At 41.3% G+C, this 130,328-nt stretch overlaps 4 protein-coding genes across 11 annotated transcripts; all 4 read right to left on the reverse strand.

Moving 5' to 3' along the window:
- Positions 1–13,373: 13,373 nt before the first annotated feature.
- Positions 13,374–23,828, reverse strand: SLC22A2 (solute carrier family 22 member 2). Of its 2 annotated transcripts, XM_064648999.1 has the most exons (11): positions 23,107–23,828; positions 21,081–21,184; positions 19,939–20,093; positions 17,644–17,812; positions 16,550–16,664; positions 16,346–16,452; positions 16,015–16,229; positions 15,651–15,759; positions 15,180–15,292; positions 14,007–14,106; positions 13,374–13,517 (listed from the first exon to the last, which is right to left on the reverse strand). In XM_064648999.1, exons 1-11 carry the CDS (start codon positions 23,515–23,517, stop codon positions 13,457–13,459), a joined length of 1,659 nt encoding a protein of 552 aa, XP_064505069.1. In that variant the 5' UTR covers positions 23,518–23,828; the 3' UTR covers positions 13,374–13,456. The 2 variants fall into 2 exon arrangements, with proteins under 2 accessions (XP_064505069.1, XP_064505070.1); XM_064649000.1 differs by lacking the exons at positions 13,374–13,517; positions 14,007–14,106; positions 15,180–15,292 and having other exon boundaries at positions 15,684–15,891.
- A 2,220-nt stretch (positions 23,829–26,048) lies between these two features.
- IGF2R (insulin like growth factor 2 receptor) lies at positions 26,049–83,460 on the reverse strand. The gene is made up of 48 exons (XM_064648998.1): positions 83,294–83,460; positions 75,554–75,687; positions 71,325–71,449; positions 69,569–69,667; positions 69,035–69,164; positions 67,819–67,939; positions 65,924–66,038; positions 64,452–64,614; positions 64,120–64,300; positions 63,291–63,394; positions 62,735–62,899; positions 61,933–62,073; positions 61,417–61,563; positions 60,486–60,617; positions 59,945–60,092; positions 58,426–58,603; positions 58,004–58,119; positions 57,432–57,594; positions 55,796–55,975; positions 54,688–54,789; positions 53,871–53,972; positions 53,040–53,214; positions 51,665–51,832; positions 49,589–49,732; positions 48,738–48,916; positions 48,297–48,384; positions 46,639–46,845; positions 46,132–46,262; positions 45,327–45,424; positions 44,385–44,521; positions 43,600–43,790; positions 42,861–42,987; positions 42,385–42,507; positions 41,161–41,423; positions 39,344–39,556; positions 38,300–38,449; positions 37,115–37,276; positions 36,399–36,606; positions 35,858–36,004; positions 35,490–35,724; positions 34,438–34,574; positions 33,308–33,422; positions 32,226–32,372; positions 30,675–30,859; positions 30,068–30,254; positions 28,830–28,994; positions 28,172–28,241; positions 26,049–27,730 (listed from the first exon to the last, which is right to left on the reverse strand). Exons 1-48 carry the CDS (start codon positions 83,413–83,415, stop codon positions 27,329–27,331), a joined length of 7,422 nt encoding a protein of 2,473 aa, XP_064505068.1. The 5' UTR covers positions 83,416–83,460; the 3' UTR covers positions 26,049–27,328.
- An 11,999-nt stretch (positions 83,461–95,459) lies between these two features.
- On the reverse strand, positions 95,460–96,495 carry MAS1 (MAS1 proto-oncogene, G protein-coupled receptor). Its single transcript, XM_064651276.1, has one exon. The coding sequence runs from the start codon at positions 96,462–96,464 to the stop codon at positions 95,475–95,477; it is 990 nt and encodes a 329-aa protein (XP_064507346.1). The 5' UTR covers positions 96,465–96,495; the 3' UTR covers positions 95,460–95,474.
- A 21,722-nt stretch (positions 96,496–118,217) lies between these two features.
- Positions 118,218–129,739, reverse strand: PNLDC1 (PARN like ribonuclease domain containing exonuclease 1). 7 transcript variants are annotated; one of them, XR_010429166.1, is made up of 19 exons: positions 129,617–129,735; positions 129,031–129,088; positions 128,831–128,904; positions 127,858–127,891; positions 127,612–127,735; positions 126,885–126,973; positions 126,495–126,601; positions 125,042–125,121; positions 124,073–124,210; positions 123,389–123,458; positions 123,060–123,145; positions 122,756–122,811; positions 121,648–121,715; positions 120,749–120,802; positions 120,493–120,535; positions 119,875–119,957; positions 119,234–119,409; positions 118,967–119,065; positions 118,218–118,392 (listed from the first exon to the last, which is right to left on the reverse strand). XR_010429166.1 is itself a non-coding variant. In XM_064649003.1 (19 exons), exons 1-19 carry the CDS (start codon positions 129,690–129,692, stop codon positions 118,320–118,322), a joined length of 1,605 nt encoding a protein of 534 aa, XP_064505073.1. In that variant the 5' UTR covers positions 129,693–129,739; the 3' UTR covers positions 118,218–118,319. The 7 variants fall into 7 exon arrangements, 5 of the variants coding, with proteins under 5 accessions (XP_064505073.1, XP_064505075.1, XP_064505074.1 ...); XR_010429165.1 differs by having other exon boundaries at positions 119,841–119,957; XM_064649003.1 differs by having other exon boundaries at positions 119,858–119,957; positions 129,617–129,739.
- Between the last annotated feature and the right edge of the window lie 589 nt (positions 129,740–130,328).

Consider the following 130,328-nt stretch of genomic DNA (forward strand, 5'->3'; position numbering starts at 1 on the left):
CTAAAAGCCATGTAGAGACCTGAAGCATAGGAAGGACCTCAAAACAGATCTCTCCTAGTTCTCTACCAGTCCCAAATCTGTATTAGCTATATCTGAACCATGCCTAACAGATGTTTCTGTAACTTGTTCTTTAAAAAGTGCAATGTTGAATACTTCACAGCTTCTTTGGGCAGGGTAGTCATATTTCCTTGCTTCACTATCGTCACTGTTACAAAGCAAGTCCACCTCATTTTCCCTTGGGACGGATGGGTTGGGGCAGAAAAAAGCACTCCAGCTGTTCTCCACACCAGGGAAACAGAGCTGAGCTGTTTGGTATGGCCCCTGCAAACTTGTCTATGTTAGAAAAAGACATACATGCTTCTTTCTGGGCTGAAGTCTAACCACACTTCGGTGAATATTTCCAGCTGTAGAGAAGCTATTACCAGTTTGTCCTCCTCCCTTCACTTGGTGCACAGTGGTAACCTCTTAATTGTAAACCAAAAGCAGGTTCCCAAGTATTCATTTACTGCAGAGAAAAGTCAGCCAAAATCGACTTTTGACAGTGCTAATGAGATGTGAGACAGGCATCTCGTGGCTCCACCCCAGCAGATCTCATAGTAGCACCTCCATTTCTCGCACCCAGCAAGCACTGCTTTTATGCAGCAAGGTTATGCATGGTTTGAGACAGACCTTGGCATCTGAGAAGGAAATAATGCTCCAAGTGTCCTCCAAATTTCAAGCAGATGGGTGGGGATGAGAAGATTTTTCTGAACTTATTTATTTGTTTGTTGGAAGTTTCTCTCCCTTTCTTGCTCTCCTTATGTGTCATTATGCAATCATTTTTCAGGGTGTAACCTTTTTCACAAGGTTTGAGAAAATCTGGACAAGATCTATTGCAGATGTCAGTTTAAGAGTTTAGATTTCTTTTCTGGAGTCTGTTTACTCATTGGTGTCATTGGCTTCCTTCCTCCTCAAAGAGCCATGCTTTGTGGGAAATGTTCCTGTGCTTCTAACTGTGGTTGCCCTTGCAGTTTAATCTGGTGTGTGAGGAATCCTGGAAGCTGGACCTCTTCCAGTCATGTGTGAATGATGTGGTTTTTATTGGCTCCATAAGTGTTGGCTACATAGCAGACAGGTAGGCAGTATGTAGCCAGGTATGAGATTAACTGTTTCCTCTGGTTATCTGCTTTCTGCATGTTGTTGAACAAGATTCATGATTTGAAGAGAAAATTAATGCAGTCAAAACCTGATTCAAAAGGTCTATGTGTCACTTACAAAGGGGTGGATGGTAGTTTCTAAGGCCCTGCTTGTAAAGTTGTGACTCAGGAATCCACGGAAATGCAATGGTGCTGCTCCATTATATGGCCCTGGGGAATTTGCACATTCACAAGTGAAGGGATTTTATTTTCTCTCACAGCTACAAACTGCAATGCAAGCTCAGAGTCCGAGATGAAATTATACCTCATGCACCAAAACTATTTGTTAATCTTTGCGATAAATTTGTTTGACATTAATTTTAACTGTATCCAGATGGTCATAAATCAGTTAATATTACTGTGGAGAACAAGAGATATTTATTTTGGCTGGCATTTATTATCATGCTATTTTTGTTAGTGGATATTTAATAATTTAATGGCTTTCATAATTCATACTTTTAACTGAATATATATCTCTGCCAGCTAGAAAACAAATGCCTTTCCAGTGTTCTAGTAAGCTTGTTTCTTTTGGAAACTGCCTATTTCTATCAGTGAGTCACAGTGATACAGGGAATGACAAATAACAGGGATGTACAAAACTCTATTCAAGAGCTCAATACTCAGCCAAGGTTGATAAAATATGTAAAGATCACAGTTAGCAAACAAGATCCCCATAAAAAGCTATTACAGCTTTGAAACATGGGCTGAGGAGCCATATCAAAGCGTTCTTGAACTCATTAGCTAAATCATTAACCAGATGTAAGCAATGACCTGAAGACAAGACAGGTGAGTCCTGTGAGCTTCCACTGAGATGGAAAATGTCGCAAAAGGAAGAGCAGATATGGAGTCCTACTCAAAATGAACAGAGAAGAGGGGGACAGGGACCCTCTCTAGCCTCTTCAAACCCTATCCTACCAGGGCTGAGCCTTGTTCTTCTCTTCTTTCCCTCTGCAGGTTTGGCTGCAAACTCTGCCTTCTGGTCACAGTCCTCATCAACATGGTTTGGGGAGTTCTGATGGCCTTTACACCAAGCTACACCTGGACAGTGATCTTGTGCCTGATACAGGGACTGGTCAGCAAGGGGGGCTGACTGACAGGCTACATCCTCAGTTATGGCAGTTTGCAATTACACCTTCTGGGCAGGAACCCTCTCTTTAGCAGCAGGGCTGACCCCCACTGGTGCCATCTGATTTTCAAAGCACTGTATATTACAAGAGCAGACAGTGACACTGTGCTATTCATTGCCAAACTGCACCTCTCTGCTTAAATGCAGGTGCTTATGACCCAAGCTTGCACCAGCTCATAGATATAAATTGAATAACTAAGAGGCAGCTCTGAAAACTAGGGAACGTTCGTAGCTGGAGAGCACACGTCAAAATGAAGGGCAAGGTCTAGAGACAAGAACAACTTGAAAATACTGTGAAGATGTATGGCACCTTCCTGGGAAAGGCAGCCAGTGGTGCTGTGAAAGGTGACACTTGTGTTTTACAGCCTTGGTGCCAGAAGGATTTTTGCTGCCCTGCATCACATGCTTGGTGGGTAGAGAGGCTCCCTAGCTGTGTGGGAGGAGGGAGATGGAGGCAAGAGAGTGACAACTGTCTGTTTTATTTTGCCATTTGATTCTTAGATTGAAGAAGTGCATTGAGGAAAAACAACCTTTACCCTGTGTTGCTGGGTGAGGGCCTGACACTCTGGAAGGCAGGGGTGAAGTCCCCAGCTGACTGGTGGAGGAGTAAGAGTCGGGACTTGCCCTGTGATTTACACCAGGGACCAAGACCAGCTCTGCTTTCCCATCCAAACCCAGGCCAGTGTGCCATGACACAAGGGCACAGCTGAGCACGGGGGCTACATGGGGTCTCAGTTGGCAAGAGTTATGTTCCCTTGGCTCTCCAAACCAATCTATTTCTGCTCATATGACTTGTCTTTGCAGTTGCAGAATTTGTTGGCTCAGACTACCACAGGGCAGTGGGCATCACTTACCAGCTTGCCTTCAGCCTGGGACTCCTCATCTTCACACCCCGGCTTATGCACTTCCACATTGGAGGTGGCTCCAGCTTTCGGTCACGCTGCCCAATTTTTTTTCCTTCCCTACTATTGGTAAGTGCCTGGTCTTGCAGCTGCCAGTAATGCCACACCACACCGATAAAACCAGGGGACTGTAGCTGAGAGCTGACGTTTCTCCGTAGGGATTGGCTATAGCTCTACATGTAGGATTTCCAAGATGATATTGAATGAGATCTGGTGTTTTTCCTCTGCCCAAAGGTTTACGCTGAGTCACCTAAGAGGAAGGGACTACCTTCAACACGTTGTAATGTTTCTGTGTTTGGGGTCCTTGATACACATCAAAAAATAATAATGATTTCTTGAATAGTACTTGAGCTACTGTCAGAAGGGAGTTTTTTTAATAATTGATTATAATTATTTTTAATGCAATTAACACACTTTTTTTTTTTTAATGTGAGTAAAAATTCTCCTTAGAAAATTCCATAAGTAGATCAGGGAACAGAACTGGGAGGGGTTTTTTGTTTGATCTTTTTTTTAAAGGTTATTTTTAATATGGAAGAAACTAAGGATCAGGTTTACAGCTATTCTTTTTTATATCCACAGGCTATTAGCTATTTCTAAAATATGTCAAGAGAATTTATCTCAGACTAATGTTTCCACACTATAATAAACTGGGTTTAGATTTTAAAAAAAAAGAATTAGATTCAGGCTACCTTGTCATTCAAGTGAAGCACAAATCAGAGTGCAATCACTGGCAGCCACAGCTACCACTGAGTTCAGCATTGCCTATGGATCCTCAATACACTTTGGAATTCTAGCCTCAGCAACTCACTTCCATTTTCATTTTCCATGTACCAGTAATGTGCATTTTCCTTCTCTGTAGCTGTCATGCTTTGTATGTGTTGCAGGTATCTGCCTGAGTCTCCCAGGTGGCTAATAGCTCAAAAGCAAAACGATAAAGCTATGGAAGTTATTAAGCACATTGCCAAGGGAAATAAGAAGAAGCTACCTCTTTTTTTCCAGGTGACTGCACTGCATTTGCTGCACATCTGCGAGCCCTAAGCAAAATAATGCTATGACTTTAGGATTGTGTTGGGTTTAGAGTAGGGAGCAGGTTGGTGGTCAAAATCACTGCAGTTTCCTAAAGCAAAGGCAAGTGAATTTTCTTTACTTTGACTGCTTGAGACCTTTGCAGAGCATATTTGGGAAAAAGAGCCTTGCAAAAATATCCAGCAGGTAACAAAATTCTTCTTTTAAGTAGCATCAATCAAGAGGAAACTTGCCAAATCTCATTACTTAAAATTTCAGAACAGCCTTATTTATTATTTTTTTAAACGCTGCTTCATGCCATACACATGACAAGAGAGATACAAAGACTGCCTGTATAAATCTTCATACTTCCTTTCCCCACAACACTCCAGAGAAGTTATTTTGCCCTCAGTTACTTAACTGGCAAAATGAAAACTCTTATCCTCTCATCAATCTACAGGAAAATACTCATTATAATGCTCACCACCCTCTCCCCCACCCACTGTAATCTCTTGTCCTGTGATTTATGCTCCCAGAATCTCAGCTCTGAAGATGAAGGTAAGTTGAAACCTTCATTTCTAGACCTGGTCAGGTCACCTCAGATCAGAAAATACACATTCATTTTGATGTACAGTTGGTAAGGATGGGAAAGCTTTTGCAGACCAAATGGAAGTGTGTGATCTGGTGCCCTTAAACCATCATTGTTGACTTAAGCCTATTTTGCTCCTGACCAGCTGCAAATCTCAATTCTTTGCATAAACTCTCTCCCAAGGGGGTTGGCTTCATTTGCACCCTCTTCTCTGCCCAGGTTCACAAGCTCTGTCCTCTACCAGGGGCTCATCGTGTACATGGGAATAGTTGCTGGGAACGTTTATCTGGATTTCCTCTATTCTGCACTTGCGGAGTTCCCAGCCACCTTCATTCACATGTTAACGCTGGATCACATTGGCCATCACTACACCTGGGCTGTGGCTAACATGATGACCGGGGCTGCTTGCCTGGTTACGGCATTCATCCCAGACAGTGAGTTGTGCAAACCTCCTCTGACAATGAATTCTCTCCCTATCTCTTGGTTGCTGTTCTGGAAAACAGAAAACACTCCTTGTTAACCTGGCCCATGTCAGTATTGTGATCCAATGAAGGCAAATACCAGAAAAGCTAATTTATGTCCCACCATCAGCATTTATACCTACTAATGAGAGGCTTGAGAAATGGGATCAACTAAATTTCCAAAATAGCATCAAATCAGACTGTAAGTCTGCAGGTACTAGGTCAAAGAGCATGCCTCATTAAGTCCACAACTTTTATCTGGCCAAAAGTTTGGATTCGAATGAACAAATCAGGGGGTTCATCCAAAAATCCACGTGCTTTCTGTTTCTAAAAAGGAAAAATGTATAGGCACATACACACACTTAAATACCATCTGGATGCAGTAAGTCCTTTCTGCCATCAACAGTGCTGCTGCCATGAATGTATGATGTCAAACAACCATGGTGGCAGACATTTGTCTTTGGTTCAGTTAAGCGTTCACTCCAAGACCATAGTGTCAAAGCAATGTGACACTCAAGGGTCACTGAACGAAAAGTCTTTCCTTTCGTTTTATGGAATATAAGTAGACTAAAACTACAGACATAACAGTGCCATGCAACTATGAGTTCGCAGAGGGTACAAGAACAAACACACAAAATGTTACATAAAAACTTTGTATGTAAAACCCCAAAGTGTTTCTTGAAACTTTTGGTAAGAACACTGAAACTTTAAGGTTTTGTTTCTAAGTTTCATTAGTTCTCCAGTGACTCTGCTTAAATTGTTAAGCTTGTTAAGGTAGTGAAAGTTGTTAAGCTCTTAAAATGCACCTCAATAGAAGCAGCTGTTGAGACAATTCAGTTCAAATAACGTATTTAAAAGGTTCTTAAGCATCTCCATGCCTTGTTAATTAATGTATTCACGTTATTGCCACAGAAGGTGAATTTTCTTGGGGTTTTGCCCCTGTCTCGAGGAGAGGGGGAAGGAAAATCTTCTTTGTTGTCTAAAACGTTTAAAATTGCCTTTTGAGTTTGTCTCCGCAAAACCAAAACACTGGACACCTGCTAGAGCACACAAGACAAACTGCTTTCAGTGAGAATGAAGAAAACTTTTCTGATTCCTGTGATATCTACGAATGATGGGAACTACTGAATGCTTGCCTTTGTGTTTGCAAGTGGCAACATGATAAAGGGTTTGATTTTGTTATTAAGATAATGTTCAAAATGTTTATAGATTGTTTTCTAATTGTTTCAGCAAGTGAAAGGATTCCCTGATAATTTATATAAAGACTTATACAAGATTTCATGTGAAGACTGAGAATGATAAACAAATATTTGATTCCTTCTGCCCTTACAGCGTTAAAACATGCAAAACATGGAGTTACACACAGCCTTCGACCTTGAGGTAAAAGGACGATAAAAGCATAAAATGACTTTTTGCTTTTGCTTCAAGCTTCAGCTAAAAAGTCACCTCAACCTTCAACTTTGAACTAAAGGACAGTTAAAAGCATAAAATGACTTACATTGTTTTACTTCAAAACTGACCATTCTTGAACAAAAAGCTACAGAGAAACTGCATATTTGCCTAACCTCTACATCTGTTTCTTCCACACTAGCCACCTGTTTAAATTGTTATTAACATGTTTGTTAAGTTTGTTATTAAAAGCAAAAAGCAGCTAACAGAAATAGATGGACAAAAGCTGAAAATTAACTACATTCTAGAAATCACAGACAACTTAAACTGGTTACTTGCAAAGGATGCTAAGTTTTGAGCTATGTTAACATATTATAATAATAATTTGGTTTATATACTGTGTTATTGTGATGATGACTTAGTCTAATTGTTTACAGAAGATGCTAAGTTTTAAGTTATGTTAACATATTGTGATGATAACTTGTGTGTATATCTTTGAGTTTATTAACTATTTGTTTTCTATAACAAAAAAAAAGGGGGGGGGGAAGACAGCAGGTAAGATGTGATATAGGTTTGTTAAGACTTATATTCTTCATATTAATTCATTTTCAAATTTTCAAAACAGGTACAGTTGCCAGATATGACTACCAGAAGTGACAGATTGAAAAACATGCAACCAATAACCACTTATAAATCTAAAATGTGTAGTTAAAAAATAGGGACATAATAAAAATTCTAAGTATGAATGGGTGAGTATGAATGAAGTGGCCACTTCTGCATGAATGAGAGAAGCTGTGTGAACATGTATGTGTGTGAACGGAGATGCTTCATGTGCCTTGAACAAATTACACTTACATCACAACACTGGTTCTCTAAGGGCCCTTTTCTAGAAATGGAGTTGAATTTCTCCTGGTTACCAATTACATACAGGCCCTTGGAGAAAGTGAGAGTCAATGTTTTACCCGGTTATGCAAAAACCCTCAGGTTAATAAAGTTGTTATTTATCCCAAATACACACAAACCCTTAAGAAATGAAAGTACAAATTTATGTCAAGCAAGTCTCAAAGATTACAGGTAAAGGTTCAAATAAGTAAGTTTGTTGAAAGACCAAGGTGATGGAGTGGTAATTGTTAAAGGAGGTTTACAAAGTTTAAAATGCACTGTTGCTGTTGCACTGTTTTCGTGAGTCGCCTTAAATATTTAGAGTGGGGGAGATGTAGGAGTCGGGTTTCAGGAAAGGTGCCGAACAACACCCTGGGAAATGTAGTTACTAAGTACTCCCACGCACATGGGCAGTGAGATGCTCTTGGTGGTTGGTCAAGAGAGTCATGTGTTACTTTGAACTGATGATGAAAGGTGTTGTTTGAATTGAATAAACGGATTTGGCTGTGCACCCCCCAAGAAACTAGTCGAGTCCGTGTAACTTATTTACGTATTATAATAATACGCCACAGAGACGTACCTCAGAAATATCAGCAATTAAACTGAAAAATAAGAATCATGTAGATGAAAAGTGTTATTACCACTTCGAGGAGTCCTTATTCTATCATTAGGGCACACATGTCTTAATGAGAATTAATTAGCGACTTGGACTTAAACATGGGCATGACCATTGCATTGCCTTTGTGATCCTTGTTCTGTGCTTGCAGCTGTGATTGTTCTAATAGATAGTGGCTTAGTTTTGCTTCTACCTGAAATGAAGGGAAAGGCTCTACCTGAAACTATTGAAGATGCTGAAAATCTGCACAAGTATGGCATTAACTTCAGGACAGAGAAACTCTGCTAAAAAAAGCCCCATTTTTTATACATCTCTGGGGATCTAAGGGGTTTTGTTGCACACAGTGGATAGTTGGTGTGTGACCCATCCCTGATAGTAATATCAGGCTCTGGGCTCTCTTGTATGATCTGACCACAATCCGCAAAGACCTTACATGTGAGCCAGACATTAAGAGAAGGCAGGGAAGGTGGTTTCATGGGCCATCTGAAAAGCACTGATTAGTGAGAGGACTGCTGATGCCCCCAGAGATGCTCCCACTTGACAGGGAAAAAGCCTGTCTGAGATGTGGTTTTAAATTTGTGGAGCAATGCAGGTGAATGTCCTGTGATTTCAGTGCTTTTGACTTCTGGCATAACTTGCACCTCCTGGAGTACCTCCCAGGGTGAGGGTAGAGCTCCACAGATACTGAAAGAGTCACTTGAATTTACCGAAGCTCATGTGAAGCCAAAAGATACTTGTCCTGGTAGAAACTTGGGTGTGGGAAAAAAAGGACCTAGCCTGGCCAGAAAAAGATGGCAACATAGCACAGGGTAGAGCAGGGAGAGTTTGCCTCTAGGAAACATTAGGAAAATCATACATGCAACCACATGCACAGATGTGACTTTAGAAACCACCTACAATAGGATTTTACAGTAGGAAATGCCAGAGTCAAACTTACTAAAGGTACCATTGTGATATGATTTCCAGACAGCAGCACTGCTGCAACAAGGCCACAGAAAGTCTCCAATTTACTCCTTATTCTGCTGCTCTTCAAAATAATCTAACCTCATTTGAACAATTGCCAGTGATGAGATATCAGTTAAACCTAGTTTTCAATGAATGTAAGCATACGGATTATTCAATGGATCACACTGTTAGGCACCAGGTGCATTACCTGCCTTTTCCCCTTTCATTCCACAGGCAAGAGAGAAGAAAAAATTATTTATCTCCACATTCTGACTTCCAAAGTTGCCCCCAAGTAATGGCCCATTTTACCCTGGTTCTGCCTTTGTTGGGGCAGGGAGGCAGAAGGGGGCCAGGAGAGCAGCCACAACAAGCCCAGCCCTCAGCCCCACGTGCAGGGGATGAGCCGTCCTACTCTGGTGATCTTGGCGCTGTTGCACTCCCCCAGGTGCCAACACTCTGAGGCTTGGGGACTTCCCAAGCCAGACGTTTGTCTGCTCACATTTCTGCTTCACTCCCTCACAGACTGTCCTGCAAATTTTTCTATTTGCCTTCTGAACACATTAATGCTTCTTGTGTCCCGGGGCATCTGGCAGCAGCAACTCATATGTCATGAGTGGGAAATTCATGAGGGAACACTTTCTTCTACTTCTTATAAAACTAAAAATCCCTTTGGGCTGCTCACTCATAGCTCATTTCTATAGTGAGCAGGAATTAAGTCATGAGCCCAAATCACCTGTTCCAAGCTCCACGTGATTCTACATGAAAGTAAGCACGTAGGCAGTAGCTGATTTACTGTCATCATTTCCTCTACATTCCTAAAAATCCTGGTGCCGTCGGTCGCTCTGTGGCTCCTGATGCCCAGCAGATCAGCTTTGTGAGGCAGCTCCTGCTACCCAGCAGCAAGCACTGTCCACTTCAGGAGCCCAGAGGATATAGAAGCCCCTTTTCCCTCCTAGGTTGCTCCTCTTCTTCTGGAGAAATAAGTACAAAAATAAAGACTTTTTAAGCCCAGGCTAGCTTTTAAGATTTGGCATTCCAGAATTTGACTGGATATTAGGCAAGCTGGAAAATGAAAAGGAAGGCGATGAGGAGCTGGAGGCAGTAAAGCCTCAGGACGTGGGGGGGGGCTGCATACAACTACATCATCGTTAGGGATCAGTGATGGGGTAGGCAGAGGAAGCCCCATCATGGACACCCTGGGGAGCAGCATGAACAATAACAGGACACTGTGCCTTGCATATTAAAGCATATTGACATTTTCTTAATGCCCTGAGTTTGGTTATTTGCATGGCCAAACTCCCAAACAGCTGTAAGGAATAAGGACTGAAGCAGGGGGGAAAGATGAGCCAAAAAAAAAGGGATATGGCTTTTAAAGTAGATCTCCCTCAATAACATGCTGGAAAATCAGTTCTGTAGTTCTTTTGAAGGTTGAAGGGTCCTCTCCACAGCCCTTAGGAAGCACTTAACATGCGATTAACATCATATTCATCAACTTGTATATATTCCTGGGATTTGAGTTTGTATCCTGATCAGTTCTAGTTGTGAGAAAAGGCCCAATTCCTTAATATTTTAGAACACTAATAGGATGTAGGATGACACAGTGCCATAGAGTAGGGATGGGATTGGAGCACTGAAGTGTCCAAATAACAGCTATACTTGCATGTTGGCATTTGGATTTAGGTGCTGACAGTGACAGCAAAGGACAAGAACAGTGCTTAGAAAGGGCTGCCTCTGGCCACAAGATCATCTGCCCATCAGATGATGCCACAAAGAATGCCAGAAACTTTGTAAAACAGCAATTCTTTCCAAAACCCAGTTAGTAAGGGCTCGAGGGTACTCAGAAACATGGAGATTTTATGTTCTCTTTAGGCACAGCTCTTGTAAAGTCCAGGTTTAAGTACTTAGGTGAGGGACAGGGTCTTTTTAAAGGGCCAGTCCCACTTTCATTAACCTGGACACTGCCCTGTTTGCATGCTCCTTGGGTTGTCAGAGTCAGATGGTGGTAGGCCCTTCCTTGGGAAGTGCTCCTTACCAAGCTCCAGAGACAGCCCTGCCAGTGAGCTGGTTATGCTCCAGCAGCCCTAGGAACAGACAAACTTCAGCTGCTATTAAGAGGAAGGGAAGCTGGCAAACTGTTTTATCTGAGGCAGGAAGTGAGCTTGTCTCATGCCCTGGAAAAGATGTACTCCTACCACCCACTCAAAACACAAAGCCACTCCACATTTTGAGAGCAACCATGTGCAGCTGGACCTGATTTTACATATCTCTTAGACTTCAAGTCCAGGAAGCAATCGATAAATAGACAAAGGTCACCAGTAAGGAAATGAATGAAGCACATTTGCTCTTGTGCTCATTAAGGTGCCACCAAGAAGCAAATGCCATTATCACTTGTAAGTGACTGCAAAGCAAAGGCACACCACAGCCACAGTTGTAGCTCCTACTGTGGCAGTAGCAGTGCTCATGGAAATAAAACCCATGCAATGGGGTAAGGGGTCTCAAGAGTCAGCTTTTGTAGTTACTCATTTATTCATCTCAGTATTTGCTTTGCTTGACTTGTTACTGCCTCCTCCATTTTCTTTCTGCAGAGTTTTCAACAGGTTTTGCATCAATGAACTGTAAGTCAGCTGTTCTGACAGATTTATTTTATTGCAGAGCAGAGACATCTCTGCAACCACAGCAGGAAACTAGCTCTGTAAGACACAGAATTACATCCCCACTGTCCTGTGAAGGAGCAAGATTCAGGACGGGAACAGTTCCAGGCACAGAGAAAAGCATACAGCAATTGGCAGGACTTTATTATATGGACCTTACAGTTACTATATGGGCTTTACTGTTATTATGTGGTTTCATTGTATTCACACTACACAGTGCACAGCCTGGACGTGCCCAGGCTTGCCATGAGTTTGCCTGCTTCCTGCTTACCCTGCTCCACCCCTTTTGCCCATGTCCCTATCCTGGTTTGTCCCCCTGCTTGTCTGTCTCATGCTCCGCCCTATGTTCTGGCCCTTTCCCCTCCCGAGCTGACAAAAGACCGTGTGCACCCGTGAATAGAGGATTCTACCTGCACCCTTCCTTGTGTCCCATCCCCTCTTCGGACCGCGGCACTGTCCCTCTTGCGCCTCTCAGGACAAGCTTGTTCCCCTCTGACCCTGAAGCAAACACTAGTTTTGCAACTGCCTGGGCCAAAGTCATGTCATTCCTGATCATTCCTGTCATTCCTACGCTTCTCAGGGCAACCTTGTCATGGCTCTGCCTCACTGGACAACATGCTTTCCTGCCTCTGAGGCCCTCACAGCAACACTGAACATTAACTGAGGCTCAGGTCAATTGAAAGCAAGGGCAAGGTCACCATACTGCCACACTGGGAGGCAATCCTGGCAGAATTTCACCCTGCCTGCTAGAGTTCAGCATGCTTTGCTCAGATGGGAGCTTTGTCCCTGCAGGTGACTAAGGGTAGAGGTGTCTTGTTCCCTGCTCACAGTATCCTTATTGAAAACCAGTGTTCCCCAGCAGTGACAGGGACCAGCAACACAAACAGCAAAGGGGAATCACGGGACCATTATGCTTATTTTGCTTTGCAACGACAAGTCTGTTATATTTGCTCACTGGGATGGACTACGAAATTTGTGAAAGCTGCTGGGTGTTTCCTGGCAGACCCAGTGCTGTCCCTGATGTTCCCTGAGACACAGGACCCCTGGTCAGGGTCCTGCAGGTCCCCAGGCCTGAACCCAGCTCACTCCAAAGGAATGCCCCTGTAGGGCACACTTATAAGGCTATTACCTTATGAAATATTATGAGTCTTTCACCTATGCACTCCTCTTCACACTCTGGAGTTGCCCCATGCCCATCTTATCCATCCCTGTGAATAGCCAATTAAATAGGAGAAAATAAAATAATTTTTTTTTTAAGTCTGTGCAAATCTATTTCAAGTTGTAACATGAGTGAACTAGGTTTGTAGTTACCTTGATTCACCAACAGACATAAGTCTCTGTTATATTATGCTGCCCCTTTGTAAGAAAAAACAAAGGCAGACTTCACTGAGGGATGGATCCCACCATTCCCAAGTTAAGATCTCTCCCCATGTTGATGTCCACAGAGCTGGTAAAAGATTTCCCAGCTATAAAATATATTTATCTTTGTGTATAGAGAGGGAAGCAACTATGCAGCAATAGGGACAATCCCCTCAGAAAACCCTAAACATTGTAAATAAAGAATATGCAGAGAAATAAAAAAAAAATTTAAAAAAAATTTAAAAAAAAATAAAATAAAAGAGGCAGAGAAAAGACTTTTCAGAGACTATTTATTCCAATTTACCTTTCCATGCTACTGCCCTAAAGCAGACTACCCAGCAAGAGTTGCACCTTCTTCAGTCATGTTCTGCTGTTTTGACATGGAGATAGATTTTTTTGGCCTTTGGAGTACTTTGCCTGCAAGAATAACAAGACATGAACATCAGCCAGGAATTAAGGTGTTTAGTGAGCACCTAACTTCAAGTTCTTCACCTGCTCTGCCTTGGCCCCAAGAAAATTATCTATTCTTCTAGGTTTGTTCTGGCTTCTTAGTAGATGCAGGTGCTTCACACACCACATGTGAAGCTGCTATAGAGACTGTCCTTTTTTTATTCTGCTATTAAGGTTTCTTTAAACACAATGTTTATTGTTGCACCACATTTGAGAGACTAGTGCAGTTTTATTCGCAAGACAGTAAAGGCTTGGGGTACTTTTTTTCAGATGCCTAGGTGAACATGTGGTAAAAGGAGTCCAAAGTCTGTCCCGTGAGAGTCTTGAAATTAACTATCAACTTCTTGGAAACAAAGAAGGCAGCCAGGTAACCCCTGGGCTTCCCCAAGGGCCTCTGGACAGAGGTTCTGCCCAATTTCAAGTGAAAGCTGGTAAGAGTTCATCTTCATGGCTCACCTGTGAAAGTTTTCAACATCCTCCACAGTCTCAGGCAAAACTCTTCCTTTAGTTTCAGGCAAAAGCAACACCAATCCACCCGCAATCAAACCAAGAACAGCTTCAAATCAAACAAGACACAAAGAGCTTGTAAGCATATACCAACTACAGCCTGACAAAAAGGACTTGTCAATGGCATTTTCTTATCTTCTTCATACAAGATGTGCACCTCAAGCCTCTATATGCAAAACTGCCATGCCACCTCTGGAGTATGTGGCTGCCATATAGAGACAGCAAAAAGACAAGTTCTCTTGTGAGTTATGCACCAAACTAGGACACTTCAGACTGGACAGACAAACCTTCTGTCTTTAGAGGAAGGATTTATAGTGGAAAGAACCGTTTCCATTGCAGGAGTATGCCAGAAAACATATTCTATTTCTATGCTATTCACATAAGATTAGAAAATACATACAGAACGTATTATCTCCTAAACAATGTGATTAACTTCTCCACTGATAATTTCTTTTACCCAGTTTGTACATATTTGGCATATATATTTTAAATCTACTAAGCACCTTCTAGGTGCCCTGTTAAAAACTGCATATTTTTATTCAATACATTTTTCCATAAATAATGTGCTGATCTAAAGACTCGGAAAAGTGTTGCAGACCCTGAACTGAGAGTTCAGGTCACTAGTCTGCAAGGACTTATCTTGCATTTATTTACCAGCCTCTTTCCAAATAGCTGGACAATAGCGAGTTAACAGACTGTAGGAATAGGTGAAGCATAACAGCCATACTTGTATTCCATTGAATAGGCAATTCTTTAGTTATGTGAAATTCTAGAGTTTGACTCCTGGACTGAGACAATATATCTCACAGAAGTGCAGTAATTCATCAGCTTTGAATCCATCAAATATTAATCTCAATTTTTTTCTCAGGTCTTTGCCACCTGTTGAACCTGTATTCACCTCTGACTTCCTTTAAAATGCAAGGAGAAATAATAAGGGCAAAGGAGATATGAATGCATAAACAAGCTCCAGGTTGTCATAAACTGAAAGCTATGGCTTTACAGACAGCAAGGAGCTTCTGCTGAACTTACAGCAGCTGACTCAGTGGCTTTTCCCTCCTTTTAAACTCGGGTCCCACTGCTGCACCCTGGGAGAGGCCAGCAAGGAGGTAAGGTGGCACTTACTGAAGACAATCAGTGGCAGATCATGCCAGACTTCCACCAGTCTGTAGACAATGAATGGGACGATGACTCCACCAACATCACACAAGGAGGAGCAAACCATCACCCCGAGATTCCTGGTTCAGTAGCAAAGGGATCATGTTAGCATCAGAGTACTTCAGTTGGAAGGGGATGGATCACAACTCTGAGCCTTACACAGGACAAATCTAAGCACTGTGTGAGATTTCAGATCCCTCACCCACCCTGGTTTTCTCCACTTTTCCCTTTATTTCAGTCATGTGTTTTCCCCTGTCTAAAAGTACATTTGTTCTCTTTATTAAGGTACCTTTTTAAAGCACTTTAATTGTGTTTCATCTATCAACAGTACTTGTGTAGCTCTGACACACTTGAGGATAACTTATCATAAAACACAACATACACATCACCCTCAACTGTTTCCAGGCCAAATGCCAACCGAGGGGAGGATGAACCTACCTGATGTATGTTGGATACAGTTCAGTGTTTACAAAGCAAACCATTTCAAAAGCCATTGTAATTCCCATTCTCCCGATGCAAGCAGTAATCACTTTTAACCAATGTATATCTGCAGAGGAAATGCATTCAACACATTTAAAAGTATCCCAGTCATTTAGCAGGTGTCTATTAATACAACAGTGTTATTTTGGGGGACCTCTGATCCCATGTCACTTGGTGTTTTTCAGAGACCTTGTTTCACCTGCATAAGTGAGGGAATGGAAACAGTTAGCACTGCATGAGCACAGGGACCCTCACTAAGCAGCATGGAGGACCTGGATGACAGGGTGGAAAGCCCCCCCAAGGTTTCATTCAGGTGACTTACCCTCAGGGATCAGGGCTGTGACAAGGCAGGCGGCCCCAGCCACCAGGTTTGACACAGCCCAGGGGTAGCGTCGCCCAACACGGTCAATAGTGACAAGGATGATGAAGGCAGCTGGGAACTCAACAAGTGCAGAATAGAGGAAATCCAGATACATGTTCCCACCAGCTATTCCCATGTGCATGATGAGCCCCTGGTAGAGGACAGAACTTGTGAACCTGGGCAGAGAAGAAAATCCTGGATTTGTTAGTCAGTCAGAGAACAGAGATCAGTGTCCTGAAGGAGTTTTCCAAACCAGAGCTTCAAAAACAGCTCTCCCACATTATATTCTTACCAGTTGTACATCAAAATGAGTGTATTTTTTCTCATCTGTGGTGTCCTGACAAGGTCAATTAGTGAAGGTTTCTGCTTTCCGCAGTCTTCCTCCTCAAATTTAATATCCTATGGAAGAGCCAGTACATAGGACGTTAGGTTTCTGCTGGGAGGAACTGATGGAAGGTGATGCTTATTTACATGCACAAGCAAACCCTGAGCTCACCTCAAAATGGGAAGGCATCTTTTTCTGATTTTTTTTAGCCATATCACTGACAATTTTCATAGCTTTGTCATTTTTTCCTTGAGATATCAGCCACCTGGGAGACTCTGGGAGGCACCTACAATACAAGTGAATGACATATACCAAAACATAAAGCCCACATAGTGCTTCCATGTATGGAGACTTTGGAGAGAGTGCTTTGATTGAATAGAGGCAGATGGCTTTTTTGTTTATGTGGGTGGGTTTTGTTTGTTACTTCCCACTTCCCCAGTCAGGAAAAGTAGTATATCCCGCAGCTGAGATTAGAAGAGAAGCAGTTGAGGTAGCGGCTTTAATCAAAGAAGAGTTTATTAAGGATAAATCAGGGAAGGGCTTTGAGTGAGAGTAGTGCTATCATCTTAGCCATCCCATGCACCACAAACCACAAATGGCTCCTCTTAGGAGCCTGGCATTACAGGTTAAGAAGTAGTAAAGAAGCTAGAACTGGCTCACCAATTCAAAAATATGGTAGAAGGCAAAACTTTTTTTTCTACTATTCCTAACCTCTAGACACATCCAGACAATTTCTAAAATCTAAAGCACTCAAACCAAAAAACATCAATTAAAAAGCGAGGGGAGAAATAAAAATTAAGGTAAGCCCACGTGCTTTTTTTTTTGTTGGACCACAAAAAACTGCAATTTTTTTTTCCTTAAAATAATATGTTAACAACACATTACAGTTATGTTAGCATCAGACAATATCTCAACCATATTTTCAGTGTAAAGTCCACTAAATTATGCCAAGGCACTTTTTTTCCTTTATGAAATGCTTAAAGAAAATAATAAATCATATTAATTCAGTTTTCCCCTAGTATTTTTCAAATTGATCTGTCTTTTAAACACAGGTCAGGTGAGGTGCACAGTCTAAGATTCAATAAGATCTCAGTTGCTGAGGGGTCCTATATTTCCCTCTCCTTTTTGCTGTGAACCTCTTCTTTTCACCAAGAGGTGTGCACAACCAAAAAGGAATACCAAGTGTCTTTCAGTATCAAGCCTCAGGAAGCAGGAGAAGCTGTTTTTTTGGGTTGTGGGCAGAGGTAGAACACAAGCCCATTTACCAGTAGTAGAGAAGGAAGAAGCAGGTCGGCAGGGTGACAGTGAGCTGCAGCCACCGCCAGTGAGGGATGGCATAAGCGATGGCATCAAAGACCAGGAGGCCAACGGAGAAGGCCGTCTGGTAGAGGATGCCCACCGTCCTCCGGTACTCTGGACCGACAACTTCTGTCACTGCAAACACACACAAAGACAGGTGAATGCCACAACCACTCAGAGCAGGAGTAACTTGCTATGTGGGGACACTGGAAGACCAATGCCATATTAACACCTTGAAGAAACCATCTTGGTAATCATGGGCTTCCCAGTATGTCTCTGGACAAAACCCCCTCATGCTTATACAGGAAGGTTTGCTTTTCTGTCACCCAAACTTCAGCAGAGAAGAAGACGCTGCTCCTGGTCTTATACTGGCATAAGACATTCAGTACTGTCCTCTGTCATGGAGATCTTTGAGTAAATCAAGCATTCATCAAAGTGCACAGATGGATTTCATTGTAAAATCTCATGCCAACATACACAATGTCTCCAACCCAATAACAAAGCAGAATACTTTGTTTCCAAAGTGCCATCTTTCAGCCTGCATCTCAATCCAAGCATGCAAGAAAAGCCTTTATCACAGGATGGCACAGAGCTCCTTGGTCAGGATGGCATCACAATTCATCTGCACTTTGCAACTCCACATCACAACATAGACCCAACTCCGTCTTGTTGATATACGGAGTTAAAAGTAACTATCCCAGCAGGCAGGCACAAGTGCACTCAATATTTTGTGTGCAGTTGTATGATTTCAAGAAAGGAAACTGATTAGAAAAATAACAGCAGTTATTTAGCAGCTAAAGGAAGCGCTGGGTTTTGGAATTACAGAGTAGTTAATACTGCTAGGCCAAATAATGCATAAAGATATCTCCTCAGGCTCAGTAGGACTGAGCCAAAGGCAACTGAAGTGTAGACAAGTGCCCCAGGAAAGCAGGATAACAAGGTTGTTCTGCCCTTGTACCCTTCCCTGGGCATTCAGTATCGGCTGCCCTTTGGGAAAGGATACAAGTCTAAGGGGGCTTTGGGGCTGATTCTGGGTGATATCTTTTTTATGGGAGAGTTTCAAGAGAATCCAGAATTAACAAGATATAACTGAGGGAAAATGTCAGGATAGGGTAAGTCATTGTCCTGAAAGGGACTTTGTGCTCTGAAATGGCATAAAGTTCCCCAGAAGAGATGATAAGGATTTCACTTGTGCCAAGAAAAGATTTAAGAGCATCTAGATTTAAGTAAGCATCTAGAAATGCACTGGAAGGAGCAATCACGTCTTAGCAGAAGATAGTCTGCACTGTGAGATAGGTGCTTTAATTTTATTTATATCAGACACTATATTATAAACTGCACAAGTAAGATGTCCCCACCAAAAGACTTAATGGAGGCCTAGGGCATTGACATTTAAGTTTTTACCACTATCACAGTGAACTGCATCACTCAGAGCTATTTGGTAGAGCCACCTGATGTCCTAGCCCAGATAAGGTCAGCATTGAAAATATTTAATCTGCTGCTTGAGTGATTGCCTGGTGTTGGCTATTTTATAGAAGAGATTGAACTCCATTCCAGAGAAATTAGAGAAGTCACATGGAGCTCTCTACCCTGCACCAGAAAATGGTCCTGAGATGGCCCCAAATCCAACCTGGCCGCACAGTGGTGCTTCACCGCCAGACACAATTAGTGCAGGGCACTGGGAGAGGCATCCACAGAGGTTGGCACCTCTCACGGCTTAGCCTCCATTCAGACAAGTGGATACACAGATACACAAACACTTTGTCTTTCTCAGCAAGTACAAGCTGTTCTTCAGTTATTTTTAGGCTGCAAAGCCTCTGTTTGGCCTTTAATGCTCGTTGTGCCATAAAAATGCCTCAAATTTTCCCCACCCTCTTCTTGTCTCCTCTGTCATCATCCTGTGTGGAGCAGATGCAGTCTGCCTGGGGCCATCACCTTCCCCAGTCAGAGCGTGATGGGAGGAAGAGGAGCCCAGGTGCCCAGATCTGCAAAGGTGAGCTGTGCCACAGGGGAGGAAAAGCCTGTCTCAAGGTAACAGCCCTCATATACCACCAGTTGACTGAGCTTTGAAAGCTACGATTGTTTCTCTCTAATGACAGTGCTTGAAAATATCCCGAGAAGTCAAAGAGGGAGAAAACTCCTTGAGATAAAACACCATGGGAGGAATTTTTTAAATGGTTTTTGTTCAGGTATTTTGGATTGAGCTTTCTCCTTTATCTTCTGCAGATAGTCTTATGCCTGGGAGAAGATCCTGAACTCACCTAGGATGTAGCCTGCAGTCCAGCAGCCCTTGCTGACCAGCCCTTGCATGAACCGAATGATGACTATCCACAGGTAGGTGGGCACAAAGACCAGAAGGATTCCACAGACAACGTTTGCAAAAATTGTGGTTAAGAGGCAAAATTTACGGCCAAACCTGGATTGGAAAATAATACACATGAAGCAAACCGCTAGTAATGAAAGCACAGGCATTTTAAAGTAGTAAGAGGTTTGGGGTGGGGGGGATCCAATTTTGCTATACGAGGGATAGAAACATGCTTTTATTCTTTGCTCATTACTCACTTATCTATTTTTCTAATCTACGAAAAGTTCCTGTGACAGTTGCTCTGCAATTCCACAAAAACTTTCAGAAAAGAAAGAATAGTCCCATATTTACAAATATTATATTGGGGGTGAAAAATAAGTTGATATTATGACTCTGATATTACCACATGCACTAGATTTATAAAGGGTTTATATATCACAATCTTAATCTTCAAAACTCTAGTATGTAGGGATCTCCTTGTGAGGGGGCTGCATTTCACAGCTGGAGCAACTGGGAGCCTGCTATTTTAACAGTCCTAGGCAAGAGGGGAAACAAGGAGGGAAATGGGCCTTCAGATACTGACAGTTGTTCCTCTTTAACATCAGGTGCCTGAGCTAGGGAGTTTGACTGCTTGCTCTGAACAGGGAGCTAAAGAGATTTCTGCTTTTTCACAGTGAGTGCTGTTGCACCCATCTGGCAATCTCTGTGCAAACAATTTCTAAGTTTCTCAAAAGGAAGCAAGATGTTCCCAAGCTGTAGCCACACAGAGTGTAACAGATCAAGTGGGAACTCCCAAACAGGAATTCCTGGCTTTGGTCAACACCCAGGGTTCTGATGTGGCACAGTAGGAAGTCTGGGGTATACGGTATTGAAATAGTCCTTGCAGGCTTTGCAGGACTCGCTGAGCAGATCTGTGCCAACCACCAAGTATAACCTAAGAAGCAGGGTATTTCTCCTCATACTGTGACTAAACATTCAGGTGGCTGGCCTTATTTTGAGAAGAGCAGAGAGTATATCAGTTGCACAACCTTTATCTAAGTTTGGCTGCTGAATACCAATAAGGGAGGTCAGAGGGTTTTACTGTCAGCCCACACATACCTGTCTGCGATGTAGCCAATGTTTATGGAGCCAATAAAAAATCCAGCATTAACAGAAGACTGAAAGAGGTCCAACTTCCAGGAATCCTCACACACCAGGTCAAACTAAAGGAGCAACCACAGTCAGAGGCAAAAGAGTGAAATGAGGAGCTGGCTCACATCCACAAGTCTCCTTCACTTCATTTAAAGATTTAAACTTGTTTCTGAGTCAACGCCTGTTTTGTCAGTTAAGTTAGTAGGATTTCTGTGTGCCAAGTATCCAACATTAAAAACTGGAACAAGCCCTTGAGCGGTTTACTGGTATTTCAAATTCACATCTCATCTCTTTGCTGGAAAGAACATAGGCGAGCTATTACCTTGTCAAAATTGCCACCCTAACTTGTGTTGGCCTTTGTTGATCAAACCATCATGGGTCTGATGATCACACTGGGCTTTTCAAACAGTTTTTTGTATGCATCTGGAAAGCAGGTATTTTGTATCCAGGACCAAGCTTTATACTGCCTGGGTATCCACATATATTGGCCATCTGGTCTGACCTGTCATTCTTACTTGTAGATATACATAAAACCTACTAAAAAGCTACTAAGTTACTTCAAAACCCTCTCTTAATATGACTGAGGATCCCTTCTCATCCTGCTGGTAACTAGGTTTAATTGAATCTATGCACCTGAACATAAAACCAGATACTTCTCTTGATGCTCTGTGGGGCTTTCCATGAGAATATTCTTCCATATGCAAATTTTTCCTTTGGCCAAAGTAACATGTCTTACACTGCACTACCCTTTCCCTTGCTTAGCTGTCAGAGCAATAGAACAACTTAACAGAGCCTGAGAGATTTCATGGGAACAGTCACAACCAGAAACTCATTGATGAAATGCCCACACAGGCATGTGACATGTCTGGTTATACCATGAAAGAAGTGGCCCATGGGCCTAGCCTTTTACCTGCTTCAGCAGGAAAGGGAAGACTACTGATGTGAGAGCGTGACTGCATGAACCCATACAGCCTGCAAGTTTTTAGCTTCCAACAATCTCATGAGATGATGGTGGGGTCATATGGACCTGGTAAAGCCTTTTGCAGCAAGATGTGCCTGCTGAGCTGGTGCTGTGCAGGCAGCCTGGGTCACCCTTCATTTGAGGTGCCTCACTTCCTCGCTTTAATATCATACAGCCCATATCTTGCTGAAAGAAATACACTTACAGTACACCACCTTATATCTACTTCCAAACTCTCACAAAACTGTAAATTCTAAAGTTGAAAGAGCACAGAATTTATCTGCTCCTCTATTTGTGTTACACATATAAAGGAAAGAATCCTGACCTCGATGATCCCTAAAAATTTGCTGGAACTTTCTATTATGAAATCAAGCTTGTCATCCCAGTTACTGGTTTATTTTTAAAGTTAAAGCACCTAAACTGCTAAAGAACAGCAAGTAGCTTAAGTACCATTTTCAGTTTATTCACACCCCTTCTGAGAACACAAAATAGTCATCAGCTTTTCTGCAGTTTATTCCTCACTTAAGCTGTTTAACTGTGGGAAGCCATTACCTTCCTGCACCCCTGCCCACCCCTCGACTACCATTCATTCATATTTGAAACAAACTTTGAAAGACTTTATTCATTAAAAAAAAAAAAAAGGGGGGGGGTGACGTGGGGGGAAGAAATTAAGACCTTTGCATTGCCCAGTTTTGTTTGCAGCACTGCAAGCTGCACTGTTTACACATCTCCACCAATTGGACCTCTCATGTGACAGAAGTTTCATTCAGAACTGGACTTTATCTACCTGGGGATTTATTTGCTGAAATTTGCTTTGCTCTCAAGCTGAGCAGCCAAGGCAACACTTCAGAGCAAGGACAGAGACCAGATGACTTGCAAAGCCCCTGGTGCAAGTTCACAGCGAGAGACAATCCCTTCTCCAGGTAAGCAGGCGATATTTTAACACAGCCAAGGCTACACGGACCCCTTCCCACAACCCTCAGCTTGCCTGTAACAGAGGGGACAAGGTAAACGGGGCATATTTGTCTTTACCTCAGTCACGAGGGAGCTCCCTGGGGAGTCGTAGACCCAGCCGTCGAGGCAGGGAGCGAGGGGAACAGTGCTCCCATTGCCCACCAGGCTGCCAAGAGGGTCAGTGCAGCTGACACCCGTTGCATTCCAGTCCGCCTCGTACCTCCTGCAGCGGCTGTTGTAACTGGACCCATGGCCATCCCACTCAGGAACTGTGTGATTCAGCTGCTCCTCCAGACTCCAGCCACACCGCTGGCTCAGCTCAGCTACCCCAGGACTGTAGCAGCGGTGCTCAGGGATGAACCCAAAGAAGACAACACCCACATACACTGGGGTGAAGGCAGCAGAAAGCAAACTTAGGACAAAAAAGGTTTGCTTCTGGAACCTGTCAAATTCTCCAACATGCTCTAAAATGTCATCTAGGGTTGGCATTTTGGCATCAAAACCACCTCAAAAACCTCAACTATGTCCTCTCTGCAGCACTGATGTATTTAGTTGGCAGCAAAGCTACTTAAGTAACAAACACATTTGACCAAAAGTCAAGACTAACTCCATAAATTATTAAACTACATGTTGCAAGCTTTATTTTTTAGGTTTCATTTTAAATCAGACCTTAATTTACCCAGGAAAAATTTGCATTTAACCCCTGACAGAGCATTTATATGTTCCTTTTCTCCAGAAAAGCCCCTGACAGCCACAACCCTTTAGGTGTGTTTTTTTTTGTTTTGTTTTAATTAGGCTAGTCAGCTCCTCAAATAATAGGCATTTTTAAGAAGCAAACAAAGATGGAAAATTCCACCAACATCCAAGCAACATCCAAGTTTAGTGCAGAGCGGCTGGGCACCACATGGGAGCAAAGTTTATTAACCAGAATCTGTAAAGAGTAGGTAAGTACACTGTGAAAAAGAAGTGTCTATGTGTTGACCCACGTGGCAGTAAATGAACAGCTTTTCTGAGAACTCCAGCATCATGTGTGTCTCATCTTTTACTTTCCACACTCTTCCATTTCCAGAGAATACCTCTCCCTGCCTATACCAGGGAACACAGTTGTCATCTCACCATATTTTTGCAGTGATAAAGAAGAGAAAAAGCATTCACTACAGAATTATGCACTGGGAATAGCTGTGGGAAGCCATAATATATAATACTTATGGCCAAAACAGCTAATTTTATCACAGAAGACCTGTAAGACTTTAGGTGGACTTCACTGCAGGCATCTCAAATAATTACAGTTATATTATGTTCCAATGGTACTTTGTCCTGCCTGTGGATAGACACCAGCTACTCCTGTATCTTTTGCTGACAACAGCAGCTTCCATCAGAAAGAAAAGCATAAGGTTAACATTCTCAAGACAGAAAAAAAAGTGAAAAATGGTCTGGAAATATATTTAAATAGCTTAGGTAACAATGAAAAGAAAATTTAAAGACCTCATCTCAATACACTCCAAGAAATAAACCAGCTTAGAAGGCCATTCTGGCCTGGGGATTGAAACAGAACCTGGTCTCATCAGCCACAGAGCAAGAGTGGCCTAACCAGCTGTGAAAGCTGCTTTGCAGACCAACCCTTTAATATCATTCCCTACATCACACAGATGTGCTTTCTCCTCTCCTACTTCATCCTCCTCTCTGTCAAGAACACCTGTAACAAGTTACCAAGAACTCCTCTTCTGTGGCCACTCACAGCTGTGCTACCCCAAGCCCAGCACAGCACTACCTCACACCAGACCTTCACCTCCACAGCTACAGGGGCTCCACATGGAGCTGGGGAGGGGACCGGGGGCACAAAAGTGCACAGCAGTCACCACACTCACAGCCAGGCCTGGCAGCCTTCCTCAGCAAGAGGATGTGTACAGTCACCTGGGGCCAAAGAAACTGTAGTCAAAGCCTACCTGGGAAGCAGCTGAAGTTTAAAGACATTAGGCTGTATCTTAAAAATACACCCAAAAACCCCTCAGATCACTTCTTTCCTAGCAGTTTTGTTTAAACAGTTGGTAATACTGTGCATAAGTTCCACATGAACTAAAAAAGTTAGATCCAGACCGGGCCCATTTTCCTGATTTCCCACCATCCTCTCTACAGTCAGTTCAGAGAGGGGCTGGGTGGCACTGTGCGTGGCGGGTGGATTTCTTAGAGACTCCTTTCACAAGGAGTCACACTGCTAACTGGTAAAGTTTCTGCCCCCGGCCCAGCCATTTGTACATACTCGTTTGGGCCCTGCTATTCTCATAACACTTCCCTCCCTATGGTTAAGTAGGGTATCCTACTAGTTAAATAATCTGATGAAGCAAGTCATGCATCCAGCTCTAAATAAGGTAAGATTCAGTCAGTCTACCTACAAATGCCTAGATAAAAGTGGGCAATAGTTCCAAGACCAGGCACTGAAGTCACTCATTGCTTTCAAATGCAAGTTAGAAATATAACAATGATATGGCTCAAATAAGCCCGCCCAGAGTATCTCTGTTCTACCTACACCTTGTTAGGCATGAACAGAACAAATGACACAAAGTGATTTTATGCATGGGAAATAACATCCTGCAGTGGGTTCATGGATCCAACAACTCCAAGATGCCAGCCTTGATGACTTAGGGAAGCAGCACTCTTCAACATCCATTGATGAGAACCACTGCAATTATAACTGACAGGATTAAAAAATGCACCGTCAAGCCTCTCATTCCCCCCAGACTCACCTAATCCTAAATATGAAAAATGCTGCTTTTAAGTTTGACAAGATGCAGCTTAAGCCAAACTGATTTACAGCTCCACTGGTAACAACACAAGAGAAAGAAACCCAAGACTGATAAAGAATACACCACTGGGACTTACCTATATATTCTGATTTTTGTCATCAAACATTGGTTCTCCTTTTCAGTGACGTGACTGAGGTATTAGCTATCACAGCAGAAAAGGATATCACCAGGCTGGCAAGCAGCATTACAGAGTAGTGTTAAGAAGGATTCCAGAACTGAGGCGTGGGATTTGGAATACCCACTTCATAACTTTTATTGAAATTGCTGAATTCTTTATATTACATTATTTTGATTCAAAATGGAGTTTTTATAAAAAGAAACCATTGCTGAAACTGAGTAAGCCAGCCAAAAGGAACAACGAAAAGTTTCAAAGAATTCTGACCACCGCATGTACTTCTACAATGCTTTGAAACCCTATCATTGTCCATAATTTTATTGAGGAAACACCTGGAGAAGAGCAAGACTGCTAAAGGAAAATTGACCTGCATTCATTACCAGCAACACTTCAAATCAATGACCATGGCCAGGATTGTAGAACAAGAACAAGAAATTAGTCTATTAGAAAAACCTTGGCACAATTTTTTTTTCCTTGAACTTAATACCAGAGAGAGGTATTACGCCGACTAGGGCTCCTCTAGTCATTGGGTTTTTCTTGGTGATGACCAACTGGGCAGCGCAGGTTGTATTATAGGAATTCTGCCTCTACATCCTTGAAAACTCTGGTTCTCCATGAAGTCAGCCTAGTCCAGCCATAATCAAGGGGAAAGAAAAAAAAATCTTTGGATGCTTTTAGCTGCTTAGGCAAATACTGATGAAGTCAGTCATGTGACCAGTACCAAAAAAAATATCATGCAAAGAACAGCAACCATTTCAGGCTAAAGCTATACAGAATTGTACCTCTCAGTCCACACCTTTAAACCAATGATCTGTTTAAATTAGAATGGATATTCAAATTTACAAGATAAATTAGACCAGTTCCAAAATTTACATCATATCATCCCAACACACAAAAGTTATTTTTCCTTGTCTTACGACGGGTGAACCCATAGAATAATACCCTGCCGGCAGGAAGAACATGTTACTGTTAAGCAAACCTGAGTAGAGAGGATCAATAAATACAAGGAGTTAAAACAATAGTAGTCAGATAACTCGAGTCTCAGAAGCCAGGGGCTTCATTGAGCCTTAATCCCTTCCTTTCAAAGGTTTCTCTTTTTTAAGTGAGCATTTAACATCTATGCTGAGGCTTAAAAAAAAAAAAAAGCGTCCTGGCTAGAGAGTCAACATAACTCAGATTTCTTGTCAGAAATCCAGTCATTACTGAACAGATCATTGTAAACAACCAAGAAATCTTTCTCTTCTTCCCTTTTTAATGGTTTCTTGTTAAAGGCAAAATTCAGAAATATCTTTTCAGGCTGAAGTCCTCATATTTGGTTGGAAATGTTGTCCTGTTATATATAATCTCTCTATATATATTTGATTAGGCACAAGAGGGGTTATTAAATATTCAGTAAGTCCTCATCACTATCATCATGAAACGATACTGTATTTATAGAGTTCTGTGCCTGCTGCTGGCCTGGCTTGGCTTTTGCTTTCCTTTCCTTTCCACCGTTCAACAAATAAGCTTTGTTATCATTGCTAAGACTGGGTAGCTTCTTTTGTGGGTGCTTGCTCTTGTCTAGTCTTCTTCCTGTCTGAATCCTTACATCTGGAATGGTCAACACCTCATCCTCACTGTCCAGGTCATCCACACGGAGAGAGGAAAAGGCTTCAGATTTAACAGACTTGGTAGTAATGTGACCATTCTCCTGCCCTCCTTTTTCTATTCTCTGATTTGGTGCTGCAACTTCCTCCATTAGCCACTCTGTTTCATTCTCATTAGCTTCTTCTTCACTGTTTATCTGCAAGAAAAAGAAATGCAAGATGAGACTGCATATTTACCCCTCTAGATGTTGCCACATGCTTATCTCCCCCGTTATCAGACCCCACATGGCCTTGGGTTTAATGTAGCCATAAGACAGTAAGACTGCAAGAGCATTGCTTTTTACTATATTGAAAAAGACTTTGCTCTCTTCTTGTAAATTTACGTGTCATTTGGCAACTTATGGACTGTTCTTCATTTCCTCAACTTTATCCTCCTTTCCCATTTCACAATATAAATGTATATGTGTGTTTATATATATATATATATATATATATATGTATAATGTCAGCTATGTGGCTTTCCTGAAGGCACACAGTATGGTTTCCATGTACTGAATTAACAAGGTTAATTATTTATTAACAAAAGCTTCATATTAAGAAAATTTGACAAGAAACATTTTATTTTGTCACTGTATTACCTTTGTGTATTTGTAGGAAACACCAGATGTTCTTCTGCAGCAGTTCGTTATCTTGTTTATTACAATTTCCCTAAAGAAAGGGAAGAATACCACATTTGAAAGACTGTATCTGCTTATTAGCCCTCACTTTTCTTCACTGGATTTCTACCATCAACGTAAAGCATTTCAACAAGCAAGCTGAAAGTTATCACATTGACCCTGAATCACTCTAACAAAATTCAGTCTGTGATGATGTACATCTTCTCTCTTACCACAGTTTCAGGGTGACTATTCCGAAACATCTCTGGCCTTCATGCCTAAACCTGTCTGGAAAGCAGAGGAACAGCAGAACTTGCACTTGTTCCTTGATGCTGTTGTATGGATCCAGCTTGACTCCATGAAAGGAGAGGGATATCAAATACTAACAATATTGTCACATTGTTTTATCCTCCATAATTAGCAGCTGCCCACAATAGAGGCTAGCCCAACTAAATTGCATACTCCAGCCCTCTTTACATGGACCTTCAGAGAGAAATGGAGAATTTGAAGGAACCAGCAGTTTGACAATTGATGCTGCCAACAGAAAAAACATAACTTGAGTTTACTACTTCCCTTACACTTTTGGCAGGAAATCAAGTCCTGCCAAAGAAACTTCTAAAGCCTCCTAATCATTTCTTACCTCCTCTCTTTTTTGTAGAACAGCAAGATTATTAGACATGCAGTGAGAACAACCAGGAGGACACTCAGCACAGCACCAACAGCCTGGCTTCTCCTCGAAAGACCTTTATGTACTTGGGCCTCCTGATCTGTCTGGTGCTGATTGTTTTCTGGATCATTCGTTGACCTAATAACATAAATTGAAAAGAAAAGGATAAGTAAGATCTATTGACCACTTTCATCAAACTGGATTAGAAACAGCAGATTCAAAGAAAACATGCCACACCATCCTGTCAGTCCAACCTAAAACCTATATGAACTGAATTTAGGGGATTTCATCTAAGTAAAAAATAACTTGAAAACCAGAAACATTATGTACTGTGCCTACATCCTGGTACGCTATCAAATAGTGCATAAAACTTACTACAGTCAAGACTGCAGAGCATGATTAAGCACTCCAGATCTTACACAGCAGCAGTTACCTACACAAAGCTGCTATTTTAGAACAAAATCTGCACTTGAGCAAGCTGCAAAAGTTACAAAAATTATTTAACTTTCAGCTGACTGTGGCACTACACAGGCCAAACTCCCTCAATAGCTAATTATCTGTTTAAATCAGAATCAAGTTTCCCTGTGCTTTCTAGCAGCCAGAAAGTAAACAGTCCTAGAAGCAGTCACTCCATTCTTCACAGTGTGGCTGCCTACATGTCAAGACACTCTGCTTTTAACAGAGACACTCTGCTTTTAACATTGTTCCCTTGTTCCTCCTTTTCAGATCTGTAAATTAGCGGATCATATTTAATTGCAGAAATACCTCATTATTCCTTCAAGACCTGCAACGATTTTTAATGCCAGCATCAAGAAGTATGCAGATAGAGGGGAAGGCCAGTCTTTGCCATGGCTTCAAAGTTTTCCAGACAGTAAGGCAAGAGGGACCAAAACACCTCATCCACAAACTGTTTCCTCCTCTTAGTAACACGAAACAGCATGTTCTGTCAGCTACAGTATGTTTTACTTAGTGAAAACAACAATATTAATTCCACCATGCCTCTCCAGTTTTAGGTCTAGATCAGTCTGACAAGCTTCTACTTAGCAGTCACATGCCAAACACTGCATATATGAACACTAAGTCCATCCATCTATCTATGAGTCTACTGCTCTTTTAGCTTTCCCTCTTTTCACAACCACTGTGGCAAACAAAAAGCCTTTAGCTGAGAAGTGCTGACAAAAGCTGCTTTCAGAAAATGGTTAACTACTCACAATAATGGACACACAGCAGATGTGTACCAGGTAAATAAATACTGGCAATCTGCTGTCTCCTGAAGGAATTCAGGGATGCCTTCCTTTGCTCGTGGATTGCAGTGGAAGAAAATGGTTGAAGACACAAACTTTGATTTATCTTTACCACATCTGGAGTCAGATGAAAATATGACATCCAAATCATCATCTACAATGAGAAGAAAACCTTGTAGTTTACTGCTTCCTTGAGAACAGTCTATTAACGTGAGACCCTGGAAAGTTAACGTATTTGTTTTGCAGTAACAGCTTACACTTTGCAGTATCTACAGTTGAGCTTATACTTTTATGTAGCTGATCCAAACAGTTGCTATGGAATAGTGGGTCAAGCTCTTCATACAAAAAAAGTAGCTAGCCAAAGGAGATTCAACAAGTATCAAGCCCAAACCCCTCTTAAGGCCATATTTGCAACTGAGCTTACACAGTAAGAAAAAGCAACCTCAATTATGCTAGACAAACTTTGGATAGATTTACAGAAATGCACATTAGCATGGATGAAACAAGAACCATTTTCTGATGAAGTAATTCACACAGTATATCAAGCAATTCAGTCTGGTGGACAATGACTTACCCTCAACAAAATATTTAGCTTTTCTGGCAGAACCAACTCTCCGAAAGCGACGTTCATTAGTTTTAACCTGGCAGATGTTTGCTCCAGAGCATTCTGGGAAACTTGAGTTCCTTATACCAGAAAGTTGAATTTCATATACATATTTATCACCATTTGTCCGTATGTCTCCAGAAGCTGTGTATAATCTGAGGAAACAGAGGGCAAGCCTATCCTTAAAGTCTAAACGCACAGATTTGGATTATTCCCAAGAGATAAGACGGCGACAGTGGTAGTTGCTACCACTGGTTGATTCCAGAGCAAGCTGAGTGATTTATTCAGCAACCAGGAAAGATGCAGGACTGAGGCTTCCTCCCTCAACATGAGAAATAAAATTATATTTAGCATAAATATAATCTTTATAAGCAAGCACAGAAAGCAAATTTTTCTAGTTATACTGCCCTCAATGTGTGAGTGGATATGTAAATACCTCCAGAGATTTAAGATAAACTGAAGACAAAAGGATGATTCAGAGGCTCATACACACTACCGGCCGTAAAAACTATATGTAGCTGTGATAAATAGCACAGCTTAGACATCTTCTCCAGAAGGTTAACTACTTCTACCATCCTTTCACATTGCTGGTCCAAGTGAGAATACTTTGAGCTATTTGTACTAGCCACTTGCTTGAAAGCTGAGCTTGATTAATTATGATTTATCTTTAATCTCACATCACACCAAGTTTTTAATTTTGTCCTGCCTTCCTCTCCTTCATCCAGGACTGTTTGATTTTTATTTCTTTCTCTATGCTTGCAATGCTGTCATCACATCTGCACGACAGGTTTATTTGCAACACTTTTGCTCAGTTATTCCAATCCTGCACAGTAGTGGTTTGTGCCCTACAAGTAGAGTTTACTCTTCCCAAAACACCAGTATAGGCAGATTTCCTTGCATAACACTAGCGTTGATGTTAATTACAGCAGTTTATAAGACATTCTGGAACAGGGTTATGTGCAGTGTGTAGTACAGTCAGTGTAACTGCTTGTCTTTCTCTACCACTCCTGAGTTCAGGCTTGCTTAACTATTCCTCCAGAGATGTCTTTCCTCACTTCTAAGGCTTTTGAAGCATGGGTTCCTACTTCCTGATGGATCATGTGAGCAGGTAAAAAGGTACTATGTAAAAAGCCAAAGAGCACTCGGGTTGGGGTGGGGGGAGTTCCTAGCACTGAACTAATGTCTATACACTATGGAAGAGAGCAATTATCCACAGTAAAGAGATCTAACATCAAGGTGAGTATGTGGAAGCTTTAGAGTAGCCTTGAGTACACCTGAACATGCTCACACACATAAGTCCAGCCGTGACCTGCACTAATAATTAGGACTTTAGGTCAATCATCGGTACCAGGTGAATTCAGTGCTATTTCCACTTGACACCTAAGAACTGTTAAGGCAAAACAGAATATTCATACCAAGCTCTCTTCTTGCAATACAGTTCTACAGGACTAAGATGTTGTGGGTTTTGGTCCTTGTTGGGATTTTGTTGTTTTGGCATTTCTTTAGGGTTTTTTTACTCACTTGTAATAAATATCCCCTAAAGAGAAGTTTTTCCCAGTTGCAGGATTAATGACAGTTCCATTCACCACCTCCACCTCCTGCTGCTTCACAGCACAAGCTGCACGTGTGTCCCAAGTAATGTAGTAAGCACAGTTTTCTTCATCAAACCTACCAAACAGAAGATAGACCTGATGATTCCAGGAAAGACTAACAAGTTTTTATCATCTTGAGAAAGGGAAGAGACAACTGCTAACCCACGTGACAGTGTCCTGCCTAAGCATCATGCTGAGAGTAAGATAAAATAGTAAAGTAGCACTCAAAAAAAGCTATTTGAAGAATTGCAGAGCATTTTTCTGCAGTTCCAAGACTTTAAAAGATCTGGCTGCACTTGAACTTCCTACTTAAAGTTCCAGAATTTACACAGTGTATCAGATGATTTTATTGAAATATTTTAGCTAACAAACATATCAGGCTGCTTTTTTGCAGTATGTGAAACCTGCCCTTTATTTAAACAGGATAAAACGTATAAGCTAATCAAATTTTGCTACCTAGTTCTTTGACTCTTACAGAGCATCTTGCTTAGTTTACCAGTTCTACAAGCAATATACAGTAAACAATATCAAGATGGAATAAAAATTCATCAAGCCTTTTTAGTATTTTTGATCCATGCAAACATACCTCACTTTAGACAGCTTCTAGTTAAATACACTGTATTGAGGCAACAATACACCATGTTTTATTAGCTCAATCACTTAGGTACAGTAAGTGTTCTCTAATACACAGATTTTGAGCAGAGTTAAGAGTCATAGTACTATGACTAACATTGAAAACAAAAGCACCCCAGCCATTGTCAGATCTAATTTGGAAGTAGAATGTTTAAATTTTTGCCCAGAAAGTTCAAGATAAATGCAAAATACATTTGTTTATGGAAGTGAATAGTTGAAGAAACTCCAGAAGATTCATGCCTTGCATGTACAGGCTAAGGATTATTTTAGGGACTGCCCAACAGAGTGGACAGTCACTGTCCCAAGACTTAAGAGTTTACTAGAGAGGTACAAAGGAAGTAGCCTCGAAGATCACTGGTATGTTAATTTATTACTCACCTCTGCAGCATAGGCATGCCAACTGTTTTTGCACATTTCAGTTCTATAATTGTTGTTACTTTCTTGTTTTTCCTACATTCTTGCCCACTGGTATAACTTATATACACTGTATCACCTAAAAGAAAAAAAAAAATGGTGACACTCAAGGTCTTTTACGCAGAAATTTCCTTTGCTCATTCTCTAGACTTCCTTGCTTTAACTTCTAGGATTTTTTCCCCTGCATAGACAATATGTATCAATTACAGCACTTCAGTAACTTGAGGCATTCACACTTTTGGCCATTTAAAAATCCTTGGATATCTTTGCATTTACCTGCGTTCAGGTCACCAGTATGGCCATGACAAATGTTCACATTTAAGATGTCATTTTTTTAAATGTAAGAGAAAATGAAGAAGATATCCATTTATAAATAAGCTCAAGCAATAAACACACATAATACATGGCATTGCTTGTGTAACTGGATGGAAAATTTCCCTCAATTTTACAAACTCAGCACCAATTTAAAAATATTCCTTAAACTGAAAACTTGAGTAAGATTAAGTTGGGTTTTTTTAAGTCCTTTTCTTAAGAGTGAAGCCAATTAGTCATCTTTCACATGTTGCTTTAATTGAAGAAGTTAGTTGATGCAGAATAAGCCTTTTCAAACAGGATGAACAAAAACAATTCTCCCTCCCACAATTACACAATCATAGATTGGTTGAGGTTGAAAGGGATCCTTGGAAGTCATCTGGTCCAAACCCCCTGCTCATGTAGGGGCCACCTGGAGCCAGCTATCCAGGACCATGTCCAGACAACCTTGGAATATCTCCAAGGTAGGAAACTCTACCACCTCTTTGGGCAACATGTGCCAGTGCTTGGGCACCCTCCCTGTAAAAAAGTGTTTCTTAATGTTCAGATGGACAACTAATTTCTTACAGCTTTAATGACAACACTGTTTACTGCTTCAATGTTTTCTCATGACTTAAACACCACATTTGAGTAGTAGCATTTACTGGTTTTGTTTTTAAACAAAAGATTCACTGGTGAAGATATTTCAAAATAAAGGCTTCATCATAATTTAAGAAGCACTATAGCTAGGCTGCAAGATTTAACCTTCATCTCTAGCTCTCTACAAGAAAAAAAGTAACTACCTGTCACATTCAGCTTCTGTGTATGAACAAGTCCAAGGACTTGAACATCTCCATTGTTGCTTTTCCTGCAAATACTGGCTCTTTCAGGGCAGCCTGTGGGTCCCATATGTACCCTCTGACAGAGATTCACATAGTACCTATAGAGAACACAGTAGACAAAAGTGTAAAATTCATTTAGGCTTAACTGAAGAAGTGATACACAAACTTTAGAATCCTCATGGGAAGCAAGACAGATTGCAAGAAACTAAATCTCAAATTAGTACATGCTTTATTCTGTAAACTAAGGTTTGGCAGATTACTTCTAACTATCATTTTCAAGTAAAAGACTGTGCAAAAAAAAAAAAATTCATCATTTACCAGATTAGTTCATTAGTTAATTTTGATCTGGGTCCAAACTAGAAATTGGAACAGAGTCAAGAAAGGTCCAAAAGTCTTTTCAGTTATAAAGGTTATAGTACCATCCTAAATTCAGTGTCTCTTCCAAGCTACACCAGGCTCAGATATATCAGAACAGAGGAATTACTACCAAGGTGGTAAATGAAGCAGTTTTGCTACCTCATGGTATATCATAAGTTTAGAATTAGATGCTGTCATCCTTGTCAGTTCATTTCTATTTGCTAACTAGAGGGGGGATGCTAGAGAGGTTGATAAATTCCTGCCATTCATATTTTCTTCTAAGCTGATACATAGAGGCTTAGAAGTTACAGTTTATAGGCAAGAATTACATACCTGAGTTAAAAGAAAGCAATTAATTTTTTTGTTTAACATTATTAAGAATAAAAAAAATTGCATTTAAATGACAAAATTACATTGTTAAGATAGCAGTTTAAATAAAAAGCTTTTAAAAAGCTTATTCATCCTTTTAAAAAGGCTACCAAAATAGGGAAGGAGTGAGAATGGATAAAATGGATAAAATGGGTTCCTTTCTTGGTTTTTTATCTACATGCAGTGTTAAGCACTGACAATTTTAAGCAAACAGAAATATTATGCCACATTACAACTTCAACAGTACTGATTAGCAAGCTGCTCCCTGGGAGTTGCTCATTACTCACGAGTTTCCATTGTGGAAAAATATCCATGACCCCGTCAGGGAAGAGAGCATTCTTAAATCATAAGTTCTGTGCTTTTGGACAAACTTGCACTCCATTTTCTGGGGAGGACAAACAGCCTGAGTCTTCCATTCAAATGTCACAGCACAACCAAGAGTCTCACTGAGAAGGTACGGTCTCCCAATACCAGCATTTTCATCACATGTGAAGATAATGGTAGATTCCTTTCTTGCATTTGCTATAAGGGGGAAGGTTGGAAAAAAAAGGAAGAACATACTTTGCAAGAGGTTTCCAGGCACATATGAATTCTAGTGTAGCTAAATCCCTGTGTTAGCTCAGATCCTTGCACATCAAGTGCAGGAAGTACTTACCGCTACCACAAAATCCCCACTTTTCATCTCCCTGGTAGTTTTCAGTTGTAGCACACCATGGCTTATTCTTTTCTTCTGTAATACATTCCTCATAGGTCTTTCCTTTGTACTTGAAGGGGAAGACACAAAGCTCTCCCTTTTCAGTCACTGAGAAGGAAAGGTATAAACTCTTAACAACATGCAGCAGAACAGCAGCGATATCCATATTCATGACCATACCCGAAGCCTGTACTTCAATACTAAAGAAGAGTCAGAGGCAGATAACAGAAATACTGAAATACTGAGTTTAAACCCAATTAGAAAACTAGACGTAGTGAACAAGTAGCTACAATCATCCCTACAGAAAAGCTGCACTGTCTCTTCTAGGGAGACAGATGTTGATGCTGCAGATTAGTACGGTACATGTGATTTAAGGAAACTACAGGTTTCTATTAACGTATGTAAAATGTTGCTTCCTCTTATCACAACAAAGCCTCATATGTTAAGGAGAAAAAAATTTGGCACATTTTTAACATAAAAAATGGGTCTGCTCCAATCTCACCTGGAGGGCACAGATCACCTCCTGTATACTGCAAGATCACTGTTTCATCCTGGTGGCTATAGTCCATTTTCATTTCCTTCATGTTTCCAAAAGATGACACACCTTTTTCAGATGTCAGGCACACTGCCCCATCTTTGCATTTTCCCTGGGGCAAGCCTGTTGCCTTACTGCACACACCAATATGGTAACTGCTGGATCCAGAAAATACCTGTGTAGACAACCAGAAGTATCACAAGTCTGCCTCAAAGCCTACAGTCGGTACTTAGAAAACCAGGAGCACTTTATAAAACAAGTCTCATGCAACACTTGCATAATTCAGGAAGAAAAGACGATGACCGATTTTGCAAGTCTGGCCTTCCTTAGTATGACAAAACTGCAGATAAAGCACACAGGACCACAGATAAAGTCTTGCTTTCACGTTCAAGATTCTGTCAAAGGTGAAGATTTCTCCCTCCTCTCTCCATCAGTAAATTCATCAACTTCCTTCACAAAAACATTAAAGACAATATTATACTCTCTAATATTATTCCCCTCTGTCAGAGGCCAAGAAATATGAATACTGATCATAGCACATGCTTCGGTCTTTTCTCACAGCCCAGGATGCTTAAAAGAAACCTTTGCTGCAGTATTAAAATGTTGACAGCAATAGGAAAGTATAAACAAATAAATAAACAAATAAACAAATAAGAAAGAATCACACCACCAGAAGGCATTACCTCAAATGATCTTCCAGAAAGGCTGGTCAGGTTAAAAGTATAATGTAGCTGTTCATCAGTAACAGAGCAGCCTGAAGTTTTCACTTTATCAGGGCACACAACTGGAGTTTCCCACTCAAACACAAAACTGCACTCAAGTTTCATTATCATCTTCGGCTTACCCTGTTACCAAAGAACACAGACACATTAGGTCTAATTTTGTAAGTTCGTTGGTCTTTCTGCATTTCCCCCCACCCAGTATTTAACCTCAGTTACTACCAAGGCCAGACTTCACTGACTGTAGGACAAACACCATGCCTTTACATTACAACCAGTAGCAAAAAATTCATGGGGGAAATACATTCTACCTCGCTCCAGAAAACAATCAAAGGAACTGAAGTATCCGAGCTTTCGTCTTAATTATGGTTGAGATTTTTGATGTTCAGCTTAATTGCAAGGAGCAAAAGCGTGAGGACGTTAAGAAATTTCACTGAGTTAAGGTTTATAGAGTACGTTTTTTACTTCCTCATATTTTAAACTAAAATATTAGTATGGCCTGTGTAATATTCAGAGCTGTCTCAAGTTTCAGCTCATGCCCCATGTTAATGGAAAATGGTTCCACGATCTTCAGCAAGCTCTTGTTTGTCAAACATCATACCCAAGTATTCTCTACAGCTTGTTAAAAGCCCTCAAAAAAATTCAAGAAGCATTGGACTCAAATCACCATGCAAACTCAATTTAGCATTTGGGTGTTGACACAAAATAAAACGTAAGTAACTAAACACAAATTTTTTAAGCTGTGTATGATTATGGAAAAGGTTACAACATAGGGAAAACATTTCACAGTAACAGCTCTACACTTACACTGGTTCTCATGATAGCCTGAGGTACAAGTACAAGGTTTTGGATCTAAAGGTGCAATACAGCATCAAGTTTAATGTCAGCAATAAGTTATTGCTACATTACGTCAGTGGAATGTCATCCTTGAAATCATCAGAATCTGTTACTCTCGAGCCTAAAGTTCATGCACTCAATGAAATTTTGGCTTGTTAAGAATACAAATACCAAGTATATTCCTTGATGAAATAAGTCCATCCACACATTCTAGAAACAAATCCTTGATTTAGTTTTAAACAAAGCTAACACTGATTATGATTCACTTCCCATTATACTCCAATATCAACATAAGTTTAATAGATGTCTTACCAGACTAGTTCCTTGGCTGCAGTGAAATACAATAACAGAAGTATAGTTCAATTTGTTGTTTGTCTGACAAGGAGTAGCGCTGTTGTAAGTGATGTGAACTTCATTTACTGCTTCATTTAACTTGGGAGGTTCAGTAACACGACCAATATCCTACACAAGCAAAAATATGTATTAATAGACTTATGGGACACATCTAGATTTCAGATCAGCCCAGAGATTCAGATCAATTCAGATTCATGTTTATATGGGAGCACAAGTACTGCACTTTTGAAAACTGCACTCTATACTCAAAGAACAGCTACTTTATTTCAATCCTAACAAAACACAAGCTGAGAAGGTCAGAACACCCTTTGATTAAGCTTGACAAAAGCCAGGGAGGTTCTGCATCTTAGAGGTAGATTCTTCTTTACATCATTGTGCCAAATTACCAACACATGACTTAAAACCAGCATTAACAATGGAGTACAGTCCCTAGATCGATGTGAAAGTTCATGAAAAACAATCTCAACTTTTTATGTCTGTCTTCTACAGCTCACAAACAAGCCTTCAAGAGGTAAGAGCCTTCATCTCTCAAGGTAATAACACAGACAAGTTAACCAACATTCTGTCATAGCCTTGCTATTTATTCAGCTGTCAAAGTTTTACATGAAAGTACTAACTGCATTTTGAACATAGCCTGTTGCAGTATGAAGCAGGCTATCATGAGATCGAGTAAGCCACAGAATGGTAAACTAAGATGTTCTGCTTCCCAATGTCTGTATTTGGCACACAGCACTACATGAAAAAAATTCTCTGTAGCAATTTTTCATATTTATCACTGAATTGAATCTTCTGACATCCAAAAAAGTCACTGGGGTTCAGGACCGGAAAATACTGCTTCATAGGGAAAAATGATGAAAGAGAATTTTGCAGAGGAGATTTTAATTTTGCATTTCATTTCTTTAACCCATTGTCAAGCCCCCTAGTTCAAATGATGTTTCTAGGCAGGGATACCGTATTAAACTATTAAATGCACATTTCAGTGATTCAAGGCATAGTACTTACTACTGGCAATCCATTAACAGGAACCATGCACACAGCTGCTCCAGGGGGGCAATTAACATCTTTGATAGGATTGAGAGGCTCACAAACATTGATGTAAAAGTCAGGAGAAACATCTGTAATATCTTCATCCACAAATGCCTCATAATACCCAGTTCGATGGATCAGAGGGGACAGGTCAATAACAGAACTGCCATTCAATACTGAGCACTTCACCTACAAGAATGTACATGTCATTGATTTTATTCTTTTGTTACTTGCTTTGATTTATTGAGAAGCATCCTATCCTTCTTGGGGCCAGAAGCATGGCTACATTTAAAAGCAGCATTTGTTATAATTTTTGTTTGTCTATAGATACTAAGTACGTACAAGCTGCACACAAAAAACCTTGATCATTTAAACATTCTTATGGAATGGAGTCCCTGTCAGAACAGCACCAAGTCATAAAGCTCTGGCATGCATACTCCAGCATACATAGTCACTATCACTTCATAAGATCCCTTCCTCTCCTCATCTCCCACACATCATTGGACCACCTCAAATAAGCAAGCTCAGTCATAACAACATAAAATCATTTTACTTTAAGTTGATAGCTTGACTACTACATTTCCTCAGAACCAATTTCATACACTCTAAATATGCATAAACTTACTGACAGCCTATGTGGAATTTGAAAAGTCTATTCTTGCTTAGATATTAGAAAAGGAATAACTAACAAAATTACCGTTTAATTTTAGGACCAATAATCATCAACGCTACCTACTTATCACCACACTGAAATAGCCTGGGTCACTGTGAAAAGTGATCGGAAGTGCACAATGATCACCAAATGGAATGAACAGGCTAGAAACCACAATGGGTTTGGGCACTGTTGATTTGTGTTGCAGCATGGTACATACTACTGAAGAGGAAACCATAACAGCCAAAAGATGGGACATGTGACAGTTCTTGTTGGGGAAAGAAACCGGAAGATGTTTTTTCCTAAATGGAAGCAAGAGCTATAGTATTGAGACAGTGATGAGGAGGAAAAATAACTTGATGCAGAGAACAATAGTCACAGTGGAGGTAATCAAGGCAGTGAAAAGGATGATTAGGCAGATTTACAAAAGTAATGTAGAGGTGTTAAGAAAAGATCTGAATTCACCCAACAGCTCATTTAGCCCTCTACTCCTATTATTGGCTTTTACTCCATGCACCCAATAGTGATAACAATTCAACTAGCTACATTAACTAAAGAAAGACTAGCACAAAGTATTGTCTGGAACACCAGTTCAGCTAGAGTTGAACAAATCATGCTATTACAACATGTGTTACACAGCCAAAGCAGACTCTAAATTCACACTATCAAGATTTATCAGTTTTTGCACTGAGCAAACTGATCATACTGGTGCCTGGCCACTAGTTACTTGCCTAGAAACAAAGAATATCCCCATTAACAGAGATGCTATCCATCCTCAACTCAACCTCAGCTCTGTTGGCCTGCTGCATCAGATGATTTTAACCATCACTTCCCAAGACGACACTCTATGGCTTCCACTTGAACTGTACAAAAAAGCAGCTAAGTAGGTTGCACAGAGGGGTTTTTATGAAGTGTTAAAAGTTTTAACTTGATTCAACATGTGGAGCAGGACTTTGCCAAGTACTGTTCATCTGTGTTGAAAATGTCCATATGAAAAGCATTTGAGAACTTCTGTATGAACTTGCATTCTGTACTACAGGAACAGACCTTTCCCTCAACAAATTTAAAATATGCTGATATAATATCCAACCCCCCTCAGAAATTTAGTCCCACAAGTGTTGTCTGTAAAAGTAATCCTTACCTCTTCCTCACAAGCCAAGGAAGTGTGCCAAGAGAAGTAACTAGTGCATGTCTGCTCATCAAAAGACAGAAAAACAGGCCGACTGTCATCTCCAGCATCAGACTTGCATACAAAGCTAAAATAGCTTTTATGCTTCAGTGCAGGGTCTGCAGGGCAAGGATCTCCATCTTCATAGACAAGTTTTAACACTTGATCTTCGTAAGTTAAAGTTTTACTCTGTTTTCCAGCATTAACTGGTTTTCGGCCACCTGTGATGCAGACAGCTAAAGTAAAAAAAAAGAAAAATGAACAGAACAGATTAAGTCTGATGTAACTGCCCTGTAAAAATCACACCTTACAATATAAACGGTGGGAAACTTAAGATTTTATTCTCACTTGAGTTTTCCTATGAAAGATAGGCTTTGTCACACTATCTGGAATTCCCATTAAACTGAGCTGAACTGCACTGAAACAAAGACCAAATATTGTCTTTAACACTTCATTAACCTGTATGTACTGCATCTATACCGATTAAATCAATCACAGAGCACAGTATTTGGCATATTATATATCATTTTAAGATGCCTCTTAAAAATCAAATCAATCCAGTATTTCCTTCTAACTACACAAAAATAATCTTTACTTCACAAGCAACATTCCTAGCATTTAAGATGCCTTAATATTACCTCATATTCAATTTGCCAAAAGAGTTAGTAATTCAATCTGCAAGTTAGCAGCTTAGAAAACAAGTTAACTTCTACTGATGTTTCAGAAGCACCCAAAACCGGACAGAAAGCTAGAAAGAGGACTGGCAAAGGTTTGAAGTGCAGACACAAGGTCCAATTGCATTCCAGCAATGCATCACTATAGAGAAATTTTTGTGCTCGGTTCACTCTAGCTGGAAGCTTGTAACGTCTCCATTTTCACAATTGCCAAGAGGCACAACAGAAATATCTACATTCCTGGCCTCATGTCCAAAAAAATACCCATACACTGGGAACTAGAGGGATTGAGACTGGAAGTGAGCCCAAGTGAATGGAGTTTGGTAGAAATATATGGCTTCACTTCCTATAACAGTTTTAAGTTCTTTTCCTAGGCAATTCAGCCACAAAGCTGTTCCCTTTACTCCTTCTGCATTTGCAGTAAAACCTGCCCCTCACATTTTACTGTGAACTTGAACATAAGGATTTCTTTTGGGTACCCTATAGTCAATTGTTACAGTACCAGAGGGGATAAGATACTTACCAGCTCCATTAGCACATGAACTTTTAGCTTCAGCACAAACATTCAACTCAATCTTTCTGTTGTGTGAATCACTGATGGTATAGCCAGACTCTCGCTTTAATGAGGTCAAATCAAAGAGATGGCCTGTAGAGAGATTGGGGAATAATTTAATCTCTTTTTCAGATTCAAAAGCAAAACATTTCTTTGTATTAAAAGCTTTCAGTAACTTAATTTAGTAGGACGGTCAACCAGACTCTATTTGCCTGCTAGCTTAGAAAGGCAAACAGTTACTTATTCATATTAACAGAGGTAAAACTAGTTTCAGAACTATAGACTATTTATGTTCCAAGGGACATGGCAGTCTCTTACAAGATATTTCTACCATCAATAAGCTTGTTAGTCACCATCCAGAGGATGTGTCCCACTGCACTTTTCTAATGAAGTCCCTCAAGAACACAGTCTCTTCCACATATGAAATCCTGAGGCCTCCTCCTTACCTGTTGCAGGATTGGTTACCCGACAGTCATTTTGCACATTGCTTTTAAGAGGGCACGCAGCAGCAGTGAACCATAAGAAGGTATATTCACAATCTTCAATGGCAGTTATAAGTTCTGGCTTTGATTCCTAAACACGAAATAGTGGAGAGAGTGACAACTCTGCAGAGTAACAGTGTAAGACTCTATGCAACAGGGCTATACCTGCAGCTGAGCTCAGTTGAAACACCAGTCCTAGGACTTAACAGACCATCATAGTCCAGTGAATTAATCCAAGGACAAAGTATTTAACTCTCATTATTTCAAATATACAACAGTACAGAATCATTATCAGGAGAAATCAAATTAATGAGAGAAGAGCTAAAGGCAGCCTAGGGCAACAGAAAATAGAAGTGTACTTAACGGCAAGGCATAGAGTGTGCAAGAGCTATGAACTAAAAGCAAGAACTACACAGCAAATAGCATTATTTACTACTTGAAACACTTCCCTACCTGCACTACATTCATCTTCAAGACATAAGCAGACAATTTTATCTATTACAGATGGTAAAATCTGTGCTAGCAGATTGTACAAAAAGATCTCAAAAATTGCACAGCATCTAAAATTCAAGTACTTCTAAGTCAGTCTGCTTGCAAGACTGGCTCCCATTCAACTACAGATGATTAGGGAATGGATAAGAGGTGCCTACATTCTCCATACACACACAGTGAAATAAAACTCCACCAGAAGGAGCCCACTTACAATTCTGCTTTCATCACACTTGAGGCGCAATATTGTTGTTTTCTTGCGAATTTTATCTGGACACTGCTCTCCATTAATATACTTCAGAATGGAAATGCCATTTTCCCTCCGGGGACCATCAGCCACCTCCCCAAGACTGGTACATTTTGTACCCTCCATGAGGGAGGCAGCAGCATCAGAAGGACAGGAACCTATATAGATAAACAAAAACTGCATTATCACTCCAAACATTACTAAGGCATACTTGCCTGGAATAAAACTTCACTAGTTTACTTTCAGGTATATCTCCAAGCCACTGTCCAAACCATACTCAGTGGGGTGCATTTTCCCCCAAAATCACAAGTAGCAGCAATATCCTCACTTTACTTAAGGTCATGCAGAAAGTAGTGGCAGCTACTACTGGGGAAGTAGATTACTACACAGAGTGGAAGGCTACCTGGTCTTCCACTGCACAAAACACAGATTCACTCAGAAGATGCCATAGAAAAATTCTGAAGTTAGCATCTTGTGCCAAGAAATTATTTTAATCTTTAAGAGCTACAGCAGACTTTGGATAAGGACAGCATTTATCATGAGAAGATAAGAGCTGCTAGCGAATCTCACCCTCTAAGCAAATGGAAATCAGATCCACAACTATCCTTCCCTTTGGTGATGAAATCACACCACTGTCTCCACATACTTTGCTTTGTGATTTTTTCAGTGAGAACAGCCACCAGCACTACTGTCCTACCAATTTTGCCTTCCCTAGCTACAACAGGAAGACTGTATTTTTATTTTGCTCTTACGTGCAGCACCATATGGTACTAAGGGTTTGCAGACATTAATATAGTATTTCTGTGTTGTAGCAGATATAGCAATCGCCTCCCAGTTCTCTCTATGTCGCATTAGGGATGAAAAGTCATAGAAGTTTCCATCATCATCCCTGCACAAAAAGATTAAGAGGCATGTAAAAAAATTAAGTATTTTAAAGTTACAATTCTTAAGTTACTGCAGTAACTCTAAGCAGAGTATTATGCTGAAAAAGAAATCTGCAGGCTCATTGTTCCCCAGAAACTTCAAATTAGGTACAGAGATATATCACTGCGCCATCTACCCCCACAGTAACTGTCCACACGCACAAAGCCCTCAGATAATGCAGGAGTAATTCCACTTTTAATTGGAGCATGTCATCTTTCAGTGCATGGCAAGCACAAACACAGTTACAATGCACTTTTACGTGGAGGTGGAAACCTATAATGATGCCAGATGTAAAAACTCTGGGCCAATTATTAGCCACATTTGACCCCACTTATCAAATCTTAATGAGCTAATACTTGGTGGTGACAGATATAAATGACATTTTTTCCTGGAGCTTTGTTTGGTCAAAGTTCCAAACAGATAGCAGTTGTATTCTTGTTTAAAATTAGCTACAGTTAAATAATAACCAGATACTTGCAATAACCTAGCATACTTAGCCTTCAACCATCAATAACTGCATACCCAAAAGTTCCCTTTTATTATTTTATTATTAAGAATCTCAAAGTATTCTTCTTCTGTGAAATTAGTTTTCACAAACACAAATTGCAAAAATTACTTAAAATACTTTGCACTGGCACTGAATGCCACATTAGCTGGTTACTAAGTCAAAACACGACAGCTAAAGCGGCAGCGTTGCACTGAATTGCAGTAAGGCTGTATTTTTTTCTTTCATCATACAGCTTCATTTTAACTTTGTGGGAACAACTTACTTGTAGGAGCACTCAGTAGATTTAACAGGTGGGCAAGCATACTGAGTATGCCATTCAAACATGTACGTGCAATCTGGAGTTTCCTTCAAAAATACAGGCTGAAAGAATGCAACACGAAAGTAATTTGCTTTCTTATTTAAACACACTAAAGTTACCAAAATGCATTAGTCTTGCTTCAAGAAGACCCAGGAACATATATATAATCTTAGAGCCACACTATGCCTCTGACCAGCTGAAAGCATGGCTTCTCCCAAACCTGAGTTTATCCTCATGCACACTTCTGATAAAAGGGCAACCATTCGAACCTTCTGCCTCCTCCCTGAACTAAGAAGAAGAGCAAAAGTAACCCTATACACCATTAAGAAAAGGAAGGAAAGTGCAAGTACAAAGAGAGATACTAAAAGCAAGTAACCAGCTTATTTTAGTGTGGTTATGTAAAAACTGCTTTCCTGCACATTCAGCCTTCTACCTTTTATTTTTTTTTACAAAGAAACAGCTGTAATGTATGGGAAAGCACCCCTTCCTAACTTCTCCAAGAACTTTGACAATGGCAGGCATCCCCTAAAGGAATGAAATGCCCCAACCTTCCTGAGGCACAACAAAAGGTACTGTTCATAAATTGAAAATTCAAAACATTCCTCATTTTTTATCACTTCATAGGACCTTTCAATCTCCTGTCTAATCTGGATATTATTAGGCAGTTCTTGAAGGAGGCTATTTCATATTCTTCATCATAAGCTTTCATACTTTAAGAGGGCAACTCTGAAAGACAGTATGTACACGAAACATATGTTTTGAAACTAACCTCAGATGTAGTCTTGTCACAATAGAATAATATGGCAGTTGACCGTTCATATATTTTATGACATTTTTCTCCACTGGTGTAATTAATCATGATTAAACCATTTCTGAAAGTCAGTTTTTCTGTACGTAAGCCTAGAAGCAAGGAGTTCAGAAAAGTCAACAGCTACTCCAGTAAATACATAACTGTAGTAATGCCTCTGGCAGCAGGGTTACATAAACAGCAATAAGATGCACAGTAAGGTATTGATAGACAGATGTCAACCTTCCCCTAAAATTTGTGATCTAGTTATTGAATGAGTACTATTCAGTAAGGCTGAGCTCATTCATAATTGAGTGTCAGGATAACTACATATATGCCATTTTACTTGCACAGTAAGAAAAAGTGGTGAGGTGCTTTGTCTCATAAGAGGTACAAGATAAGCAAGAACCACTCTACTATCACATAGTAGCTTCAGTTACATCCCGGCTAATCTTCGCATTCTCTAAGTTTCTTCTGTAAGTGCTGTACCTGCTACTTTTCTGAAAGTTCTATCCATCTTCTTTACTTGACACGATGCAACAGTGTCAACCTCTGGTTTGCAAGGTTCTGTTATTTCTCCACAAACTCTGAAGTAGTAGTCGTACTCATCTGTACTCACTTTTATGTCCTTATTGGAAAGTGGCTTCAGGTTATAAACATGGCCATACCTTGGATCTTTCACCTGGCAATCCTCTCCTTTAAAGAAAAATTAAGAATTTAAAATACAATTTAAGATCTATTAGCTTTGCCAAATACACTTAGGACAATTAAGGCTTACTGGAACAAATAAGGCCACAAAAGTTACTAGCTGGCACTTTAGGGCAGTGACACTGAAGAGCCACCTTAGTTCAGCTAAGCAACTTGTCTCAGGAAATCACCAATTCTAGAACTATGTGACTACACTATAAATGGCTAATTTCTTTTATAACTGCCACTAAAGCAAGATGCAAAAGTCACACTGTAGTTCAAAAACGACTTTAAAGTTGCCTCACAGGTTCTTCCTTCAGCTACGCTGAAGGTTAAGTACAGAACCAGAGTCACTAAGTCCAGCACTTGCTTAATTATCTGGAAAGAACACCAAGGTCACAAGGCCGAAGCGAAAGGTGTTCTTGATGTCAGTCTTGTATCTTCTTTTAACAGCTATGAAGTTCGCCAAGTCAGAGAATAACTGATCATAGGAAATGTTTACTACAGCTTACAAATCTACAAAGAAGGTTTAGGAAAATTCTAGTTTTTGTGAGTCTGATCAGCTGATATATCTCAGTAACTTTGTTGCTGATTAAGTCCTCAGTTTTAAAATGACTGTTTGTTCTAAAGTTTAAAAAAAAAAAAAAAATCATCAGATTGGATCACATGAACAGTCTTCTCAGTCACAGAAGCTGGCAGCAAGTTAAAGACACCAGTTTCCCTCCCTTCAAAAGCACAACTCAGTCACCAGTGTCCTGCATAGTATTACGTGCTACAGAGTAGTAGCTTGTAAGCATGGCTCATGCCACATGAGATCACTGGCAGTTTCAATAATGTCTAGGACTGTTGCAACAGATCCTTTACAGGAAGTCTAGATGTTTTATAAGGCATTAACTACAAGCTGCAAAAAAAAGCCTGCAAGGTCAGAGATTATACTTGCACACTCAACTTCCCATCTAAGAGCCAATCAAGTACCAGAACTTGAACTTGTGACTCCTTGTTGCACATCCTGGAGTCAACTGCTAATTCTGAAGACTGTCCCCCTTGGCCCTCCCCCCACTGACTAACAAGTGTCAAGTTTAAAATCTAGCTACCAGTCTTCAGTGAGGGACAGGGAATGAGTTGCCAGGCACAGAATCAACTGTGTTCTCATGAAATGTGATGCTTTAATATTTACTACAAAGTCTGCCTGTGATTCAACAATATAGTACTATGATGTCTCAGAAACAGCATTATTACTTTATTTTCTTTCCCTAGATAGGATAACAGGTAAATATACTTGGCCTAACTTATAGTTTTAATGATAGATAGGATACTTAGTTGGCTTAAAGCTCATCCCTCCACATGCCAGCACCTTTCACAGAAAGAATCGCAGGGCAAGAAACTGACACAGCTTCAGTAAGTATTTACTACTTGTACAGATTTGTTTGATATTTTAAAGCTCAAATAACTACACTTACCTTCTGCTTTGTGAACAGGACATGCTGCCAAGGTTCTCCAAACAAATACAAACTCACAGTCATTCTCCTGTTCCAACACTGGCGATCCCTACAGAAAAGAGCCATATAAAAGGGGCTTATTAATAGCTGCATTGCAAGTTTCAAAACATACATGTAGGGTTTTTTTAATTGTAGTTGCACAGCCTTAAAATCTCTGCTACCTAATTTCAGCGCTCATTTGCAGCAAAGAGCTGTTTTTGCTAGCTCACAGGATTCCACAACACTGTTGTGTTCTACAGGTTCAGTAAAGCACTTAAAAAAAGACAAAGGAAAAGCCTGTACACAAGATATTACTTTTTAGAACCAGTCTCTCCATTCTAAGAGGAATAAACACTGTCCATTTTAATATAGTACCCCCAAGCACTAAAAGCCTCATTAATAGCAACTGGCACAGAGAATTACCATTGTTTGATCGCACTGGAAGATTATACGTGTAGAATAACGCTGCTTATCTTTGCATATGTCACCATTCAAGTAGATAATGCTCAATGATCCATCAGTAGCAGCCTGGGGGGTTATCTGAATGACTCCAAGGTTCTTGCTTTTATCAGCATATTTCACACAAGATCCTATGGCACCACCTAGAGGAAAAAGCCTGTTTTTTAGTTCAAAGCTTCGACAACTAGAGTTAAATTTATTGTAAAATAACATAGTAGGGTAGCTTTAAGAGAGCTTTGAGCATTAAAGCAGACTGTCTCAAACTCCCGTAGCAGAACACAACAGAAATTAATTTATAAATACAGTTGGAGATACTGTTTGCCTAAAGCCTCTGAGGCTGTCCTGCATTCACTAAATCTTTCAAACTGCACTAATTTATCTGTTCCCACAGACTGATAAAAGACTAGAGCGATGTTAAATATATTACACTGGCTAGAAGTTCAGTAAGACATGGCATAAGCCTCTCATTCTGGCCTCATTCAATTAGCAGGCTTCAACAATATTGACTTTTCTATCTTCTTGAAAAAATAATAATAAAATCAAAAGATACTGGCAAATACTGCCCTTGACGCAATTTTCCCAAATATATTCACACACATCTCAATGCAAAAGTCCTGATAAGCATTAAGACTGCTCTCAATTTGCAAAAGTCTGTTTATTAGTACTCCTGACATATGTCACCCAGGTCTATGTGAGTTCAGTGATTAAAACAGGCAGGATTCAATTAACCCTACTAAAATAAACAGGGATGTCATTCTGCATATAAGCTCTTACGTCAGAAGTCGTAAGTTAAGAAACACTTGCCATTGGCTTACCAGAACATCCAGTCACATAGGGCAAAGGCTTGCAGACATTCAAGAAAAATGTTCGCTTCTTCGCTTCCTTTGAAGTGTCAATAGCAACCCATGGCTCACCATCTTTGCTCAAGTCACTTAAATCATACTCATTGCCTGCAGCATCTGAAAGAAATGTGGTATACACCCTAAGCTCAGAGATCTCATTAATACTTGCAGCACTACTGTGTTTGAAAGGATACAGGTTTCACTGATGAATACACAAAGTAATTTTCAGAATCATATTAGATATCCACTGAGAGAACGTACTGTTGCCCCCCCCCAGATGTGTGGGGCCACAGGCGGCGCCCCCCTCCCCCCCCCCGGATGCAGAAAAGGTCTATGGTAGATTTTGGAATGTTTAGGATGTCCTCCCAAGTTCCTTAAAATGATCATCTCACTCTATGAGGATCAGCACGGCCAAGTCAGATATGGCAACGCACTTTCTGAGCCCTTTCTAACAACCAATGGTGTGAAACAAGGCTGCGTTCTTGCACCAACCCTATTCACAATCTTTTTCAGCATGATGCTCCAAAGAGCCACTGCAGACCTCGATGATCAGGATGGTATCTACTGATGGAAGCCTATTCAACCTAAGGTGACTGAAGGCCCACACTAAGACCTTAAACCATCTTGTCTGGGAGCTGCTTTATGCTGATGACGCTGCCCTTGTGGCCCACACAGAAGCAGCTCTGCAGCGTTTAACATCCTGCTTTGCAGATGCTGCTGAGCTCTTTGGGCTGGAAGTCAGCTTAAAGAACACAGAAGTTCTCTATCAACCTGCACCTCGGGAAGTCTTCCATCATCCCCATATCACCACTGGCGAATCAGAGCTTAAATCAGTCCAGCAGTTTAACTACCTAGGTAGCCTCATCTCCTCAGATGGCAAGATTGAGGGAGAGATAGACAACTGGTTAGCAAAGGCATATAGTGCCTTCAGAAAGCTTCATAAAAGAGTTTGATGAAATAAACACTTGAAGAAAAGTACAAAGATCAGTGTTTACAAAGCCTTTGTGCTGTCTACTCTTTTACATGGATCTGAATCATGGGTCATTTACTGCCACCACCTGCGACTCCTAGAACGCTTCCATCAACGCTGTCTCCGTACAATCCTAAACACCCACTGGTCAGATTATGTGACTAACACGTCTGTTCTAGAACAAACGGCAATCACAAGTATTGAGGCCATGTTGCTGAGAACACAGCTGCGATGGGCAGGACACGTCTCAAGGATGAAGGACCACCGCCTCCCTAAGATCTTGCTTTATGGTGAACTTGCCACCGGCTGCCACAAGAGAGGAGTTCTGAAGAGAACATAAAAGGACTCCCTTGAAACAACATCTCAGCCTTGGCCATATTGATCATCATAACTGGTCTACTCTGGCCTCCAATCGGGAGGTCTGGAGACACACTATCTTTAACGCTGCTGATGCTTTTGAGAAAGCACGCAGGATCACTCTTGAGGTGAAAAGATGCAGAAAGAATTGTGTCTTGCAGAATATACCACCTAAGGAGTCTTTCTGCTGTGCCTTTTGCAATCAGACATGTCTATCTCGTATTGGCCTTTTTAGCCACCAGCACGCCTGTAACAAACTTGGGTAGAGCCCTCCCCAAATCTTCGTTCATGAAGCCCAGCCATGATGATGATGATGACTGTTGCCACTAAAACATCACTATGCCAAACGCAGAACACAGTTCCTTTGACAGTTACTTCCCAAGTGTAATTACTCCACAACTAACAGGTGCATTTTCACAGAGGCCAAGAAAAATGAACTCATTTGCTTCAGAGCTGGGCTGAAGCACTACCCAGTCACGATAAGGACTAAATATTTTCAAAGTCATTATCCAAATTAGCTTCTTGCCTGTCTTTGTCATTTAAGTCTACTTCAAACAACTTACTCCTCTCCCACCCTACAACTTCTACAAAGTCTTACAAGTGTCTTCACAACAGGTATTCTTAAAGCCCTCCTCTGAGCAAAAGTTTGCTGTTCAGTTCATCCTTCCAACATTTGTTGGAAGGGTTGAGGGTTCTAACCCTCTCAAATTCCAGATACTTACCTGTAACCTGACAGTCTACAGGAGCAGGAGCACAGGCCAGAGCTGTGTGAAACTCAAAAAAAGTATCATGGATGTCCAGCACACTGTTTACCTCCTCACGCACAAACTTAAGCTCTCCAGGATACGAATCATTACAAATGAAAGTCACCACGAACGTGTCTGATTTTCCTGTAAAACAAATATTTATCTGCTGATGGTTCAGTTTGGAATATTTGAATTTAAGTTCAAGCTAACAATTGACTTCAGAATTTTCTAACCGTTTCTTTTTACTTACTGCTTCAAGGAAAACAGTACCTTATATTTTATGGGGTTTTAGCTGTAAATATGCAAGCCTTCTTTAGAAAGCTATGATAAACTGCCTAGCAACCACAACTGCCTCTCCAAATAGAACACCAAAATGCCTTGACACATTTCAAGAACATAATTCCTTTCACTGAACTGTGTTCCCTGGGTCTTCAACATATTTGAAGAAACAGAAAACCTATAAAATATCATCAGCAGTACCAGCAACCTCTAAATTACATCACAAATAGCAAAGTTTTGTGTTTGGAGGTTTTGTTTATAAGAAGTTCAGTGTAATGACTGCAGAACAAATAATACTGATGCTATCTAAGCAGGATATGTTAAGTTCTGTTTAGTCCTCAAGAAATGACAGAGTTATGTCAGGGAGTAGTATTTGTCATCAAAATTTGTCAACACCATTTGTGTTATAATGGTAGATGCAGAAGCATTTGAGGTTCCTGAATCCAAAACCTTCTGTTGTTAAGGTGTCCTGCTCCTTTCCATGAAGCTCAGTTTCAGTACAATTGGAGAGAGGGTAAAATCTAAAAGCTAGATACACATTTTTCATTAGTCTTATCTGCAAACGAGACTTAAAATTCATGAAGTAGGCGTACATGAAGTACTAGAGCACTTATTTAAGAAATTCCATGCAAGAGAGTACACACTTACTAGAAAATGACCTTTCAGATATGAATCAACTTTACAGAACATTATTAATGAAACTGAAGCTTAAATCTATTACTTCGCTCAGAAAATGAGCCAGAGTTCATTTTGCTTGTTTTCCCAATTTGACTATCCATTTCTCCTTACAAGGACCAGTATTTTTCATCTGCTCAGTAAGAAAAAAATAACATATATACTGTATTTTAGTCTCTTTTTTATAGTTTTGAAAGGCACATGTATTACTGAAAACTGAGCCATTACCATTCTACATGATTTTATTTTCTTCTAAAATTTCCATATGAGCTAGTTTATTTAAGCAACTAACGCCAAGCCAGATAGATTTCACTATGTTGACAAAGGAATACTGACCATTCACACTATGTTTGTACAATATGACCATCCATTTCCACTTCATATTTCCTGAACTCACCTAATTCCACACGAAGAGGACCTCTGTAGGTAAGAGTTAGAAACCCTTCACTGGATAGATACAGGGTTTTGTCCAATTCCACCAGCCTCACCAACGTCAGATTTTCTGCTTCACATCCAGCAGCTGTTTTGCCATCAATTTTACCACAGTCTGGCATGGATCCACAAATGTTTAGCTGGAAGTTTTGAAAACATGTGGATGTACATAGTATTAACTGCAGAAATTAGGTTCACATAGCCATTTCTATATCAGTAAAACTTGCTTGCCAATAACTTTTTCAAACAACATAGTTGTCCTGCAGTCTGGAAATGACAGACATTTCAACTATAATACAGTAACAATACTCTCAGTCTCCAGCTTAGAGGGTCCACAAATTCTCCCCACTAAAAGTGCAGGATGTGGTTAAGCAAGTTTATTCTCACACTAAGAAAGAGACTACTACAGTAGTATTTGTGACAGCCTAGGACTACTGATACATGCATATTGCATTAAAAACACTGATATGGACAGATTAAATCCCTTTCTAGGTTTCCCCTATCAATTTCTTCAGCATCAACAGATAAATTGGCAACAGAGTCCATAAGGGCAAAATCATGCATAGCCTGAAAAGCGTGGCTACCTTTTTTTTGCTAAGAATCAGAAGTTCAATGCTTTTAAGACCATCTGAGGTGAATGAAGTTATCTTCCATTCCTGCCCTCAAGCACAATGCTCTCCTGCCAACTCATATTTCATAAAAGGACTGAGTCAAAGCTCCACTTGTTCACTAAGCAAGACAAAAAAATGCAAAAACACCACTCATAAGCAACAGATTGTACAATCAAAATCCTTACCAAGAAGTTCTTCCCACCGCCAGTAGCCATATAGCCTTTTTCAGAAGCTAATGGCTGCAGATTGAACAGAAAGCCAGTGTTTGGATCTCGCACAGAGCAGGACTGGAAAAAAATTTATAACAGAATTATTTTCTCCTTCTGCATTTATTCCGTTTAAGTTTTACCTCTAACTTTTTACAAGAGCCAAAGTAGTGATTTACACATATTCCTAGCCTGCATATCAACCAGCAACTTAATTTGGTCAATTCGAATACAGCTCAGGCAGTAGCAACACTTCATTCAATTCTTTTGCACATTTATTCAGTTCTTTTTGTCCGCTGACATCAGCCACATACCATCATATTAATATGGAATTTAACAGATCTATCAGGTTAGCTAAGAGAAAGAAAATTTTAACTGAGGGTTGTTTCCACACTAATGTGTTTGTGTTGAGACCTGTAAAGTAGAAGCAACTGAGTAGTTTAGCATGAAAAAAGAAAAGTCGCCTTTGATGATCTGTACAAAACAAGGATAATATATACATATACCCTTACATATAGACTCAGTTTGACTAGCAACATTGTAAGGGAATGGAACATTCCATGCTAGAGCAAGTAAACTGTTCTCAAGAGAAAGCACCTGAATACTTTGGTCAGAGGTTACACATTTCAGGAACACTTCAAAAAGAAAGCAATAAGGTATCACAAGACTCAATCATGACCTAAGACTTCACTGTACTCAGTTTTCTTCAAAAGTCATTTAAGCACAGTAATCAGGAGTGCTAGAAGAAAAGAGGATGTTGAGACTACAAATACCATTTACATTCTTCCTTTCTCACCTGTGAATCATCTTTTGTTTCCTTGATTGGACAAGCAGCCTCAGTTTCCCATATAAAAGTGGCCACACAATCTAGAATAGCGATAAACCTTGGGCTGCTACTCTGGAAACAGATTGCAGAGAGAAGACCAGAATAAGCGTGATAACCAACACTTTCTCACGTTTGAGATACCACTTGGAAACTGTCAGGTTCTTCTAAAAGACTTCACTACAAATGCACACAATTCCCACCCTGCTTCCCTCGCCCCTATTTATTTTGAAGGTCACCGCTGAAAACTTTGTCTAGTTAAACACTTAACCTGTCATCAGGCATTAGCCAAGAACTGAATCAGACATCCAAATATTCAGAATAAATTCAATACTGAATCTAGACAAGCATAATCAGATCTTGCCTCAGTTCAAGCTTCGAAGAGTTTTGGAGTATAATACATAGTCCGTGATTTATTAAAAAAAAGTAAAAGTAAAGTAACAGAAGTCTGCTAGCTGAGGTAAAAGGATAGCAGGAGTATTAATTATGTACACTTTATTTTCGGACAAAAGTAAAGCAGTTCATAACCCCTCAAAGTCACAGATTTTTCACCACACCTCTTGGGCTAAAGAACAGGTGACGGGAGTAAGAACTGCAGACTCACAAAACCAGTGCAAGTCTAAGTCTAATGATCCTCTCAGTCTAAACTTCACTATGTGGAGTTGTATCAGCAAAAACTTCAGATTTAAGAATCCTACAATCAAAAAGCTACAGAGGATGCAGGACCTAAGCCTGAAGATTCACCTTACGATATTCTTCCCCTTAAGAGGATCCACAATATTTGTAAGTAACTCTTCAGTTTTGAGTCCCTGTGTAGTTTTCATGTTAATTATACTAGTCTGAAATATGACTGTCCACCAAGGCTGTTTTTATCTAGTTATTACTTAAGATAAAATACTTAGTCCAAGAGACCTTCTTTTCCAGCATCTACATCAGTTTTATTTTTACGTCTGTTTTAAATCCTCAAGAAGTTTCCCTTGTCACGGATCAGCTGTATACTACACATCTTCATGTGGCTTCATGTTAAAGGATGGAAAACCTACTACAATGAAGTAATAACTGAAAGATTATTTGTCCTTACAAGAGTGCCCCTGGAACAGATAAAGTGGATGGTGGTGGTATAAGTAGTTTGCTTTCCATCAGCATTGATGCACACAGAGCCATCTGCATAGGTTAGAGAAACGTGTCCGGGTCTTTCAATTACTAGTCCTTTGCTGGCAACACCAAGGTTGCTAATAGAGGTGACTTCAGAGTAAGAAACCTAGAAGAAAAGCATGTCAGCAATTCTAAACTCAAGTGAGGAGTTACAGATACAATCAAAAAGAAAGTACCTACTACAATATTCTTGTATACAGAAGGTTATGTTGAGAGTTTTGAAAATAACAAAGGTGTAGATACCCCCACATTTCTCTCCCATTCTGTATTCAAGTTTCACGTATTTAAGACAACCTACAAAAGCAGGCATGGTTTGATCTTTGTTGTTCTTATTTTTAGTACAATAAGGTGCTCGTAGTGCTTCACAACAGCCATCTTCATCTCATGAGCCACATAGCTTAGGAATCAGGGAGGCCTATGTCTTGTGCAGTAGTTATTTTACTTGTACAGCTTTCTAAAACACAGTATGTGGAAGCCTCCATGTGTTCTCAGCACTGACCTTAGGGATTCACCATGCTTAGCAAAGCCTAAAAATCACTAGCAGAAAACAGTAGATGTTACTACCAAGGTCCAAAGTAATCTTCACTTTTTCTAGATAACTGGTGTCTCCTATTTTTAAGAAGCTACTTTTCGTAGCAGCAACAAACAGAAGAATACACCTCCAAAACAGCTCTGTCCAAACACTTCTGCCTTTTTTAAAAGTTTAACAACTCTGCTTTTAGGTTGACACAACGTTCTCACTTCTTACTCCAGTGTCTTGAGCAATGAAGTAATGAAGCCCTTAAGTGTCTCCGTGTGTCAAGTACACGGCCTTATGCAACAAGGACTATCACAAGCACAGGGAACTAGAAAGAATTAGCTCAAGTGCCATGATGGCAATGACCAGCTTCTTCAACAGTATGGAGGGAAGGCGTTTTAAACAAGGAATTAGGACAGCTTAGTGAGCTTCTAGTTCAACTTTCCCTGCAGCTCTCCCTACTGCAGTCAGGCCTTGGGCAAAGTGTTCATTCAGCCTTTCACCTGTTATCAGTCCCATGACAAGTTGTTACACTTCAGGGAAACACAGAAGTACAAACCGATAACCATCGCCTCCCTCTTTTTTTTTTATTTGCTTGGGAACAGCTGCATAATCTACTCAGAGCCAAAAAAAGTTTGGGAGAGATGGGTGGAGGTGACAAAGAATCTTTAAACACATTTTTTTCTACAGTTCAATCTAAAACAAGCCAGAAGCAAAATAAAATATCCAGAAGAACAGCCTGTTTCTAAAGCAATGCTAGAAGTCTCTGAGGCCCCAGCAACTCATACAAGAGAGATGTCATTTGTCTGCCTCTGCAACACAGGGCAAAGAATCATGCATGTTAAACATGACACTGTAAAAATTAAAACTTTAGCCTTTAAAGAGAAGGACAGGAGGTCTACCATTCTGCTATGATTATGCCATCATTATGGACACAGAATACCCTTTTGGACAAGAAGTCAGAATTCATGTGTCTGTCTTGCATACCCCTTAATGTCACTTATGTGGCAAACCAGCTCTGAGCTGGGATGGAAAGGCTACTCACAGAATCATGTCTATATTCCATCTGACAGACAGATGCTCGCCGGTCACATCCTGGGACAGCAATCAGTGGTCGACAGACATTTATGTAGTACTTCTTGAGCTCATTTGGTCTTGAATTATCCATGGCATACCAATTTTCACCTCTCTTCTCAGATTTTGCTAATCTGAGCAGGACGAGAAAGTTCTGCTCTAAGTACACATATTTTTCATAGTCTCTTTAGCTTTCTCTGTCAGTCTCAAGAAACAGAGCTACCATAAGATATTTCCAAGTAACTTTTCCCCCTCATGTTTAAGTGCTACAATTAGAAAGAATACTCCTGGGAAGCGGAGCACAGTTGAAAAGGCAGTAAGTTTTTATAAACAAAACCATCCCAAAAAGTCAACTTTCATCTTAGGAGGCAAGTCAACTTACTAGAGGGAAATACCATCTTCATTTCAACATACTTACAGTTAAGACTGTCACAACAGATGAAGTTTCTAGTGCTGTCTGCGCAGGAAGTCAACTTCATCCAATGCTATCACCCAGAACACTAAACTAGAATAGCCAAGTTATGTTGCATGTTACTTTCTTACCTTGACAAGTCATATTGGTCCATGGTTTTGGGATCAGTCACAACACATTCCACTGGCATTTCAGGACAAGCATATTCAGTGTACCACTTGAAGTTGTAGGTATACTTATCTTCTACCTAAAAATCAGCAGAATAGGTCCATGAGGCTTTCCACACAGAACACAAGACAGTCAAAAGCACTAGTAATTACATGGCCCAGAGACTACAGGAAAGTGAAGAGTGAATCAGGAATCCAGATCCGGGCAAACAGCTTACTGTTCAGTGACCAAGGTAAGCTTTATGGCTGCAACAAGAGAAATAACTTTCTTTTAGTCTGCTTTATAGATACTGGTTATTTCCACACATAAAGCTCTCCTTGTAGCAGCAATTATTGCCAGTATTTTTTTATGGACAGCCTTCCTTTATTCGTATAGAACTTTTTACCTGATATTCAGGTTGACCTATTCCAGCATCATGGTCACACAGGAAAGTTATAAGGGTGGATCGCTGTGTTTTCTTCTCATCGTTGTATGCTGTACCATTTTTGTAGGTCAACTGAATCAGGCCATCGTAATATGAAAGTTTGGAACTGGGCAGTCCAAGACTCCAAAACTGATCCTTACTGGAAAAGAAAAAGCATGTTTTGAGACTGAACAGAATGCAAAATTAATTCTGTCTCTAAGAGAAGTCTTAAAAATAGTAATCACACAGGTAGGTTTATAGAAGATACCATAATAAGATATAATAATTAAATAAGGTTGATTAGACCTAAGTGAGCTGGGATGAATAGGATGCTGCCAAAAGTAAACATAAAACACGAACAAGTGTCGTTCTTTGAAAAGGAAAGGAAAGTATATTGCTTAGATATCCAGACAAGTTTAACACTCCTTTCTCTAAACAAGTGACAAAACCATCAAGTTCTCATTCTCCAAAGTAGAATTCAAACTGCAGACACCCTAATGTTGGGCTCAAACTGGCTTCATTCAACTACTGCACAGGGAAGACCTAGCACTGCACAACAGTTCTCAGCTAGGTGTTTCTTTACTCTGACTTAACACTGGCTCTGTCAGACCTAGCTTGATCACCTTCCTCTGGAGAACACTTTTAGGGTCTGCAGTGAACTATCCCTGGCTGGAGAGTAACTCAGAGACAACTCAAGTACAGCATACCTCTGGCAACAGGTTGACCTTGAACCTGAAGTGTACAGATACCATCTCGGTCATAGTTTGTAGAAGATAACAGCAATGATACTGTCAGAGTAGGAGTACACACTGGGCACAGGAGTTTTAGTAATGGAAATCAAAGAATAGTTGAAGTTGGAAAAATCTCCAAGATCATCAAGTCCAATTGTCAACCTAGCACCACCATCACGTTCACTATTACACCATGTCCTCAAGTCCATATCCACACATTTTTTGAACACTTCCAGGGATGGCAACTCCACCACTTCCCTGGGCAGCCTGTTTCAATGCTTGACAACTCCTTCCATGAAGAAAATTTTCTTATTATCTAATCTAAACCTCCACTGGCATAACTGAGGCCATACGGTGCAATACCCAAGCTCTGGGTTCCACTTCTGCCTAAGGCAGTCACTACTCCTCCCAAGCACAGCAGTGCTTCTTTAGGCCAGCTCTTGGAATACAGCTGATCCTGAATCTCTAGATTGTAGGCTGTTTTAATACAGCTGTAGCAGTTAATCTACAGCTTACAGGCCCTATGGAAAACATAGGGGGGAGCAATGGGTACATTCCATCTCAAAAGCTAGCTGTAAGCAAGATTACATGTCTGTGCACTTTGCTGGAAATAGGTGGCAGTGTAATTACTGCAAATTACATGTAAATTACCAAAACCTATTACAGGCAGCACAATAATTATTTTGCATGCAAATTGTTCAGTATTGCACACAGACAACATATCATGCAACAAGAGATCTACTACAGACAACAGAACTAGAGTTACTCACCTTTGCGTTACTTGGCATGCTGCTGATTTTGTGTGACACAGCTCATCAGGCACACTGCCACAGATGTTTATGTAAAACAAGTATTCTGTAGTATTAACTATATAGTGTCCGTTTTTCTTGGCCAGAGGTGATAAATCAAAAGAGAAGCCTAATGAGTAAGGAATAAACTTTATCAGTTCAATTTTATCCTGCCATCTCTCACAGGGTTTGATTCTGCCAGTCACACAGCTAATTCACCTCCCCCTAAATAAGCCTCCTTCTACATAATTACTGTTCCAGAAAAAAAATGGACATACTAAAAGCATATTTTCTTATAGAGAGAGATTTACTACAGTAAAATACACATTATATCTATTTTCCTACATATACTAGGGGAATATTATGCTCTTGCTGTTCTGATCTTCCATATGCATGTAAAAAAACCTGTGGGTGCCTAAAGTTAGGCTGAACTCACTTTGCTCTTGAGTATCAAAATGACTCAGTGCTGAGGTACAAGTTCTATCCTTCATGCCCTTTCAGTTTGCTGAACAGAAATACATACCTGCCTGAGGGTCAGAGACTTGACAGTTATCTCCTTCAGTTTTAGACAGGACACACGCAGCAGCAGTATACCAATCAAATGCATATGAACATTTAGTCTCAGACATCAAGATTGGAGCACTTTCTAGATCACCTGGTATCAAAAGAGCAATGTGTTACGCATACAGACAGTCAGGCTGCCAATAGGAACTAGGAATTTAAACCTAAGAACACTAGCTTCTCCCCAAGAGCAGACCGATACCAACTGTTAAAACACCACGGCTCTGAAAATAGAACTAAAATTTTTTTCACAAAGTCTTTGCATCCTCCTCCCCAAAATAAAAGTTTAGTGAAGATGCAGTGCTCAATCTGTTCCTGAGTACTATCACAATATTTGAAAAAATGTCTGCTTTGATACACAAACCTGGTATTTTACTACAAAGTAATTGCTCTATTGAGAAGTAGTGCATAACCTGTTCCTCACAGCCACCATACTTGGAGGTTTCAAATTCCTCAGGCTGAGGTAGAGGAACATAGGTTTATTTCCCTAGGAGACGGTCAAACTAGCAGGCTATTATATCAAGATGAACAACAATAACTTCTGCAAGTGTTTCTGCTTTCCATAACTGTCAGCAGTTTAGATACAAAACAAACCTATTGGATACTTCATTGGAAGTTAAAGTATCTGATCTCCATTGAGAACCAGTCTTTCCCATCAAGGGAAAGAAAGTGCTTTGTGCAGCTTCAAAGAGCAGTTGTATAAAAGGTAAATAGAACTAAATACCTACAATTACATTGTTATCATCCTAATAAACAAACCATAAGCTTCAAGCTTCTGCTAAGAAAGAGATAAAAGACAAAAGCACATGCTAGTAGGTAGCACTCATATCTGCGCTTATTGTATGATCTTCAGTTTTTAGCTGGATCAGAGAACAGGGTGCGGATGTTCTCACCTGGTCTGCACATTAGCGTGATGACACTTTTGATTTGTTTGTTAGGACCACAGCTGTCTCCATTTGAATAGATAAGTTGAATATTTTCTCCAACCTTTATAGGAGAAGATACAAATGTTCCAAGATTCTTACTCTTGTTTTGTTTATCTGTAAAGACAATAAATACATCACATTCGTTTCTCTGAAAAGAAGTGAAGCTTAGACTATTAAGATAGTAAGCCTTTCCATTCGTCTAGTTATAAAGACAGCCTATCATTAGGAGTGCGTTTTTACCTCACCAAAACCATGCTACAATGCCTGGAGTTCCTTAGTTAGAAAAGGCTACTTGCATTATTTCTTCTAGAGCCTTTGAGAGCACGAAAGAAACATGCTCCTAACTTCTGTTTCCTCATATAACTGAAGGCACTCAGGGCAGCCAAATCCACTTGCAGAGGAAGTGCCAAGCCTTCAGAGCCTTAAAAAAGAATGAATAAAAAAAAACTCCAGAAATACCACCAAAAAAACCCCCTGACTCACCTACAGAGCAAATAGCAGCACCATCTGGACAGCTGGAAGCTCCTCCTCTCTTCCACACTTTATGGCAGACATTGATGTAGTAATGTTTCCTTTCTAACTCCGAAAAGCTACTGTCCACAGCTTCCCAGTTCTGGGCTAACTCTGAAATACAGAGAGTAGTTAAGAAGAGTTCATCTGGCTTAATTGTTCTTGCCTCCCCATGCCAAAATGCCTCTTACTACAGAGGAACCACATCTGTGGGATGACCTCTCCTTCAGAGCATCTCCAGCACACAAAAGCCCTGATCTCAGCTCAGGTTACACCTGTATCTGCTCCATGAAGCCACAGCTGCCAAATCCTGCATTTTCTGAATGGGTCCAAAGGTGTCCCCCTTGCACAAGCCATTGGGCAGGACTTGCTGAGCCATGGTGAACCCTACCTGGCACAGGTTTCCCATAGACGTGGTGGATGTCCCATCCCTGGGAGGTTCAAGGCCAGGCTGGATGGGGCTTTGAGCAACCTGGTCTAGTGGAATGTGTCCCTGCCCATGACGGGGGTTGGACTAGATGGTCTTTAAAGGTCCCTTTCAACCCAAATTGTGATGCTGTGAGTTAAAACCACTTAAGATGGCGGCAACCAAGGCAGTCATGGATATGGCTACTTTCACAAGGCACTCATCCTTTTGGGATGAGGGATGCAAAAAACATTGTAGACATTCACTAAGAACAGCAAAAGCTGACTGATGTTCAGCTAAAGAATTGCACCAGAGATGGTATGTAAACTTAGGACAAAAGTAACTGAAAGCTAATTTTCATTGCCATACCTGAACTGCGGGTAAGAGGTGACAAGTCATAGTGTTTTCTTTTATCAGTAACTCTGCAAAGGAGATCTTCTTTCTCTTGAATACATGCATATTTTGTATCCCAAGTAAAAAAGTAGGTGCAGTCCACTTCACCAGTGAACACTGGAGTTCCTTTACCATCGTTACCTTAACATTAAAAATAGATAAACAGATGTAAGGGTTCTAGTGGGGGAAAGAGATAAGGAAGGAGATTTAAGGACTAGTAATGAGCAAGGAAGATTAAAAAAAAAGTTAATTGCTGCACAGGACTTGTGTTTCTGATATTTTACTGTTGGCTGAGAAAAAAAGATTCTTTCATACCTCCATCTTCTCAATCTTCAGTGTAAATTTATACTAGCGGTGCTACTACAAGCACAAAACAATTCTATCAGCCAACAGAAATTAGTGCTTACTGTAACAATATTTATTTCTCGTGTTTTAGCTGTGGCTCAAAGCAAGCATTCCTTTGAGTACAAGGTCTACTAGCAAGCACAGAAGTCAAATCCTGAGCAGAGCCACCACAGCTTGTTAAACTCACCTGCTGTTTCATTGCACTCGAAGTTTATGACAGTCATTCTCTGAAAGCCAGAACTACATGCATCCCCGTTTGGATAAGTTAAAGTGAGATCCCCATCAGAGTATCTGAGTAAAAAGCCAGTTTTAGACAGAAACATGGGATCAGACACAATCACACAGTGTTCTTCACATAACAGAAACCACACTCTCGTTTATTCATTAATTTTCCCACTCTAAGGGAAAACAAATGCTTGTTCAACATTAATACTGACATTTCTACTGCAACAAAGGCTTGCATCCACTGAGTTTTCTGGTCACTTTTCATTAATTTCTATAGAGTTCAAAGAATGCTCTAAAGCTATTCTAGGTGTGGTGGAATATGTATTCTCATTAGTTTATTGTGTGGCTATTTTTGCAGGTGAAGGAAGTCCTACTTCTTTGAAGATCACGTGCTTACAGGCAAAAACGGAAGATCATATCTAGGTGAATTAATCTCTGCTTCAATCTCATGCCAACTATTGTCCACATATGCCCCTTGAGAATCAGCTTCTGCTGCCACCTGACACAGAAAACTCAAGGCGTGCAAGAGGCAGTACAGCACAATCTGCAATTCTGACAAAAAAAGTCAGTGAAAGTCTCTTCCTGTCTAGACAATGGCCTCTGCACACCTCATTGGCTCCTCTAATTGCTAACTCTATCTTGGTATACTTTTAAAGTTTTCTACCAAAAATGAGCAAAAACACTTGCATTTTGTGTCAAATATTGCTTACATGACAAATAAGAGCATCAAAATAGGAAACAAAGATCTGTCAAATCAGACCAGTTAGAAGGACTAAAGAGCATTTACACACCTTAGTGTTTGGTTCTGAAATCTTCCTGCCACTTTTTGCTGGTTACTTGAAGGTTTTACTTGGCAAGATGAAATGTATTCTGTGCCGTCCTTGCAGTTACCTGCAGTAGTTTTCCCACATACGTTCAAGTAAAAGTAATACTCCTCCTTGTCATCTTTGGCGACATATGGCGTGACATACTCTGAATTAATGACAAACAGAAAAGTGTTCTAACACGTATCAGAACAGACATGAAACTCCAAATATCTAGGACATTTTTCTTGTCTCTAAACATGGAACCGCAAAACTGGTTAGTAACAACCACAAACAAAAAAGAAAAATAGTGAGCTTACCAGGAAATTGAGTAAGCGGTCTTAAATCAATGGAGATATCATGTTGCTCATTAGTAAGAAGACAGTCCTTACTCTCCAGGTAATCCCTGTGACAGGCATATTCAGTAACCCACTCAATTTCATACCGGCAATTTGTTTTTGCTGTGAGTTTGGGACCTGCACTCTGATACGGAAGTGAACAGAATTTAAGTTATAAGTAGACTTATTTGAAATATAATTGTTAAAGCAATAGTGTCACATTCCTTTAGGATCAGTAACAACTACTTCACCTGTAAATTGCTTAAGATGTGCAAACATTGTTTCTAACCTCTCAGAAACAGCTGCTGAGAAAAAAATAAAACACGTTTTATAAATGATGTGGCAAACTAGTTGAAGTCTAAACAGAAGTATGGGGCATTAGCAGATGGACAGCAGAAGTTATAGTGCTTTTTTTTTTTTTCTCCACTTTTTTTTTTACTTAATGTGGTGGGAAAAGTAGAGATGTGAGCCCAAATGGCTAAGCACAGCTTGGATTGCCTGGATTGTGTTTGCCTCAGAGAAGTCCACAATGAGGGGAGCAGAGATCAAGTGTTCTCTGAAGGCAAAGCAGACTTTTAGACCCTGGTGTTCTAGCAACTTTGATTCCCTCGGTTCAAATCAAGACTGAAAGACATTTGAGAACTCTTCAACCAACACTTCTGTCAGATGAGTTTTCTATAGCGAAATTTTTGCACATCCTGGGAGAAGCAGTTTTCCTCGCTTTGAAATGAAACATTAGAAATCCACTTTGTATGATAAATCTGTCTTTCTGCCATCCACTAGAACAACTGGCAGATACACAGGTATGTATGAGGTAAGTTACAGGCACAAGTATCATTAGTAATACTACCATACTACAAGTGTGCATAGCTGTAGCAAGGCATTACAAAGTCACAGTGGACAAGAGCCTATGGTTTGTTTCTGCAGCAATGAGGGTGAAGTATGGTACCTATCCAGGTCAGATGATGGACAGAACATTAAACCAAGAATTAGCTAGATAAGAGTTCCTCCTTCACTAAACTGCAACGAAAAGCACCACTGTATGAAATGGCAGACCATTAGCAATAGTCACTTTGGCCCAATTCAAGCTGTGTAAGTTGCTGAAATTACCCAGCATCACAACAAAGTGATCATCATACTGCACTGAAGCTAGGCTAAAACAATGTCCTGCAAAAATTGAGTTGTGGCTTAACACTAAAGATTTTACTTTACATTAAAAAGAATTCAGGAGGCTGCTCAGTGACTTTTGCTATGCAATAACACTTACTAGCTTTTCTTTCTCCCCTGAGGAAGAACAGATTAATAAAGAAGAGTTACATGCAACAGCTATAAGCTATAAGATTTCACACTCTTCATAATCTACAATCCATGAATATTTATGTTTTCCTCAGCCCTGAATTAAAATGAAAGATAAAAATGCACACAAAAGTCAAACAGTTAAACAGCAAAGTTACCTCTTCTCCCCTCTTTGATGGACAAACAAAAGTGATTGTCACTGCTGGGTTATGGTCTAGGCAGAAGTCTGGCTTTTCTCCATCACTATATATTCTCTCATAACTCAATACCAGCCTAGAAATAGAAAACAACAAACCAAAAAAACACCAATTAAGACACTGTGAACTGTACAGAAGAAGGCTATTTGCCCACTCCCTGATAGATACTCAGGAAGAACATACCAAAGTAGCCCTGCTCCTGAAAGCAACTTTTATGGGGGTTCTCATTCCTTCAGTCTTACAGTTAACAAAAAACAAAGACTCAAACAGTTCCAGCAAAATTACTTAATACAGTACCCCAGTTAAGACTGTGCTGAATGCCTTTTAACACACATTGTAGCAAGAATTTAGCTGACAGTCACAAGAACACTCTCAGCTTTCTGCTCAAACTGCTAGAGAGGAGACTTGGTAAACAGTCTTGCAGCTTTTGAAAGTAATAACCACTTTGGTTTACCACATTCCTACACTTTACCACCTCTGTATGTATAAACTCTTTCCATTCTACCCCCAGAATTAAGAGCAAGATGAACCCATCAGCAAATTGAGAGGAGCAAGGCAACTGGATCAGATCAAGTGAGGCAGGAGAATGAAACATGATAATTATCTGACAAGGAAAGACAAAGAGCAAGGCGACTTGTCTGAGAGAGCAAGGAGATCAACACAACTTTCCAACTAAGCATTTATGTTCTATACAGTTTAACAGGCAGAAAGCTCGCAGAAGGGTGACAGTCTGGCTTCAGGTTAGCCACACCTCCAACTGGCCTTTCTATACCTGAGGACACATATATTCCTCAAGCAATGAAGAGCTTTTTAATTCTAAAGGGGAATAAAATAAAGCCTGCTTGTCAGGCACTTTTGTAGAGTACTAGTTGCATTTAATATTAGAATAAGATTGTGCTTGCTCAGATATAAGCTTCTGCCTTGGTACAGAACATGTCAGCCACTTGGTTGTAGGGCTTTTCACCCAGCATGAAACAAGGACTAACAATTTCATCTGTAAATTAAAATAAAACCCTCAACCTTATCACAGACAGGTCAGAACCTTTGGCCTCCCTATTATTTGTTTATTCTGCTTGTTTTCTTCAGCTTGCATCTGAGATAAAACAGTACTGCAGCAGTCGATGGGGTACTATTGACCCTACAGACAAGGTAAGCGGGCTCAGATGACCCAAAGATCACAAAGATCAGCATGCTAAGTAAGTCCCCTGAGCCACATTGGATTGAGAGCTTTTTTGGCTGGGTTTTTTTGTTTGCTTGTGATTTGGTTTTGTTGCAGTTTTGTTTTTATTTCAAATTTATTTCCAGCAGAAAAGGCAGCAAGCAGAACAGAAGCAGCAACAAGGAAACAGTTTTTTGTAGTCCCAGCTTTGCCACCACCAGGATAATAAGCCTTGCATTGTTTATCAATTTCTTCTGTTAAGAACTCCTTAATGCAAAAGACACAGAAGGGCAACATCTGGCCCTATTCTCAACTTTTAAAGTACTTCTGGGCAGCAGAGCGAGTCAAGTACAGTGCATAAAACCACTGAGAGCCAAACGCATTAACCCTGTGGGCCCTCAGACAGCAGGCAGACAGGGTCAAATCTTACTGCTGCCTGTGGGCAGAGAACACCAGTTCTACACTCAGTTGTGTAGTCTCACAATGAAGGAGAAACTTTGATCTGTTATAGCAGTACAACAGAAGGCCTGAAAAAGACTGCTCTGACAGTATCTGAAGAATTTTTTCCCACCAATGCTTCAGCACTGGAGCGGTATTACTGTTAAGTTTTAGAAGACTCATCTGTTAGCAAGAATATTGTTTCCAGCCCAGATGACTGAGAAGTGTCCACAGTAGTATCACCACAAAAATTACATACCTGTCTTTGCCGTGGAGTTTCAGCTGTTCCTTTGGATGACCAACATCATACGCCCGACCTTTGTGTAACAAGCAAGCAGCGCTGCCCACAGGGCAGTTCTTGGTCTCTCCACTTGAACTTCCTGGTTACAGAAAACAGAAAATAGATTATAAAACTCAGTTTTTAAGCCCTGCTCTACCACCTGAAATATCCTGCCACTTTATCTGTGGGTTCACTTATCATTCATTGCTTTACCTTGTCTAAAAGTACTTTTAAAAAATGGGCTACATGAAAATGTGAGACTGACAAAACTAAACCTGGAGTGCTTATGTTCATGCTGCCCCAGTTTTGGACAGCAAATTCATCCTTTGTGCCAAAGTAGTTGCAGTTAGTTGCTTGTACAGATGCTGGATACATAGGGCTTTGAAAACTTCTAGAAGCATGCCAAGTATTTCTTCTTTTTTTTTTCCCCTCACAACACTAAAATGATACAATTGACAGGTAACCCCTCCTCAAAGGGAAGGCTCTTCTTCTTTGGTTCTTATAAGTCATCTGATTCAAACCTGACAGCAAAAAGTTTCAGATTAGTGGGATGTTTAAGAGAATACACCTGTCACTAGAACTAGAAGTACAAAACCCTTAACAGGGGCAACAAAATACCTATTTAACTGCAGAGTAAAAAGCACAGTGGAAGTACACAGATAAACTAGCCTTTTCAGCAAGCTTCAAATACATGATTTTGCTGGTTTAATTCCTTATGTATACAGCTCTCAACTGATATCAAAATGCTAGCTATCCACCAGTACTTATGCAAGCACCTAAACAGTATTAGAGATGCACCTCAGGACGTTCATCAGGAACTGAGCAACAACCTGGAGTCAAAAGTACTAGATTTAGAGCGCATGAAGCCCTATGAACCATACTGGTTCTATTTGGCAGCAAACAGACACAGGTACAAGATAAGCTGCGCTCTTCCACTCAGTCCAGTGTAAGTCACTTTTTCTAACAGTACCTGCCTATTCAGAAAGGGTGTATCTCTGACCACCTCAATACTTGGGGAGTAAGACTTTGGCTTCACAGAAAGCAGCCTTCAAATCATCAAAAGTAGCTTGAAAGAATAGTGTAAGTCTTAAAATACTGATCCTTGGACATAGGACAACCTTAATAGAGACCCTGGCAGAGAGCCACACTACAAGGAAGTTATACACTGACAGGTGACACAAGCAAGCATTCACACCTAAGTCCCTGCAGATGTTTATGAACAAGGAATCATCATCAGAATCATCCACCAAGTAGTGTCCTGAAACTTGGATGAGAGGATTCAAGTCATGTTTCTTCAAATCTTCATCAAACACATAGCAAGGGACCTAGAAAACAAAAAATTACAGGCAAACTATGCTACACAAGTAGGGAGAAGTTATGAACAGGCATATATGAAGCCCCGATAGTATGTGGAAAAGGTTTTTACTTCTGGAAGCTCAAAGTTAGACATGCTGACTTAAAATCAGGCATCCGAAGTTAGGCTGTTTTGCTCTAGCTTTTAGAAGAGTTTTACCATAAACAACCATCCTGTGTGCAGAAAACGTTGAAGAGTTATTTAAAATTCTCAGCTCTGCCAACCTCAACGTATATGCTTTATATACCTATATATACAAACCTATATATAAACATAGGTTCATGAAGTTGTTGGGATTAATTTGGGGTAGGGGCAGGAAGTTAAAATCATCCAATATGTGAAGAGTAACTTCTGCATGGATAGTACATAAATTACCTCTTTCACAGGTTTAAACAAGTCTTTCTTGCAAGCCACAAAGGTCCTCCATTCAAAATAATGCACACACTCTGTTGCTGTTACAAACTCAGGGGTACCCTATTTAAAGAGGGAAAAATCCATCTGTGAAAAACAGACTTCACTATTATTTTACAGTAAGAAGACAATAAGAAGTTCATTCAAGAAATTAAGAAAAAATGAGCACACCACAGAACAAGGCATACAGTTTCTTAATAGCATTTGCTAACAGCAAATTGTTATTTAATAGCTTTTTTTGGGAAACTCAGGAAGATGGACGATGCCAAATCCTTAGCCTGCATATGCACCAATACTCAAATTAATGTGTGCCAGTCGTAATATGCACTAACTGCACTACATCTTTTAGAAGTGTTCACGATGCCAATTCATAGTGGTAGAAGCATCAGTCACATCTACTTACTAAAAAGGAAAACACCAACAGAATTGCATATAAGTATGTGAACACAGCAAGACAATGCATGTTTACCAGGTTCCCTCTCTTTTAGCCCACAAAAACAACCGATTAGCAGCCTCTTCTGCTACACAGAAAGAATACCTCTGATCTCATCTACTTATTTTTACAGGCTCATGTTATACACATTTTTATATATCTCAAGATGGCAGTTGTGCCATGGTTCAGGACTTCATGTTCAACTCAACAGCTCTACTTCAGAGAAAAGAAAACAGTCAAATTTTTCACTTTGCCTTCCATCACCTCAGCTAGAAGCACTTCAGCATGTTTAAACTGATTGCCTCTCCATTTAACCCTGCCATAAAAGGCGAGGAAAGAAGTTGTTCCAGACACTCTTACAAAATCATTTTACTAGGTCATGTGAAGAACAGGTACTAGAACTAAGCTACCTAAAAAACAAGCCTGAAGATTATGATCTGGTGTTACAGCTGAAGTTGAGCAATAATTTTTAATTTAGTTTATTAGAGAATCATGTGCTAAAACAGAACAGGAAGCATTTAAATCTCTGCTGCACTGGCACTTTGTTTGAATTGGCTAGATTTCCAAGAGAGGGTGTGCAATAGCACTGTCAGTGCCAACAGCAGCACTAGTAAATACTTCTCTCTGATACATAAATATGTAAACTGATCACAGTCTGTACAGAAAACCAAGCTGTGCTATCTCTTAAGCATGTGGGGGGTGTAACTCCAAAGTGAACTGCATAAACGCACACCCCTAGAAACTTTTCAGGGATCTCCAATCACATCAAGCAGATTCTCACAAACAACTACTTCCTCAGAAGCTCAGCTGGATCTATAAGCACTGTTAGTTCAACAACGTAAAGACAAAACCTAACACTCACTGTTGTCAACTCTGCTGACCCACAACAGAGGTCAGCCATTTTCCTCAATGCTGTTCCATTAAACAGTCATGCTAGGGTCCACAGCTGAGGCAGAGCCAACATTTAAACAACAGCTCACATTGTTATGGCACCCTGTACACTGTTGACTCATTCCTCCATATTACGCTAATAAACTACTACAATGCAATCCCTGTAAAAACATTAGCCCATGATCAGAGCTAAACTGTAGATCTGCAACTATTTTCTACTGGGACTGAATTTTGAAAGTCCAAGTAAATCATGACCTTAACACTAAAACATAACTGGCTTTTCTTTAAAGCTAGGAAGTTCAGTAATTAGTACATCCAAAAATACAGCAAGTCTCCCTAAAAAGCAAGTTAGAATTACCTTCTATTTCCATTGAAGAGCAGAGGATTTAGACTTACCAGTGTTTTCCCACACAGGAAGTTAATATTGCTTTGAATTTGGTGTTTACTGCCTTGCTGCAAGCAGTCACGTGTAGTGTTGAGCTCCAGAAGACTTTCAGAAACACTCAGCAAGCCTAAGTCACCTAGGGTTTAAAAATGGAGGGGAAAAAAAAAGAAAGGGTGTTATCATAATATAATAGCTTCACAGCAGCTCAACAGACAGGGGCTAATTTCAAGCACAAGGTATACAGACATACCAGTCTACCTGAAGACAATGCAACCGAGGATGATCCTTGTGGTTCTTCCAATTTGAAAGCTTGGATCCAAGTTAAGATAGTGTTTGAATATCTCTAATCACACTCCTACCTTTTAGCAAACACTTGCAATCTTAAGCAGTACAACAGCAGGTGCTACTACAAACTAGTCACTGCCTTAGGAACAAGGGTTACAGGACTCCAACAGAAAGCTGTTACCAACTAGTTTCAAGCACAAGTCACTCCTTCCTCCTACCAGCTTCTATTTATCAGCTTCTCAGCCTTTATGCCATTTATACAAATAGCATTGGCACAAGATGAGAAAGAGTCTATCAGAGTGCCTTGGCTTGGAAGGGACCTTTCTGCAATGAGCAGGGAAATCTTCAACTATTTCAGTGCTTAGAGTCCTGTCCAGTCCAACCTTGAACACTTTCAGGGATGAGGCATCTACAACATTTCTGGACAACCTGTTCCAATGCCTCACCACCCTCATCCTAAAAAATTTCTTCCTTATGCATAGTCTGAATCTGCCCTCCTTTGGTTTAAAATTATTACCTCCTGTTTTATCACTACAGACCCTGCTAAGTCTGTCCTCATTCTTCTTACAAATCCCCTATAAAAACTGGATGGCTGCGATGAGATCTCCCTGGAGTCTTCTCCAAGCTAAACAACCTCAACTCTCTCTTCATAGGAGAGATGCTCCAGTCCTCCTCTGTGAGCCTCCTCTGGACCCACTCCTGCAGGTCCATGTCTTTCCTGTGCTGAGGACCCCAGAGCCAGAGGCAGTTCTCCAGGTGGGGTCTCATCAGAGCAAAGAAGAGGGGCAGAACCACCTCCCTCAACCTGCTGGCCACACTGCTTTTGATACAGCTGGCTTTCTGGGCTGTGAGTGCACATTGCTGGCTCTACTTAATCTTAAGTCTACTTAACAAAGAACCCACTGATGCCTCGGGACTGGCACTGCCTGCAGACAAACCCAGCACATATCTATTGCCTCGGTGCAAATCCCCTCCATTTCCCATTCCCTTTAGCACAGCTTCTGTGCTGCATGAAGACTGAGGTCAGTGCTGCATCACTGCATATTCCTCTCCTCCACAGCACTTGACATGAAGGGTAAAGGTGGAGCACATTTCAAGTCATGATGAGCACCAGCTCAGGCCAGTGAAATGTTCCTGCTCAAACCTATTTTGGTTAGTATTAAACACCAAGTCCTTTTCGATCTTACATGGTAACTCCAGCCTGTCTACTTTTTTTGATAGCTGGATTTTAATTCTTCAAAGAGATTGGCTTAAACTATAGAGAACACTATAAAACGCATTTACCAGCTTCCCCCTTTCCATTTTTGTTTATGTCTACACTAGGGAGAAGGCCAGTCAAATCTGTAATCATTGTAGATAGCAGCTTTGCACCTAGGCCAAATGTTTCACCCTAAAAACACTTGTTGGAGCTTTGCCCAGCCTGTTATCCCCTTATGGAAGGCAAGCAAAACTATACTGCATCCAAGTAATATAGTCTTAAAATTAAAAGAAGTCAGAAAACTGGGCAGAAAGATGATACATGTGGTTTCTAACTTTTGTATTTCCTGTGTTATCAAAAGGCTATCTCCAGGTTTTGAGTTCCAGCATTGATGCTAGCCAAGGTACCATGCAGCTCTCTTAAACCTAAGAGCTACATATCACTTTGAGAGCTGCCACTTCCTACATGGATGATATTTAAAAACAAAACAATTGTTTGCAGTGACTTTTTTTCTGAAAGAACGAACAGAACTGATTAAGCCCATATTTGAAGAAAGCTTACAACTTTAAGTTTATAAGCTGACAAATTGCCCTTCTCCCAAATCAAAGTCCTTTACCTGTACCCCAAAGCTGAGTACAGCTAATCTCATACCATCTGGATTGCTTGAAGATAAATATGTGGGTTTAGCTGTCTTAAATAACTGGAATCTACACTCGGAATTTACACTGGCTTAGACCTGGATCAAAGAGATTCTTCTTCTCAATAAGAGTGACATTTTTAATTTTTTAACAAGTAAGAAGCTTGATAATCCATAGCATGATTTAAACTCAGTGTGATGATGATGAAGCTCCAATGCAACTAGAGGCAGTATGAAGAAGCATGGCAGGCATCACTAATAAGCCTCAGACAATCATGAGCAAGAACAAAACTAAGACAATTTGACCAATAAAACAAAGCAAAATTCAGTGACAATGTTAACTGCACTGCCTTGATTTCTTAATTTATTGCAAGGTGGTTAAAAGCATGGCCTACTTTAATAGGATTTGCGGATTAACTTTTGAAAGTCTGTTCAAACAGCCTCTGCAAGACCACAGCATATCTGTTGCTAAATCCTCTTCCATTCAGTAGCAGTCAAGCAATAAGATATTCAAGGTTTGCATACAGAGGAATATTTGATACTGCTCATAGTCATCACCCAGCTCTGTTCTTCCTTCCTCTTTCCATAAGAAATATGGAACAAAACCTACACGAGCCTCTAGTTCCCACACTTCCATGGGAAGAAGAGACCTCCTCAAGCTCACTCCAACTGTCACGTTACAGTCTCACTTAAAGCAGCATGTTAAAACAGATGCTCAGATGCTGCTTTCTTTTCTAATCTGCAGGCAACTGAAAGCCTCAACTGCATAGGAGCTGAGACCTACATCAGTAGGAAACAAAATTCTTGCTGTACATTTTAGGAATGAAACATTAACAGCATCAAAAGCTCTGAGGTGTCACAATCCTCAGAGAGGATGCTACTACATGCAATTGTAGTTTGAACATAAACGTGATCTAACCAGTCATCCCAGAAAACTGGGGTTTGGATATACCTTTATTCAGGCACTCAGCAACTCTGTAAGCCTGGGTTCCAACACTAACAGTTTGTTTGAAAAATACTGATTGACCCGAGACTGAAACCAAAGTATCTCTGTTAGCAGAGAGGCAGGGAGAGAACAGAAAGCAGTTAGCTGCTGTGCATCGGCATACAGGTGAGAGACATCTTCCTCCACACCATCTTCCAGCAGTTCAGGCTCAAACACCTTTACTGAAGACTCACAGCTTCTTGTAAGAACTGCCTGCCAATGGTAGGCAAGACTGGCAAGCATGCTAAATCAGACTTTGGATCTGCAGATACTAAGAGGCAGTCTGAAGAGATACTATTCTTCAGAAAGCTATTGCTTTATTCTATTAGAAGTAACAGTCAACTATCAGAAAGCCTTTTGATCAATATTCATGTATTATTGTTTCATTAGCCAAAACAGAAAAGCAACTTTGAAAGTGACAAACATCCATGAAAATAAGTACACAAATAATGTTCAGAGCACAAGGTGCTTCTGACTGATAAAATCATATGCAAGCATGTGGACAGGAATATGCCAGCTTCGTATTTAGATCAGCATGCACAAGCTCACCACTCCTCAGAATACCAAGGACATCTGTGATCTACTGAAGCAGTCACCAGCTTTCACAAGCGTAATCGAAACCACAGGACTGCTTGCAATTGACTTCCTTTCTGTGTGTAACAACTTAAGGATGACACCTCAGAAGTGTAGCAGTACTCCAAGTCTGCATTACAGAGAGCAACCTGACTCTGAACAAAATGCTGAAGTTACATCAGTTTAGGCTGTGGCATAGTTTAGAGCTATAAATCAAGCTCCATCCACTACTGTGCTCAGTATTGAGCTTCAAACAAAGCTGTGCATAGTGCATATCCTGCCACAGATAGATGCACTTATTTCTACTTGAGATAGCCTTGCATAGTTTCACACTAGATTACAGTTAACTAGACCATAAGATATGTTTCACTGTCCCATACTGTGGTTATCTACAACCAGATCATGTTTTCCCAAATCCCAGTAAATCCTCAACAGAACAAAGTTCTACACTGTTCTGAGAAGCAAAGAAAAAAATCTTTGCTAACACAGTTTGCAATAGTTATAAGACCATCCACTAACATGACTGTGAACTACTTAGAAGGAAAGACACTTGTTTACTTACCTACAGACACATAGGTCTTCTTTTTGATGTCATAGGCACAGACTGCACTTGTGCTTCCACACTCCTCAACACCATAACAGAAGTTTATTTTGTAAACTACCTCTTTGTCTGTATCAATTGCTTTCCAAGTGTAACTGAAAAGAAAAAAAAGCCTGTTAGTTGGTATTCATGTTATCCTAACTGTCACCCTCTAGATATTAGTCCCTGAAATAACGAAGTTTAAAGCTAAGAGCACCACTAACTTGAGATTCATATTTGTGCTCTATATTTGTAAATACCAGAAATAATTGCTATGGTGGAGGGACCAAGAACATATTTAACCACTTGTGGAGCATACATCAGGTCCGTTTTTCCCTGTCTTGAACACTCAATCACACATTCTTCCCTGTCAAATCTCTGAAAACCACTCTGACTAGGTATATCACCGCAGTCATCCTTTTTCCTTGACAGCCTGATAAATTTCTCAGACATCTTTGGCAGGCCCCACACTACTGCACTTTAGCAATACCCAATAACAGTGGCAGAAGTGCTAAGTCTAAGTTTCATCCTGCCTGTCCGCAGTGGAGCCACCCAGCTTCAGGATCAAAATGGGGTCGAGATTCTCACAGCATTCAGGCTAAAAGATGCTAATAGTGCTTATTAGGGCCTAGCTGCACCTTTATGCATTTTACATGTTATATATATACATATCTATATATGTATCAGAAGGACAGTTTCTGAAGGGTAATGTCATAAGCTGGAAACCAAGCAGAGCTATCCACAAGAGATGCAGTGAAAGATCACACTATCTAGCTACAGCCATATCAGAAAGTCAGCTGTCTAGAAACTGGGAAAGGAACACAAAGCTCTGGTTAAATACAACGGGGAATAAATCACAGTAACAGCAGAAAAAAAATTAAATTAAGCATAGTTCAGAGGTAAAGCAAGGAGTCTCTTCCCCTCACAGCAGGCACTAGGACTGCAGTGAGATGTGGTCAGTCACATGATGCAGCATCACTCAGTTTTGAGGCAGGCCCAGGTCAGCTAGTTTAGAGCCAGGAACTCTTTAGACAGCCTGGCTTACTAGCAGAGTGCTCTGGCCAAGCTCTGTTAAAGAAGCACAGCTCAATAAATGTTTGCCATCAGCTTGGCTCAGCTACTCCTCTTCTGGCACTGGCAGCAGCCTGCATCCTCTGGACACTATGGATTTTTGTAACACAACAGATTCTCCAGCTTCCCTTCTATCCCCAGTGGAAACTTCAGTAGGATTAATATAGACTCATCACATCAAAAAACTGAGGACAGCACAGTGACTTATTAGGCATTCCTATTATTTACAACTCACATAGAGTGAGTAACTGATCCACAGAAACATGTCTTAATCTAGAAATCTAAACTGATGTGAAGCTTCACCTGTAAGGTTTGTTTGTCTTAATCTCTGGCTCATAGGTGTTGCACCACTTGCCACTATCATACCCCAGATCCTCCTAAAAAGGGAAATCATTCTTGTTCCACTCTGAAGTCCAGTCCTTGAGTAAGAAAGGGGAAGCAACAGTTCAGCTACTTTACTCTAGATTTTAAAACCTCTGAGAACTCCTCTCAAACCCAGTGCATCCCATATTTAATCAAAGAGTCAGCAGTAAAATATCACATAGTTTTCCATTTTAATTACTGACTACAGGTCCCCTGGCTTCCCTGTACTACAGCAGCGGTAATAATTTCAGTATGCTAATGGCTGGAACAAGTTAGGGACAAATGCAAGAGAGTTCTCTCTGTGAACTCAAAAAACTAAGATGAAAATCTTCATATATAATATGCCTTTATATTCTAATAAGGTTCAAAAATAACTTGCCAGGTACTGAGTCATACCCAAGACACCAATAAAACTATATATTCAAGGACTGTGTCTCAATCCTAGACAAACACTTGCCATTATTCTTTCCTCATAAGCAGGCATATCTGACATTTTACAATCGTACTGATTAGTTCTCTGAGCTAGTCTCTTGTGTTTCTGAAGTGGATAAAGGCAAAATTGATGCAGGATGAAGATGATAATTAAGCTACAGAATAACCAAGTTCAGCAATGGGAAAAAGCTTGACAATACAAACATAAAAAGTTGGAAGAACCTGACTATCTTCAAGGGCTCTGAAAACAGAAAGGCTAAACCTGGTTTTACATCCAAGACAAAATGTGTTTCAATCCAAACCCAACTTCTTCACAATGAAGCCCCAGAAAGTCACCATTTCACTGAAAATTTCTCAAGGGCTCCGGTACTCTTTGTTGACTGGTTTTGGCACATGACAAAAATGTAACAAATAATACTACAGTACAAAGGCTTTGATCAAGCTGGAGTGTTTCTTCAGTGTGTTGGTTTTTTATAGAGAACTGGTAAGTTAAAAAATTCTTGTTTCATTCAAAAACAGATAAGTCCCTCACACAACAGAATTATCAGTCAGAGACTAAGGGTTTTCTTTCCCAGTTACATGTTATGAAACAGAGGAAATCAACAGCTTCGAGTCAGTTCACCCACAGGCCAGAAGCAAAAGAGAAACAAGACGAGCAGTTTAGAGAACAAAAGCAAAGCAGTCTCTGAAGCCAGTCCTTCCCTCCACCCTTTCACAGGCACCTGGACAGGGAAGGTTATTTCCACACAAAGGAAATAAGAAATCTGACGTTTAATCATGTTCCAAAACACAACTTCAAGGGCACATATAAATGAAAATCTAGTGCAGTTTCAGAGTAGCATTACTTTCAAGGAAGTTATACGGAGGTTGTTTTTTTCTAAAAATGTGTGTAAGGAGCAAGGTAGGATTTATGCATTGGGAGTAACAGCAGCCTAGAGGTAGCATAAGCAGCTGTTCTCAGAGAGATACAAAATAAACTTTCACAGTAAAAGCAAGAATTATTTCTCTCACGAGAAAAGGCTCCTGGCATTAAATCAGTACCTGGGAATAGTTTCAAGTTGCATCTGCTCTACTTTCCAACAAGATACAAGCTGACCTCTCCACTGCAACCCATAATGGAAACAATCTGTTGGCAATCACATTGCCCATCCTGGCCATGTGAGTCACATGGACTGGCTTCCTCCAGCTTGCTGAGCACCCTCCTCCACCAGTGGTGATGCCTGATGTAACTACCTCCTCACCACAGCCAGACGAAGTTATCTTGTCTGAAGGGCTTATGCTATCCTGCATTCCATGCAGTTGAGCTAGTTTAGGGAGCTGCTATACCAACAGCTTTAAAAAGTAACAGCTGTGGTCATGGGGTGGGGTGCAATGCACCCTCTGATCCAGGGGGCTTAATACAGCTGCTACCTCACACATTAAACCATTCAAGCAACCATTTCTGGTGCAGCTCAAGATCTGGGCTCAAACATGGTGTCTGCCTTGATTAAAACTGTCAGTTACTTTTGCTGAAACCTCAGCATGACTCCTCTTTTCTTATAAACCCAACTGTGAACTATCCCACAGTTACGAGGTATGAAACACACACCCACGTCAATGCCCCCAGGGCAGGCTCTCCTCCTGTCTCTACACAGTGTTGCTGGCCCCAGCACCCGACACAAGCTGGGCCCAGGGACTGTCCTCTCTCGAAATTAACTCAGCAAAAACAACAGGTGTGTGTGAGTGGAGAAGGGACTGAGCCTCACCAGTTCCCAGTCTGGCTTACAGTAGTTTCTGGCCATGAACCAGCAGCTGGAGGCAGGGAAGGAGGCAGGGCTAGCCCAGGCCACTGTCAAAAACAGTTGTGCAAGCAAGGTCCAAGCAAGATACTGGGAATAACCTTGCCTGCGGGTCAGCCTTTCCAACTACCTAGTGTTGTTTTAAGACACTGAAGCAAAAGCATGAAAAAGAAAATGAAACTATTTTTCAGCAAGCTTTAAAATCAAATAAGAGCTCCACTTTTTTTTTTTTCCCTTGTGATCAGCAGCTGATGCACTGGAGTCAGACGAGGTGCAGATGGCTATCGGTTGTCACAACACGTGTCCCCACGCCAGAGAGTCTGAGCACTAGTGAACCACTTCAAATGCAGCAGAGTACCAGAAAGACTATTGCCACCATTCTCACAACTATGGTTCAAGCTTTTTGGTTCTTAAACTGTTACCCAAGGGATGACTGCTAGGAAGAACAGTACACCCTGCTCCAAACAGCTGTAAAGCATAGTTTCCTCTCGGGGAATGCACTGAAACGGCTCCTTTTGCTGAGGGGTTATTACACAGACAATCTGGCAGAAAGACAAGGCAACCTACAACCACAGTTAGAAAGCAGCTCCATATATGACTATCATGACTATCCATCCACAGAATTTTGTGCACGGAAGCTCCTCAGCTACCAGAACAGTGAAGAGATTCAACAGTATCTGAAGTTCTTTATGAGCAGTTTCAACCAGCAAAATTTCCAGGATGGTCACTGCGAATTTGAAGCTTGCAGCTCACTCACCACAGAAATCACTATTAGATGTGGCTACCATTGTCACACAAATATGTATGGTAAAGAAATCTCCAGTCAAAGCAATCTCTCCTTACAGCAAATGCAAGCTTGAATGGCACAAAGTACAGCCATTGCTACGCTACAAGAGATTTTTTAATACATCCCCACCCATGCTTAGTTCTGCCCGAGCTTACCCATCACCTTTTCCAACTATCATGCACACCATATGTCTTCAGACAAGTTTTCTAGAACATGTAACGTGTAATACCCTTACAGCTACACCGCAAGCTCTTCGGCTTTTTCCATCCAAAAGACATCTGGTCTTTCATGCTGCACACTAAACCACATCTATTACATCATTTTACAGAATGCCTAAGAAAAGGGATAGCAATTTGAAGTACACAAGAACTATTGCAGGCTCATGTGCTGAGAAATCACATTCACACCATTATAATGAGAGCTTCCCAGGCACGTGAAGCAACCATGCATACAGGCAAATAAGTCCAGTAATAACTTATTTATTACATCTCCCTCTTCAATATGTCAAAGCACTTAACAGAGCTGAGCAAGTGCACCCAAACGTCACCTCTCTGTAGTCAGCACATGCTTCTTCACCAGGGCCAAGCTGAATGCTAACCCCAGGGTTTCAAGCAGCACACATGAGCAGAGTTGTGGTTTCATGACAAAGGCTGAAGAGACGATGTCTGGATGAACAGAACTGTACATCATACAGTCAGCTCTAGGAGTGTTATTAAAAACCATAACATTAAATGTAAAGTAGAATTGACTTACAACCCCAAAAATGGAAGTCTGCGTGACAGCAATCCTGTGTTGTACAGCAGTTTGAGATTTCCTTCCATTCACAAGTCTAAAAATCATTGAAGTTATGCAACAACTCCTATCCTTGCAAGGGAGCAAAAACATCACCTGTCATTAAATCACCTCTCATCCAGAGTAAATTTTCAGGCAAAACAGCACACAGAGGATGCAGTTTGTATTTGCTGCTCTACCATCACAACCAAAGCATTTTCTACAAATTTTTCAGAAAGGACAGAAAGAAACTTCCAGTAACTCCCCCAATGTTACGTCAGGCTTTCTACTGAAGTACAGTTAATTTTGTGAACAGTTATTTAAGTCCAACTCCAGAATATTTCCTGCATTGTAACATGAAAAACATAAAGGGAATAAGAAAAACGGAGAAAGAAACCAAATGAACTAGCAACTTCTTATATCCAACCAGTTCCCTGTATTCTTTCCCAGGTGCTCATACTGCAGCAATCCTGGAGAAACCTCTACGCAGAAGATAAAATGAGAATTCCAACTGCAAGTCACATGACAGCACAGTCAGCTGTCAGAGCTCACATGAACAAAGGAGAAAGCAAAATGAAATCAGTTACCGAATCCATAACATTAGGCAAAGTTTCAGACAATTAAAGGTTTTCTTCTTTCCCCAGACTGTCCAAGCATACTGCAGTAAGGCTATACAAAACAAACAATGAAAACCACCAGCTCAAGTTTAAGTAGCCTCATGCCACAGTTCTTGCGCAAAACAGTTTTGACAGCTTTCCTCCTCCCTGCAAAACAGCTTTCCTGCTCTTACTTACAGGAGAGCCAGTGCCTCTTCTAACTCCCAACAGTTTTCTTCCTTGCCCACCTTGACATTCACACACCAGACATAGAAGCTGCTGCAGTTTCACCAGGCCCATCTATTATAACACATAAAAGCCAGGACACTGTTTTCTTAGCAGTTGTAAAAAATAAAAACCTTGTCTTAAGCCAGTACAAAAATAGGTTGGCCAGGGACTTGTCCTGCACACCCTCACTGTATCTGTCAGCTGAGACATACAACAGTAGTGTGTTTGTGTTACCTGTATCATCACTCACTTGATATAGATTTTTGGCAACGGTACCTAAGAAGACACTTAACCACAACCCCACGGGGACTTCCCACCTATCAGACCATAGGTTCTTCTTTTTTCCTTTACCCATTCTAGATTACTAGGTATAGGTCCTTCAAAGCAGTTGGCACAAAAGCCATGGCACAACAGAAAATGCAAGTTTTTTGAAGTGGTCCATCTTAAAAGGAAAACTGCTGATTGTGCTATCTATTTGCAAACTATTTTCACTTGCCAGCAACAAAATGAAACTAGCTGAAGTAATTTGCATCCAAAAAGAGACTGCACGTCTCCTTAAGGCGCTCTCAAATATTCCTCTCCTCACAGACATGCAACAAAACCAAGACAGATATTGATGGGACTTAACATACTTCTCTAAGTAGGAACTGCTTGAGAACCAAATCATTTAGTGTGTTTTTTATTTAAAAAATGGCTTGTCAGGAGTTAAAGTCCCTCCAGAAGCTACAGAATAGTTTCTCGCTTCTGTCCCAATTCTACAACTAGGCTGGCCATCTGACAAAACCATATTTTGCCAGCCTCATGGGTTAATTTTGCAAGCAAACCTATTTTTCATTATTTAACAATATCATAACCCAAATTCCACCAGGCAGAGAACCTATTCCCTCCAGCAATCCAAACTCTGCCCTCAGTGCTACATTCACCGTGTTACATTGGTGCCTGTCCAGTGCCACTGACTGAGATAACATGTTCTTGGTATGTGCTCTGCGTATTCCACGTCAATTATGAAGAAATTAGGACCAGCAAGATATTAGTGTCAGACTAAATTCATGGCTGAAATTAGACTAGAAACATGCCAAAACACGAAGAATAGTGCCATTTCGACATAGCACTTCTCAAAGCTTTCTTAACTCACCTATAAGTAACTTAATGGCACGTGATGATACCCTTAGTATCAAGTGACTATCAAGTGACCTCCCTTCCAAACCACTTTGGGTTTTTCCCACACTAGAATGGCCACAGTGGCACAAACCAGCAGTCCTGACTACAGGCGACTTGCACAGAGTAAGTCTCCTCATCTTCTCATCTGCAAATTCCGTCTGCAGAGAGCGACGCGAGGAGGTCCCGGCGGGGACCGGCCCCACGCCGCCGAAACCCCCCAGCCCACCGGAGGGCTCCTCCAGCCCCCCAGCCCCGCTGGGCGCTCGCCACGGGCCAGCCTCGGCCCCCACCCGGGACACCCGCCCGCCGCTCCCCGGCCTCACCCTCCCTGCAACCGGCCACCAAAACGCCCGCTCAGGCCGCCCGGGGGGCTGGGCCCGCCCTGCCGAGCCCACCGTGCCGAGCGCAGGCGCTGCGCTCCTGCGGCCCCGCAGAGGGCAGGGGCGGCACGGGCACCGGGACAGCCCCCTCTCCCCGCATCCCCTCGGCTACAGCCCTTCTCCCGCCGCCCCCTCCCGTCCCGCCGGCCGCCCACCTGCACAGCTGCCGGTAGGGGTCGCTGAGGGCGGCGGCGGCCGCCCCTGGCGGCGGGGAGAGCGCCAGGAGGGCGATGACGAGGAGCGGGGCCACGGGCGCCATCGGGGCCACGGGCGCCATAGCCGGCGGTACCCCGGGACGGCAGGCGGCCGGCCGCGCGTCATGTGACGGCCGCGCGCTCCCGCCCCCTCACGTGACCGGCGCCATGTGCGGGCACGGCGCGCACGTGACGCGCCCCCCCGCGGCCGGGCGGGCGGAGCCACTCCGCGATCCGGAACTGGGACCGCGATATCCGCACTCTGTGTCTGTGTCTGTGTCTGTGTGTCTGTCCGTGGGGGCGCCGGGAGCCCCGGGGATGGGGCATCCCTCCTCTGGAGCGCAGCCTGCGCAGCTGGGAGCTGCCAGGAGCAGAGTCGGGGCGGTGCCGTGCCGGCCTTTGGCGTGTGGGGTGTGCGGGGGCTCGCCCCGTGGGGAGCGCTGTGAGTGGCTTGGGGTGTCCTGGAGCGGCTCCAGCGGAGGGCAACAAAGGGTTAGGGACTGGAGCATCTCTCCTACGAGGAAAAGCTCAGGGGATTCGTCTCGAGAAGAGACAACTGAGAGCGGAGCTCATCAGTGTCTAGAAGTGTCTGAAGGGAGGGTGCCAAGAGGATGGAACCAGGCTCTTGTCGGTGGTGCCAAGCACTAGGACACGAGGCAACGGGCAGAAACTGATGCACAGGAAGTTCCACCTGAATATGAGGAAGAACTTCACTGTGCCGGTGACTGAGCACTGGAACAGATTGCCCAGAGAGGTTGTGGAGTCCCCCTCACTAGAGATACACAAGAACTGTCTGGATGTAATTGTATGCAATGTCCTTTATGATGACCACCCACTGTGGTCCCTTCCAACCTGACCCATTCTGTGGCTTGGTGACTGAGTCTGAGAAATCCTGTTTGGAAAACTTTAATGGAGTTTTAAACAAGTCACTTGAAATGTGCTGTGAAATCTTGGGAGAGAGCAGAAAACTAGGCCCGTTAGGAATGAAGACTGAGGAAGCAACGGCAGCAATGTGGCTCTCTGGCTGCAAGAGTTATTAATGCATGGAGAAACTGGTGTGGTCTAGAAATTACTCCATTTCAGGAGAACAGGAGGGGTGGCTTGCCCAAGGCAGCAGCCTTGTCAGGAGGAAGTGGAACACATACAGTTCTACCTCCATTGCTTCCTGCACTACCAAGAAAAGCCATCTGGCCCAGAGCTTGTGTAATTATTTCCAGGATTTAGAAAATTTTAATTGGAGTGTTAAGATTCAGAATAGGTACTTAACAGTTAAATTTCACAGAAGTTAAGAAGAACACTGTTCAGAGTGAGAAGAGGCATAAAGGTGGGGAGAATGAGAGAAAAATAAAAATTACACTAGCTAAACAGACAGCTGTCTTACTTGTGTGAAGAAACTCTCTTCACTAATTATGAATGCTTTCCAAAACCCATTTGTACAAAGAAATGTAAAAGGCCTACAACTGAAATAATTTTGTTTTTTCTTGCCCCACTCCCTGGCACCCAAGGGAATAAGACAGCACTGAAGATCTGCCTCTGTGGCAGTTTAGCCTGATTCCAGGCTGCTGTGATCTACTCCTTTTACTCTCTTTTCTCTCAGATATTCTACTTTCCTCCTTTTCAGTAGCGTTAGTTCTGCAGCAGGGCAGTCAGCTGGCTGGAAGCTAAAATCCTGTTCTGATGGTTTTGTGTAAGTTTTCAGCTGTATCTGTTGCCTGACTGACTTGGCTCACTACCTATCTGCACAAACACCACCACTGGCTCAAGGAGAGGGAGAGGAAGGCATGGCAAGTGCTGCAGGGGGAGGAGGCCCCGAGTAGCATCACTTGTAGCTGCTGTGAAGTTTCACCCAACCAGAAGAGCCAGAAGTACAGCTCAGTCAAGCCAATTGCTCCCCACTGCCTGTCTGCTTGCATAAGATGCTGATACTTGTCTGAAGCCACTCAATTCAGTTCATTAGTCCAACAGAAAAAAACTCCTTCTAAAAGAAACTGGGAATATTTTCCTGCTAGCTCAGCAGTTGTAGCAGCTTAGTGAAGTGATGAATCCTGGTAGAAGAGCAGGGGAGGAGGAGGAAGACCAACCACCACATTGGTTGGTCTGTTAAGCTGTAGTGGCAATTTAGCTTTTAGACTTATCACAGACAAACCTAATAGCATTGTCCTCAGTTCATGAAGAGAGGAAGAACTTCAGTATTTATGCTGTAAAGAAAGTTATGACATGAAACAATAAGTGATCTGTCTTTGCTCATAACCCAAAAAAAACAATTAATGAAAAAGACTGGGTAAATGCTATTATCCTCTATAGTTTTCTACTACTGTATGACGGATTATTGTGAATTCTTGCTGTTTTATTTTAACCTTCAGTGCATTCCTTAAAGCTCCAAATCTGATTGCTTAAGAATCTCCCTTGTCTGCTTTTATGACTCCAGCCTGTATAGTTTAAAGACAAGCTTAATGACACAAACTCAAAGGCTCAGAAGAAGACAAATCAGTTGACAAAAGGAATACAAAGTCTATTATTTCTGTGGTTATGTTTCTTAAACTTTGCTGCTCTGCTGGCAGTATCAGCATCACTCTAAACAGAGCAGTGCAAATATGTAAGATTTACTGAAATTCTGTCTCTGCTTACAAAGTTGAATTAAAAATGTATTGACCAGGAAATTCACTGCAGACAGCAGAGCAGGCAACCATACTGTAACTGCTGACATTACTAGCTACCTGGATTTCTGCAAATAAAGCTTTATTCCTAAAATTATCTTTGCGTATATTTAAGCATGTGAGTGACTCCACTGAAGACAGTGTGACTGCTTACCTTGCTAACATTAAGAATACATGTAAAGATTGCAGTGTCATGGCCTGGCAGTATAGAAACAGTTAATTTAAATTATCTGACAAGAGATAATTCAAAGTTGTTTAGTGAAAAAAGGATGAAGATATTTAGAGTTACATTCTTCATTCTTTGTACCACTCTGTATGCTTAAGCCCCTATATTTCCACAAGACTCAGTGACTTCAGAGCAGCGTCTTTTTATACAGAGAAAAGTATGTGAAGAGTTACTTAGCAAGAATGAAAGAAATTGAAATATCCGGGGGAAAAAATCCCCTTTAGAAAGGAAAAAAAAACCAACAGAAATTCTACTTTCATCTGCTATGCTAATACATATGCATCAGCCTAACAATGAACCAAAGTTGCAACACAGCAAGGATAGCAACACAGCTGCAGAAATACTGAAGTGACATTATAAGGACAAATACCTTTAAAATAAAATTATAAAGTAAAAGTTTGCAGATTCCAATCCTGTGACTGTTTCCATTTACTATATATTTTCTTAGCTTTTAGGAGGCAAAATGACTGTATCCTAAACTATGTTTTGCAAATAGGCAGGAATGTTTAATTCATAAATAATAATGTAAACACCTACTCTCCATGCTTAACAATATTGGCATCTCAGCTAATCAGATACCATGGCACAGTATTAAAATATTCTGAAATTATGTAAATGTCTTAATCTTTCTTACCTTTTCCTTTTGCTCAGGAGAGGCTCAGCATAATGACTGCTAGTTACGTTTAAAATACCTTAAAGTCACACTGCAACTTCCATGTTATGGATGGTTTTCAGTGGGCAGGGTATCATGAAAAGGTGATGGATACATAGATGCTCTAGGATTCTTTCTTTCAGCTTGCCAGGAGCCAAATGTCACATCATTTCACATTCTTCTGACTCACAGTCTTGCTTCATGTGGCCGGTATCAGCTGTGCAGTTCAGGCTGGCTGAGAGGCAGCTCATTTCTACTTTTACTGTCTCAGTTTCCTTTGACACTCATACCTGTTCTCTGTCTTTTCAATAAATAGGAACAAAAAAATTTCAGTGTCCAGAGCTGTTTTTACATTTGATTGTGGAAAATTTTTTCTCCAGTGAGGTCTGGATGGTTTATTTCTATCTGTCTGTAAGACTATACCAGAATAAAATAATTACTTTTATACTTTGTGAAAACTTCGTAAGGCTCTTCTGTGGAGCTGTGCTGTTCTTCAAAAAGCACAGATGTACTGCTCACAGGGTAGTTCTCTCTTCTTTCTTGTTTTCTTGCTTGCTCCACCTATATTTTAGTCTTCCTAATATTACACCCATTTTCATTATTTCCAAATGCTCCTTTTTGCTGCTTATTCAGTCTTTCTCTAATTATTTCTACTCCTTTTCCTTCCTTTTCTGTTCTGCTTGTACTCTCTTTAGCATATTTAAAGGCAAGCTCTTGATAAGAGTTACCTCCTGATTTGTTACAATGAATTATCCTGCTTTAAAAAAATTTAAAATAAGACTGTTGAGGAATACAGTGCCTGATGACCTTGTTTTGCAGACTTAGGTTTAGGCTTCCCAGTGCTGTTAGAGAGATAATTAATGACATTTCCTAATCTAGATGATACTGTTCAATGAAACTATAAAAAAACATCAACTTTTTCTGAACATGTAGACTTTATTTAAAATCTTTGTACTGTTGGGAAAGTCCTTACATGCTGTACTTGGTGTACACACTGAAAAGAGTACTATTTTGTACTGTGGCTTAGAAGATTAGAAGATGCCCTTAGTCAAGGCTGTTCTTGAGCAAATCTATAGAGCTTTTCTGTATTCCTCCATCTCTTTTCACATCTTTGGTCCAATTTTCAAGGCATATGACTCTTGGTGATTTATGCTTGGATCAGAACTCAACATTTTATAATTATGAAGGATCTGATTCACCAGCTAGGGCCTGGGTTACTAGGTGCACTTGGCACCAAGTGGAGCAAGTAAGATATAAGTAAGATACAAACCACTTCACCAGAGTAAACCAGTGGTACTCTCACTGGTAGTCAATGAAATTTCACTAGCAAAAGTTTTTTATATCAGAGGAATATGATTTGATTTCTCTGCTAATCCTGTTTCATTTAAAGCACCTACTAGAAATTTATCATGAGTGATTTAACTTCAAGGCACCTTACCAATGCAGTAAATGTAGAGCAAAAGAGTCTTCTGTGTTTTAAATGTTGTTATCCAGTCCTGCATGTTTTTACTTCTGTGTCTCTCTTCACACTTCGGTCTGTTCATCTCCCACAAGCTTTTGTCTCTGTGGTCTCATGTTAACAGCCATCTCTGAGTTAGATACCATCCTTTAGTTCTGTGGCCTGTTCCAGTACCAGACTAGCATGTAATGTGGACCTGCTCTTGCTGACCTACCTTGCTGTGTTCCCGGAGAGTATTGTCAGATGAGCAGATATAAGTGTGGTGGTAGCAAACACAGTCCCACCTTGCAAGGCAGAATTTCAAAATGAAAGTGTCCCCAAATGTATTTGTTATTCCAGAATAATTTGCTGACAGTCCCCTCTGTTTCATTCCTGACTTATATTTGTCAGCAATCTCCCAGGCTGTTATCTGTTATTATTAACCATGTATTCCAAAAATATCACCATTTGTTTCCAAAAATGATAATCCATCATGCTTTCCTCTCCAATAACTTGATTTTTCCAATGACATTTTAACTTCTGAAGATGAAATGTTTCACTTTCCAGCATCTGGGACCTCATCTGTAACATGATTATCCTAATGTAAATTGCAGCTCAGCACAGAAGGATGTGCTAATAGGAAAAAATAACTTCCTGCCACCTCACTGTGTGGGTTTTGGCTGGGGTAGGGTTAATTTTCTTCACAGTTGCTGGTATGGGGCTGTGGTTTGGATCTGTGCTGTAAATGATGTTGATAATACAGAGATGGTTTCGTTATTTTTGAGCAGTGCTCACATGGCATCAAGGCCTTTTCTGCTTCTCACCCCAGTCCACCCAGTGAGTGGGCTGGGGGTGCACGAGGAGTCGGGAGGGGACTCAGCCAGGACAGCTGACCCCAACTGACCCAAAGGATATCCCAGACCACATGGCACCATGCATATAGAGCTGGGGGAAGAAGGAGGAAGGGGGAGGATGTTCAAAGTGACAGCGTTTGTCTTCCCAAGTCACTGTTATGCATGATGGAGCCCTACTTTCCTGGGGATGGCTGAACACCTGCCTGCCCATGGGAAGCAGTGAATTAATTCCTTGTTTTGCTTTGCTGATAAATTTCTGGTTTGCTTCATTTTTCCTGGCTTTATGTAGTGTGACTTCCTTCCCATGTAGCTGAAGGACACTAAAATCAAAATGCCATCTTCAGCATCACACATTAATAAACTTCATACACAGCAGAGAAATAATCACATTGGTTTTGTTTAAAGCATCAAGGCTCAACCTACATTTTCTTCATAGTCCTCTCAGGGGAAAAGAAGCTAAGCAAGACATTTCTTGCATAATATGCTATTTATTGAGGACTAAAATATGTGGTTTACTTTTATTCAGGTGATTCTTCTATCACTCTGCCTTGTTAGAATTTATTGATATATTCTGTCCATGCATATAATTTGTTTGCATAGCCACGTTCATAAATACGTTTAGGCCAACATTAAATGTCTTTTAAATACACATTTTATTTCCATTACATTTGTCTGTAAAACATTTCAAGATATCTGAAGTAGAAGTGCAAGAAACAAGGTTACATATTAACTCATTTAGAAGAAAAGTAACAAACTGGTTTTTTAATAATAGACACGGCATTGCCCTGTTTGTTTTATATTCACAAGTTGCTGAAGGAGATAGGGTAGAGAAATATAAGTATCAGTGTATATATGAAGGCCCAGTTAAGCCATTAGAGGATAAATACCAAATAACAGTATTGCATAAATGGTTCAATTAGAGATTCACATTAGATCATAATAATATGACATGTAGATCACAAGACAAGAAGATCTCCGAACTGCACTGTTTTAAATCTGTAATATCTTCACCTGAGTCAATGCAAGTAATCCAGATTTTCCTTGCCTTTTTTTCAGTCAGAATCAGAGTTAAATGAACAGAATATGCATAAATATTATAGTGAATGTGTTAAGAAATATTCATCAGATTAACATGGAATAACCATTGTTTTGAAAGGTTTTCTGGCATTTTCTCATGTACTGACATGACATTTAAAGACATGATAGATCTTTTAATGGGAAAGAAAATCTTGCAGTTCACCCTTACTGAAGTGAATAAACACTGTGAAGGAAAAATTACTAGTAGTAAATACTGAAATTTTCAGTTGTTTCCTTAGCAGCTGAAAAAAAGTAATATTAGAAATACCATGCATGTTCTCATCCAAAATAGGATAGAAGGTTTGTGCCAAACAAGAAAAAAAATTTTTTCTCTGTATATTATTTGTCTTAGCTTTTAACCTTCACAATGTTCTAATGTGTGCTTGAGCCTCAGAGCACGGTCTCTGAAAAAAGTGTTGGAGCTTTCTGACAAGCTAGCAGTAATTCATCTTTGAAGGCTTCATAAAAGTGGTTGGAGGAATTTTCTGTGTCTTATGTTTCTTGCAACTCCACACAAAGCAATAATGAGGAGACTGACACCGTGTTTGATGATGGTGAAAGCTTGTTCAATCCTTTTGGCAGTGTTTTGTTACCCTAATGCTACAGGAGGTACATGATCTCATGAGCATGGCCAAGAGAAGAACATAATGGCTGCAGTGACTCTGAGAAGACAGGGTAGGAGGCATCCAGTCTCTGCAGAATTTCACAAGCCTTATGCCAAAGATCAAACTGAAGGGAAGTATGAGTGGAGTACACAGTAGGAAACTCAGGATGGATAGAAAGTTGAGAGATGGATATTTTACTGTGACTGCCCAAGGACTTAAAATAGCTGTGCTGTAGGCCTAAAGTCTTCTGCTATAGGGATTAAACAAGGGAGAAGCCACAGAATGGCATGCGCAGTAGCTGAATGGTGCTTTGGGAGGCAACATGAAATCCTGTGGGGAAAAGTACAGATAAAAGTTTCTCAACACTGAATGCTGCTAAGAAACAGAGGCCAGTGTTGTACTGAAATGATGTATATGCTAGCAGATCAAAGAACAAAAGAGAACAGATAATTAAAAATATAAGTAGTGAATAGAGCTATATTTACAGAGGACCTCAGCCATGCCAAGGTTAGAAATAGAGATGTTTATTGCTGAGACACTGGTCTGACAGGCTCAGCCTGTCCTCTGGCTACAGGCAGGTCCATTCCAGGCCAAGCCCAGGGAGGAAAAAAATCAGTATAAACCAAAACAAAAATTACTGGTTGTATGTATTTATTTTCACAAAATAATTACAATTTGCTGTAGTATGTAATTGAGTATCTTCACTGAGCTTAGAGTATGTATTCATTTGAAATACTTCACTTGAAACAAAGAGAACTTTTTTCCTATAAATAATATTAAAAAAAAGTTATATCTGAAACACATATGTCACTCTTTGAGTCAAAAATTAAATCCAGATAGACCAAAGATGACATAGAGCATAGAGCACCCTCCTCCAATGCATTTAATCAAATGTCTTTTTGTTCTGAGATAGAACGGTGAGACCAAGGTGTTCACTTCATCTTCTGCACGTAGCTCTTAAAAGTTTTACGTCTATTTGTAGACTATACATAAAAATACTTGCTTCTCTCTGCTTACAAAACCCATTCTGTGGATTACGCTCCCCCTGAGACTGGCAGAGTGGGAGAACTTGAGAAGGAGTGCCGGTGCACATAAAGAGCCAGACATCACGGGCTCCTGGACTTTGTGGGCGTTCTATCTAGGATTTTTTTGGAGAACCCTGCAATTGAACTGTTGCTCTTATCCTCCCCCCACAAAGTGACCTGAGGCATTTTACCAGGGAATGTTGTGCACTTGTAGATTGTGCTCATGCTAGGAAAGGGTGCGAGGGAGTTTTTTTCTACAGCAGCAACCAGTGCAACTGAGAAGCATTTCAATTTCCCTTAGAGGGTTTCCCAGGGTGTGCTCCAGGCTAGAAGTAAACTGGGCAATATCTTCTTCCTCATCTCTGTGAGTTATAGAGGAAAGCTGCTGCATAAACTCATCACATCATTTTGGGCCTGAACCTGCACAGCAAACTGCTCCGTATCATCCTCTTCATCCAGGGCAACAGCAAAAACTCTTCTGTGCCTAGGGAAGTGACTTCCTCCTGTATTTCTAGCCATACTTTTATATTCCACAACACTCATTAGTATCAAGTAGAACAGAAGTCTGGTAAAGGGACTTTTAACAAAGTAAGTGCTATATCCAGCATGACTTCCCTGAATAATTCCATGTCTTGACTGCACCTTATTGACCTGGACATTACAAGAGATAACAAGAGATAGCTGCTGTTCTGAAGCATCTATAGTGTAAATGTGGAGGCACTACACTGGGAGCAAAATAATATACCCTCATTTTATAGTCAGGAAAGAGAGGAACAGAAAAATTAGATGCCAATACTGCATTAAAATAGAACCCACATTTCTAAACTCCACGGCTAGTACTTTACCCTCAAGACAGTCTTTTCTGTTCTGCACCACTACAGTGTGTTTACACTATCTGATCTGCACAATGTTATTTCAACCTCTTCCACAGATGCAAATAATTTTTCAAAATGCAAGCTGGTGGAGAATCACATCCTTGTTGTGCAACAAATTGTCACATTTTCCCCATCTTGCCTTTTTTTTTCCTTTTTAAATCATGTAATCATATGCTTATTAGTTCCCCTTGCCTGTCTGCACAGAGAACAGTCATCAGGTGCTGGGATGAAGAAGAAAGAACACCCATAAGTTATTTTTATCTGTGGACTGGGAAGCATTAATAATTTTTCAACTGTTAAATATTCATTCTTATTCATCCTTCTGGATGTTCATCTCATGCTGAGTGTTAATTTTGTCTGCTCTGTGAACAGATCTATGGACAGTTTGCCAAAATTTGAGGTCATGGCCAGGCACAGGTGAAAAGGGGTAAGAAGCCATAAGTCCTAGAGCACCTGTTCAGCTCATAAGCAGCCCTGCTGCATATTATTGCATCTTCAGCTCTAGTGCCTGGCTGCATGCACAGTGATACTTAACCCAAACCTACCATAGTAATCTGTGTATGTTTACATACTGTAAATAATATGCCTTATCTCACCTGAAGCACTCTTGAGAGAACTGAGTTACATGTGTGGTTACAGTGGAAGCATGTCTTAAACATGCTTCCAGCAATGTTGCCACTCTCTCTGGTTCTCCATGTGATTATTGCAAGGAGTCTTGAGGTAAGGGTAGGGAATGGCTTTAGAGAAGGGTCTGGGTTTTTGGGGGGATAGGGGGGCTAGATCTATCCTAGTATTCAAGTTTATGGCATTTATCAGTGTTGACGAATTTCCCAGCAGTCCCCCAGCTCCCAGCAGGTGCATGCACACCCATATTATGTGCATGTGGACATCACTCTTTCCCCCCTGTCCCTCCCAACATGTCCACAGACCTATTTGCCCTATCCTGCACTCACCATCAGCAATGGGGAGCTGCTCAGCTGATGTGACATTCCAGCAGTACAGCAGATCTCTGCCCTAAGAGAGTAGCAGAGTGCACTTACCTACTACCTGAATCAATAGAGGTGACAAGCCTGGCACTAGAGTTTCAAGGACAAAAACTGGGACAAGTGGAGGGGATGTCATAGATAAAGGTCTTAATGGAGTAAGAGACTCAGGAAGACATAAGGGTAACCTCTTCCTTCTCCCGAGTCTTTTCTGCAATGGCATATTGAAACACTTTAATGTAAGGAGAAAGGGGCACATGCACAGAAAGAACATTTATCCTTCTGAGATCTCTTCTCTGCATGAATTCCCATCCAATCCTCGGTCTTACCCTACCATCTTCCTTATTCCAGGACTGGCAATCTTTCAACAAAGGAGGGGTAGGTTGTATTTTTCTTTCCCCAGTTAGCTATTAAGTGTGCCAATGGAAACTTGGCGGGAAGCTGAAGATGCTGCTTTTGCTTGTGATGGGAGGTCTCAGCTCCTGATGAATTTGGAGCTCCACAGGGGCCAGAAGCAAACATATGTCTCTTTGAAAGTGCCACAGCACTCTGACTGCCCAGACCTCCCATGTTTTGTGTGCTAAAGCTGACCTGGCCCCATCCCCTCTTTGCTGTTGTCTTCCTCTACACTCTGCAGCTTGGCTATAGTTGGGCAAGTGGCTCTGGGAATTAAATTCCACAAAATACCAACCCCAGCACCCTGGCATACAGCAGAAGGAGACAGGCAGCTGGAACAGTGCGCCTGGGGTGTAGCCCCAGTCACTCATTGTGTCCAGTCACTCACTGTGTGAGGCACACCTTTCTTTTTTCTGTTTATCCAAAACCGATTGTTATAAAACAGAGGGACACATGGGGAATATATATTCTCCAGAGAACAGATAAATACTAAGTAAGTGTCTGGGACAGCAAATGATTTTCTTACAGACTCCTTGAATAACTAAACCTACAGGAACACTGACATTTTGGGGATAAGCCAACCCCACCCCTCATAATTAGGGCAAAATCCGTCTGTGAGTTGACAACATCCCTATATTGGCAGAAACTCCTGTGTGTCAGGTACCAAATTATCCAAGGACCCAGAGACATGTTGATGTCACTGGAAATTGTGCAACATATACTTTGAAAACAGACTCTGAAGTAGCCCCTTAAAGGCAGATGAATTAGACTATTTAATATATACTTTGATTTCTTGCTAGACCAAAGCTACACTGTATGTGCTTGGCTATGTATGGGGACTTATTCTCATATGTGGATTTCTTCTTCTGTTTCCCCGAGGGAGCAGCTCTTTTGCGCACTTCAACAAGCTGGAAACAGTTGAAACCAAATCCCAGTATGTAACGTGAATCCTGTGTTTAGTGGATTTGACTTTTAAAAATGCAAATACACACAGGCCCTGATGACTTCAATAGCATTTATGGCTGCTTGGTGCTTGTATAAATGTCACACTATTTATAACATATTTCTGTGTCCTTTTTTTATATTCTCTGTTGGCCTGTCTGTTTTCCACTGTGGTATCTTTGACTGACATAGTCACATCAGGATGTAGCATGTGTTTGAATAATTAAAAAAATACAAATAAAAGTTATCTTTATTCTAGTCCATATTTTTCCATTGCTCAACCACCAAAGATAACAATACCATTTCACTACTGCTTTTTACATTCTATGGAAGAAAAATACTTTTAGTTTTGCAGTGGTTTATTAGACCTTCCAAGTCCAATTATTTGCCCCTAGAGTTTTGCCCCTAAGCTTTAGAAAATTGTTTCAGCTATATCCAAACTCATGCCAACTTCCTGGCTTCTCGGCCGCAACCCATCAGTGAGCGCTCTACTAAGAACCACTTTGAGGCTTTCCTTGAACCTCTTCTTCTTACTGCTTCCTACAAAGAAGTAAACAAGGGGGTTGATGCTACTGTTAACGGTGGAGAGAACGACAGTGACGTGGTTCTGCTGGCTGAGCAAAGATGACCAGTGGTGATAATTCAGAAGATACAACAGCCTCATAGGCATGGCAAAGATGAGGAAGACAATGACCGTGGCCACAATGATGATGTAGAGCTTTGACGAATGAGGTCTCAGGGAGTTACGATGAATCCTGATAACTAAGATCAGGCTGGACAGAATCATTAGAGGAATGAAGATCATGAAAGTCAGGATCCACGTGAAGATGAGCAGTGCTTGGCAGTGGTTGCCGTTGTCGAATTTTTCCTTTGTTGAATCATCTTTGCATGTTAAATATTCGGCTACTGTCATCAGAAAAGACAGAGTCCACAGGATTGCACACACAATTGCCGATTGGTGCTGTGACCGGTGGCATCGGTACCAGATGGGGTAAACAATAGACAGACACCTCTCAATACTGATGGCTGTCAGGAGATAGAGACCAGTATTATAGCCAAGAAGGAAGATGATAGATAGTATGGTGGTGATATAATAGTAAAAACCATATGCAAATCCAAAACCAGCAATGTACTCAATTGACAGAATAAATGTACAAAGCAGTAAGGAGATATCAGCAATGGACAGGTGTGTGATATACGCAGTGAATGGGTTTCTTTTGATCTGGAAGCAGAGGCACCAGAGGACAATTCCATTTTCACAAAAACCCAGGAAGGAGATGATCATAATTACCCAAAGTGGGGTCAATATCTCCCAGACCCTTTCCTGTGTAGAAATGTTTCTGTGCATTGAGATGTTCTCTGTGCCTTCGCTGGGATGAAACGTTATGTTTGACTCATCCATGGGGAAAGCTCAAGTTTGGATAGCACAGCTCTTCCTTCTGTAAATATGTATAAAAATATACTGTGAGCATTGTGTGCTCCTCCCCTCCCCCTTTTCTTTCTGTTTTGCGGACCCTCAATTTCTGGTCTTACTTGAAGGCCTTGGCAAAAGGAAAACCAGTTTTGATATACTGATGCTAGCTGAAACCCAGTTAGAACTACTTTTGGCAATCTTAAAGATCACTAAGCCCATCATGCTAGCAGAAATCTTGAGCTTTCTTCTGTATAGGGGTCAGCATATGAGATTCTTTCAAAGAGCTCTTGGATAAGCAGTGTCTCAATCACATTGCAAAGTTTCTTGATACAGTCATCACAAATAGTTTTGGTGGCTCTTCTTACAGCCCTAGATTGTTCCCAGAGAGGTCTATTCAGCTCTATTGAGACTAATGGCACTAATTTTAAGTTAAACATATGTATTTCAGCTGAATTTGGCTCATAGGTTTTTTGTTTAAAGAAAAAAATTGATACCGACATCAGTTTTCCAGAAAGGGATTTAATAAGTAAATCAAAATAGTATGTAGTTACTCAGCATTGTATTCCCCCCAAGTACAGAGGTGGAGGGAAGTTGAGAGAGCAATTTTTTATCCACTTAAAATGTCATTCATCACAACATAACGTAATTTAACCATGTTTACACACTCTGAACACTTAGCACAACTGCAGGTGTCTTATGAACATTATAAATCCAAACCATCATAAGGAGATGTTAATCACATCATGTTCATCATCATCATTACAAGTTGTTCATCTTCCCTCCCATTGCTATAATGGTTTTAACTGTTGCTTTGCTGAATTATGGGATACGTTCTCCTTTTCTATGTCTCCTTTTATCTCATAATGGAGAATTAGTAGCATTGGCTTCAGCTGATTTTCATAAAAATATGTCATGTGCCTTTCCCTGTTAACTTCCCAGCTACCTCTGTGATGATACACAGTCACATTTAAGACCCTTGCAGATTTACTGATGTTAAGAGGGAGTAATTGTTGACAATAAGCTTGCCTAGCTGACTTGGTTTATTCATATAAGCAACTTTGTTCATTAACATGCCATAATGAGAATTTACCCATATAAGAACATCAAATGCAAGGTAAAGAAGTCTTACTGGGGCACCTTTTGCAATGGTTATTTAAACAGAGCCATTCACCCCAGTCATAAATTTTCTCTCATAAGCCTTGCATTTCCTGGTTTCAAAACAGCTTCTGAAGATATCATAGTCTAAGAAAGCGCATTCAGTAAACAACCTGGGAAGCCTTAGGGCATGCTGGCATCTAAACCTCCACGAAACTGTTAATTGTGATCCCACCTGTATGTTGACCGTGCCACCATCTCAGATAGTTGAAGAAAACAAACAGCATAGCTGGGCATGTGATAGAGAAATGAATGTGAATACAAGAAGTAAATACAGTGACTAGAATGAGTGGAAAGCCTCCCAAAACCAATGTTCTGCAAAAACTGCAGAGGGAAGGAGCTCAAACAGTGTGCTGCTGGAAGTATAGTAAAGCTTCACAGGAGAAAAGGAGAAGAGAAGCTATCTCTTTCAAGAGTTAAAACAAATAAGAAAGGAAAAAAAGAATGAAAATGCTAAAACAAAAAAAGACTGAAAAAAAGACTCAAAGTATGAAAATACTCAAGAAAGTTCTTGGTTTCTATTACTGTATAAAAGGAGTTTTCCTCTGGATAGTAAAACAAAAAGGAAAAAGTTCTTGACTTACTAAGGTCATTCCCACATGAGAGCGTTCAGAGACAAGGACGGAAAGAACCCTCTCCTTCCGGATACATCCATGATCTGTTCAGATTTCCCTGAAGCTGTTGAAGAACTTCCTTGAAGAAGCTGAAGGTTACCTTCTCCAACCATTTGCCTTTGGTAAGAGGGAGAACAAATAGTGACTGTGACCATGACTCCCTCAAAAAGAAGTGTGCAGTTCTCCCATTGCTCCAAAAGTCTGAGGCATGCCAAATAAAGGGTCCCAAGCTCATCATCTGAGGCTGAGCTTCAAATGGCATCACTCAGTAACTGGCCAACTCATCTAGCTGAAAGCCTGGGAGTTAACTCTTGTGGGAACTGAATGGCAGTATATGGAAAGTTGTCCTGAGCTGCTACAATACCAAGAGACTTAGTTTAAACAAACAAACACAAAGTGAGTAGAAAATCTATTTGGGGATGTTAAAATCCAAGGGAAAAATCTCAATTTAGAACTGTGCCACCACATGCCATCTAAAAAAAATAAAAGTTGATCTGTAAATTTTTTTTATAATTTTAATATGAGAGAACAGGAAAGTGAGAAGGACAGAGAATGAGAATGAAAAAGAAAGAAAAAAGAAGGTGAGAAAGAAAAAGAAAGAGAAGGAAAGAGACAAAGAAAAGAAAGAGAAAGAAATAAGGAGGAAAGGAGGGAGGGAAGGAAGGAAGGAAAGAGGGAGGGAGGGAGGGAGGGAGGAAGGAAGGAAGGAAGGAAGGAAGAAAAACTAATGCAAGAAAGAAAGAAAGAAAGCACAGAGCAAAGAAAGTAGCCCATTATTGAGTTAGTCTCATACATCCATTCCTCTAGGTAAAAACTGTACCTTGAGATTATTCTACAAAGAAAAAAAACAAAACAAAACAAAAAAACCAAATGCTGATGCAAACCAAAAAACTGTTCTTGAGATTTAAACAGCCTCCCCTGAAAAGTTCAAACAAATCTAGGAGCAGATAAACTCTTTGAAAAATCCCCTGAGGATGTCCCCTGCTTTTGCCCCAAGTATTAGGTTGTTTTTATATTCAGATGTTAGCAGAACAAACATTCTTAGCCAAAAAAGGAGAGAGTTTGCTTGGTCTTCTCCTTTAGATGTTTCACTAAAACTACCAAATCCCCAAATGGGAAGAGCTACTAACTGGTGTGAGAAGTAAATGACCCCATATGGAGGGTCAGAATAAAGTTAGGAAAGGAACAAAGTGAAAAAAAAAACAACTTCTAATTGCTTTTTGTTGGCTTAAGTTGTAATCTCCCTTACGTTCAACACCTACAGGACCAAAAATTTCAAGCTACTTCTGAAAAAAACCAACTTGTTCCTTTCCCCAAAAATGAAATATACATAGGAGTAACATTTTAAGATTGACCAGGTACTTGTGTTTGCAGCCCATGGCGCAAATGCTATCCAAACCCAACTCTGCCCTGCCCTCCGAGTCTCAATGGGCCAGCTGGTTTGTGAGACCTCCCTCACGCACACAGCATCTCCTCCATGACTGGTCCCTGGAGCACCATCAGTCGCCATCTACATGGCCAGGGCAGCCGAGTGAAACCTGACCTTGAGGGGAATAGGTCACAGACACAGCTTATCCTTGGTGATTTCGGGAGTAACAGGAAGGGTGAATAGCACAGTGCGACTCCATGCCTGCTGACTGCTGCAGTGTTTGTATCAGATGCTGCCAAGAGATGGAGCGGCTATTTCTGAACCAGTTTAACTATTCAGATATTGACCAAGGGGGCTACAATAGCAAAACATGGAACCTGAACAGAACTTGAGACTAGAAATTAGTATTGACAGTAAAGACATGATGGGCAACATGGATACTCTTTTAATTTCAATCTAAACTGAATATAGAGGAAGGTATGATATAAATGATAATTTATCCTAAAAATTTTCTCTCAGATACTAACTTGGTGGGACAAAGCAGCTTTGCAGTAGATGTAAACTGAATGTACTAACACTTGAAAATACGTTCTATGAAGGAAGTTAGCAGTGTTACTTTTTTTTTTTTTTTGAGTCTTTGAATAATTTCATGTTCTTATATCTCCAGTTCCTGGAAGCAGAAGGTAACCTGTAAAGAACTCACAATTAATTCATTAAACAGAACCCAACAACCTAGGATTTATAAACCAAATTAAGAGGTTTATGTGGTTGATACAAGGGCCAGCATGTAAAAGAACCCCTGTGTACCCAGGAGTCAGATCTCCTAACTATATACTTACATGAGCCATAACAAAAACCCTTCAGGGATGAGCTTTGGTAGCACTTTCAGGCAGTACAATTTTTCCTGATGGTCATTCAGTCATTACCACTTCACAGCTGAAATTCATTCCATAATTATTCAGCTCAAACACAGGTTAGGATTTGGGCTTAGGTTTGAGAGTGTAGACTGAAGATCTGCGTGTAAACCACTAACAGAGAGCTGAGGGGCACACTGAAAAACAGAGGGGCTGTAAGATGGCCAAAGCCTAAACAGGGGGGGCTCTAGAGTGCTGTGGAGAGCAAATAGGGGCACACTGGGGACAAGCTGGAGAGGGACTTCTTACAAGGGCATGTAAGACAAGGAGAAATACCTTCAAACTGATAGGGTTTAGATTAGATATTAGGAAAAAATTCTTCACTGTAAGAGTGGTGAGGCAGTGGAATGGGTTGCCCAGAGAAGCTGTGGATGCCCCATCCCTGGAAGCATTCCAGGCCAGGCTGGATGGGGCTTTTAGCAACCTGATCTAGTGAAAAGTGCCCTGCCCCTGGCAGGGAGGTTGGAACTAGATGATCTTTAAGGTCCCTTCCAACCCAAACCATTCTGTGACTCTAAGAAATGCATGGGTCGTAAATGTCTTAAGACCCACTAAGTCTCACAGAGTCTGGAAGAGCCATTATGACTTACAGTTACTCCTCAATAAGTGATATGAGAATTATCATTAAAGTAGGAGTTCGGCTTGGGGTAAATTTAGAGTTAAGGTTACCCTAACCCAAAACTCACCACAGAACTTGCTAGACATCTTTTATCCTACTTGTATCAGCCACGATGCTAGTACATGCCAGTTCCCTAAAGGCTGGAAATTGATGGATTGTGTTTTATAGGCAACAAGTGTGAGACCTGAATTTATTGTTAGTTTCTGCAAAGCAAGGTGAAAGTATGTGTCACCAGCAAGTTTTGAGGCCAGCAGGGATCATCTGTTCATAGCTAAAAGTAAGGTTGTGGTAGGAGTTAAAATTCAAGAAATGAAAGACAAAGGCAACTAAGTCTAGAGACTGTTAGTGTCAGTTGTAAAATCCTCTTAAGGGCAATCATAAGATTGTGTTTTCCTGAGAACAGTATGGAATGGCAGGCTCTAAATCAAGGATTACTGCTTAATCCTACTGAGACATTTTGACAACTTCAGTTGGTAAAGGTGAATTAATCATATTATTTTGTGGCTGGTTAAGACCCACCACATGTTGTTTATGAAAGTGGATTTAGAGCCTGTGGCAGAGGGTCTGAAAGCTGGGTGTACTGAAAGCTGGGAAAAACCTTACCTGAGGTAAGAATAAGGTTGCTAGTAAGATATGAGCAGTTTATAGTTGCTATTGGGATCATACAGACCCCTAAAATAGTTTGGTAAAGCTATTTTCAGAATACACTTCTATTCTTGGTCAGAGATGTTTTTTAATGGTTCACGAATTTTAGGTTTTGTTCTGAAAATGCTGATGAGAAAAGGGTAGTTAATAGCAGACAGAAAGTCAGGGATAGGTGGGGCCCAAAATGGTGTGCAGATCTCTGGAAGCAAAGTGAGATGGCTGGCCCATTACTGTGTTGCCCAGACTGGTGGAAGGTTAGAGGACTTGTTTATGTGTGACTTCATGGACTAACTGTCCTGAGAGCAAGGGAGGATTTGGAGATGTTCCTGCTCCTGACTTGAGCCGCACCTTTTTTTCCAACCTGTGCAGTCCTGGCTGACGTGCCAGGGCTCGGCACTCAGGGGTGATGTCAGCAGGAGCAGAGATTCAGCTGGCCGGCCCCAGGGCGAGGTGTGCACTGCTCAGTAATGTTTCTGCTGGGATGTGGTGGGGACACAACTGGCTCCACATGTGCAACCCCAAAACCAGAGGGAAATTGGCCAGTTTGGGTGCTCAGACATATTCGTGTGATATCAGATGGCCATGTTTACCCAGCTGGGTGCAGCACACACAGTGTTCTGGATATGAGCTCATTCCTCTGTTCTGTTATGGTGCTGTGAGGAAGCAGACAGAGTAAATTGCAGGGAGTTTCCCAAATCAGATAGAGGTGGGAAGCAGAGAGAGAGTATCAGCAAGCGAGGAGCTCTTCGTGATGCTGTGAGCTTGGGAAAAGTAATATAGAATAACAAGGTTTCCTACTGCTCATGTTTATCCCCTATAGTTTTTTTTTCAGGGGGTTTTCAACTGTCTGTAGGCCTATCCTTCAGTCCTTACATGCCTAGGAGGTGGCAGCTCTTACCTTGAAGACAGTGGGGTCTGTCCCCAGTGGAAATCTACCCTAGCTAAAATCAGTATGAGTCTTATTTCCCTCTTGGTCTGGTCACTGAGGGCACAAATGCTAGCACCAAACCCAGCAACATCATGCATCAAAAGAGAAAATAAACTGCACCTGTCTGCTGGCAGCCCCAACAGCAACTGAGCGTTAGGGCCACCACTGCTATGTAGTGTAAGACAATACAGGAAGCAGTATTTTGTTTCTACATTTTTATTTTATATATGTAAGACAATACAGGAAACGACTGGGGAGACAATAGGGTAAGAATGGAAGTAATAACTTGGTATATTTAAATAACAAATATAGGCAGTTTAAACCGTTTTAGTTTTAATTGTGCAAAGCAGAAGTTACAGATCAGAAAATGTGACTAAGGCATGACAGAGATGAGTCAGAGCTTTCCATGACAAAATGTTGGAAGAAAAGCTTTGAGTGCCAAGTAGCCAGTAAACTTAGCTTTCTACTTTGTTTAGGTTGAGATAAGATGGTGTGGTTATATCCAGTTACTGCATACAGACCAAGACATTTTGTATTACTGATAAAGTTAATGAAAGAAGGGTCTGGTGCCACGGTGCTCTATCCTTCAACCTGTGTTGTTTCTGGATGTTCTCATCAATAGATGTCCAAATCCTTCTTGAAATAGAGTTGCTGGTCAGACTAAATTATATCAAGTGCCTGCTCCTAGTAAGAAAGACTGCCCTGAAATAATGTTTACTCTTGATTGTAGTAACCTGCCTGTTTTCTTTCTTTTACCCCTTTTTATTTTTGTTCTGTATCGCATGTTCATCATTTACATGCATTTCCAACTTATCACAGGAGTTAGCCGTTATTCTTTATTTGGTCTCTGCACTGCAGGAATAGGTGGCTGAGATGCTTGATGCATGTTACCGTGAAACCTTAATTTCTTTGGCTGGGTTCACTGAACAGCCAGGATTTTTCACCTGAGTCTGGTGGTCCACCTAACTCCCCGCCCTCTGCACAAGAGAAATAGCTATGCTGTTGAGGATTCCTCGTACTGGAAAATTATTTAAAGAATGATAAGTGCTGTATAGAGGCACTGGTAGTTAAAAAAAATTAACCTAGATGACACAGGAATTGTTGACAGCTCTTTCTGGACACTCTTTGGACTCAGCCAGGATAGGTCTGTGACTCCTTAGGGCAACATCTTTACAAGTCATCTAATGACATGCTTGCAAATGTAACTACTGTGTATGATTGCAATTAGATAATGAGCAGTAAACAACAAGAGCTTTGTAATGATGTCTGAATGAGGTGCGTATTGCTATGCGATGCTCCGGTTTAGAACAGGACTTTCCATCAGAACTGAAGTGGTCTAAAGGTCCATGAATTAATTCAGTATTTTAAAAATTAATATTTCACTATGCATATCACATTGTTGTTCTGCAGGGAAACTGTAGCCCAGTTTTCTCATGTCTCATTTCTCCTTTATTGAACTGAACCTCCCACAGTGCACCATGGAATATAACTTCGTATCACACTTCTCTTTTCTCTTGGTGTCCAAGGGAGAGCCTGACTAACAGAGATGAACCAGAGAACAGTGCATCACAACATCATTTCAGAAGGGAAATATTTTGTACTGCTTTAGGATTTTTCCCAAATGATGAATTTTTAAAATGAAACTCCCAAGTAGCTGAACATTTGCCTTTGAGTAAAGCTCTTCTATTATTTTTTAATTGCTTCTAATACCCCTCTCTTTCCAAAGACAAAATACAGACTGAGAGATAATTTTTACTTTTCAAGGTGATTCAGCTTGAACACAAGTGCAAAACAAGCTCATGCAGTAGGTTTAATGCATGAAGTCAGAAAGTCACTGAGTGAAAACACACAACTGTCTCTTCTATATATTAAATGTATATATCTGGAGTAGATCTAGAGTCCTAAAATATAAAAAAGCCATTATATTTTCTGAAAAAATAAATTTTTACAATGTAGCAAGAGTAAAAAACAATGACTGATGGTAGAAATCATGAGGCCTGTGTTTACTCTGTTTCAGACTTCCTCAATGTCATCAAAATTCCTCCTCTGCAAAATGGGAGTAACTTGGGAGCACTGGGAGACAACTTCAAATCTGTGAGATACTTACATAGCAGAGTAATATAAATACAGAAAATACAAGGCATTCACCTACTACTTCAACCTCACAAACACAATAAGAAATGAGTTTGATTCTATTACAGTAAAAACAAGGAGTATTGGCTTTTTTAAATATTTTTTTTTCAACTTCCTCCTTTATATCTTCAACAAAAATGGGACAATATGCTGAGCTGTAGTAAGTCATCACAGGGAAATCAGTGTCAGTAAACAAGGTAACAGTTCAGACCCTGCACATGAACAAAGGCTGCTCTTGAGAACTCCAGATTAGGATTTCTAGCTCCCACGGTGATGTAGGGGTACATCTTGCCAAAGTTTCAGCAAGTTTTGCTGTGTCATCAGTTTGCTTTCAGAAACAGTATTGACTTGTCCTCTTCTATTCATAGTTTGGTTTGGTAACAGCATTTACCCTGCAGAGTTAAGGTAACACAGTAAGTTGTGTAGTGAACAACAACCAACCAATTTGCAGCTGGAGATAAAGGATCTGAAGTTCTGCATTTTTTAGAAATTCCATTTCTTCTTCCTGCATCAAAACATAAGGTTCCTTCTTCCTCTGACTTGGAAGGGTTAAAGACACCACTGCTTTCTCCCTCCTCTTAACAGAGACTTCCAGCAACTAAAATATATTCAGTCACTTGAAGTCTCAGTCTTTTGTTAAGAGAAAGTATTTTCCTCAAAATTTAGATACTCCAGGGACTACTGCTGCCTTTATTTCCTGCTGAATACATTTCCTAGGACTACATTTTTTCTTCCTTGTCATGCTTTCCCTTTATCTTTTGATGACAAGGACACATGATATTTTTCTTGCCCTATGAGCAACACACCAGCATCTCTGTGTGGCTCTTGGCCATGCAATATGTGTTGCTGGCCACAGTGGAACCAGCCAGAGGAAGGGCTTCAGGGCATGTCCCAAGTGGGCAGTCGTGTCTGCTTATGCACCCATGGTGAGATGGAGTGAGCCTGAGCTGGTTGTGCAGAGTAGAGCCAGAGTATCACAGAAATGTTCAGGTTACCACCAGCTCCCAGGCCAACACAGTCCCAGTAAAACCTATGGAACATAGCCCTGGCAACAAAGCACTTAACTGCACTTTAACAGCTCACAAGGCACCTAATGCTGAAAAGATTGAAGGTTGGCAGCTCTGTATCATCTATCCTGTTTCTCTGCCTCATTATGATATTTTTTTTCTCACTGTTCCTGTCTTAATCTTTTAATAACTTCTTGTGGTTTACAAGCATCCAGATTCCCACTGACAGGAATATACCTTCTCAGTGAGGTTGAAGAGCAGAGTTTACAAGCATGACTCAAGGCACATTTAAGTGCACTTAATACATTTTCTCCAACTATGTTGTTATGTGGACTGTTCTGCTGTGCTACAAAGAAATCAGTCTCTGATCTATGTTCTCAACAAAGCTATTTCCTTAGTACTCCTCCAAATATGGATTGATGGAAGGAGATAGTGAGATGTCAGTCACAGAGCTAGACAGTACCTCCTCATCAAGGCCGAATGTACCAATCATCCAGATGACTGTATAGTATACAACATGTATAATATTTATACACGTATCTTGCCAAAATTAAATTTACTACTCTCCTAGCTGAAGAAGGGCTTAGTTTCTGGTGTTGTTTTATTTGAGGGACAGGGATGGCGGAAGGAAGAAATAGTAAGAGACCAAAGTATAGTTGGCAGTGTAGAAGCCATATGAGTCAGAAGAAAAAAAGTAGGTAAAAAGATTAGTAAAATAACCTCATGGACTGTATCTCTTTTTTGCACTGGAAAGTTTTGGAGACATTGTGATGGCTAAAGACCAAAATCAGAGCTGTCTTTTGACACTGCATAGAGATGGAGTGCCATCATTCAGAGCTGGAAGGCAACTCCAGTGACAGAGTCCTGAAACAGATGCTGGAAGGGTGACATGCTGACCTCTCCTTTTCAAATAAACAATACACTGACATTAATAGGGCAGGACCAGAACTGCAAAAGCACAGAGCAAGGAAATAGCCTCACAGCAGTCAGCTGCTGGCAGGCCACCACTGTTCTGGGCCAGTAGTGCCCCGTTGGCTCTGCAGAGAAGGCACAGACATCCAGCACTGGTGCAGAGCTGTTGTGCTATCCTTGGTGTGCACCATCTACCCTGCCTGCTATTGCTGTGGCTTGCCTTGGTACCAGGGACCATGCAGATGAATGAATTTCTGAAGCTGGTGCTAAAGGGCCTACCAGCAGTCACATCCCCACATAGCAGTGATGAGGGAGGTCATGGCACTCACCTGCTCCTGCCTCCATATGCTAGTGATGATCTGCACGGAATAGGGAGCTCCAGGAAAGCTGTGGAGACAGTGGCTGGTTACCCCCCAAGCCACCGGCGGCACCATGTCAGGATGGCAAGGCAGTGGGGTTCATCCCTCACATGGCAGACGAGTCACTGGAGTCCGTGTGCAAACCATCATGACTGGTGGTTTGATGACTGCACTGGGACAGAGAAGGCAATATGAGGAGATGCTGGCCAGAATCTGTAAACATGCTTTTTTTTTTTTGTTCCTATTGCCTGTGATAGTCTCCATGGGCATGTGCTAATCCTGCTTTGGCAGAGTTAAACTACAGTACAGATTTGTGAGCCCAAAACCAGGCTGTAGAGTGCTTCCTGATCCCAACTAACTAGTTTTACAGGGGTTTCTTGTATCTTCTCAGCTACTTAAGCAAACCGGTATGTGCACCTGAGGATAGAATCAGGGTGGAGCCTCTGAATACAAAGGCTTTGTGTGGTATATAAACCACAAACTCTTCTGAAAGGCAAGCTCAAGTTGGCATGGCATGTTGAGCTTGGTTTAAGTAACACCATCTAAATTCTAGCCTGTGTTCAGGCACTTTATTCAATCAAGGCTTAAATGCTTCAGTCTTCACATTTTCATCAGCTGGGAAGAAACAGCTGAGGGGGTGGCACTGCCTGTCCCATAATTGCAAATGCAAACCTTTCTTGTGATGACCATTAAACTGTAGGTGCATGATTCCTGGAGAAACATTGTGCCAGGCAAAACAAGGCCAGGCTTTTCAAGCATTCATCTCCTTGTGTCAGTGGTGAAACAGACTTCCCCGGTGGAAATATGTGATTGAGTAAGCCTAATTATACCTTCTGGCTTCCAAGAACAGTCCTTTATGTTAATGCAACAGGAGATACATTCTCTGCCCTAGTTCACAACCGAGAGCACTCCACGACTGTAGTAGCTGGTACAATCTTCCAGAGTGGCAATACTCATATTTTTGCTTGTTTCTCACATATCTCAAATACACCATTATATCACAAGCAGATCAGCCCCTTGTATCGCTCTCGGACATGACTTTTGTAGCACTACGAGACAAATTACATGTTCATGTGCTGCAAAACTTTTCTTTCCATACAAAACATTGTATAAGAGTAAAAATTCTTCTGAAATAGGAACAGGTGGCCCTTCCCTTCTAGGGTCATTTCTTTCTCATATGCCAAAGCCAAGCTCAGATGAGGATTTGGAAACACTTCTGGGGAAAGGAGGGGAAGATTTTCCTTTTTGAGCCTCCACCCTGGTCCTTTCTGCACTTGGATAGCTTCATAATCTGATGGCTGTAGAAGCCAGAGATGTCCTCCTGGAGCTAGATAAAGGCCCAGGCTGCCAAACTGTCTGTTTGACAGCTGATTTGAAAACAAGCAGACCTTAAAACAGTAATTCTGCCATTGCATTGGCTTCAAACTTTTGTGCTGTCCCAGTTACAACATCAACCCTGCAGCTTTTCCAAGTGCATGCGGTGACCTGCCTTGGCTTTGTCTTTCACTTTCCTCCCACATGGCTCATCTACAGGCTGTGCAACACCTGCTTGGTGAAGAAGTCATGAGCCAGATTAGCTGGGGTTCCCCTTGCCATGAGCATGGTGGCTGCCACTGAATGTCTGCAATTCTTCACATGCACAACTACCCACTATCTGCAAAAAGTAGCATGCTGGCATTATTCAAAATAAAAGTGATATTTTCTAAGCACATATCTTAAACATTTTAATTACTGCAGCAGCTCCCACTGAAACCTCTAGCAAAGCTCACTCCTTGGCTTGAAATTTGCTTGAATCTTGACTTAAATTTTTGTCCTGAAAAATTGAAGAAAACTGCCTGTGAAGCACATTTTTTCCCTCCAGCTAGGAAATTCCATGATTACTTCTGTCAGACATTATCTGAAAATGTCAGAACACCTTGTTCTGGCTGACAAGATTGTATCACCTCTGGCACGATAGTCCATCTGGGCTGGAAACTGATCTGGTCATCAGAGGACCGCAGTTTCTGAACAAACTGGGAGAAGAAAGGCCAGAAGATCCTTAATACATTGAGGAAGGAGTATGATCAGCTTATAGATGGGATTATATTTTTTAATGTAATAACAAGAAATTGGTCTTTGCAAAGTAAGAGCTCCCACCTAGTCCTGCATTCCCACTTCAGCATATTGATGATATCACTTCAGATGAGTGGAAAAAAAATCAGTATATTCTTCTCTGCAGCTACTCTGCTCTGGGAATTCTGGATTCAAGTGTTTTGTCTGAAACACTGGTACTAATGAAGTCTGCTTATTTGGCTTTAATCTAGTTCATGGGTATATCTGTGACCTTCCATTCCTGTAGAACCAATGGAGCCTTTAGCATCCCATTTGCTTTGTTTTTCAGGTCCTGCAAGCAAGAAAATTGTTGGAGAAAGAAGGTGGCTAACTCCTGATTCCCTAGAGACCAGAATAGCCTTAAACAACCATAACAACAAGTGTTGTGCCCGCAGTTACTCCTTCATGAGAAATGAAAAAGCACGTGAGGCTGCCACAAAGTTCATGTTCTGCCCCAGCAAGGAGAATATGAGAATAGTAGGTGTGGGTGCTGTAAGTATAAAACAAGAGTCTTTGCAAATACCTCTGGCCTACTTTGCCTGCAAAAGAAGAAAAATAATTTGAATTGTAATACCTGTTGGCTTATTGTTTTTAATCAATGCCACCTAGTAGTCCATTTTTTCTGAGTCTTCTTTAATTAATAGAGTCCACAAATAAATATTTAAACAGCCTAAAGGGGTTTTGCCATTTGATTCAAAACTCAGAGATCAAATGCAGCAGAATAAAGATTTCATCTCAAACTTAATTTTTTTTAATAGGCTTATTTTTAAAGAGCAATCATAGGGTTTTATTCTTACTTATAGAGTTTTAAAATGCCCTTGCACATTCCCTATTAGCTCTCTAAAAGCAGACCAGTAAGGTGGTTCTTCGCCTTTGTTGACACGAGATAACAAAGGACACACTGGGGAAGGTCATGGTGACAAAGCTGACCACCCAGCCCTTCCTCAGAGACATTGAGGCTGTGTCTCAAGGCAAGGAGGCACAGCCTCAGGGAGCATAAGCCTAGGACACAACCAGCTTCTCCCCTTTTCTGATGAATATAGAGAACAGATTGAAGTCAGCACACTGAACTGGAGAGATTAGTGCTGCACCCCTGGTTAGGTCCTTGGAGACAAATTACAAGAAAGTTCGTGACTCATGGAAAATGTAGGCCCTAGTCGCACAAAGCATTGAACGTTATCAGCTGTTATTACCATAAATTGGGTAAAAGATGCTTAGTACTTTTTACTTTTCCAAGTCTACATAAATATGAGCATGCTACACCAGACAGCAAAAGGTGCAAGATCAAATGATACTGTGAGCTATGTATACATAGTTATGTATACATTGTGTATAGTTATGTATTAACACAATGCATTAATTACCATTTTGACACAGAGGGACACAGATCACTTTGATGAACGACTTTGTGTTCTGTAAAATATTACAAACTGTTCTGTTACATAAACAAGACTTTAAAATGTGATTTTTTTAATGATAGTTATGATTTTATCAGATTGATTTCCATAGTAAGTACTTAGTAGCTGATGAAACACATTGTAATACAGATTATTTGCTAACATGGTCATACTTTATGGGGTTTTATCAGAAGAAGAGAAGCATCTTTCATTGCTTTGGGGCTCTGGATTCCTAATATTGATCCACAAAATGAAGATCAGTAATTTAAGCAACATTCAGAGACTATGCTATTTCTAATATGCTGGACTCATGAAAAATTAAGTTGTTTGCAATCTCTCTGAATTGTAATACTTATGAACTTTTAAACTATATAAAAATGAAATTATGATATTTTACCATCAGCTTCAGTAATACAAACTGATGGCAGGACACCCTCTACTTGCTGACAGAGGAAACAGTTCTCAGTTCAAATGACACTGTGACAGAGTTGAACATTTGTTCCTCATTACAGACTCAGCAAAGCATAATAAGACTGAGTCCAAGGGCTGAGAAGACAGCGTGCTATTTCTGAAGGCAGTCCTTGTCAGGTGAGTGCTTCCCAGCTCCTCTTCAAGATTCTGTGGGAATGCAATCATCCTCCAATATCTGTGTTCCAAGATGAACAGCAGCAAATTTACTGTGCATTTCCTATCTCTGGCCATCACTGATGTGACCTCCATGCACATGGAGTGGGCCTGCAATTACCTGCAGTTTCTGGGGAGCTTCTCAGCCATCTCTTGGCACTGGGCGTTGTTTTCTGCTCTGTGTACAACTCTGGTTCCTTCCTTGTGACAGCTGCAGTGCAGTGCCTGAGGGTGCTGTCCCTGGCATGGCACCAGCGCAGTTGGCCTGACCCCCTCTCATCTCATGAGTGTGCTCTTCCTTGGAGCCTATCCTATGTGCTTAGTGGGATGGAGGATTTCACCAAATGGAGAACTCACAAACTCTGCTTGCTGAGGCCTCTGGGAGCAACAATGCAATAATTATCTTCACTTCAGCCATTAATTACTTCATTTTTAACCCACTCATCCCACATCCCTCCAGTTTGGTCTTGTTCATCACTGTCTAAAAGAGCCCTCCAAATGAGACTTGACCTCACCACCTTGGTCACTGCCATGGCATTTTTTATCTTTGCCATGCTGTCAGACTCACAACCATTGTGAAACATAGACTTCCTGAATTGCTGTCATTCAGACTCTTGTATGTTTCTGCTTCTTTCAACATCACCACCAGCAGTGCAAACTCCCTGGTGTTCTTTTGTGTTGGGGGATTAAAGAAGATGAGACTTGGAGAAGCCATTTAGAGAGCCCTTCAAAATGCCTTAAAGGATGGGACAGGGAGGGCAAGGTGAGAGCAGTAAGAGACCAGGACAGGTTGGAAACCCAGGAATTTAGTTACAAGACCCTCTTGAAGGGATGCATTCTGCAGGTGGACGAGTTTTTAAGACTTTTGAAGATTATAAAGACAGCAAGTCGCTACATGAGATTATCCAGGAGGAGTTCACAGTCTTCAGCACAAGTGGATCTGAAGGTGAGGTGAAACAAGTGGCAGGTGGTGGTGTCAGATTTGCTGAGTGACAAAATCAAAATATTTTGCCATTGGCAAAGAAAACAGTTTTTTTTAAAAGTTAAAGCAAATTTTCCATATTTTTTTCCCAGAATTGTCCCACGTTTTGTGGTGAAAGCTCCATTTGTAGGTGTATTTGGGATTTCTTGGAACAAACCAAAAACCACTAAATCTTCTGAGACACAGTATTTCACCTCTCAAAAAATGGAGTGCAAGTGGCTACAGAGGGGGGAGCTGATGCTTGGGTATTGCAGGGGGAAGGAGTGAAGGAAGGAAGAAACATTTAATCCACCCTACCAGATAGACACCCTGCCCCTGGCTAGAAAACTAAAATCACTCAGAGTGATTCAAGGGAAATTTCCTCCCAGTCTCTGCCCCAACTGAACAAGCCAACTGAGGAGACTAAAAGGGAGAAACCAGCTCCAGTGCAGAGGGTGCTGGCCCCGGTCTGGGCTGGCTTTGGCACCTGTGGCAAGCTGAATGCAGAGTAGGGCAACCACAGCTGTATTCAGCATCCCAGAACACCTGCCTGAGAATAAGACCTGCGAACACAGAGCCAGCACCACCCCCACACTAGAAAAAGTGTTAGTGTCAAGGGAAATCCACAGTTATAAAGAAAGCTGCATTCATTTTTAAACTTCAGAGTTGCACATCTAGAACAAGATGAGGAGCAAGAGCCCCTCCACAGGGATGCCTCTGGCTGCAGAGAGCCTCCAGACTCCAGACACCCCTCGCTGAGCAGCCAGCCCCAGTCCATCCCCTGGAGACAGCCAGGAGGCTGTAGGACCCCAAGGGAGGCCCAGGAGACTAGTAAGTCTCCTGTGGCATCAGTTCCCATGACCCAGTGGCCCTGTGGAACAATTACATCAAGATGCTTCTGTCCTGCATCCCAGGGGAGGGGGCAAGTCTGAGCACTGCAGGCAGTTGTGGGAGCCTGTGAGTTTGCAAATCCTCACATTTATGTAGGAATGGCAAAGTCTGTTGTACGTGTTTCACGTACAGGACAGCTGAGTTCCAGAGGGTGAGTGAACAACAGCCTGTTTTGATTAAGCTAGCTGCACTTGAGAGCAAGCAGCTTGTTAAATGGTGAGAAATTAAGACAGCATGAACTTTGTTAACCAGAAGCTGGAGGCAAGGCAGAAATTTCTAGCAGCATCTTTTGGAGCAGGGTCAGAACATGCAACAGCTCTGTCCAAACACTGCTGCCAAATTTTATGGGGCAAATAAAATAGCTGTATTCCTTCAAAATTCAGACTGAGGATTGCAGATTACTCTTTCACTGCTTAGAAACCCAGGTAAACTCCAGGAGTGTCAGTGGCTTGGACTACATCCAGACTTAGAAGTACTTTAGGATTTCCTCAATTTGTGTGTGCCTGGGTGATGCTGAACAACCCATTTTTATGTTTTAAATAGCACTCTTTTTTATTTTCCTTTTCAACTGGATGTGTTTCTTCTGCGTTGTAACCATTACCACTTGCAGATTTCCATCTCACAGGTATTTTAAGAACCAGCCTAACTTACATTACTGACATGAGGTTCTCTGCCAACAGACTTGCTGTTGGCATTTTCTTTTGAAGCTTAGCTGTGGAAGGTCTTGTTTAGGTCTACGGGTTAGTACACTTACTCCAGAAACAGAAGAACCAGTGTCTGGAGGAGGCCCTTAGCTGTCCTACATGGGGAGGAAGGGGTGCAGGAATCCCATCTTCATCTTGCCTTTGGTGAAAGATCAATCTCTATTCATCTTTATATGCTCACCTGGCTAGGGAGAAATTGCCAGAGCGTTCAGCTACTCACCTACTTGTTAGGATGCTGATGGGAAAGGCACATTTGAATCCCTCCTCCCCAAGGATCTTGAGTCTCATTCCCCTGCCCAAGCTGCAGGGCAGGGATCTGAATGTCAGGCAGGAGTGCTTCTGCACAGAGTGCCTGTGCTTAAAAGCAAGCAATCCCAGCGCAGATACCCCTCAGAGCTGGGACTGTGCCAAGCTCTTTCCCATAAGGGAAGCCCGAAGGCACTCACATAATATTAAGCACTGGTTTTGTTAAAACCGGTTAAAACCACAAGCTTAAACAAAGTAGTTTCTGCAGCAACAGTAAGCATGAGAAGAGACACAGGGCATAAACTCTCTCTCATCCCCCACACAGCCTGGCAGCTACAACTCTTCCCCATTTTTCATGGCCTCCTACTCGCAACAAACTCACAATTCCTCAGGGGCCTCTGGAAGAAAAGTCTTTCCATCACCTCTGCCCACATATGTTCTCCTTCCAGTCCATGCACCACAGCAATCCTTGGTCATCTTCTGTTCCATGAGCTCCACCTGTCTCTGGGGGCATAGGTGGGACTTGAAGTCAGCTTGCCTCCCTCCCTGCTGCTCGGCTACAGCTTTTGTAACAAAATCCTCAGTGCTTACACATACTTGTGTAAAATACTGCACTCCTGGGGATGTGTGGGCTAGCTCAGGTGACAGCTCTGCAAGCCAGCCATCTCATTTGTCAGCCATCCCCACCAGGAGGCACGCCACATCTCCAGCAAAGCAAGGGATCAGAGATCTGTGCTTTCCCCAGCATTGCTGGTCTGCGTCTCCTTAACACAGCTACCTTTCTGAGGGGACTGCGCTGACAAAACACTCTCCTTCCAATGGTCCCTTATGTCAGACTGGGTGTAATCATCCCCTTTTCCCTAAGCATAAGGGTTGTTGGAAGAAATATGCCTACACCATTTCATGCACTGCCCCTTCTATTAGTCTTCTTGGGGTGGTTCTCTGGTCCTGTAGGCTACAGCAACCAGTTGGAGAGGGGCTGTTGGGAAAAGCCATGGGAAAAAGGGAGATAAAACCAGAAAAGAAAAGTCAGATTTGATGTTGCATATAAAAGAACACCACAAAAATGTGTTAAAAGAGCAGTTGCACAGCAGGCTTTTCCCATGTTTAAGGCATATGGAAAATTCATTACTCGCTTCATCAGCACACAAAGTTCTGACCCAGCTCTGGTGCTGTGATACAGCCAAAGACATTCTGGCTTGTGAGGGTCCCTCCCACGAGGGGGGTAAGTGATGCTGGCACTTGGCACGGGGCTGTTGCACTTGATTCATCCAGCAAGACATCTACAACTTTGCCCTTCCAAGATGCACCAAGGTTTTCGGCTAGGATGTCTTTTGAATGAAAGCATTATGTTAAGAAGAATCATTGATTCACACCATTACAAAACATAGAAGTATATAAAATTTTCTTCCATATGAAAAGAATACCTTTTAAGAGCTAAATCCTGCTCTCCTCCAGTGCGCCACTGTGTATCTGGCATATCACCATTGAAGCCATAAGCAGCAGCAGCAAGGACAGGGGAATATTTAGAGAATTTTGCCTTTTCCATACCTCTCCATTGAAGCAGAGATGTTATCTCAAACCCCACATATTTAATCTTTAATATGTAAAAAAAAAAGTCAACGTATCAAAAATCAAATTGTTCTTGGAAATAGACATATTCAAATCTACAGTGCTCCATTTGTAGGGCTACAATTTTAATGTACACCTTCACAGCTTGAATTTTAACATCTTGTTGCATCAAAGGTTGGAATTATCCTTTCAAGCCTTACATCTAAAGCACAAATTTCTCATACTGCTAAGAAGCAGGTGTGCTGTAACTGCTGCTAGGGACTGTGCTGTGGTTTTATCACTGTCTCAGGGAGACAGGCTTGATTTTCTGAGCTGCCAGCCCTCAGAGCCACTCAGAAGCTCTGACATGCACCTCTTCAGAGCCAGAGTTATGAGGCAGGTTGCACCACCTTAAATTGGCCTCACAAGAATCAAAAGTATCTCCTACTCCTTGCAGAAGACACATAGGAACAAGCATAACCCAAAATACTTTTGATACTTCCAACTTCAATTAGTAACAATGCCCTAGTCTGGAGCAAAAGAGATGGCTGAAGTCGGAATGGCCAGATCAACATGACATCAGCTCAGTTGGTTGGAGCATGGTTCTAATAACACCAAGGTTGTGGGTTTGATCCCTGTATGGGCCATTCATTTTAGAGTTGAACTTGATGATCCTTGTGGATTCCTTCCAACTCAGAATATTCTCTGATTCTGTGACATGTTCAGGAAGATTTTGCCTTGATGAACACCTGCTCAGAAAAACTTGCAGCTCTGTTTCCACAGCCAAATGTTTCTGTTCTGATTTGTTAGACCAGTCCCCAGCTAATGCATTTCCTTCCATGGGAATTGACTGCGAGTACATCTGATCAATCTCTTTAAGAGGCTCTGAGCAGCAAGTGACCCTCAATTATTACAGACAGGCAACTTGTTTCTGTAAATTCTCCCTTAGGAAGGAGATCAGAATATATTCAACCTGGTCTCATTTCTTCTTCATGTATTTACTCTGCATATAAATTTAACAGATTTACAGTTGAAATCTACAGCAATTGTTACTTGTAATTTCTTCCAGCTGTAATGGAGGAAAGCCAATTCTCTTGATTCACTACACTATGTTGCTACATGAGGTGTGTCTGTTCCTTGGAAAGGGAAAAGCCATGGTCAGACCCATACGCTATTTCTCCAAAAAGGATGAAAGGATCTCTACTTTCATTCACAGGGAAGTGTGTTTCTCTAGAGGGTAAGCCAAGAGAGAGAACAGCACTGCAGGGAACTAACTCATTATTTGTCAGTATGCTACTAAGAGAAGAAAGCAGGAGGAAGGGAACAAAATTTAATGACAGAACAAACAATTTGTTCCTTCAAAGTGCAGCTCCCTTCGATACTGCCGGGCTTCTCAGAACTAACAGAACCTCTAGCTTAATGATCCCCAGATTGTAAAGATTAGATGCAAGTGAGGCTTTGTCTCCTCCTGTTTAAGTAGCCAAATGAATCCAGACCCCAGAGAACAAGGGGTCTCAGAACAATGTTTCCCAGATCATAAGCCAAGAAGAGTGTTTTTATAGGAAAACATGTGCTACTGCATCACTTAAGAGGTTAAAAAAAGTCATCAAGAAGTCAGCTACTTATCTTGCTAGGAGCTTGTGTACGAAACAAGAGCTGTAAACCATGAGCTGTGCAGAGCTCAAGAACCACATCCGAAGATGTGCTGTCCTTGTCTCCCAAGGAGCAGCAAAGCAGCAGCCCCTCAGCAGCAGAGAGCATGTGATCCTTAGGCACACCACAGTGCCATGCTGCTGCCTTAAGGTCCCCTGTAGCAACTCCCACCTTACAGTCGACTCAAAGCAGGTTCTGCCTATTAGGTGATCACAGGCCCCATCCAATTAAATCTGACTAATGACATCTAGGGACCATTATTTGGAAACCCTGCATCAGCAGGTTGTTTTTAAGAAGAGAAGGAAATTAATAAGAAAAATCTCTGAAGACCAAAGTTCCTGAACTGACAAATACTCCAGCTATATCAACAGAAACTGATCCACAAAGCATGTCTTATGCTATTTTGGGTAAAGGACTGCTTATGTGCTGTGCACTAGAAGCAAACAGAAATGCGTGCTGACTCACCTGACCTGTGCATATTCTACAAACTGGAACCTGATAAATTCCGCTTAGCTGTGTCAATCTTCAGCTACATGGCCACTGAAAATATCACTGCACATGGCAACTGACAGCACTGCAATTTATTTACTAGTCCCCAGAATTCATCATGAGCCCCAAGAGTGGTTTCTCCATCAACTCTGCCCATTTTCATTTGGTAAACAGTGACATTTCCCCTGCTTTACAACTGAACCTAAAAATACCCTCTTTCATTTCATAACTTCCTGAACTTCATCAGAAATGTGTTTTATGCATCAAGCACAAGCACTGGGAACAAACTGGGGTTATGAATAGCTGTGAAGAACCAACAGAGGACTGAAGTAAATTCGGCATTGAAAGAATCATCTCCCTCTTGAACAGGAAACAATGCTTTGAACAGATTACAAAATATCACAAATTGGAAACCTACACATCCTCTTTAAAAATACATTTGCAAGAAAGCAATTCAAACAGTATTTATAGTTTTGAGGTTTGGTTTTTTTGCTCATAGTTTATTGAATGAAATGAAACAAAACAGACAAATACAAGAAATAAGATCTGCATTCCTCATGTCTCATCTCCAAGGCAGTCCTTTAGAGTGAACAGCTAGGAGCTCCTCCAAGTACAAAGGCCAAGAGAGACCACAGTGCCACAATACCAGAGACTCTAAAAAGTGCAAGAATAATAAAATGCTGTTAGGTTACTTATATTAAGGGTTTAATTTTGGTCATATTAAGCCCTGAGATTCTTTTCCAAACCATGTCAGGCCAGAAATTCACCCTTCATGAGCATCACTGTCACCACCTCACAAGGAGAGTGCACTTGAATCTGGAAATCTCTCCTACTATCAAGCTTTCAGCTCGGCTGTATATAAAAAACCCCACATCCATCCCACACCTGGGAGACTCTACATCCCTCTCATCAAGCTTTTAAGAGATGGAACTACACTCAATAAGATAACCACCTGTCTGTTATGATAGCACATACACAGTTATGTGCTACTCATGGGGTAACATTCCCAGTTAACCTTCAATTCAAGATTACAGTCCAGTCGCCCAGGGCTGAAAACTCCCAAGTAGCCACCCAGCAGTCAGCAAGCAAATCTGCTTCTGAGCCCCTCGCTCCCCTGAGGGGCTGAGGCAGGAGAAAAAATGCGCAGCAGGCTGCTGCTGTGACAGGGCCTTGGACCCTGAAGAGAATGCTTCCCCCGCTCCCCATTCCTGTGCTTCCCGCAACTCACTGCAGCAGGCAGTTCACGCGCGGAGAGTGCCTCCAGTGGCGATAGACGGAAACCGGCAGGTGAGGGTGGTGCTTGTAATCCCGCAGGACGAGCCTGACGCTGCAATGAAAGCACATGTCTTGAGCTGTGGCTTGCAGGCTGCTTACAGCATCCCACATCTCAGGGCAGGAATCTCTATCTAAGAGCTGTTACAGCAGAGAGAGGGTGGGATGAAGACTTGGATCAGAGGAGCAAAGGACAAAAAATTAAGACTTTCTGATCACTTACTGATTGTATTTATTGGAGAGCAGAATGAACTGGTTCTTTGAAAGCCGTCTGACATCAAAGTGACAAAGACTTTTAAACTCCTGGTAAATCTGTCTCTCATTCAGGCCTGGCCAGCCTTGGACATGAACAACCAAGGCAGGGGGACGATGGCAGGGAGCATCTTCCCCAGAAAAATTCTGGAAAATATACAATATTGAGACATATCTGAATTCAGAAATACTACAGAAGCACTGCGAATATAATCAGAAAATACGCAAAACGTGACAAATAAATGACACAGCTGTATAATACAGCTGTTGGTGTAAAATTATTTTTCTTTTGTCCCAAGATTCATCAGTTATACAAGCAAACTTCTTCATGATCACCATGGAGAAACCACCAGAGAAACAGCAACATAAACTGACTAGTGCCATCTTACAGAATAACAATAAGAAAACATTTCACGAAGCAGAAATTCAGTTCATTTGCTGTTTCAAGAGGTCCATTGTGTCAGTTGTTTGATGACAATTTTCTGTGAAGATGGGCTCCAGCACTGGTGGATTCTTCTCCTCTAATGAAGCCACCAGCTAGGCTACTGACCTATGCACCCCCCAAACTGGTCACAGACCTGAAATTCATACGCACAATGCTTGAAACACCACCTCGTATGAAATTCACTTGGTTCACATGCTCAGCTAACACGGTGAGATACTGCGAGAAAGAAGGATGAGCCTCCACTGAATCCCTAAATCAAAAAACAAAACAGAACAAAGTTTTGTTTCTCCCCAGTGCTGCACTGCTGCACAGTGTCAAGCTCTTCAACCAGTGACAAAATAGGTATTTTAGATCTTGGCATCTACAGATGTCAAAAAGCTGTAAGCAAAAGGAAGGGTTTTGAACAGTTGCCTCTTATGAAGTTAACTGAAGGCACTGATTCACAGAGGTTTCAAAAATGGAAACTAATGGAAAATTATTTGACCCTTACCCAAGTGAACTGAACTTGAGAGAGCTCATTCAAGAATAAAGAAGTCACAATGTCATTTCCCAACCTCTGAGCCATCGCGTGGCCCCTGATTTCATTTTTAAAATGTCAGCTTTGACATAAATCTACTACTTTCAGATTTATAAAATAAAAATCCAATTAGAACATGACATTTCCAGTAACACTTTCTTTTATCCAAAAGGAAGGACAGCCTGCAAAACAAAAAGTCAGCCAGAGCAAACGGATGACTGCTTTCCATAAGACCATCCATGTAACACAATTTTCTGTAAACACTTACTCTGTGGATCTGCACAGTAGCAAATGAGCTGACATCAGAAGAACTAGAAGGAATAATGAGATGGCATTAGAACAAAGCTAAAGAAACATACCTAAAAAAATAGAAAGCAAAAATTCACTAAAGTGCAGCTAAGTTACTAAGAGCAACAGACTGTGTATAAACAAATATTTCTTAGTATCAAATAGAGCTACAGAGCAGGAAAGGAAATGCCAAGTCCCAATACAATCTCTGAAGGAGTGTTTAAGAAGCATTTTACCTGAACCACAGAGAAATGCATCATAGCCTGCCTCATGAGGAGATTCCTTCTCAGCTGTAAGCATCCAACAAAATCAAAAAGCAGTAAACACATTTAGCATGCTTTGAAAACTGTGGCACTGCAGAATCCTAACAATCATAAGATCTACTGTTCTGGAGGTTTTTTTTTTCCCCCACCCTCAGCTGTTTCTTTCCTCACCTGAAAATTTTACACTCTGTAGAAAGTCTGTGCTTCTCCCACGCATTTTAAAACAATATCAACAAAAAGGCAGCAATTACATTAATGTCTGAAAAGCTTAGCAAGATGCACGTGAAAAAATTAACTTCTATAAAGGTCTACATCAAACTGTGTTGTGTATGTTATTGATGGTACGGGAACTATTTCAAAACACAGGAGGCTCTGTGCTGCAGAGCTGCCAGGAGAAGCCAGAAAACATCTGCCTCACAGCCAGTATCACACCACATACTGGACACAACCTCCTGCACACACAGCACCACTAACCCTGCACACACAACAGCCACCAAGCTCCTCTTACTTTCCAGGACCTCATTGTCATTAGCTCCCACTACTTTCCCTTCCAGGACAGCTGTTTCCCCACATCCCTTGCCCTTTCCAAGTGCTACTGACTCTTCACAACCTCAAGTCAGGCTCAGCTCAACTTAATGTCTGTGCTCGCAGCACGATGCAAACCTGCCCTGCATTACCCTTGGCAGGTACCAGGGACATGCAGAACATGGCTTGGGAGCCCGGGCTTTGGATCTGGACAAAAATGTGTATCAGCACCTCTGTGCAAATTCAGCTGACCCAGTGGCACTCACCCATACTCTGCATGTGGTCATCCACAGAATAAAACAAACCTCTTTTATCTACCCACTTTGAAGATTTGCTTAAGAACATACCGTATCTTGAGCAGTCACTTGCAAGAGCTATAACTGGCCACAGTGGATCTTTGGGATTTAGGCTGCTGCTGAAGACAAATTGATATGTAAGATTTTTGTCTTTCTTCAGTATATTAGAGACAAGTTCCTGTTCCTAGTGACCTGTAGCTTCATTTCAGAAAAAGTTACTGAAGACTTTAAAAGGAACTTTGGTAGTATTCCATGAAAAGGCTAAAATGTTTACCTGAATAATATCTACCAGTTTTCTTCCTGAAAACGAACTCCTAAATACTTCAGCTTCCTCCCTCACTCAAAACTTGTAACCAGCAAATCTTATCTAATTGCATACATTAAAATATGATCAGAACTAAAACTCCAAGGAAAGGGGTTGACTAGATGGTTCTATTTGAATGGGAAACCCTGAAGGATAAACAGACACCCACAGAATGACTGAACTAAAAGAAAGATCAAACAAGCATAAAAACTCTGAGAATCTGTAGTCTGAAACTGCTAAGACAAGCAAACAAAACCTCAGAATCCCATTACTGTTTTGATCAAATACTCATTTTGCATCTCATTCTTGGGAGCAGAGGGTAAGGGGAAGCGGGCAAAATTTTGCTTTCCTTAGCAAAATTAACATAAAAAAAACTTAGCCACAAAAGAAGTGTCAAATAGGAGAATTCTTCTACTACTTCGGACTAAGCTCATGAGATATGGTACCTACTCATGTTCTCCAATTGAACATTGTATTTAGTTACTGCTTTGGGCTCAGAGTAGCCCTCTCTTAGGAGCAGGCATTTGAAATTAGGATGTATTTTCACCAAATGAAACTTATTCATTTCAGAACATTTTAATTTTCAAGTTGCATGTACAGCTGTCTGCAAACCAAATTTGTGACCGATGAAGTAATGGTGATACAATATCAGAAGTGACTTACAACAAATAATTTACTACACAATTACTTTGTAAGAAAGATGTGCATTTTTTGCTCTTGAATTTAGAAAGACAAGAAACCAATTGAAAACCACTTGGGAGGAGAGAAAGTACGAACATATGAAATGACTTACTTGGAAATATCTTTCCAAAGAAAACAGAGGGATTGCTGAAGGCTATATTGCCCACCACTTACCTGCACAAAACTGCATACACCTCTGAAAGACTAGATACTCGAGGAAACAGATAATTCTAGAAAAGAAGAATGTGTTAGAAAACCAACCAAGACAGACCTCATTAACTCACTCGGTAACTAACCTCAACAAGAGCTCAGTTACTTGGACTGATGATTCATTAAATGAGATCTAAAATTAGAATGTCCCAGGGCAACACTGAGAACTGGTTCCAATTCTGTAACCACAGTGCAATGAGGAAAGATACCCTCTCTTATGGGTGAAAAACAAGCTTTAACTCCAAACTAAGAGACCTGTGCATCTCACCTTCTTCATAGATTTTGTTATAGTCTTGGTGTCTATGATGACAGGAAACAGGTTGTGAATGTTCCTTTTAAACTCCTCATAGCTTTCTGAAAGCAAAACACATGTGGAGAAAGGTATCATGAAACTGGGGACAAGCCAATGATATCACAAGTTGATAGGAAACAGAGGTGATGGCAGACAACAATGCACTGCTCCAGCAGCTGGGGCTCAGAAGAGCCAACTGTCACTGCCACTTGTGGGTGTCTGGGGTGGCAAAAGGCTACTGTGCCTCCTGTTCCACCCCCACTGCAAAGGCAGCAGCCTGGGACAGCACCTATGTACAGCATTACCTGGAAGGGGCTTGTAGAACTTGTCATGAAGATGCATAAGGTCCATAAGCATGTTGTGTCCCACCAGGGGCTACGGGAAGAACACAAACATAACAGCCCATTGGAGCACATTTCTGAAGAGAGCTCAGAGATAACCAACTTTAGGCAAGCCCAAAAGCTGTAACCCTTTCTTACAGTAGACAGATCCACACATGCTCACCCAGGAGTCATTCAGGCTGCAAGGCTCACAGGAGGACTACTGGTTCCAGGAAATCAGACTTGTGGACTTTGAGGAGAGTATTTTTTTAGCAGCATTCTATTTTCAGTGGATCTAAGGAGCTAGGTGGATTTTCAGCTCAGCTGAACATTGGTAAAATGTTCAAGCCATCAGATTTATACACTTATTCACAAGGGCAGGGACAGTCTTTGCCTGCACATCACCCACAGTCTTCTGAAGCTGAAATCCATTCAATAAACTGCATACAGAACATAAGAATTTCCATACAAAGTCAGACCAATGGTCTACATGGTCCAACAAACTGGTCTGTCACCTGCTGAAAAGCATAACTTGCCCAAAAGGCAAGAATCTGCTCAGTTTTCTTAGATGGTGACTCACGTTGTGTAACACCAGGAATTTTTAAGACTGGATTTAACACAGCAAATTAAAAAGACATGGAAAATGAGAGTAGGGATAAGGCATTTTACCTTCTTGGCTTCAACAAGTATCCGGAAGAGGTTGGTGAAGCCCCGGGCAGACAGGAGAATGAGCTCCATCTGACAGGGGTCACAGGAAGAGTTCTCCAGAAGCTGACGATGCTGTGGACTCACTTTTTTCACCATTACCTGGAAAGAACAGTCATTGGGTATCTCAGCCTGCCATGTTAGTTTTATTGTTTACATTGTTTACTGGGGTTCAGTAATACTGAGGACAAGTTCAGCTTCAAGGCTGCAAAGGACAGAGAAACTGTACATAGTTCAATTTAACTTGATAACAATATGGTAAGCTCATTGCATCAAAAACTCAGTAGCAAACAGCAATCACACAAACTGAGTCCTCACAGGCAATGTTTCAGATGAGAAGGCTTAGTAAATCTGACACGGTTGACATTGGTTATCAGACCAAAATAGGACTAATACAAAAAAAAAAAAAAAAAAAAAGACTTCTGTAAACAACTTCTAAGCAACTGACTGGTATCACACTCATGCCATGGTTTGAGAAGTCCACAGCCATACGTTTAATACAGAAAATATTGCACCAAATGCTAAATAGCAGTAGCGAATAGCAAAACAGCAGATCATATAACAGAGAGTAAAAGTCTTCAAAGCAACTACGTGGCAAAAGTCAGCAAAGGAAAACCACAAAAAAGACTAAAACTGTACATTGTTGTGGAGGTATTGAAGGAAACACCTAGTAAAGACACAGAGAGGGTCCCTCCAGAAGTGCCCCAAGGATAAGCATTCCAGTTCAATGTATTTTGTGGCTACTGAACAAATAGAAACCAGAGTTGCTCAGTTTTCTGTATACCTTTTCCTGGGATCCCACAATCAGCATTCCCCAGAACATTGTCTTCTCTGCCTAGAGCCTATCATTAAAAGTACAAGCAACATTTCAAAATCCCTGCAAGAATGTCAGTCCTATCTGTGTAGACAAAAAGGTCCACATTTCCATCTCACCTTCTTGTTTCCAAGAGGCTCTGTCCAAACATTTTGGAGAGCCTGCCTCAGAACCAGCTGAACTTCAAGCACATGATAGTCTGCAATAAAAACAAAACGAAAAAGAAAAAAGTAGTAAAAGCTTCAGAGGTGCAAACAATCCTCTAAGGAAAACACATTTTTCTAGACAGAAGGACTGACTAGGTGTTTCTCCTCCAGTGTATAGAAAATATTCTTGAACTATAATCCTGGTATGCTACCAAACACAATGACAGAAAGAAAACAAAACAAAACAACAAAGTAAAACAAAACCACCAAACAAACAAAAACCCCACCAAAACCAAACAAAACCCACACCAAAAAAAAAAAGTCACAGTGAAAATTTCAGGCAAATAAGCTTTTGTAAGGACACAGAAGAAAGGATAAGACTAACTGAAAAGAGAGAAAGGCTATTCCTCTGAAGACAAGACACTCTGTGGTTTTGGAAGGTTTCAGAGCAACAGAACCAGAAGCCAACCATGCCAGACAGGTACCAATGCCTTTTCCCCCACAGTTGATAAGGAACTAACCCAGTTCTCGTCTGAGCAGCATTCAAAGAGATGCCTTAATCTGTCTTACTGCTTACTTAAATAAATGTCTTGTGCTCACCATTGCCAGACTCTATTAGGTATCAGCACCATATCTACTACAGCTGACCAAGTAGATAAAAAACAGCACAGTCCCCACCCCTTTTATTCCAAACTCTGCAGAAAAACATCAACAGACAAAGTCTTGAATACTCTCTGTCCTTCCTCAGCTTTTCTGTATTTTATTCCCTGACCTAAAGGATTAAGCTCTGGGTTCTGTGAGCAAACCTACAAATTATTCCCTGCTAAAATTCCTTGTCCTTCAACTTCTTCAAAACAGCACAGAAATTCCTCAACTCTGCTATACCGCTCTCAAAACCTAGCACAGGTGGTAAGTAGCCTGCTTATCCCCACTGGTATATGTGTCTCCATGGTGCTCCTTGCTGCTCGACAGGAGAGGGCACCTGAAAGGTGACATGCCTTTCCTTTCTCCAAGGGGAAGAAAATAAACAAAAAAACAGATCACCCAGGACTTAAAGCAAGTCAAAGGCTACCCTGATTCAGAGCAACTACAAATTCTCCAGTTGCTGCTCTGAAGAAGCACAAAATTACAACAAAGTAGTCAAGTACAACAAAGCATGCTCCAAGCACCAAGACATCCACTTCGGAAAGACCCACCACCCCAATAGCGCAGAAAAGCAGAGTCCAGAGATGAACTCCTGACAGGAACTGAGGTGTAAACTTGGGTAAAGAGTTGTAAAGGCAGGATGGGCACTGGTGCTTTCCCTCTCAAGAGAGCAGTTTAAGAGAATGGGCAGCAAAGGACAGTAGCAGCCCCAGAGGTTCAAGAGAAGTGATGAAGCCACTCAGAGCCCACAGGTGCCTAAGGGAGGCACCCTGTTTCATACCACTCAGATCCTGCAGAATCATAGTCTCCTCTTCCTCTGCTACAGTTATCCAACAGGTCACTTCATCAATAACTTTCCTCAGCACATCCCTGTTCGCAGCATTAGTGCTGAATGAGGGGGAAAGAGGCAATGTGAGAAATGCTCTTTACAGATGAAGCCTTGTGCCTTGCCGTGGGAATGCAAAAGCATCATTTCCCAACATTCACCCAATTCTCCACATTGTATCCTGTGATCTCAGTTTTGGTTCAGAGAGACTACAGCATGCTGGAACTGCTGGCACCAATGCATTCAGACCAACAGGCTTCAGTATTTCTACAAAACATCATCTGAGTGAAGCTGAGCCATCAACAGAGTCAGTACTGAGGAGCCACCTCTCTGAATAGTGCTCACCTGCAGAATGTCCAGCTACCTGCTAAGAGATGCTGCCTGAAGATCTTCTCCTGTACCTCATTCATGTATGGGATTCCATCTTTGAGGAACTGAGGGGGGGAGAAAAACGCCAGGTTGATTATATTCCCTTGGATTTTCCTGCAGTACATTAGAGAATTAGCAGGTTAGCCAGGGCAAACAAACTATAGGCAATCCATGTATGGAGGAAAGAAAAGGATTTTTGTCAACTGGAATAATTGTTTTTGCTCTGCTTTTACCTTTCCTTTAATAAGATGCTTCCAAGTGTCAAGATACCAGATGCTTCCTGTCTAAAACTGCAAGCTAGTACTCTTATGGGATGACATGGTCTGAATTTTATGGGAAATGTGGCAATACATAAGACACAGGTAAACTGATACTTCCCAATCTTCATGGCTAGTAAAGACACCCACAGGGGTCTGTTTAGTAACTTGTCAGCTCACCAGAGATAGGTGGGGTTTTGGGCTTTTTGTTTGTTTGTTTTTTGAGGCAGGAAAATCTGTCTTAAACTGACAAAGATGTGGTTATTGCCTCTACATTGGTTCAGAAAAAACAGCATTCACTATCCCTGTTGATAACGAACTGCATGATGCATTCAGCAAGATGGTATTTACCCCAGAAACATAGTGTTTAGGGATACTAATCCTGATTTCTTCTGTAATTGCAGAGATCTCCTATCTTCTGGATTTTTGGCAGAGAGATTACATACCTTGTTATAGTCAAAGCCATAATGAGACAGGAACTGAATGCTAGACGCAGAGAGGGTGAATTCGACATCCCTAACTCCCAGCATTGAGGGAAAGAGAAAAAAGTTGTATGAATGCACCACATACCTAAAATGAAAAGAAAAAATCTCTCGAAGATAATGACAAGAAATAACTCCCCGCAGAGGGACAATGTATAAAATCTCAACTGCACTGTCTTCATTATAACAGAAAACTGCTTTTCTACTTACTTGTTTGAATTTTCTTTTGAGAATACTGCCAGCCCTGTGAGAAAGAAAAGTCCATTCAGATGGCAAAGTTTAGCTGGATGCCTACAGATAGTGTGCAATTTGATAAGAGATGTGGGGAAGCCCTCATGAAGTACATGTTTTCCACTCACTAATGTCACAGTGCAAATCTTAACAGCAACTGCCAGGCCACTCCTCAGCTCCCTGAGAGCTGAACGAGGACAAGCCTTTACTGCTAAGTGGGAAAAGGAGTCAAGTCTGATTAAATAAAAAAGATTGAGCAATGGCCAAGAGGCGAGTTGGTGATCAAAGTCTCTAACTATGCCTGCATAGATGGGTCTGTGGTCCAACTGCACTACAAAAATGTTTGGAAGGAGATGGGCATCAGAGAGTACTGAAACATGGGTTTAACTTCTCAGGTTTTGGGTTTTTTCTGTTAATCCCTAAAAGGCACATAACATCTTAAATACCCTAAGGCTTTGAAAAACATTTCAAATTATTTTGGAGCTTTCTTCTTGATTTCTTCTTGGTTCTTAACTGTCAATGCCCTCCTCAACAGGCCCATTCTCATGTTGATTTTTTTGTTGTTTTAGGAGTATCAGAAATAGTAGCCTTCATTTTCTTCTGATAGTCCCCTTACTCACGCACTATATCAAATGATATGGCTTTGAATAGGAGCTGCCATTATATGCTTCTTGCTTGCATCCTCCGCTTTAAAAGCCCTGTATTTTTAACTGCAACCGTTAAATATAATCAACTTTAGACCAGTAAAAAGTATTCAGTCCACCTGACATGACATTATTTAAAATATTAAAAATTCGATAGTATTAAACATCAGAGAGTGAAAAAAAAAACCCAAGCAAATGTCTCTGTACAAGTATATTAAGGCCAGAGGCACCTACAGGACCCACCTGTTGACAAAAGGCTGGTTACCTGTAAGACCTCAGATCACTTTCTGTGTCAGAGCAGCACTCACCAAGCTGAGTAACAGTGAAGCGCTGAACACTCTGCCTGATCTTCAGATACCGCTCCACAGGGGAATCAAACAGGCTAGGAACGAAACCAGAATTGGGGAAAGGAGAGCGGACACATGAAGATTTGTTACACATGGGTTGTTGCTCTCTCACAGAGCTAGAGCAACAAGTCTCCCTCACGTTTCAAGTCCAACAGCTTTACCTGGGCTCGCTGCTTTGTGGGAAAGTTGAATACAAGCCAGTAAACTCCGTATCAAGGGCTGTTGAGGTGGAAACAACACAAGAGAATTTGAAATTTGAGGCATGTACTTCACCAGCACCAGGACGGGGCTCTCTCAAACACTTTTCTCCACCGTAACCTCTGTCAAACCCACCGGCGGCAGGCTCAAGAGAAAAGGCAACCAACTGCTGTGGGACTGAAGCCTCCAGCTCCCTGATCCCTGTGGCAGGATGAGGCGACGAGGCACGGCCACACACACGTCCCGCAGGAGGGGCTGGCTTCCGCCTGAGCAGTGTGTGTGCCCCCCAACCCCATAACCTCCGGAGCCCCCAGCCCTCCGAGTCGAGGCCAGCATCTCAGCGAGGGCTCCCTTCCCAATCCCTGCTGCGTTTTAAACTCCGGGCCTCGGCGGCCGCTGTCTCTTTGCACAGCAGCGCCATTACCCGCTGCAATACACCTCACTGCTCGCGCCCCTACACCGGACAAGGCTAAGCCGCGCCCCTCCCCAGGGGAGCGGCGGCCGAGGGCACGGCTCGGAGCGGGCGGGCGGGACACCCCCGGGGCTCACCCACGAAGGCGGCGCGGCGGATGCGGCGCCTGAGGCGCGGCAGGAGCCGGGCGAAGCCCTCCGCGCCCACCTCCATCGCCGGGCTCCCCGCAGCCCCGGCCGCCGCGCCTGCGTGCCCGCCACTGCCCCGCGCGGCGGGACTCGTCCTCCGTAACTAATGGGAAAGGCAGGACCGCGGCAGGTTCGAGGATAATCCGAGCGGCGAGAACAAAGGAGGGGAGTGTTTTTTGAGAATCACGTCAGTTGAACTCTGAGGGTTTAGTACAGATGCCAGAAACGGGCCGGGCTCACGCCGCTCGCTGCTAAACCCCGGTACATAACCGTGGCGTTTATTTCTCCTTTCCCAGAGCCTACAAACACGTAGCAGCAAGGCACAGCACCAGGACGCAGGTACGGGAGTTGCACTGACCAAGCCTGGCCTCTCTGAACCAGGTGCTGCTTGACAGAGGGGTTCACATACCCTGAACACACTCAATGCCGATCACCTGCCAGAGGCACTGACAGCATCAGTCTGTGGACAAGCAGCAGGCAGCCGCAGGAGACAATCGGGCTTCTTACTCCCTACAGATAGTATTTGTTCAGCTTTCCTCCTACGCCTATAAGGTCAAGCAGCTACAATGTCAGGGTTGCCAGAAACCTACAAGGATGAGTTAGGGGAATTCCATCATTTTTACCAAGATTAGCCCATAACACTTTATTACAGTTCTCAACA

The sequence above is a fragment of the Pseudopipra pipra genome, chromosome 3 (genome assembly GCF_036250125.1).
Source record: "Pseudopipra pipra isolate bDixPip1 chromosome 3, bDixPip1.hap1, whole genome shotgun sequence".
Lineage (NCBI taxonomy): Eukaryota > Metazoa > Chordata > Aves > Passeriformes > Pipridae > Pseudopipra > Pseudopipra pipra.

Excerpts from the sequence above, each read along its gene's own strand:
- SLC22A2 (XM_064648999.1), bottom strand. The coding sequence starts at position 23,517 with ATGCCAACCCTAGATGACATTTTAGAGCATGTTGGAGAATTTGACAGG. Across the intron at positions 16,453-16,549 it reads AGATGCCTTCCCATTTTGAG|GATATTAAATTTGAGGAGGA; the intron begins GTGAGCTCAGGG and ends GCTCTTCCATAG. Across the intron at positions 13,518-14,006 it reads GATGTTGAAAACTTTCACAG|GCAAAGTACTCCAAAGGCCA; the intron begins GTGAGCCATGAA and ends TTATTCTTGCAG.
- IGF2R (XM_064648998.1), bottom strand. The coding sequence starts at position 83,415 with ATGGCGCCCGTGGCCCCGATGGCGCCCGTGGCCCCGCTCCTCGTCATC. Across the intron at positions 57,595-58,003 it reads GACCAATATGACTTGTCAAG|ATTAGCAAAATCTGAGAAGA; the intron begins GTAAGAAAGTAA and ends CGTCCTGCTCAG. Across the intron at positions 32,373-33,307 it reads GGCATGCCTATGCTGCAGAG|GTTTGATGAAGAAAACTGTG; the intron begins GTGAGTAATAAA and ends TCTGTTTGGTAG.
- MAS1 (XM_064651276.1), bottom strand. The coding sequence starts at position 96,464 with ATGGATGAGTCAAACATAACGTTTCATCCCAGCGAAGGCACAGAGAAC.
- PNLDC1 (XM_064649003.1), bottom strand. The coding sequence starts at position 129,692 with ATGGAGGTGGGCGCGGAGGGCTTCGCCCGGCTCCTGCCGCGCCTCAGG. Across the intron at positions 127,736-127,857 it reads TCAAAAGAAAATTCAAACAA|GTATGTGGTGCATTCATACA; the intron begins GTAAGTAGAAAA and ends TTTTCATTTTAG. Across the intron at positions 119,410-119,857 it reads GAGGTGGTGTTTCAAGCATT|AATTTTTCTGGGGAAGATGC; the intron begins GTGCGTATGAAT and ends TATATTTTCCAG.